The following is a 144,179-nucleotide window of genomic DNA, read 5'->3' as shown; positions in this document are numbered from 1 at the left end:
CTTAGCCATAAAATAGCCTCTCTGCTTTTCCAGGAATTCCTGACTTGTTGGCACTTACTGTGTTTTAAACTCAACTTGTCAGACAGGGCGAATGACTTCCCATCTGGGGCCCCACACAATCCCACAATAAGAGAAAATAAGGAAAGTCACAAGGGATGGTAATGACATAAATGGTATTAAGAGCTCTTCGGCCTTGGATAAAATGTGACTCACTTGCTCCGCAAAAAAATTACTCACTGGGATGAGAGCTGAGTACAGAAAGGGCATAACACACTTTCCTATTTTGCAAAGCCAGTTGTATTGAGAAGTAGATTTCTGCAAATTAACCTCTGTCTGCGAAATGTCAACACACATTAGCATGCATTGTAACCACAGCCCTCAAAGGTTGGTACCATGGTCCCCATCAGTGAATGGAGAGCTACCACGCTGAAGTGGTTGGAAGACTCGTAGCTCCAAAGTTCCTGGTAGAGCATGCCTCCCTTCAGAGAGCGTGCAAGGTGCCCATGCATGTGTGCCTCTCTTCCCCTCATAGCTCCAAGGTCCCTGGTAGAGCATGCCTCACTTCAGAGAGCGTGCAAGGTGCCCATGCATGTGTGCCTCTCTTCCCCTCATAGCTCCAAGGTCCCTGGTAGAGCATGCCTCACTTCAGAGAGCGTGCAAGGTGCCCATGCATGTGTGCCTCTCTTCTCCAATGGTGGAAATAGTCGACATATAGGAAGCACCTATCAGGATGAGTGCAAATGAACAATAGCAAATCAGCCAACAGTAGCTCAGATAAACCAAGGGCTTAGAGTCCCAGGTCAGCCCAGCATCTCTGGATTTGCTCTTTCTCCCAGAAGAATATTGCACCGGCCAGCAAGCAGTGTTGGCCACTGGATTCCAGACCTCAGTTCTTCAGTCTGTAGGTAAGAAATCCCAGTTGAGTGATGAAGTGGAAGTTTTTGGTTTCTTTGAAGACTCAGTTGTGTCACGTGATTTTTTTTTTTTTTAAGATGTCTTGTGGGAAGGCATGTGATGTTCTGCTGGGAGTTCATGGTGTTTGGATGGCTATAAATGAAACCCTCCGGACAGTGGGAGAAGGCTTTTGCACTGCCACCCTGCCGTGCAATGCTTCGCTTGTCTTCGCTGGTCTTCACTGTTCTTCATTTCCCAGTAAGAAATGTTCCAGAAGATTCTGGCTGCTTCCACTGATCATGCCAATTCAGCTGAACCTTGCAATTTCTTCTGGATTGTGCCACTGCTACGGATTCGTGCAACTGTTTGGCATTGGCTATTGGGCTGGATTGCTGGTATTTTGACAATGCAGAGTGATATTGGCCCAAGGAACTATATCCCAACAGGTCCAAAAGGGCCTTTTCCTATTAACACTCTTTCTCCCTTCCTCTAGTCGGTGGGTTAGAGTAGAGGCTGAAGGGTTTGTGAACCCTAAATAGAATAGGTGTAGAAAATCAAAGCCGACAGAGTGACCTGACGAAAGTGTCCCAGGTCGGTGGTCCTTGAATTTCAACCAAGCATCCCAATTCAGGGCCCTTTCTGCTCCTGAAAGACCATCCTTTGGCGAGCTGCTCTGTGCCAGTCCTGACCTGGGTCTATAATGGATCTTCGCTCTTCCACCTCCTCCCAGATTCAATGGGTTCCTTTCATCCTAGCCTGAGTTTTTTTTTTTTTTTTTAATTTATTCTTATTACATCTCAATGGTTATCCCATCCCTTGTATCCTCCCATTCTTCCCTCCCTCCCTCCCATTTTCCCCTTATTCCCCTCTCCTATGACTGTTCATGAGGGGGACTTCCTCCCCCTGTATATGCTCATAGGGTATCAAGTCTCTTTTTGGTAACCTGCTGTCCTTCCTCTGAGTGCCACCAGGTCTCCCCCTCCAGGGGACATGGTCAAACGTGAGGCACCAGAGTACGTGAGAAAGTCATATTCCACTCTCTACTCAACTGTGGAGAATGTTCTGCCCATTGGCTAGATCTGGGTAGGGGTTTAAAGTTTACCGCCTGTATTGTCCTTGGCTGGTGCCTTAGTTTGAGCGGGACCCCTGGGCCCAAATCTGCCTATAATAATATTCTACTTGTAGGTTTCTAGGACCCTCTGGATCCTTCTACTTTCTAGCCTGAGTTTTTAAGTGACTTTGATGGTAGCAATGACACTTCCTGCACTGTACAGAGAAAGAAGAGATGACTCAGATCAGAGCCAACAGACCTCCCAAAAGCCACGTGGGAAGTTGGGTGAGTGACGGATGTCTAGCTTCTGACATGCTGATGTTTTAAATCAAGATGTGCTGAATAAAATATCTGTTTCTGCCTCAGCCTGGAGCCTGCCATAGAGATCCTAAAAACACTTGGAATTGCCTGATGAATGCTTGCTTCATGCTAATAAAGTGACTATTGGGGAGTCTCAAGCCAGTGTTAGGATAGGGCCTGAGAAAGTCCAGCCAGAGGCTAAAGGAAGGAAGGGCCTACAGGAACTCAGTGGTTAACAGTGGTTAAAGTCATCATGCCTACCGATCAGTCCTAATGGCTGGTCTGCACAGAGCAGCTCAGCAGAGCTTCTTGGCCTGTGGCTAGGCAGATGTGCCAGGAGAGTGGCACCCTGACTCCCCAAGGGAAGAACGCACTGTGTGTGTCTGCTGTAATAGAACCATCTAATAGACTGGAGAGCTAGCCCAGTCAGTAAAATGTTGACCTTGCTGTAAAAGACCCAAGTTTAGTCCCCAGAAACCCATATTTTAAAGTCTGGGCATGGTAGTACACAGTGGTAATTCCAGACCTTGGCGGGGAGGAGGGGGCAGACAGGTGGATCCCTGGGGTGCACTAGCCAGTCTAGCTAAGACAGAAAGTTCCAGGCCAGTAAAACTCTGTCTCAAACAAACAAACAGAAAAAAAGAAAAGAAAAGAAAAGAAAAAAGAAAGGAAAACTCAAGACGAATGGCTCCTGAGAAACAACACTGCAGTTGTACACACACACACACACACACACACACACACACACACACACACACACACACATTGTGCTCACACACATGTCTCCCCACACAAATCACACATATGCGCACCCAGGGCAGGGCCTCTGTGCCTTGTTTCCCTTATCTGTAAAATGTGACTATGTCCTCAGAAGGGAGAGTCGGAGAATGAGGACACTTTGACAACAGAAGATTGAAAAGGACCTCACATGGGACAGTGGACCTGAAGGAACCCATCTTCTTTTTGTTGTCTGTCATTCGTGTGTCATTCTGTCATATTCTGCTTGGCCAATAACGCTAATAACAGGTTGTTCCACTCGTTGGAAAGGGCGTGACTCCGCTGCAGAGATGAGCTCTCTGTCAGTGGCATTGCTCAGCAGCACTTTCACTGAGATCCCGGTTACTGAGGGACAGAAGCAGCACTAGCAATGCCATACAGCAGGGGCTCTGAGAGGGAGCCACTTGCAAATGTCCCAGGCCAGAGGTCAGGCCATCTCACCATCGCTCCCTCCCAGGAAAACACCGCCTCCTTTCCTTGTTTGTCCCACATGTAGCAAGTACTCATAGCTCTTAACTTCCCAGAACTGAATTATCAACTCTTTAAGAAAAATGTAGGCACCTTATCAGTTTTGCTGCCTTTTCTTGCCACCGTCCTTGGCCAATGTAAGTACTTGTGCTTAATGAATTAATAGCTAAGTGGCTGACTGCCGGCTGCTCAGCATGCAGACTGTGAGTTCTGCCCCGTGCCTTCCATTTTCCCTATTTTTTGCACAAACCAGGGCAATTGCTCCATGCAAGCTCCTCTCTCTCCCACGTGCATTTTGTGTTCTTCTGAAGAACAGAGGCTGCATGGGAAATTAACCGGTTCACACCCATCAGCCCCAGGCCTAAGGAGAAATGACTCAAGGGACAGGATTGGGCTAGCTGAATGGCTGAACTTTGCAGACTGGGCTGTTTATCAGGAAGGAACTCTTCCCTGCACAATTCTTCCTCTGATTTTAGTTTGCTTTCTAGAAAATGGACAGATGCTGTTTATAATGAAATCAGGGACCACAAGAAAGCAGGGTACAGAACACCTGGCACCTAGCAAGGATGACTGAGTGACAGTTAAGCAGTCCCTCACTCAAGCTTCCCTGCTGTCTGCTCTCCTGCCACCCTTGGGCAGGCTTGTGAAAGCTCCAGGTTGGAATACTACTCTCTCTCCCTCCCTCCCTCCCTCCCTCCCTGTCTCTCTCTCCTCCCTTTCTTTGCCCCTCCCTTCTACCTCTCTCTCATGCTCCCTCCTTTCTCCATGCTGGCTCTCTCCTCCTCCTGGCACTGCAGTAGCTTCCTCTTTTCTTCTACCGAAAGGGTCCCACTTTGTGTCCCGATGTCCTTCACCTCTGCTCTGTGGGCATTTTTCTTTGAGGTGGTGTTAACAGCCCTCTTTTCTTAGGTAGTACGGCTCATGATCAATTCTATAAGGGCTATTGGACTAGTGGGGGAAGATCCTTAAGGGGAGAAACTACAGAACTGCTTGTCAATACTCTGTTACACCGTATTCCTTCACATTGAATCTGTGCTGCACACTTAGCTGGTCTTGCTTAAAGGTAAACAAACAAACAAACAAAAAACAAAACAAAAAACAAACAAACAAACAAAAAAACCCATAATTTTCTCCCTCAGGCCACAGTGAATTTAGTAGGAGAGGCAGGCAAGCAAGAAGGAATGCTTCAAAGCGCTTAAGGGAACTAGGGATCTCTGCTTCCATAGAAGAAAGGCCCCTCGGATGACCAATCTTCATGTCAACTCAATTGGAGCCCAGAATACCTACAGCAGTGTTGATTTGAATGTGTAGAAGTGTCTGTGGGGGTGTTTCCAGATGGAAGAAGACAAGTCACAGATGTGGGCCACACCGTGCCATGCCATGGGGTCATGGAATGAGTGAAAATGAGCAGAGGGCACTGACGGCCATGTCTGGGTTTGTGGCCCTGCGGCAGCAGGGGACTGTGTCTCTGTCCATGGCTCACATTACCACCAAAGGCCATGTGGACATCCTGGGTCTGCGCTGCCACCTGGGCCATGTTGATGTCCAAGGGTTGTGCAGAGCTGGCCACAACCCTTGCCGGATGTAGTACTTGGAACAAGGGGACTGCACCACACCCCCACAGTAGAGTTGGCCCTGGTGTCATGGGCAAGGGAGAGTCACCTCAAGGGCATGAGAAAAGGAGAATTTGCACCAATAGAATGAGCCAGTCTTGGGTTTTGTCACCTGCCACAGGCGGGAAAGCTGAGGGACTGACCAACTCAGTTACCACCTAGGGCCAGATCTAGGGCTCTGAGGTGGCCCGCCCCAACACCTGCCCCGTCTGCGCACTTCTGGAGCAAGTGAAGGGACCTGCCCTACAGAACCAAAGCTGCAGAATCTCCATGACACAGGGCAACAACAGGCTATCCTAGAGGAGTCCTGGTGAGGAGCCAGTTTTGAAAATGTAGATGAAACCAAACCAGTGACTCCTTGCAATGAACATTTGGAAATAAAGTTGTTTGGGCAAAAGAGCATCCTGTTTGACAAGCAGTGATATACTGTCGCTTCCGTGGTGAATTTTTTTATTTAATTTAATTTTCATTTTCATTTCATTTATTTATTTATTTATTTATTTATTTTTGTTTTCTTTGTCAGGGGAGGTTTTTAGGGCAGAGGGCAGATATAGAGGGATGAGGAGATGAGTGGGATTGGCATGCATGATGTGAAATTTACAAAGAACCAAGAAAAAGTTTTAAAAAGAGTGAGCAGAGGGTGACATGAGAGACAGCCCCATGGGTGAAAGCTTGGGCTGCCCAAGCCTGGCAAGCTGAGCTCCAGCCTTAGAGACCCCTGCGGAAGGTGAGAACCGACTCCTGTTGTTGTCCTCTGATCTCCACACCTGGGCTCTGCCTGTGGGCAATAATAAGATAATTTTAGCCAGATGTGGTGGGGCACACCTTTCATCCCAGCACTTAGGTGAAGAGGCAGGTGGATCTCTGTGAGTTTGAAACCAGCCTATTCTACACAGTGAGTTCCAACAGTACGACCAGAGCTATATAGTGAGACCCTGCTTCAAAAGAACACACACACACACACACACACACACACACACACACACACACACACACACACAAAATTAGTGAGTAAAGTAGAAAGCCAGATGGCTCCTCTGGAACTCCTTCTTCCCTCTGGACCCACCCAGACATGTGAACAGCCTCAGACACCTGCCGCCAACCAAGGGCCACTCTAGCCATACACTTTCCCTGCTGTGTGGACAGTTCCTTCAAACCATGAACTAAACGAAAGCCTTTCTTAAGTTGCTTTCTGTTATATATTTGGTCACAGCAAGAATAGTAGCTAAAACCATTTCTAGCCTGCACTCAGGATGTGGGGATGTGGTCCTGATCCATCCATCCCTTAAGTAAAGGAAGTAAGGAAGAAGCCCATTGTTTAGCCAGGAGGGAAAGAAAGGGTGAGTAGGACTCCCACAGAGAAGCATTTGATTGTACAAAGTCTAGCACATGTAGAGGATTTCCAGTCAACCATCTGCTATAGTGGAATCAAAGGCAGGGAGCAAGTAAGAGGCTCTTAGAGACAACAGGGACAGTCCAGGAGGTCCAATAAGAACCTGTGAGGTCTGGCTTTGGCCAGTTCAATGCAGCCTGGAAAGCCAATGGGAGGCTGCAAGACCTGCACAGGAAGGCCAGTTTGAGCACCACTGGTTACCAGATGAAATAAATGAGGTTCCATGGGTGCATATTGAGGGAGATGTCACGCTCTGATTTGTGCCAGAGCCTATTTGCATGTCCACCGTAGTATTCTACCACCGCTGCCAAGTAGAATTCTATCAGCCTCTACCAGCCGTGGTCCAGCCCTGTTGGAGAATACAAACCAGTGCATGCATTTCCGATTGTCTGCATGGGAGCTAAGGTCTTGGTAAGAGCCTCAGGCTAGAGACCCTGCAAAATACTAAAGTACCTAATGCACGCCACGCTATGCAGAAGCATGCCCCTTCCCTGCAGTCAGCAGCAAGGCTCACTGCTCAGGACCATACTCTTGGCAGGCCTTGGTCACCATGGGAGATAGAAGGATGCTTTTGCTTCTGATGCGGGAGGAATTTTATCAAAACAGATCTTGGCACTTTAGCATGTGGCCAAGAGGTGGGATTTGAACTTAGCTTTAGGAGGCATCAAGTAAAGGACGGTGCCCATCCATGCCACTGCATCCAAGCTTCTTGCACCACTAGCAAGCTCTTCAGGCATGGGCTTAACCCCTAACTGGCTTAGCTGCCCCAAGGATCCCTACACAAAGAGGATGGTGCTTGAGGGGGAAAAAGCCATCAAGCTTGAGAAAGATTACATGTTGAGTGTGCAATGCTTGTCTCCCAGCTGCTGGTGCTGTTTTGGAAAGGCTGTAGAGCCTTTTCGAGATGGGGTCAAGTTGGAGGAAGTGTGCAGGGGTTGGGGCTTATAACCAGACCCATCTTCTGGCCTCACTCTTCCTCCTGCTGCAGATACAAGGCAAGCAGACAGCTCAACTTTCTGCTGCCTCAGTCAGTACAATCTGCTCCTGCGCCCTGGCTTCTTCACAGCGATGGACTCTGCCCCTCAGACCATGACCCGAAATAAGCCATTTCTTTCTTAAGCTTCTTCTTGCCTGGGGTTTGGTCACAGAAACAAAGTCAAATAACTAGTACAGCACAGAGGGCCCTGTGGCACAACCCTGGGCACACCTGGCTCCCTAGGTGTTTATTCACGTTCTTCCTTTCTGAACAAAGTCAAGGGTCTTCTATCAATAACGGCTACATTTTACGGAACAACTACTGCCTTAAGGCAAGCACTTCGTCAGCTTTATTTGATCTCTCAGCAGCCCCAGATTGCAGATAATGACACCGAGGCTCAGAGAGATCCATTTGGTTTCATATAGGCTGGTACAGGCTGAGACGGAGTTGAGTCTCCTGTTGTCTGGTTCTAGCAGAAGCAGAACACCCACGCCTGCACCCTGCTGCCTCTCCTGGCTTCTGAGACAGGAAGAGGCAAGCGACCAGCCCCTGCCCCTCCACTGATCCCTCCTTCCCTGAGGAGGTAGTCCCAGGTCCTCTAGCCTTTCTCTGGGGGGACTGTTCTGAAAAGATCTCCTTTCTGCAGGGCGTGAATCGCTTCTTGGTATAATTGCAGTTCATTGCTGACTGTTGAGTTTAGTTGGAAAGAATGTAAAGACATGAAATTAAAGCATTATTTTAAATACTTACAGCTGTATCCCTCATCAAAAGCAGTTCCCTTTTTCTCTCGACACTTTGGCAACAAAAATTCATTCTTACCTCCAAGATAAATCTACAATTGGTATAAATAAGATGTATTTTTTTGGGTAACAAAATAAAAATTATTCATTGCTCAAAAAATCATTTTTTCTTCAGAGAGAATTCATGAAGAATGGTCTGGCATGCCTTCCTGGTGGCTAGTTCCCTGTGTGGATGAGTTTTGTGTTCCTGCAAATTATTTCCCTCACGCTAAAGTTTGAGGGTGACCTCACATTCCATGTCCCCTTGGATATGGTTATTTCTAGTGCTGGGATGGGTCTAGAGCCAACTATTCACAAATGAATTTTCATTATAAATTTTTCATTATTTCACCTTCAAAGGAAGGATAAACAAATTGCCCAGTCTCACTGACATGACACGGTAGATCCTTGACATTTTCAAATGCTGCTCCCAAGCCTTTGACAAACCTCTGTGGCTAAGGCATTAAAAACACCCACACTGCCCCCCCCAAACGTTGCCCTCCAAACCATCCTCCTTCAAAAGGCACGGTTCCTGTACACAACCCAGGAAGGTTTGTTTGTTTTAATTTCTTTTCAGTTATTCTCTTTTCCCCTTAAAATGTGCATTGAAGCTGACTGAGAACTCAACAGTGGTCGCATCAAATCCTTCATGAATTCTCATTCTTCCTAGACTGAGTGGCTTATGGACATTACAATTAGAGAGCTTCTGATATTCCCCACGTTAACTCAGGATTCTAATCTCTGACCAGCCACTCCGGCTTCTCCGTGAAAGTCAGCATAGAAATCATTTACACAGTTTCAAAACAGGCCGTCCAAACAAATGAAGAGTACACGACGAACAGAAGGAAACAGTCAACACACTGTTCATAATAAGCATACCCGACATCAGCTGAGTTGTGACCTCATGACTTCATTTGTTAGTCGCCTTCCAGGTGACTGTGATGGGGCCTCTGGGGACACATTCATGATGTTGAATGAAGTCATGAGGTAAACTACAAATAGAATGGACCAGTGTCCTCATAGCAAGAGACACAGACTCAGTCAAGAAAGGCCAGGTGAAGATGCAGATGCCTACAGGCAGGGAGAGAGGCCTCGGCAGGCACCAGCCCTGACATCTTCCTCTGGACTGTCCAGCCTCCGAACCTTGAGAAAACAAGCCTCCGTTGCTTCAGCCTTTCGCGGTTTCGTCATCAGCCCTAGCAGGCTGTTCTAACACCACCCAATGACTTACAAAGACCACTCAGCCAACAAAAGTAGGAAATGCAGAAAGTTTGGGAAACAGGTTTGGAAAAAAAAAAAAAAAAAAAGAACGAGGAAGTGAAGGAGGGACCATCAGCAAGCTAGCTTAGGTTAGTCAGGGTTTTAACAGATTTCCTTTCCAGAGCAATTTTACAGTAGAGAAAAACCCTGTTGAAAAGTAAAGTTCCTTCATGCTCCAAATGTACCACACATGCAGACTCCAGCAGCATCCCAGCATGCATTGGTCCTTTGCTGCCATTGATGAGCCTGTGTAGATGAGCCATTACCCTCCTCCGGCCATAGCTTTCATTGGATTTCATTCTTGGTGTTGTACATTCTACAGGTGTGGACAAATGTATGTAATAGATATTTACTGTTATAAGAGCATGCAAAATAGTTTCACTGCCCTAGATCCTGTTTCTTTTCATCCCTTCCCATCTGACAATACCTAGAAGCCACGGACCATTTTACAGTCTCTGTGTCTAGTTCTGTTGCAGAATGTCATATCATTGAAATCATGTAGTTTGGCCTTTTCAGGTTCCATTCTCTCATACAGCAATATGCATTTAATTTTCCTTCATGCCCTTTTAAAAAATGTGTTGTTTTATTTTATGTGTGTGCGCATGAGTGTATTTATGAGTATCTTGTGTGTGCATGATCCACAGACATCAGTATCTTCTGGAGGTTCAGGAATAGGGTGGTTGTGAGCTGCCACATGGGTTCTCGAAACTGAACCTGCGTCTTCGTCCAGAGCAGACAGTGTTCTTAAGCCCAGAGCCATCTTCCCAGCCCCATGCCACTCCCTTTCCTGGCTTAGCAACTCATTTCTTCTTCTTCTTCTTCTTCTTCTTCTTCTTCTTCTTCTTCTTCTTCTTCTTCTTCTTCTTCTTCTTCTTCTTCCTCCTCCTCCTCCTCCTCCTCCTCCTCCTCCTCCTCCTAAAGTTTATTTATTTATTCACTTTACATCCTGAGAGCAGCCCCCTCCCTCCTCTCCTCCCAGTCCCACCCTCCCACTCTTTTCCCCTTTCCCCCTCCCCTTCTCAGAAAAGGGAAGCTCCCCCCCCATTATTAACCCCCCACAACACATCAAGTCACACCAGGACTGAGCACATCCTCTTCCACTGAGGCCAGGCAAGGCAGCCCCACTAGAGGGACGTGATCCAAAAGCCGACCTCAGAGTCCATGTGAGACAGCCCCTGCTGCACTTGCTAGGGGACCCACATGAAGACTAAGCTGTCCCTCAGTCACATATGTGTGGGGGCCTAAGTCCAGACCACGCGTGCTCTTTGGTTGGTGCTTCGGTCTCTGTAAGGCCCTGTGAGACCTGGGTTAGTTGTCTCTGCTGGTCTTCTTGTGGAGTTCTTATCCACCCCTGGGTCCTTCAATTCTTCCTCCCACTTTTCCACAAGGTTCCCCGCACTCTACCTAATGTTTGGTGGTGAGTCTCAGTATCTGTTTTGATCCGCCACTGAGTGGAGCCTCTGCGAGGACAGTTATGCTAGGTTCCTATCTACAAGCATAGCAGAGTATTGTTAATAGTGTCAGGGATTAGCTCTCTCCCATGGTGTGGGTCTCAGGTGGAGCCAGGTATTGGTTGACCATTCCCTCAACTCAGCTCCCTCTTCATCACTGCACATCTTGTTGGAAGGGTAAATTTTGAGTCAAAGGTTTTGTGGGTAGGTTGGTGTGTTCCCCTCACTGAACTAGGAGTCCTGGCTGGCTAGAAGGTGGCCATTTCAGTCTCCATGTCTCCCCCTGCTAGGCATCTCAGCTACAGTCATGCCCATATCCTCCCAGGAGCCTACCCTGTTGCAGGTCTGCAGCTTGTCTCAGAGATGGGCCCCTACCTCAGTTTCCCTTCTCTCTCTCAGCCCTCTCACCTCCCACCCCTCTCTTCCCACCTCTGATGCTCACCCTTACTTCTCTTCCTACGCCATCTCCTACCCATTTTCCTCTCTCCATCAACTTCTGCTGTCTATTCTACGTCCCCTTCTGACTGGGATTCAAGGAGCCTCCTTTGGGCCCTCCTTGCTGCTCAGCTTCTTTGAGTCTGTGGGTTGTAGTGTGATTATCCTGTTCTTTACGACTAATTTCTGCTAATATGTGAGTATACACCATGTGTGTCTTTCTGGGTGTGGCTTACCTCACTCAAGCAACTCATTTCTTTTTAGCATTGGATAACAGTCTACCATCCCATATGGTTGTGACCCATTTCTCTACTATTCACCTACTGAAGGACCTCTTGATTGCTTCCCAAAGTTGTCAATTATGAATATATTTTCATAAACATACATTTGCATGTTTTTATAGAAACAGAATGTAAATCTTTTGGGTAACTGCCAGGGAGTACAATTGCTGGACCATGTGGTAGGAAGCCGTCACAGTATCTGCTCCACCATGCTATCCTGACAGGAGAGAGAGAGAGAGAGAGAGAGAGGGAGGATTCAGTGCCTCCATCCCTGCCATTTTCACAGTTATGCAACACTACCTCGTTTGTGATTTCTGATTGTTTGCAGCTACCTGTATAATTGCAGGTTCATTCGGGTGCCATGCCCCACACCTATAATCCTAGCATTCAGAGGCAGGGGATCACCATGAGTTGGGGACCAGCCTAGATTACATAGTTAAATTCTAATCCAGCTGGGCTATTGCTGAAACCCTGCTCAAAAATCCACAGTTATAACAACAAGGACAGGAAGTAGAGAACGGGCACCTTAGAGACATTGGCCTTAACATACATGCTTGGGCAGAAGCAGGAAATGTCCCTGATTCTGTCCTGGCTCCAGACGGAAATGTTGGAAGTGTCAGCAGCTTGGATTCTAGGTCTGCTTCTTAGCAGACTTCAGTGTCTCAACTCAAGTTGGGCATGTTGCAATGGACTTGGAGACCATTTAGTTTAGGATTTTATCTCCTGTTTCCTTAATCACACTAAAAACTTAAATGCCCGGGCTGGAGAGATGGTTCAGTGGTTGAGAGAGCTGTCTGCTTTTCCAAAGGTCCTGAGTTCAATTCGCAGCAACCACATGGTGGCTCATAACCATGTATAATGTGATCTGATGCCCTCTTCTGGCCTGCAGGTGTACATATGGAGGTAGAACACTGTACATATAATAATGAAGAACTATATTTAAAAAAAAAAGCTGGGTGTGGTGGCGCATGCCTTTAATCCCAGCACTTGGGAGGCAGAGGCAGGCGGATTACTGTGAGTTCGAGGCCAGCCTGGTCTACAAAGCAAGTCCAGGACAGCCAAGATTACACAGAGAAACCCTGTCTTGAAAAAAAACAAACAAACAAATAAACAAAAACAAAACCTTAAATGCCAACTTTGCTCCTTCTTAGGATTTAATTTGCCATGTGAAAAGGCAGAGACATCTGGGCTTTGTTGAGGCCTGTTAAGAGAAAGTGTCTTCCTCCTGGTCAAAAAGTAGAATCCAAATTCTACCTCTGGCCCTGGGAAGAGATGTGACATTCTAAGCTACTGGAAACATGCCATGCCATTGCTTCCTCCTTTTAAGAGTTAATCTAGGAGCTAGAGAGATGGCTCCACGGTTTAAGAGCACTTGCTGCTTTTGCAGAGTACTTGGGCTCGAGTCCCAGCACTCAGGTGGTGACTTACAACCATTGGTGACTCCAGTCCCAGGGAATCCGATGCCCTCTTCTGACCTCTAAGGGCACCAGGCACTCTCATAGCACACAGATTTATCCACACACAGGCAAAACACTCATATACATAAAATAAAATAAAAGTCTTTAAAGAGAGGAGTATTGTTAATTAAGGCTATCTTAAAATATAACAAGTGTCAGTGTCTTAATTGATCACTACCTGGGCCTACTGATAATACATGTAATTTAAAAACAATAATTGTTAATCTAGCAAAGCTTGTCCATCATGTGGCCAAAAGTCTACTCCACATGAAAGTCGCTCCCCCATCAACACAGTGGTAAGGACAGGAAGAACTGAGTGTGCCTCTAAGGGGTGATGTGTTTCACTACTGTGGGCTGCCTGATTACCAGACTTACTCAGAAAGGCACTGCTTTTCATATTCTTCTTCTTTTCTTTCCTTTTGGATACTGACCAAATCCTGGACACGGTGCTTTCCTGGACACAGTCGCTTCTTTTACTCTGTCTCCACTGTGTAACTGCCTGCCTGGCCCATGAGCAGCTTACAGGCAGCATGGCTTTCTTTCTTTCTTACTCCGTCTTCCTTCTCGGGGCAGCTACTTTGATTTATAGTGTGATTCCCCAGTTTGCTTTTTTGTTTTTGTTTTTTTTTTTTTCGTCAAAGTTTAATAAATTGTCCTCATCCTTCATTCCAACTCTGTTTCTAAGTTCTTTTGTTAATGGAAGTAAGAAATGTCATCCACCCCCCCTCAAATAAATTCATCCAGTAGCAATAATAATAACAAAGAAACAAAATTACATTTCCCCTTGGAATTACCAGCATGTCTGAAATGCACATCTTTCCAGTTGGATTTCAATTCAGAGTGACTCTTGAACAAGCTCTTAAGTTGATTAAATTGCAACCCTTTTCTTAAATGGTTAAATGTAGAAGAGAAACTGGATTTTTAAAATACTGAAGGGCAGTGTACATGGAGCTTAGTGTTTGATTCCAATGCCACAAAAGATGCTGAAAGGAAGCCTCAATATAGGTATATAATGAGAGAGAGAGAGAGAGAGAGAGAGAGAGAGAGAGAGAGAGAGAGAGAGAGTTTTGTTCAAGATTCACAGGTGGGATAGTATAGGTTTCTTAGCCTCTGCTATAAATACATAGAAATTTCTACAATTACGAATCAAGAAAGCACTGGCGTTGTGACTAAGAGGTAGATGAACGGCCAGCACTGGTGAGTAAGAACTGATGTGAGAACGGCTCCTGGCAAGGCCAGGACTGAGTGCATTGCTGGGTACTGACGTTGTGTCACCTCTGACGTTGTGTCACCTCTGAGAGTGCAGCTGCTGCTAGAAGCTGGAAGCCTGTAAGAGCAGAACGCGTGAAGGAGGAGGCCAACTGCTTAGAGAAGGGGTGTGGGTGTGGGGAAGACCAGCTAGGCTCTGCCTGGCCTGAGGAAGTGATGCTCTGCCTGGCCTGAGGAAGTAATGTTCTGCCTGGCCTGAGGAAGTGATGCTCTGCCTGGCCTGAGGAGGTGATGCTCTGCCTGGCCTGAGGAGGTGATGCTCTGCCTGGCCTGAGGAGGTGATGCTCTGCCTGGCCTGAGGAAGTGATGCTCTGCCTGGCCTGAGGAAGTAATGTTCTGCCTGGCCTGAGGAGGTGATGCTCTGCCTGGCCTGAGGAGGTGATGCTCTGCCTGGCCTGAGGAGGTGATGTTCTGCCTGGTCTGAGGAAGTGATGTGGCCCTGGGAGTTGGTTAGAGTCTGGCTGGCATGAAGAAGTCAGGAGCAAGCTCCTGGCACATCTTGCTTCAAGCATGGAAGTAAGATATCATACCAGAAATTTTTAAATGTAAGTTGGCCTTTTAATTAGATATGAGGCTAAGTTCACAATGGTTGTCAGCATGTACAGCCCGTGCTGAAAGCAATCTCACAGATTTGTTCAGACGGGTGAGCAACGGAAGGGCTGGGCCAGGCGGATCTTTTTAAAGTAGTGAGTAAAAAGCCAGGGAAGCCAAAGGAGCCGATCTGATTGCTGGTGAGCCCACTAACACATTGGTTCTCATCCTGTAGGTCACGACCCCCTTGGTGGTCAAACTACCCTTTCCCAGCGGTCACCTGAGACCATCCTGCATGCCAGATACATTATAATATATAACAGTAGCAAAATTACGGTTATGAAGCAGCAACAGTAATGTCATAGTTGGGATCACCACAACAGGAGGAGCTGTGCAGGGTTAGGAAGGCTGAGAGCACTGCTCTAAAGACCTGCCAGGCAGCAGAACTCATGCTGAGATGACCTGCCATTGCAAATAGCAGCAGCAAAAGGAGGAGGAAACAGCCACTATTATAAATAGTCAAACAGTTTAAAGGAAAATGCATTTAACAACAGAGGGCAACTCTCTGCAGCAAAATAGAAATTATTTTAAAATCTCAATGGAAAAGGGTGGGACTTACTTAGTGGTGGCTTTGGAGGTCAGGCTATTGCTCTACAGAAACAGTGACTTAAAGGACAATGACTAAAAGGCACTGTTGGGCTGGGTGGCCGAAGCTGCAGTGCTGACAGAGTGGCTAGGGTAGAAGCCTGGGCCCCGGCAGCCCTGACAAGCCAGGCTGGGGCACCTATCCCCAGTAGGCCAATTAAACAGACAAGTAATACCAGAAACGGAGATTCATTCCATCAGGACAGACATTCGAAAGGGAAATTCCAAACTAGAGAAGGCAACAGAAGGGCTGAGCTCTACCATCTGACTAGAAATTTTACCCAAGCCTGTGGCTTACCATGAATAATATACCAACAGGAGAAACCTCCAGGGACCAGGCTCCAAGGAGGAACAGCTGGGAGCTGAACATTTTAAGCAGAGAAATCTCAGTCTCCTAAGGCAGCGTAACTCCACTGTCGCCTGTCTCTCCTACTGACTACAGGTAACAATTATTAAGAATGATGTTATATTAATTATATTTCTTAAAAATGAAAGTAAAAGAACAGCCAGTCAAAAATAGGTATGTTCTACCACTACACGGTTCAGTCCTGTGGCCCTGCGCTCACACATGGGTCCTTTTCCTACTCAGTGAACGTGACACCACGTCCAGAGAACAAAAGAGAAAACCAAACCAGTGTGGTCTCTGACAAAAGTCACTTGACACAGTTCAGTAGCTACAAGAAATGACGTGCGAGAGCAGGTGTCTAGGACGAGATCAGAGTCAGCGATGAACGGGGAGATCCTGTCTACCACACGTCAGAACAAGGCCACGGGAGAACTCGCGACAGGTAGGGCCTCTGTGAGCAGGTGTCTGATTCTGGCCAGGGGAGTCATTCGTGGCTGGGCAAATTCTGGCCCACTGCCTTGGTGATGGAACGGAGAGAAAGCTGCTTGCTATGTTGAGATCATCTGAGGGAAGACAGTTCAAGTGATATCCATCAATGAATGCAGATTACATGAGGGTACAGGCAGGGCTGGGTGGGGGGACACCTAGGGGTTCTTGCATGGGGGATTTGTAGGAAGGATCCCTAGTGAACAGGATGCCGAGGACAGAGTGTATCAGGGACTCAAATGTATCTTTTGTGCCTGTGGTTAAAAAGACTGTGAGGAGTCTCTGCAGAGCCACTGAAAGTATCTACAAAATAACCTCTTGTCCACGCAGTGGATGACATCACCCCAGTCACCCCTAAAGAGCCCTTTCTCCCTTCCTCTCTTTGACTCATCCCTGATTAGGGATCCAAGTGAGAACAGGCAAGAGTGTGTTGAAGGATGTCAGAGTGGAAGCCAATTATATCATGGTGGGAGTGGGGCTGGGGTGGGGTGGGGGTGGGAGTGAGGCTCCCTGCAGGGTTAGCTAGGGCTTGGTCGATGGTCAAGGTCAGACTGCTGGTTCTTATGCTCAGCATTTTAACTTCAGAACTTAAACATTTGAAACTGTATGTTTGCCTTATGACTCTATTTACTTAAGGATAAAAATAGTAGCAGCACTTACAACATAAAATGCACCGTATATGAAAGGAAATCATGGTAAACTAGGCTGTTTAAAAATTAGCATTCCTGTTCTGCAAAAGCCATTGCTGGAATGACCATTTGCGAATGAGTCAGAATGGAGAAACGTCAGGATGGGCTCGTGTGCAGCTCAGGAGAGGCATGCGTGTAGAAACACTCACAGCTGTGTATTCCGCCAGCCCACATTGTCAGAAGCAGTGGACCCAGTAGGAAAGGGCACACCTAGCATCCCAGGAATTGATATCTATGAGTTTTCTAACCAATGGAGCCAGTCCTCTTGGGAAAATAGGTAATTCTAGGACAAAGATGAGAAATATACAAAAAGCTGGGCAACAGTGATGCATGCCATTAATCCCAGCACTCGAGAGGCAGAGCCAGGTGGATCTCTGTGAGTTTGAGGCCAGCCTTGTCTACCGAGTGAGTTCCCAAACAGCCCAAGCTACATAGAGAAGCCTAGCCTCGAAAACAAAAACAAAGCAAAATTACAAAAGAAAGACAAATGTGTGTGTGTGTGTGTGTGTGTGTGTGTGTGTGTGTGTGTATGTGTGTGTGTGTACACAATGAATCGGGAGAGTACCACAGTTTCAGAAAGCAACCAAATTCTAAAGCAAATCCAAAACACTACATTGAAACCTATACCAATGCGAGTATGCCTAACAGACATACGGTCTGAGAAGAGCTCTTTTTAAAAAGTCTGTAACTCCTTAAGCAGTAAAAAAATAAAACAGCATTGTTGCACCCCAAATAGAAAACATTTAATAGTCTATAGTGATAGGAAAATGTTCAGTAAGTGGAAGAAAAGGTAAATCTTCCATATAGCAGAATTGTAAGCAATATGTGTAGCCACTTCATCTTCCAGGAGGTGGAGGCGAACTCATGTTATTTAGTGCGGGCTATGGCTGGTTATTCTCTGTAAAGAGACAGCATGAAGATGGATGGAACATAAAGAAAGATGACTGGGTCAGTCTTCTATTGCTATGAAGAGACACCTTGACCAAGACAACTCTTACAAAGGAAAGCACTTACTTGGTGGCTTGATTACAGCTTTAAAAGGCTGGTCCATTATCATCATGGCAGGAAGCATGGCTGCAGTCAGAAAAGCATGGTCCTAGAGCAGTAACTGAGAGCTTTACATCTTTATCCTCAGGCAGGAGGCACACACACACACACACACACACACACACAGAGAGAGAGAGAGAGAGAGAGAGAGAGAGAGAGAGAGAGAGAACCTAGAATAGGAATTTGAAACTTCAAAGCCAACCCCTCCCCCAGAGAAGACGCACCAACACACCCTCCTTTAACAAAGGGGAGCCTTCCTCCAACAAGGCCACACCTCCTAATCCTTCCCAATAGTTCAACAACCGGGAAACAAGTATTCAAACAGATGAGCTTATTGCAGCCATTCTTAGTCAAGCTGTCACACTGACAGCGGGAAGCCCTGGAAACAGAGGCTTGGTGGGACTGAGTTCCTATTGGTGATGACATTCATGTCCACCTTTGGTCCAGCTTTGATAGGATAAGGTGAAAACTCACTTTGCACCCCTGGTCTTTCTTCCACAAACCCATAGGGAATCATGAGAGACACCACAGACATGCCAGGCAAGGGACAATGGTCTTCACAGCCCCTCAATCAGTGCTCCTTAAAGCTGCTGAGATCATCAGAGCAGGGAGAACCTGACACTGTTCTCAAGGAGGCTCAGAGTGTAAATGAGATGTGGTGTTCCCAGGGGATCCTGAGACAGAAAACACTATTAAAACAGGAAGTGCAGCTGGCTTGGTAGCTCTCCGGCCTGTAACCCCAGCACTCAGGAGCCTGAGCAGGAGAAAAACCATGCATTTTAGATCAGCCTGGAACACAGAGCAAGACTCTGTATCAAAACAAAACATAAGCCTTAGGAAATGTGGAACTCAGACTTGTTAAGAATGATGTCGCAATATTAGATCATTAATTGAGACACACACGATGTTGGTGAAGGAAAATTAGCTACAGTATATAAGTGAAAATAAACGGTACTGGCTTAACAATTTTTTTAACTGCAAAAGTGTATTTTACAAAAGCAAAAAGCCTCTCCATGTGGGTATGAGGAGGATGACGTAAGTAAATCTTAAAATTATGGTGGAGACGCTAAAGTTTCAGTAAATCATAGGGCTGATCAACAGTGTTAACTCACTCATCAGAGCAGCAGTGGGAACCTGGCACCTCCAGTCTACAAAAAGCAATTCTTGCCAAAGATGAATCAGGCAAAGGTCACAGAACACATGGGATCCACCCTCTCAGTGAGAACACAGCAAGCAGAAAAGCCAGCCAAGGGTTGACAGCTACTAGCTCAACCACTCAGGGATCTTAACACAAAATGACTGAGCTGTCATGAGGGGGTAAAGGGGGAAATGTGGTCTGTAAACAAGGAAAGAAAAGAGAAAGCATAGACACAGATCCAAAAAAAAAAAATATGTAGCTAGGAGCTGGAGAGATGGCGCAGCAGCCGACTGCTCTTACAGAGGACCAGACTCCATCCAATTCCCAGCACCCGCACTGGGTGGCTTATTACAATTCCAGATATGATACCTCTGGCCTCAGCACCTCCCCTGTTATCCAAGTCACACACACACACACACACACACACACACACACACACACACACACACACCTTAAATAGATACATAACTATACTAGAAATATGAAAAAAAAATATTTAAGACTAAAAATAAATAGGGGAGTAGACACGGGTAAAAAGAGTGAATTTAAATATTATTTAAAACTTACAGAGGATGCAACACAGAGACACAGAGGGATGGGAAATGTGACAAAGAAATGAGTCTCTAGCTGGCTGTGGTAGGGAACTAGAACTTGGGAGGCAAGGCAGTAGGGTCATGAGTTCAAGCCTACCCTTGGCTACAAACCGAGTCTGAGTCCAGCCTGGGACACAGGAGTCCCCAGCTTTGAAAAGCTATGACAACAAAACAACCAAGAAAAAGGGCGAAGAGGATGTAACACAAAGCAAAAAGTAGCAGGAGCTACACAGTGAGAAGAAGAGAGAGTGGGAAGAGCTAATATTTGAGGTGATGCTTTCAGAAGTGAAAAAAAAAAAAAAACAAAGAGAGAGAGAGAGAGACGTAAATCCTCAGCGTGAAGGATTAAACAGGGTCCTAAACAAAGTAAGTTGAGACAAACACACCCCCACACGCTTGGTAGGCAGTAGAAGCTCAAAATGTCAAAGACAAAGCCATGAAAGCTCCATACGAGGAAGCTGGCAGACGCGTTAAGTGAAATAAGCCTGGCACAGAAACAAATCTACAGTTTGCTGCCCCTCATGTGTGGAATTGAAAAGCTGGGCTCATGGCAAGCAGAGCATAGCACAATGACTGCTGTGGCCGAGGGACACAGGGATGGGGATGTGAGAGAAATGTGGTGTTAGTCAAAGGATGCAGAGGCCCGTGTCACTCGGCACTGCCAGTTAACGCCCGTGTCACATGGCACTGCCAGTTAACACCACTATACTGCAGACTTGACAGCTGCAAAAACAGATAATGAGTGAAGACTCACCACAAACCACTGATAGGTATATGAGGGCAAAGTGAGCTCTGTAAAGACAAAATTGTGTTCAGATCAAAGAGCTCTTCCCATGGACCCTGGGCTGGAAGACCCTGCCTCCCCCATGGCAGCTAAGACAGAGACTCAGTCTCCAAGCGCTGAGCGATGGCCAGGAGGGTTTGCTCCTAGGACACCAACACAGTAACTGAGCATTTCTCTTCAAGATCTCTCTACTTCCATCCAACATCCAAACCTCATTCCTCAGTAATCCCAAAACTCCTGTGATCTCTCTGAGACCTATGACAAATTGCCTTTAGATTTCAACCTTGAAGGGCTTTCAGCTTTCCCTTGCTGAGATCAAATACCCATGAAAAAATGATTTAAGGAGAGAGTATTTTTGACTCATGTTTGCGATGTTTTATTTTCCCCACATGGCTACTTGGTTCTGTTGCTTTGGGACCTGTAGTGGGGCAGGACCAGGAGCCCACATTAGAGAGAGCTGCTCACCTCATGGCATGTAGGAAGCTAGGAGCAAGTGCAAGGCCTGGCGACAGCCCACACTCCTCAAGGCTGTGCCTCTAGTGACATCCTTGTCCAAGCTGACCTAACCTCTGCAATGTGTGCTGCATCCCTCTCCATAGTCCACTTGTCTATGAATACACTGAAGGCTTAACCCCTTACAAGACAGGAACCTCATGAACTAGTCATCGGAAACATTGCTGCTTTGGGGGGACAGTATACCCTCCAACTGACTGGACTTCTGAGATTATGGCATCAAGCAAGCTGGACTCCTGTGCACTTCTTGTGTGCCTATGAGTCTGTCCTATGATTGGCTACTGAGCTGCTAAGCATATTTGCAATACTAAGTGACCGGCAGACTGCAAGCATGAGAACAATTCGTGCCAGGTAGAAGTCCCCGAAGTCCCTCTTTCCTAAAAACAGCGAGCCAACGCCACAACACATCCTTGAACATCCACAGAAGCTGGCGCCAACATCCATTCTTGAGTGACAAAGAAAAGAAAGCATCGGGTTTGCATCAGGAGATGTTGGAGCCCTATGCTGGCAGGCAAAACAACAGCCATGCCGCAAATGCCCACGCTTCAGGGTCCAAGCCCCGTGAGTGTGTTCAGGATGAGGCGGGCTATCTTCACAAATGGATTTAAGATTTTGAGGCTCCTTGGATTACCCAGGCAAGTAGAATACAATCACACAGCCCTGAAAAAAAAAAATGGTGAAGGAAGACCTGAAAAGGGAACTCAGTGCCAGTGGAGGGAGCTCAGACACAATGCTACTGGCTTCAAAGCTGGAGGAAGGAGGCCATGAGCCAAGGCAAGAATGTGGCCTCTAGAAGCTATGAAGACCAGGAGACCCCACTCGGGACCAGCCAAAAGGAGCCCCCACTCCCCCGTGTGTGTCAGCCTGTGAGACTGTGCAGCCCTGCAGAACCAGGAGAGGAGCAATTTTGTTGTTTAAGCCACTAAGACTGTGGTAATCTGTTATAGCAGTAATTTAAAACTAATTCAAATGCCTCCAAAATTGCAAGAGAAATTTATTTTAGCCCATTACCTAAATTCAGACACACTACTGATTAAATACAAACTTAAGCACCTTTTCAGACAAATAAGGTCTCAAAAAATATGGGCTCCTAAGCACCTGTTTTTGGGAAAGATGTCTTAGACAGAGAACACTAGGAAGCAATTTGGCTCACCCTGGTTGTTCACACTCTTAAAGAAAACCAACTCTCACTCTTCCTTACCAGTTGCTAATAGCTCCTTAGCTAGGGGTGAGACTTCCTCTCGACTCCATCCTGGGATTCTGTCAGGCTCTGTCCTGTACAGGTCTTGTGTGTGCTGTTAGAACCACTGTGAGGAGTTCATATGTGCCACTGCCCTGCTGTGCCTGGGAAACCACTGTTTCGTTGTACCATCCCTGGCTCTTCTGATATAATCCCTGGGCCCTGTGAGAAAGAATGTAATTGATGATCTGTAGATTGTAATGATCTAGATATGGGTGTAACCTGGCTGGAAAGAACCGGGTAGAAAAGTGAAGGCCTCGGCCTCGGCCTCTCAGTCTTCATTGGTCTGCTGTTCGGGCCTTTTGTTGGTGGGGTTGATGGTGGGCAGGCTCCACAGTCTGGACTAGATTAATTGCAGTCTTTGGTCTATGGCATACTCTAAGCAAGAGTCTGGGTAGGATCTGCTCTTGGCTATATGGTTAGTGATTTGATTAATTACTTTTATTACATAATAGACACTCTTGAACCTGCTGCCTGGAGACTAACCCATCTCCCCAACCATGATATTCAAAGCCAGGAGTCTCATGCAGTGATGCCTTTGCTGTCTCCCCATATGCAAACTGAGTGCATTAAATTATCGACTGATCTGACTGACAATGGTCCCTGCTAGGCTGGAAACAGGGCCACTTTGCCCCTGCAAAGCTGCACATAACAGCACACAGTCCACCAGACTGTTTATGACAACTCAGGGAGAGACTTAGCTCTGGCTTTGCTCACGTCAGCTGTTGTGTATATTGTTAAAAGAGCATCCAGCTTTGCACCATCTTTTTCTCTCTTCCCTAACTACTTCTTGAAACGAGAGAGAACTGGTCCTGGAGGGTGCGTGGAGATGCTAAAACAAGATGCTAGCAATTGGTCTCTCTAGCTCCAGAGCCTGGCAGTGTGAGTCCTTGACCACCTCAAGGCTTCCCTCTGATGGTCTGCTTCCCTGTCAATGGTTTTTCTCAGCTCCCTCAGGACCAGCCAGCCAGGGTGGGCTCTGCGTTAGTTACTTTGTTTTTCTGTTGCCAGACACTTGACACAAGTAACTTAGAACGGGTTTATTTTGGCTTACCATTTAAGGATTTAGTCCATCATGGTTGGGAAGGCATGGTGGCCCATGACTCCACGGTAACAAGAGCTGCTGGCTCACACCTCAGCAGATCAGGAAGCCAAAAAGGGGCAATGCTGGCAGTCCACTAGCGTTCTCTCTTCCCTTCTTTAATCAGCCTAGTCTACCCACCCAAGGGATTATGCTGACTGCCTATAGAGTGGGTCTTCCTTCCACAGTAAACCCTTTCTGGACAGATCCTCATAGATACATCCAGAGATGTGTCATTTCCGTGATGCTAACTAAAATCAAACTGACAATGAAGATGATTCCACAGGCTCTCCCCACCATGGAGGTCCTGATGGCCTGGCTCCACAAGTTTAGAGTGGCGACGCTATGTTTGCATCCTTCTAAGCAACCCAAGTACCTTCTGGTTCGGGATGGTTACTGACCTTGGCAACTTGCTGGGGTCTCAGGTACCAGCAACACGAGGATGATTTTTGCCAGGCCTGTGCTCTGGAGGCAGCTATGCCTTATAGCCTGACCGCTGACTCATTGACCCATGATTTTTGGAGGACTCAAGACTCACTCAAGCATTTCCCAAAATATGTAAATCAAGCCCTAGATTTTAGGGTTGCTAACATATTTTGCCACCAAAATAAAACCTCGCCATCAGAAAAAAAAAAAATAGAGAATAGGGGATTAGAATGAATTTATAGGATTATTTTCCTTGCTTTCAGAGCACTTGACCTCAGTTTAGATTGTGATCGTCACAAAGTTTTCTGTTTTCTAAGTGTTAGGTTCCTCCTCTGAGACACAGAAATACTGGCGCCCACCCCGGAGCATTCAGGGAGGGTGACAGCATGAGCTTGAAGCTTCTGGCATCTACAACGTGAGGAAGCATCCACAAATCTGAGTGTCCATCATTTATCTCTTGGTTTGTTTTCAATTTTTCTTCTAGGTCATCAGATCACCCTCATTTATACCTGTCTTCAACACTGACTTTAACAGTGGCATGAGATGGCATCGGGGATTTCTCTGTAGTGGGACTCCAGGCCCAGCAGGGCATCAATCACAGCATGCGCAGAGGAGGCTGTGTCTGCTGTGTACTGCCCATCAGAGGCCTCCTGGCTCCAGTGGCAGCTTTGTGTCTTCCCAAATCACCAAGGACAAATGTAGCTCAGGGTTCAAGCGTACATCACCGATGTGTCACCACTGAAGAGGGGACATGCTGCTCCTGATGAGGACTCCAAGGCCTCGCAACTGTCTCTTCACCTTCTCTGGGCCCTGACTTCCTAAGGTAAAATTCTGGGCTTTGCATTGAGGCCCTCCATATGCTCTTCATATAGTAACCCATGCCAATGCCTGTTTTAAAGGGTGCCATCTGTGACATGGTCACCAGTCCAAGAAGTACAGCCTGCACACAGAGCGGAGGTTTTATTGAGCCCAGAGTGGTTTACGATAAAGCACACTTTACAGCATATTGGGAAAACCAGCGTCTCACAAGGACCACGTTCATGGTTACCAGTCATATTTGCTCAGAAGCATACAGGGGACATGGCCAGGGAGCAGACAGGTGCCAACAGGAGACCCAGACCTGAGGGCTGACTCTGAGATGTGGAGGGATCTCTAGCGACCCTTAGGAAGGTGTGACTAAAGATTTTCCCACAATCCCCTGGGGGAAGACACACGATATGTCACTGCTGCCTGTCCTCACTCTGCTGCTTGATCCACTCTGGCCACAGGGAAGATGGGACTCAGAGCTACCAGCTGATATTACAGAGAACAGGAGAGGCGCTGAAGCTGTGGCCGTAAACACTCACTTTATATTTAGAAATCTCCTTCTGCCCTCTCTGAGCCATTTTAAAAATCTGCTGTTCTGTAGAGGACTTTTTTTTAAATATTAGAAATTTTCTAGCACTTTCATGAATAGATTGATTTAAGAAACTCCCCTGGCTTGTTACAGGGAAGCCGTCTAACCAAGTTGTGCTTCAGTTAGCAACTGAGAGTTCTAAATGAGTCCTGGATGAAACTCTCCTCTCTCAAACCCCAGTTTCCCTCTCAGCTCCCCAAAGATGCTTTGTCTCTGTGAAGAGATAGGACTCGGAACTTAGCATAGCCCCAGCCAGTGCTCTGGGCTGGGGATTACACTCAGCACTGTCTGACACATCTCTCTCTGGGTCACACTGCCAGTCACTAGGACCCTATGGAAGAGGATGAAAACACTGGCCATCTCTGACAAAAGGACCTTCAAGCAATAAAGTTGCTTTAAGAAGCCTGCAGGTTTTGAAAAATGACACGTGACTTTCTCAGGCGATGTACAGAGAGAAATCTTCTTTCAGGAACTGGTGTGAAAAAAAAAAATGTCATTATTGCGAGACTATAGAGAAATGTCCTGTCTAGACAGCTCGGGCAGATGAGGTGTGTAGGCACAATTATTTCCAGCTTGTTGGAAAGCAAGTTCTCTCACTGACCATGAAAAGTGAATGATGATTCACCTCCCTCTTGTTTCTCAGGAGGGGGGCATCCTGTCTCCCAGCTCTCTTTTGTACTACCCATCTTAAGGACAACCACCTAGGAGAGGGCCAGGCCCCGCCCACCACCGGCTCCAGGATGGAGCCAGCCTTCACCTTGCTCCCCTCCCTTCTCTTCAGTTCTGCGGAGGGGCCTCGTTCTTTCAGAGGAGCTCAATGGTACTCTGATATACCTCTGTTTCCTACTAATTATCACAGTCTAAATGAGCACATGTAGTTCAGGGTTTTAAAAGCACAAATGTGCATGCATGGAGAGAAAACCGAGTTACAGATAAAAACCACAACACATTAACAGACATGTTTTACAAACCACCGGGCTAACAGGGTGATCTGAATTCATTTCTGTGCTTTTTCTGACCTTTTCAAAATGGTAACGCTAATGTCTCTTTATTTAAACAAGCCAAAATGGGTCCTGTCTGGTCACGGACGGAGAGCCAAGGCCATTGAAGATGTGTGAATACACTGATCCAGCGACTTCTGAAAGCCTTTGTGCCTCTTCTCCCAGTCTGGGGAAGTTATTTCCTGGGCACGTAGATCAGGCCCACTAATAGCATGATACAGGTCCTCATGTGGATGCTCAGCAGTAGGAAGGGCAAGGTGGCAGATGCTGGACAGTTAGAGGACTGAGCCAGCCTCTGTTGGAGCTGAGGTGGCTTTCAGGGCTCTTACTCAGAGAGCTAGGCACAACCCCTCATGGCATCCACTAGAAGGTTTGCACATCAGATGAGGGAGGAGGCTGGACAGGTTCCAAGGTACCCAAGTGTCTCGCTGCTTCTGTGGAACCTTCCAACCCTGTGATGAGCATCAGGCCAGTTGTGAGAGGACAGAGCCTTCCCCGCTTCATCCTGCTTTCCCTAAGTCATCACCACAATGGGCTCCACAGAGGACAGATCTGTCTTCCCAGAGTAGATCTGGGAAGAGGGTAGGTGGTGATTGGCTAGCGGAGCCCTCTGACCATGGCTCTTTTCTGTCCACGCCACCCTGAAGGACGGAACGGGGGAGGGCAGCCGGTCTTCCTGAGGCTTAGGAGGCCTTTGGCACATAGTCAGCAATGCCTTGAGCTCAACCCTGAAGTTCTCATTGAGCCAGCAGTAGATGAAGGGGTTGTAACAAGTGCTGCTCATGGCAAACCAGTGGAAGGCAAAATAGAGGGCGTTGTTGGTGTGGATGGCCTTGCTGGACAGGAGGAGGACGTAGCAGTTGAGGGGGAACCAGCAGAGGGCGAAGAGGACGACAACAATCACCAGCATCTTCACGGTGGTCTTCTTCTTGCGTCGCAGGGCAAGGTACTGCTCGGTGGTCACGTCACCAATGGTGTTGCACAGCCATAGCTTCTTGGCCACACGGGCATAGGCCACCGAGATGATGAAGAGTGGCAGGAGGTAGAGCAGGATGAAGGTGGCCAGGTCCAGGTACTTCCAGAAGAGGTCAGCTGGCTCCGGGAAGTCCGGCAGGCAGAGGGAGCGCACAATGTCCTCACTGAACCAAGAAGGGAGGAAGAGGAAGATGAGGAGATGGCAGACTATAAGCGGGGAAATCAGTACTACCACTTCCGGTGGAGGAATGCTGGCCTCCCTACCCCAGGCTTGGGCGCATCGGTCACGGTCTTTTTGACACTGTGGCCTAATCACCTCCCCACAAGGCAGAGTATTCTATAACAGTTAAGAACACTCCAGACTCTGTCCCCTGAACTTGGCATCATCCCTTGCCCACAGTGCGCCCCATAGATAGGCACTGAATGAATGAATGGAAGAGTCAATGAAGGAATGAAACAGTAATGCTCCTGCTCAGAAAACCACCTGTCTTGAGGAAATCTCAGAGTCCCCTTTGTACTCAGTTCTCACCCCAAAAGAAACAGAAGGCCAGGAGAGTGCGTGGTAAAGTAAACATGCCTCTAGCGTGTCTGTGCCTTACTAACTTTTTTGCACATTCTAGAAAGAAACAGAAGAAGGGAGGCAGACATTTCACAGGGGAAACGCGGAAACCACTCCAGGTCCCTGGCTTTGCTCACTGTCTGTGAATATGTACTTCAGGTCTGTAACGTACATCAGTGAGTTAGGTGTTCGACTCAGAGAGCTCACGTTCAAAGTGAGCCAGTTCTTCCTTCTATGCAGTCTGCCATAGAGACAGGCTATTATGAAGCAGATTGTATTTTTTTTTTGAACTGAATGTTTGAAAAAAGGAGTTTCTCATTTTGTGGGAGTATATGTCAAGGACCAAACTAGGCAGTGGGGGAGACAGAGAATGCTGCCTCAGAAACATATACCCGTGCTTATTTTGTTTCTATGTTCTGCAGACCTTGAAATCTTGCTTATTTTAATTAAATAAGGCAGAACGGGGACCCATTTCCATCTGTGTGAGCACACGCCTCCTGGTGGCAGACCCTGGTAACTACTGCCTTGTCCTTGCAAACAGCCTAGAGAGCGAGGCAAAGCTGAAGTTGAGAGCACAACTACAGAGAGTAGGCTGGGCCAAGAAGCAACAGGAGAGCAGGTGAGAGCAGCTCAGTGGAGCAAGCACACCTGACAGCAAGAGCCATTATCCAGAAGGGCTCGTGTTCAGTCCCAGCGACCATGGACCCGTCCACTCTAGAGGAGGCCAGCAGGGCACTGTCTCCCTTGCGCCCCAGGCTACTCCGACGAACACATCTCACCTGTACTTGAAGGTAAACAGCTTCTGGCAGATGGCATGTGGCAGCGAGAAGAAGGTGGCCATGACCCAGATGGCAGCGATATAGACAACACCCCTGGTGATGGAGATCCGAGGCTTCAAAGGGTGCATGATGACCTGGAAAACAAGAGTCTCGCCAGCTGAGGCCGAAAACAGGTGGCAAGGCTCACAGGTCACCTGAGGCAAGCCTCGGTTATCAAAGGTTGAGCATCCTTTACACTCCTGGGTGGCCCCCGCATCTCGCTGGGCAGCTGACCACAGTTCAACTCCAGGGATGGGAAGGTGTCATCTGGACTCTGTGGCTTTTGGCAGTCCCCAGGCCTCTTGCAAGTGGGAAGAGCAACGCAGGAGTAATGAGGAAAGTACAAAGGTGATAAAAGGGGCTCCAAGCTCTGCCCCACTTCCTCAAGGTCTGACCCATCTTTCCATACTTCCAGACCCTGGATGGTATAGAGGGCTCTGACCACAAGGAGCAGTCTCTTATCACCCACTGCAGAAAGCTGATTTGATGCCACCTATTAAAACCATCACTAAATCCCAACATAGACTGACTTCCATGCACTTAAAAGAAAGCCAGATGACAGACCCGGGGCCAAATATTGTCTTGAAATTGATATCGTGTTGCAGCCAATCAACTCATCTAAGAAGCTTAAATAAAGATGGAAATTTTAAAACATTTCCATTTGTGAGACTGGATGCTGAGGCAAAGTTACCCCAGATCTCTGAATGGACTGGTGAAGGCTACCCAGGGGTAAGAAATAGTTGTGTGTGTACGCTTTTCTCAGCTGCCTCTAAGACTCGTGGACTGCCTGAAGGCCTGGCTCTAACATGGGCACAGCATTTTGGAAGTAGAGAGGTCCCAAACTTGAGCAATCCATCCCGTGTCTGATGTGCAAATTCCTTCAAGAATTTATCAAGCTGTCATCCAGCTGCACTTAGATGTGGCTGGTGACATGAGATGCTGTGCCCAGGCATCTCTGTCAACTTTGAACACTTATTTCTACTAGAAACACATGCCTTTGAGTGTGGGCTTTGAAGCCTCTTCTCTGTTGCTGCTTCTGCTTCTTGGGTCATCTCAGGGCAAACCTTGCTTCTCTTTGCTTGACTATGCCTGCAGTGTGGTCTGTTTACATCATCACAGAGTAGGACAGTCTAGTGATCAGAGCATGATCATGGAGCCGGACAGATGTTGGTTCTAATTTTACCCTGGTCATTCATGGTCACATGATCATGGGAAAATCTGTGTGCCTTTCTGAGTCTGATTTAACAGGGCCTACTCCAGCAGTTCTCAACCTGTGGGGCATGGCCATCAGAAAACACATGACTCTGATGGTCTTAGGAACTGAGACACTGCTCAGTAACAAAATTATAGTTAAGTAGAAACAAACATAATTTTATGGTTGGAGTCACCACAACATGAAGAACTGTATTAAAGGGTCACAGCATTAGAAAGGTTGAGGACAAGCCGGGCATGGCGGTGGTGGCTCACGCCTTTAATCCCAGCACTCAGGGAGGCAGAGGCAGGCGGATCGCTGTGAGTTCGAGGCCAGCCTAGTCTACAAAGTGAGTCTAGGATGGCCAAGGCTACACAGAGAAACCCTGTCTCGAAAAAGCCAAACCAAACCAAACAAAACAAAACAAAAAAAGAAAACAAACAAACAAACAAAAAAAAATAAAGGTTGAGGGACACTGAGTAACCAACAATGAGGGCTCATGGATCACGGAGTTTGTAGGTGAAATGTACCTGGCCTGGCATTGGCCCCTTCTGAAATGGATACCCTTGGGTCCCCTTTGAGTGCCTACCACCCCATATACTCACTCCTATGCTACCTACCACACCCTAACTGCTCATGTTATCCAAACGCCCTGACTTGCCTTCCTCCTACACAGTGTGGGCCAGAGACTCCATCTCCCACATGAAAGCCTTCTACAACCTGCAGTTATTTGCTTCTTCCTTCTCATCTGCAACCGTCTGTGTTTCTACTACCAAAAGAGTTCATTAAATTCAGAGCTAGGAGCCAGCGGTGTGTCTCCCCTCCGCAACAAAGTGGAAATAACCTTTTGCAACTACCAAAGGGTTTCATATCCCTCATGTCCTTGCCCACATTGGTCAACAAGGAGGCAAGTGCACACACTGACAGCCGGGCTCAATGAGTCACCGAAATATTGAAATGCTGCAGGTGACCCCACAGATACCAGGAGGGCATAGCCGGAGACGGGAGGATGGTGCTGGGGGCAGGGGCCCTCACCTGGTGACGGTCCACAGCGATGGCTGTGAGTGTGAGTGCCGAGACGTGTAGAGAGCAGTACTGAGCGAAGCGGCTGACGTGACACATGCCCTTCCCAAACACCCATGTGCTGTTCACAAAGCGGACCTACAGGTGAAATACAGATGTCAGGAGGTGGGTGGAATGGATGGGCCTTGACCGGCACTCAGCTCTGCTTCTCAGTGGTCTCTGAAGAGCATCTCTTCAGGGTACCTTTCAGCCCTCCCAGCCAAGTAGCCCTCTCAGCTACTCTGCCAAGGACCACATGGCTTTCCCCAGCGTAACCCACTCTTGTTCACTCAGGTCACCAAGCCGCAGTCATGGCTGAGGGCCATCAGGTGTCAGGGGAGCTTGGGAAAAGCACAGGCTCTGGGGCTGGCATTGCCACCTCTATTTACTGCTGTGCTGCCTGGGCCACTGTACTCCTTTCACCTCAGCCTTTTCCATTTGTGGAAACTGGTTTCAAAATCTCTACCTGAAAGGCCTATTATAAAATCTGTAAAGATGAGAGAAATTGCCCAGCAAACTGTTAAAAGGTGATTGTTAGAAATAGAAAGCTGGCATTCTTTAAGTGTAATAAAATTCTTTCTTGGCTGAATGGAACATGGCTTAATGGGGAAACATCTCCCAAAAGTCAAAATATAGTGTTGTCAACTATGCTTAGAAGGGGTGTGTGACTCTGTGTGTGTGTGTGTGTGTGTGTGTGTGTGTGTGTGTGTGTGTGTGTGTATTCCAACTCAGACCCTGTACATGGTGTGTAAGCAAGCTAGCACTGAGTCTCAGCTCTATGCCAATCTTGCAGCTGATCATCTGGGATGCAGACACTTGGAAAGGTAAAGGTTACAGTGGGGGAAGGGGACCTGTGGGGGAGACAAGATCCTCCTTCAGGGCCATGAAGGCCTGCATGCTCACACAAGCCTGGAGCAGGTCCTGTGAGGAGAGTCTTGTGCCCAGGAGAGATGGAACATTAATTCTGATCCAGGGAGGGCACTGAGTGTATTAAGTGCCCAACAAAGGGTCAGACACTGCAAGCGGGTCACCAGGCGGGAGGGAAATGGGCAAAGGAAGAGACTGACAGCAGAGACAGAAAGGGCAATCCACTACTTGGCCTCACAGTGGAGATGTTGCCACTTCCTGCTGTCACCTTAGTGGACCTATAGTTGAGAGACAGATCAGAGGATGGACCAGGACTGACTGACGCACAGTTGTGCCTCTAATTGGTATCTGATGGTATCTGAAGCCTCTTAGGACGCTTCTCAGCCTTCTCAGTCAAGAAATATTCAAGGTACAGTGCTAAAGCATAGACCACTGGGACCTTTCCCTGTGAGGCTCATCCATGCCCATGCCTGGGCCTCTGAGCCCTCATCCCCCACGTCTGTGAAGCAGGCTCACCCTTTCACATGTGATTATAAAACTCATGCATGATAGAAAACAGGTGCAGAGAAGGTACAATCTGCCACACATGGCATCTAAACTGCCCTTATGACTACACAGGGAGTGTTTAAGGTGAGCAAGGACTCATGTCTGTGGAGACTAGGACAAAAGCCATCAACCCTGGATCAGGGTCTGTTAGGAAATGAGGAATTGGTGTTTGCCTGGCATGTGTACAGGAAAGTTGAGTCAAGTCTGGCTGCATCTCCCCAGGGAGACAAAAGATCCAGGGCTTTGCCCTGTGGCTGGGATGAGCCACTGAGGCTACAAAGCAGGACCTCTGCCTCCCACCCACAATCAGCAAGTGAGCAGACCTAAGCTTCTGATGGGCCACCACCCACTACCCCCTTCCAGACGGCCCCTCTTCTCTCCGGATCTTGCCCCCATGGTGTTTAGGTGGAACACTGCCGCTGGCAAGTGAGATTCAGCCGGACAGTCTTCAGGAGGTCCCCAGTGCTGACACACCTGGCCCAGCCTCTCTTTCTGACCCATCTCCACTTCCTTCCTCTGCCCCAGGCTGGTGTCTTTTGTTCCTGCTCCTCCTCTGTCACCCAGCCACTCAGTGTTCCCTCAACATGAGGTGAACTTGAATAGCCCCTCTCCTTGGCTCTGCCAGTTCCCTGTGAGCTGTGCACACTGATCACTCATCACAACCCAGGAGGTCTGGCTCCCTTGCAGACCTGTTGAAACATCACACCCTTAGCAGAATCTCCTTTGACCCTCCGGTGGGTTGGAATGAAGGCCTGGTTCCTTCAGGCGCCACTACACTGCCTGCAGCTCTCTGTCATGGGAACCACCAACAAGTGTTTGTTATTGGCTCATTGGCCGGGGCTGACTGCAATGGGCACAGTGGCTGGGAAGTGGGCCTCAGGAGGTTGCTGTCACCAAGCAGCCAAAAGCAATGCCTCACCCCAGCTGCAAGGCTGTGATGAGCAGGCTGATAGATTTGAAGACCCTCCCTCCCAGTTCTCCCCACCCGTGTGCTCATGGCAACACCCTGGAAGCTCTAAAGGAGCTTGGACTGGGGCGATTCCATGGGTCAGGTTCAAAGCCAGGCTGTTCGAGTTTGTCCCTTCTCACAGGAGGTCCCTGGGGCATACAGCTCTCAGTTGTCACTGCTTCTTTGTCCTGTCTTGTGTCTCCTGTATTTGACCCTGCAGCATGCCTCTGAAAACTGGCAACAGGGGCAGACCCTGGAGCCTTGCCGCTCTCAGCCAAGACCCACCCTAGCTTGTCCATTCTCTGATGAGAAGACAAGATGCAGCTTTGTTTTAAGCATCCAGGAAACATAGGAGTATCGTTGGGAAGGTCGTATGTCCTTGGCTTGTGCCTAGAGGTCCCTGAATGGCCACTGAATGGCCACTGGTAGGTTAGTGTAGGCTGAAAGACAACAGGACAAGCCGGTGTCTTGGAGCAATGGGAGTGGTTTAGTGGATACATCAGTGAGCATGAGTGAAAGGACGAAGTTCCTCTGGCTCTGAAGATGGCCTTGGACAAGGACAGGGCCTCTGTGCCTTGTTTCCCTTATCTGTAAAATGTGACTATGTCCTCAGAAGGGAGAGTCGGAGAATGAGGACACTCTGACAACAGAAGATTGAGAAGGACCTCACATGGGCCAGTGGACCTAAAGGGACCCATCTTCTTTTTGTTGTCTGTCATTCGTGTGTCATTCTGTCATATTCTGCTTGGCCAATAACGCTAATAACAGGTTGTTCCACGCGTTGGAAAGGGCGTGACTCCGCTGCAGAGATGAGCTCTCTGTCAGTGGCATTGCTCAGCTGCGCTTTCACTAAGATCCTGGTCACTGAGGGACAGAAGCAGCACTAGCAATGCCACACAGCAGGGACTCTGAGAGGGAGCCACTTGCAAATGTCCCAGGCCAGAGGTCCCAGGCCATCTCACCATCGCTCCCTCCCAACACAAGCCTCACACTGGGCCTCTCTAGCAAGCCTCGGAGGGAGTGAGCAACAGCTTAACCCACCAGCACAGACTCCAGTAACAACCAGCAGTGCTGTTTCACATGACCCACCAAGCTGACCCCTATGGGTTGGGCACAAGCTTTTCACAGGCTGACTTGACAGACAGGATAATAGCCCATGCTAACATTTCAGGGGCCTGAGTTACGGTTTGCTCATCCCAAATGCCTATGACCAAGGAAGGTAAAGAGTGAATGGTTGGTCCTTTAGAGGGAACTGGGGACACCTGGATCATTGAATCAATGCTACCGGCTGCAGAAACTCTGGATAGGAAAGGAAGAGGGGGGAAAAAGAGGAAGGGGAGACAGGGCTGGAAGGAATATTGGTGAATGGCAGGAGAGAAACGAGACTCAAAGATTAAGACAGGAAGACAAAAATCAAGGCTGAGGCGACAGAGGAGGGAAGGTGAAGTAGGGTTGAGAGCCTGGAGGTGGGGAGGACCGAGAAGAGACAGAATGACAGGAGGGGAGAGAATAGAAGGATGCTTCTGGAAAAAAAAGGAAGCCCGAGAGGGCTTTTCCTTACCAAAGTGAAGGGTGTGTTGAGCAACGTGATCATGATGTCCGCCACTGCCAGGTTGACGATGAAGAGGCTGGTCGCCGAGTGCATCCGCTGGTTCTTGAAGATGACATGACAGACCAGAACATTGCCAAAGAGCGAGAAGATGATAATGAAGGAGTAGGCCACGATGAGCAGGGCTTTCACCGTGGGGTTCTGGGACTCGGCCCCATAACGTCTCCTGCCCACGAAGTTCTGCCAGTCAGAGAAAGTATAGTTGGCCCAGAAGTGTGAAGCGTTGGCCCCGGTCAGGGCTGCCTCCATGCTCGGATGCTCAGTGACGACCTGCGGCTGCTCAGTGGCTTGCACCGAGGACAGAAGAAAGAGAAGCAGGACAGGAGGGACCGTCATGCCCAGCCACTGAGGTTCTGGGCGCAAGGGCCGGACTCCCTTGCCGGGTTCGGTGCACAGAGGCTGGTCACCGGGCAAACGCTGAGCGCACCGGGCTAAAGGAGTCCGCACCACAGAAAGAACCTGGGCGCGAGGGGCGCGAAGCACAGAGGGCGCCTCGACCTCAAAGGGAGCCTGGACCACTCCGTGTCTGGACTGGAGAGGCAACCGAAATCCCCCGGGGGATCGGGACCTCAGAGAGAACTCCGAGAAGCAGAGGGTGCCGGACTGTGCCGACCGGCACCGGCCTCGGGCACCGCAGCCTTCGTTGGCGCTCGCTGGCTTCTCGCAGCACTTTTATACCTCTGTTCCCGCAGCGGCCACAGCGTCTCCGCCTATAGGGCGGTGCAGCGTCTCTTCGCTTGCTCCGTGACGCGCTCGACTCCAGCTGCCCCGCTCCCCGCTCGCTCACAGCCCCGCAGTCCCAGAGCGACTCGCACTGGCTCTTCAGCTCTGCTTTCCTGCTGCAGCCTGGCCTCTGACAGCCCCCTCCCTGACGCTCACCAGCTTTCTATACTGCAAGCCAGCAGACAGGTACAATCGGCCTTGGGGACTATGTGGGGGTCACACTGCAAGGCCGTGTCGGTGCAGTCCGAAGATCCACCACGTTGGTTTCCATCTGAACTGTAGCCTTGGCTCATTTCCCAATACTGAGGTGGCTCTTGTTCCAGGTGGATCCTGGGATGCGGCAAATCCTGAAATAGACCTGGACTGTTTCCTCTCCTTCTAGCTCTTTAAGCCTCACCAGAGAGCTTAGTAAAGGCCTATTGTTTTATTGACAGCCTTTGGGAATGTGATCTGGGTGCTGATGTTCTTAAAGGAAACTTCAAACACTTCCCTTTCTTTTTTTTTTAATGTATTTATTTTATGTATATGAACACTCCGTTTTTCATGCACACCAGAAGAGGGAATCAGATTCCATTACAGACTGTTGTGAGCCACCATGTGGTTGCTGGGAGTTGAACTCAGGACCTTTGGAAGAGCAGTCAGTACTCTCAACTGGCTGAGCCATCTCTCCAGCGCCTTCTTGACACATGGGCTCTGTGTCCACTCCTCTGCAAACAGTTGCTTTGCTACCATTGGTTTCGGGAAGCTGCCTCTCAGCCTCCCGCCCATTTCTCCAGGGAGAATTTTTAAATTTTGTTTAAAAAAAAATTATAGCATACAGAACAGTGGGTTTCTTCATGAGTGTCCCCATGCATATATAGGATTATACTTCACTCTTACCCACCTCCTGGCTTCCTATCACCTCTCTTCCTGGTCTCCCTCCTCTGGTGAAATAACTTTTCCACTTTCGTGTCACACCTATTTCGGCTTCCCTCTCTCCCTTGTTCCTCACTCACACCTTGAGTTCCCCTCACAGGCACCTTTTACTTGTGTATGTATATACCTGTGTAGATAGACAATCCTCAACTCCTCCATTGGAACTACGTCATCTGCCTCTGGCTCTGCTATAGGATGCGTCTTGGGGAACCCTCCAAGGGCTCCACCTCGTAGCCGACTTAAGAGCGTCATCTGACTATGGTAAGCAACCCCTTAGATAACAGCCCAAACGCTGCTATCAAGGAACAGAAAAAAAGAATTCCCCGTTTCCTACTTCTTTTAGTTTCGGCTCCAATTACTGTTTATTTGTTTGTTTGCTACCCCCCCCCCCGCCTCCACCCCCTGTAAGTTTGTTGGAAAGTGGGAGCTCAGGAGCAGGTAGGTCAGGTGCTCCTCCTGAAAAGGAAGCAAAGGAGCGAGCCCGCTGCAGGAACGCACACTGTGCTCCCCTGCATTGTTCTCTTCGTGACCTAACTCTCCTCAAGTATGTCCGGATCATTTGCGAATCGGATTCCAAATTCTAGAGTCCAGTTCTTCGTCTGTTGTGTCCCTCTGGTCGGCTGTGCCCTCCACGTGGGGCTCCTCTGTGCTTCTCTGGCTCCTGCAGCCCGCTCTGCCTCTGGCCTCTACACCCACACGGACACACCCCCTTTTCTCCTGCCATCTCCCCTTTCGCCACACCCTCTGAGTCTCTCTCAGAAGCTGCAGTCCCAGTAAACTCTTATCTCACAATTTGCAAGTTGCTCGTTGGATATGGTTTAAAATCCATAAAATCTGTAACAAAATTTCCTCTAAACTTATAACACAAGGCTTATAATTAAACATCTATACATGAGTGTGTGTGTGCATGTGTGCATGTGTGTTTCAACTCTTACTTGGAGTGTGTGTGTATGTGTGTGTGTGTGTTACATCCAAGTGGATGTAACTTGGATTCAACTTCCATATATATATATATATATATATATATATATATATATATATATATATGGAAAACAGAAGTTTTTAAATAGCAACCTTGTGCTTCTCCTCTATCTTGGTTGGTGACCTCATCAGGATGTGTGTAAGCAGCCACTTGGCTGGCAACCATATTTGCTAAGGTTAAGGAGTACATGACATGTTACTTCATCGTGTTAAGATGACCACATATCATAAAGCAACCATTGTAAAACTTCCTAGTCCTAATGAGCACTCTGTTTATCCTTGTATCTTCTTTTTTAGACTAAGAAAGCAACAAGTCGCAAATATTTTGGGTTGGTATAGATTTTTGTATGATGATAAAAAACTTAAGGTCATATTTGGTCCAATATACAATACATGGGATTTGAGTCTGGTTGACAATATACTGTATATGGTGATAAAAATGTAAGGTTATAAGATCTATTCAGATTAACAAAAGCCAACTTAGAGGTTTACACCTAAGTACTTATGTCTTTGCTAATTATTTAACTAAGCATGTAGAAACAACATATGTTTGATAAATAAGATATGTTTGATTTTTTTAAGGCTACATCTAACAGAGATAAAGCTGTAAGATCCTAATCTGTACACAAAGACCTGATATAGAAGCTACTAGTTTATTGAAAAATACTAAAGATGGTTAAGACATACAAGTGAATATCACCTTATAAATGATCAAATTCTTTAGTGTGTTCAGAACTATACTTGTAGCCTGCTAAATACTAATGTAATTGATTACAGGAATCGGCTTTATTCACCTCCTTTATATCTCTTCAAATTTAAACCTAAAACAAATAACTAGAAGCAAGCTAAGTCTGTTTAGCCTATATGTGCTTAATAGATCGATGGTTCTCAAATTCTTCAGGGATCTGCTGAATATGGCAGCTAAAATGTTTAATAAAAAAGCTTTTCATGGTAGAAAGACATGCAAGCTCCTGGCAGCACCCCAGGTCTCCTCCAAAAGAGATAATGGGCACAGATGAGCCTCCACCTGGAGCTTGTTTAAGATATGCAAAGCTGACCCTTGCATGAAAAACTGTCCTTCACCTCGACTGCCTTCCAGACCCTGGGGAGTCAATTGCCCCTTTTTGCCTAGACAAGGTAGGCATGTCCCCCAAGTTCCTACTCCACAGGAAGGTCTGTCAGGTCTTCTGGGCCTGGTAGCCAAAGACTGATTCTGTCCTGGAACCTGGAGGTCTGTCCCCAGTGACCATGGAGGAACCTAGGGTGATTGTCCAGGTAGCTAGTAAGTCTGTCGTTTTTAACAGATTCAAGAGTTGCTTAGTCTGTACCTTCCACTTATTCTGGTAAAATATATCCTTTTCAGGTCTATGATTGTGTTTTATAGCTAGTTTTATAGGCTGGTTTTATAGCTTTGTCAGTTTAATAGTAACCAGAGCTTCAGATGCCTTTTCGGTTCTTTTCAATATGTAAAAATCAGGCCACAGGCCTCACTTTCCTAGAGCTTCTATTAGGTCTAGATGCAGTTTACATTGTTACCAGACTCTAAAAAGAGATAAACTCACAAAACAGATCTCAATGTAACTTTCTACTATTCCTTTATTTAAAGAAACTCACCTTGCAATGCTACCCTTGGTCATTAACCTCCTGTATGTATCTCAGGGTAGGTGGTTGCACAGAAAAAGAGGTGTAAAATTTATGGGAGGTCTGAGGGTATAAAAGCTTAAGATGTGTGTGTGTGTGTCGGGGGGCGGTCTAAGAAGGTGTTTTAAGGTATTTAAGTGTAATTTGTAAAGGCATAAGAAATTGCCTTAAATTGTCATATAGAAGTGAAAAATGTTTCAGATCAATTTCCTTCTCTGTGCTAGTGTTGCATTACGATTTCAAAAGTTCAGAGGTTTAACATTAACAATGGAGTTCTGGCAAGCTGTTGATCTAGCTCTGGTAAGCCCTGACTACTATTATCACAGTCACTAGCTCAGGATTTTAAATTTTCTTTGGTTGTCTTCTAAGTTTAGCGTTAATAATGCTTCTCATTGTGCTAATAACATCTTCCCAATCTATGTCTACACCCAGTCTTCTAAACAGAGGAGTGTTCATGCTTTTAACCCACAATCATTTTGTGCCCCAAGGTTCTGCTATGACTCCAAGGTGTGAGTCTATTGTCTTTTCTGCAATGTGGATTTCAGGACAGATTACAAACCGTGGTAATGCTAACAGATCTAAAACGTTTTATCTTTTTACAAACTTAAGAAGTTCTCATAAGCTTCATGGAATGGACTTGAATCCACCTACAGTGGGTCAGATGGAGTCCACATATGTACTCCTGTCAATCTTGTTTCCCCACCCACTTCTTATGCATGAGGGTGACATCTCTCCTCCTTTCATTGGTATTGGGACTCTCCTCCCCCAACTACCAGAACCATGGACCTAAAAGTTTCAAATGTACACCTAAGAAAAAAAAATCCCCCTGTACCTCCTTAACTTTATCTTCTGCCCTGAATATATATCTGTTCCAGCAACCTGCCAGTTCCAGGGGTTCCCTCAAAATCTACATCCTGGACAATGTCAAGAAGCTGTCCCCAGGTGTCTCAGCCTTACAAATGGCCCCAACTGCTGCCTGCATGTCCTTGGTGCCAGATGGTCCCGCAGAGCCTGGGCAGCAAGTGAGAAAGCTTGCTCTTTTAAGACGTAGCCAGCACTCCATCTTTTTGGGTCCCCAAAGACGTCACCACCCGCAGACAGCAGGCAGCACACGCCTTTAATCCCAGGACAGTCAAGGCTACACAGAGAAACCCTGTCTCAGAAAAAACAAAACAAACAAACAAAAAAAACTAGTAACAGAGCCGGGCGTGGTGGCTCACGCCTTTAATCCCAGCACTGGGGAGGCAGAAGCAGGTGGATCGCTGTGAGTTCGAGGCCAGCCTGGTCTACAAAGTGAGTCTAGGATAGCCAAAGCTATCACAGAGAAACCTTGTCTCGAAAAACAAAACAAAACAAAAAACAAACAACAACAACAAAATCCTAACAATGCTAAGTGGAGGGGTCTCTCTCAGTTCTGCAGATGGACCTCATAGGTCCTACAAGTTTAGCAGGTTAGAATAGGGGTATTGCGTGTTTGTCCTAGGAGACAGCATAATATAGAATAAGTAACAAATAATTAGTCAAAGTGGGATTGAGAAGCAGAAGGCCCCTAGCAGGTGGAAATTGCACTCTGATGCTCTAGAGATGTAAGGTACACTGAGCATGCCCAAGAGTAGGCATGAAACTCAAGCCATTTTCTCTCCCTTAAGTAGACAGTCTGCACACAGCTAGGCTGGGTCTCTGAGCACTCCAGGATCGCCATCATAGCAACACATTTTACCCTGAACTATATATTTAAAAAATGCAATGTGAAGTTCCAGTCCTTTTGAAAGCTGCTATTACAGACTGTTTAGGATAATTAAATGCTAATTAACAATCAGACAATCAAAATCGTGGTCATGTTAGATACTAGTCTAGTTTATTACAAAACATGCTTCTTAAGTTGAACTAATAGAAAATAGCTAGACATGAGCAATGTTTGCCTATTCAGATATGCTATAGATAAAGAGGTAGTCTTCAAAATCCTAAGAACTATAGAATATGGCATTTAAACATGTCTTTATTATTTAAAGACCCTTTGACAGTGAGATATGCCAGCTCCTGGAAGCACCACCAGGCTACCTCAAAGAAGATGATGAGCATCAAAGAATCTCCTTGTGGAGTTTGCTTCAATGCAGCAAGCTACCACTGGACAAGAAACTGCTGACAGTATGCTGTCCAAAATGGGCCAATGAGACACAAAGAAGTCTTCTGCCAAGCTTTGCAAGGACAGGGTAGGCTAGCCCTTCCTAATTGCTGCTTTAAAAAAAAAAAGTCTGTCAGATACTCTGGACCAGAAAACCAAAGAGGATGCTTCAACAGTTGCTGAGAGACTTGGGTGACTGTCCATGTAGCCAGATGCCTCTGTCATTTCTATAATTTTTGGAAGCTTCTTGCTCTGAACTTCCTACAGACTCAGGTAATATTTATTCCTCCTCAAGTCTCAGATGGAGTTGAAGACTAGACAGCTATAGTCTCACAACTAAGGTTAAGTTGTTTAGGATTTTTAAAAAAATATTTTGAAAAGATATTTTTATGTCTACGTAGAATTTTTATGTTGTTGAATGCAAGCTGTGACAGACAATGATTTGGGTACAGTACTCTGAACTCACCAAGATAGGATGGACAACAGAGTGCTTTCTCCCAAGCTGCAGAAATCAAATGGACTAGACTTTATGAATGTAATTTTTACATGGTAGTTTTCATAATTGTTTCACAGTTGTTTTTACTGTTTATTATTATGAGAAAGAGCTTTTTTATTTAGACAAAAAGGGGGAATATAAGGATTTGGTCTGATACTGTGTAGACAAATGCTAAATTCTGGCCCTCAAGATCTGGTTGCAGTCTGCACATGCATTCTCACATACACTGGCCTTTGTTGCCTAAACTTAACTCCCCATTTATTTCTGATTGGTTAATTAAAAAGGCTGGCAATCCTGTAACTAAGCCGAAGAGAGGTATGTGGGGTTTGAGGTCTCAGGTAGGGACCACAAGGCTGGGAGAGAAAAAGGAAGGAAGGAGGAAGATGGAAAGAAAGAACATGCCTGATGGGACAGATGCAGCCCAGATAGGATGAATACTGGCAAGTAAGGTGGGAGTGTGGCTGGGAGATAGCCAGACTAGAACGGAAAATTAGTTTAAATCGTATCTGCCCGGTTATTGTGCTTAAGCTTGCTAAATACATCAATAGGTCTCTGTCTCAATTATTGGGGAACTAGCCAGAGTAGGAAAACCCTCAAGAATTTAATAAATAATCAACAACATTGCAAGAAGCTATGAACATGACGCCTGGATGGTGATGAAAACCCCAAGATGCTGGAGATGCCAAGGTTGGGGGATTGCTAATTAAGAAGAGCAACTAACAGGTAGTAGAAACAGCCCGAGAGAGAAGTGCGTTTCAGGACTTGGAGGTCTGAAAGGCACTTTGAGATCACACATGGAGATGCAGAGTTTGGAGTTGGCCTTGCTGGGTTTTGGTCTTGCCTTGGTCCAATATTTCATCACTATGATCCCTTTGGAACGACAATGATTGCTCTGTGTCATTGTATGCTGCAAGTGTATGGTCTGCCTATTCATTTTGATTTTACCGAGGATTACAGTTAAATCACTGCCAGGAATCTCAGAACTTTTAAACAGTGTTGAGACTGTTATACACTATAGGGACTTTTGAAGTTGGACTAAATGCTATTTTTGCAGTATTATTTGGCTATAAGCCTAAGGGAGCCAGGGAATGAAACATAGTGTTTTGAATAAGAATGGTTCCATAGGCTCATATATTTGAATTCCTGCCCAGTACAGAGTGGTACTACTTGAGACGGATTAGGGGGTGTGGCCTTGTTGGAGAAAGTATGTCACTGAGGGTGGCTTTGGAGTTCCAAAAGCCTATGCCAGGCCCAGTGGCTCTCTCTTCCCGCTGCCTGCAGATCTGGACATTGAGCTCTCAGCTACTCTCCAGCGACATGGACACTGCCATGCTCCCTGGCACGATGCCAGTAGACTAAATCTCAGAAACTGTATTCAATGCTCAATTAAATGCTTTCCCTTATAGGAGCTACTGTGGTCATGGTGTCAAGTGTGTGTGTGTGTGTGTGTGTGTGTGTGTGTGTGTGTGTGTGTGTGTGTGTAAGAGGATATCTTAGTTACTCTTCTATTATAATGATAAAACACTATGACCAAGGTAACTTATGCAGAAAAAGAAGTGTAATCTGGCTTCACTGCAGAGGGTTAGAGCCCGTGATGGTGGAGCAAATGAATAGCTGGAAGCTCACGTCTTGCTGCCCAACAGTTGGGCCCTGCTGCTAAGGTGGAAGTCTGGCATTACCAGATCGCTCCTGAGCTTGGTGCTAAACGTTGGACTCCCTGCCTCTGCACCTAATCTGGGGAAACACCATATCCTCTAAGGACTGTCACATCATCCTCAGAGAGATTACAGGACTGATATTTTCCGTAATAGGAAACCGTTCAGTGTGCACCTGGCGATTCCTGGAAATACCCTTCCCGTGCTAGTGACATGTCTTGATATCTTGGCTTTCAATGACCTTTTTCCTCATCTGTAACCACATCTGGAGTTCTTCCTTGCTCCCCACCCTCCCTGCTGCCCATAAGATAATTAAGTACTTTGTATGATAGAACTGTGGTGCTGCACGTAAGTGAAGTATCCCTGGCACTTCTACAGCCCCATGAAATCACCCACTGCTCAAGGTCTATAATGTCCCTGATTAACAAAACAAATGCTTTCTCACTCTATTCCTCCGCCCTCACCGTCTGAGACTCATCCTATATTCTGGGGAAAGAAGGGCTCCCCTTCTCTCTGGAGAATTCATTGCTGGACTTCCGTGCTCGATGGCTACTCAGGCAGCCATGTGCTGCTGGCCACTGCGACACCAGTGTGCCAGCACAGATCACTGCCACCCTCTTTCTTGAACTGCTCTACCCACAGCAGTGCTGCTCGGTGAAGGCAAGCAGCCAGCTGTTCTTAAAGCAGCCACTCCGTTTGTCTGAACCAAACTGGGCTCCTGCCACTGCCTCTGAATTTCAGAGCTCTAAGCCTCTGTTATCAGCTGTTTGTGAAGCAGCCACCAACTTGCCTGAGTCAGGCTGAGCCCTCCCTGCTGCCTGACTCAGGTTTTGGAGCCCTGAGCTTCTCGTGCCAACTGGCCTGGTGCTGGCATATTGTGGAGAAAGAACTCTTTTCTCCTGCACCTCCAGCTGAAGCGGAGACCTTCTGGCCCAGACCTCGGTTTCATGTTCACTTTCTCAGCCCAGAGACGGACATTCCAGGGAGAGGCAGAACCTCTGACCCTGTGCTTCATCCTTTTCTGCCTGGAAGCTGATGGCGCTCAGATCTTCCCTCTGAGGAGCGAGTACTTCTGGCCAGGTGGTGTCAGGGACTCCTGGGAGACACAGAACCACACACAGCCACAAGGCAGAGAAACACATCAGGAACTTCATGGGTCTTTTGGTACTTCAAAGCCTGCCGCCCATGATACACTTCCTTCAAGGCCACGGCTATTTCTTCCCAAACAATTCCAACAACTCGAGACTATTTATTCAAATATATAAGACAATGGGAGCCATTCGCATTCAAACCACCACAGGGGATTTACTGTATTGGAGAAGCAAAGAACCTAGACAGCCTCCAAATACAGGAACCAACAATAGAGCTCAGCCTGAAGCTGAGGGCCCAGGGCTGTCTGGAGAGATGCTGTTGGAATCTGCAGTGACAGGCTGAGGAAGCTGGAGGCTGGTGTCCCTAGTGATGGCAACAGACCAAACACACTCAGGAAGAGCAGAGCTTGCCCCTCTTGGCTGGCATCCTCTTCTAACTGTATCCACCTGGGTTGCCCAGCCTAATGAATGGTTCTGCCCACGTGCAGGACATCAGCTCCCTAGCCACACCAGTCCTCCCCGGAAATGCCTCCACAGACACACTCACAAGTGTACTTTACTAATTCCCCATACATGTCTCAATCCAGTCAAGCCAACCATCAAGATTACCCACCACAGGTGACAACATACTTAGGAAGAAACCAATTAAGGCTGAAATGCCAAGTACTGCATATGCTCAAACATATGCAAAAAAAAAAAGTCCATGGACAGGCTAAGCAAGACACTGGAGCCAGAATACAAGAATGGTTAACGTAAGGAAAAGGAAGCATACCCAAGGCCACTTTCAGTTTGTGAATCCAAATTGAACTAGACATAGTTAGAATATTGCTCGTTGGGTGGGTCTCAGTCTGCAGCCTCAGCAAGCATGGAGTTTGCACCACAGACCAGCTTGGTCTCACATGTGTGGTGATGTGTCTGTGTCTGCCCCTGCCTCTCAAGTTTTATCACGTGTATAATTTTTTTGGGTGTACACATGATGTGTGTTGGTGTGTGTTCAGGGTGCCACGGCATATGTGTAACAGAACTCAGGTCCCCAGGGTTGCAGATGACTTTATATGTTTAGCATCTTGACTCACTTAGCTATCTCACCAGCCCATGCTACTGTTATGTGTAAGTTTTATAAACTTACACTATTAGCTCACACTAATCAGTAAAGTGGCATAAGCTGTGCCCACAGCATGGGTAGGTAGTTTCCAGGTAGATCCTCCATGACCCTACTTCTCTTGTATTTTTGGGGTAACCCCAGCCACCTCTATTTCACCACTCACCAGAGACTCAAGACCACTGGCCACCCCTCTGCGAAGCCCAGGCTTGTACAGCTGACTGGCCATTTTAACCATGGATACTCACACACTTAGCAAGAAGCTGAAAACTCGACTTGTTCAGGCCCATCCTTCCCTTCCTGGGTGTGTGTGTGTGTGTGTGTGTGTGTGTGTGTGTGTGTGTGTGTGTGTGTTTGTGCGCATGCACATATTTGTATACATGTAAGCATATGTGTGAAAGCTAGAAGTGAATTTGGGGTGTCATTATTCTGGCACTATTCACCTTGGTTTTTGAGACAGGACCGGTTTTCTTTGGGACTGGGAACTTAGTAGGCTAGGCTTGTTGGACACTGAGTGCCCGGAATTCACTGTCCCAGGTCTCCCTCCAGTGGTGGGATATCAAACCCAGCCATTTAATATGAGTTCAGGGGCTCTTAGGTCCTCACACTTGAGCACAAGGCTGACTGAAACACCTCTGCAACCCAATTCCTCTCTTCTTCAAGACGTAGTTCTAATGTGGCCTCCTTAGTAAAGAATCTCTCAACTCCTTTACTACCAGGTCCTAAGGACAGTAAACGGAGGGCTTCCAAATCACCCTGTACACTAGTACTCTCTAGCCAAGACCCAGTCTTTCATGTTCAGTTTTCCTCAGCATCTTGCTGTGGCTACATAGCTGTCCTTCCCACCACACTGTTAGATCCCTTAACACCATCCCTTACAGGCAGCACAGAACCCAGGCAGGGGGCATGTCCTGTAGCAGGCAGGATACCAGGATTCAAACAAGCATTTCTCTGATACTTTATCCATCACCTAGAATCCAGGACATGAGGGCTCAGCGGTCAAGAGTACACGTTGCATATGGAGGAGGACCAGAATTCACAGCCAAGCACCTATAGAAGCCAGGTGGAGTCCTATGAATGACTGTCACCCCAGAATGAAGAGTTGGGATGGAGAGTTGCTGGGAATTCCTGGCTGCCAGCTTAGCCAAAAACAAACATAGAGAAACAACCATGAGTCTCAGGTTCAATGCAAGACACTGCTTCAAAGGAGTAAGGTGGAGATCGGCAGAGAAGGATATCTGGCTTCCATGTGCATACCCACCTGTATATGTGTACATATACATGTACTTCACACATAATCATACGTGCTTGTGCACAAACGAAGCTAAAGAGCACAGACCCTTCATCTTCTATAGACAACTGTTTTCTGACTCTGCTGTCAGCTAACTACTTGGACATTTCTTCACTAGCTGACGGGTGGAGTGAAGACACAGTCCCTCTAAGGTAGAGGCATGGAACTGCTGTTGTAAGGAATTACAACTCTATGTTGACTACTTTTTTTTTTTTTTAGCTCTAATTTTATGCTAATTGCCATTGAGCTATTTTTCTACTTCTGTCATTCCTGCTGTGTGCTTTGTTTCAAATAAGACCCTCAGAACATGAAAGAGGATAATTAACCAGGATTTTTAAGCCACTTGAGCAATACCGTGTCTTATAAAGGAAGACTGGTAATTAAAGTGGTTTAGAAAATACTAAATCAAAATTTTGTTAAAGCTGTTTCTAGGTAGGGCCAGGAGATGGCTTGGAGTAAAGTTGCTTGCTATCAATCTGATGACCTAAGTTCAATCATGAGTTCTGATTCCTACAAAATCTCCATGTGTACTATGGTTTGTACACACACATGCACGCACATACACGCACACACACACGCACGCACACACACACGCACACACACACACAGAGACCCACCCACCCAAATACACACATGCAGAAAGACACACACACAAAGACATGCTCTCTCTCTCTCTCTCTCTCTCTCTCTCTCTCTCTCTCTCTCTCTCTCTCTCTCACACACACACACTGAACAAATGAAATTTAACAAATAGAATAAAACCTTTTAAGAATGCTTCTGGAGTCACCAATGGATAGACGTGCAGTCATCCTCTCAAGAAGAAGCTATAAACAGCTGTCATTTGACACAAGCTTTTGAAAAAGCACTTTAATAAGACTTAAAAAATACCTTTTGGGGGTATTAATTCTGAGCTCCAGAAAGGCAAAATTGCCTTTTTAATTTTCATTTTATAGACTTCTATTTTGTGAGATTCATGCCATGATAAAGACAAACTCTGGCAATTACGCTTGAGAATCCTGCTTGCAAGCAACGGGATTGAGAACGGCCACTATGGTTTGGAAGCCTGAAGACCAAGCAGTAAACACCCAGATCAGAATGTGAGTCAGATCTTGGCCCACTAGTTAGATTATTCCAAAAATTCTCTTGACATTTTGATTAAGGGTAGAGTAATAAAATACAATTTAAATTATGTGAGAAAAACAAGCATGCCATTTATATGACACCTAGTGGCTTAATTGCTAAATAAAAATTCTGAACAGCAGGTGAGTTCTGCAAAGCTCCTGGACCCCTGGCTGGATTCGCCCTATCCTCTCCTCCTGGATCCCGGCTGGATTTGCCCTGTCCTCTCCTCCTGGACCCCCGGCTGGATACACCCTGTCCTCTCCTCCTGGATCCCCGGCTGGATGTGCCCTGTCCTCTCCTCCTGGACCCCTGGCTGGATATACCCTGTCCTCTCCTCCTGGACCCCCAGCTGGATGTGCCCTGTCCTCTCCTCCTGGACCCCCGGCTGGATACACCCTGTATTCTTCCCCTGGACTCCCGGCTGGATTCACCCTGCCCTCTCCTCCACAAGCAGCCTTTTGCTATATAGCGTAAGAGCTGGCTCTAGGTGGCTTCTCTCACAGCTCTCTTAAAGGCAGACACCTTTTAAAGCAGGCGTAAATGGTGTCTGGCACAGAGCCAGATCTTACTAAACACTTAATGCAAGAATATGAAGAAACATAAATAGACTCTGTGAAAAGAAAAGCATGCAGTGTTCAGAGAAACCCAGCAGAGCTAACTTAACTCCTACTCTTTGGGAAAAAAAAAAAAAAAGACCTTCTTCAAACAGACGGCTGCTCTTCAGGAAACACTGGAGGATAAAGCAGAGCCCTCGCATTAGCCACTCTTGTCTCCTGGATGTAAGTGGTATTTTACTTTTTTTTAAAAACTGAGAAATACCAAAGAACATGAAGACAAGAACCTCAGGGCTGGAGAGATGGCTCAGTGCCTAAGAGCATGGCTGCACTTGCAGAGAACTCAAGTCCACTTCCCATAACTCCAGCTCCAGGGGGCTTGTGTCCTCTTCAGGCACCTGCACTCAGGTGCACACATTTTTTTTTTTTTCCTTTTTCCTTTTCTTTTTTTCTTTTTGTAAATCACAACAATCTTACCACTAACAATTTGGTGTACTTATGATTTTCTATATGATGAAAATATAATTTTATTAGTTTTATGTCAGCATTACATTATTCTTAAATATTGTCCACATTATCAAGTCTTCTAAAAAAACAAAATTTTCTTTAAAATGGTTGGGTAGTATTTTATCTTGTGGAACATTATAGCATAATGTAGTTCTCAATGTAGTGAATACTGTTTGGTAATCTTTTAAAAATTATTTATTTAGTTATTCACTTCGCATCTCAATTGTAGCCCCCTCCCTCCTCTTCTGTTCCTCATCCCTCCTCCCCTACCCCTCACAAAAGAGGAAACCTCCTCCTCCTCCTCTGCATCCCCGCAGCAATTCTGAGTGTCACTGTACTTCCTCTTTTAGTGTCCTGGGAAGGCAGCCACACCAAGGTGAAGTGATCGAAAAGCATGAAACTGAGACCATGTCAGAGACAGCCCTCACCCGCTTTCTGGGGGACTCACATGGAGGCTAAGCTGACCGTCACATATATATGTGTAGAAGGTCTAGGTCTAATCTACACCTGGTCCTTGGTTGGTGCTTCAGTCCTCGTAAGCCCCTCCGGGGCCAGGTTAGTTGGGACTGTTGGTCTTCATGTGGTACTCCTGTACCCCTTCAAGACTTATATGGTGACAGACATTTACCTTCCTGTTTCATTCACTTCCTGTCCACTGGTCCAGATTAGAGCCTGGGATACAGTCCAGAGCACAGGATTTTAGGTAAAAGAGATGAAATGTTCTGAGGCTTATGATAATTTGTTAGATTGCTTAGTAGAAAGGGTATGTCCTTTTATGTTCCCATCAGCTTCAGGAGAGAGCACCTCGTGCACTGCACCCCATCCCATCCAGTACTTCATCATTTCCTGATTCGGTGAGATGCACTGTAAACGGATGCTTCCACTGATTCTTGGCTCGGAAATCCTTCTCCACCCATAAGCTAATGGTAAGATGGCTGGTCAGGGAGACCTCGGCATTCATCTTCTGGTAATTAGAATTGTGCGATTCGTGAAAGTCAGTTTTGGAGCACTGCTTTCCCTTAGTGGGCTTTGTGATGATCAGGGCAGGACTGGCTCAGAAGTACTCAGTAAAAGTTTGGGGTTTTGTTTTACTACTTTAGACTAGAAGCTAAGGCCTCATACACTACTGGGTATTTTCCTAGTGCCAAGTGCACAGCCGGTGTTCAATACCGAAGGACAAAGCTACATATTCGTGTTATGGTTTCCATCTGACTGTCTCCCAGAAGCTGCTGTGTTGAAGGCTTGGCTGAGCAACAGTATGCAGCTGAGTCCTGACTACAGATGCAATGTGACCATCTGCCTCTGGTTCTGTGGCCATGCTTCCTCTGCACTGATGGACTGTATACTCTTAAGCATCCTACATCTTCCAGATGTCTTCTGCCAGACAGTGGATCAGAGATGAGAAAAGCAACTGATACATCAGGGTCTCAGGAGAAAAAGGGAGGACTGAAGGGCTCTAGCAGGTCTGCGCATGGCAAACAGTGCTGGCAGTCCTTGCCCTTTCTCCTTCCCTCTCCCTTATAAACCATAACTTACATCACCAAGATCCACCTACCAAAGTATTGAAGTCCAGCAATCAAAAGCCCCGCTCTTTGACTACACTAATTAGCATGGCCAATCAAAACATGCCACTACATCCTAGCCTAATCACACACAGACCTCCCTTTTCCTCTTAAAAATCACACCTGCAAGGACATTTGCTGCTGTTCTCTGCCTGAGTCAGAAACCAGCCACTTTACTTTCTTCCCCCACTTAACAAAAGATCTGTGAAAATAGGTGTTTGGGTGTGGCCTGTGCCAAATCCAGGGTCCAGGAGGGAGCCTGATGCTCTGTGGAGGTCCCTTCAAGGACAGCAATGCTTCACCCAACTGGAGTGAGGGAAGGATGCGATGCTTCACAGAGAGGGAGGGGAGAGTTCAGTGCTTCACAGGGGCAGAAGGGAGGGGAGGGTACAGTGCTTCAGACAGCTGGAGGGAGGGAAGGATTCAATGTTTCACACAGCTAGAGGAGGCCATGAGAAACTACATAATTCTCTCAACTGCCTTGTGTTACAAATGGGCAAATGAACATTAGCAGGACAGTGGGGCTGGCAGCATTTGAGAGGGTAGTAGAAAGAGTTCAGTCAGGTTGGAATGCTGCTAAGCCCACACTACAAGCTTCAGCCCTGGGGAACACAATCGTCTTCTGTCAAAGGAAATGTCTATAAACCCTGGGAAAAAGACCAAGGTTTAAATTAAACCAACTGCAACTGGCAATAGTTATGAACCATAATAAAACTGAAACACATGAGATTTTTGCTAAAATCTTGTATTAGGTCACAGCAGTACATGTAATTATTAAATGTATTTGAAATTCTAAAGAGCCAAGAAGTCCCAATGCAGCTTTTAAGAATAAAAACAAAAGTAGCAAAGAACAGTCTCTCAAACATTTATTATAAAACTACACTTAATTAAATTCAAATAGGCCTTCCTTGAGGAAGGAATAGAGTTCAAAAACATTATTAGTGTATAACGGAGACAGCCCCACATGACACAGAAAAGAGTGGCCATCATAGGACGGACACAGGAAAGGAGTAGCCATCTCAGGAAGGACACAGGAGTAGCCATCTCAGGACACACACAGGAAAGAGTGGCCATCTCAGGACACACACAGGAAAGAGTGGCCATCTCAGGACACAGACAGGAAAGAGTGGTCATCTCAGGACACACACAGGAAAGAGTGGCCATCTCAGGACACACACAGGAAAGAGTGGCCATCTCAGGACACACACAGGAAAGAGTGATCATCTCAGGACAGACACAGGAAAGAGTGGCCATCTCAGGACACACACAGGAAAGAGTGGCCATCTCAGGACACACACAGGAAAGAGAGGCCATCTCAGGGCACAGGAAAGAGTGGCCTCCTCAGCAGAAGGTGCTGGGTGAATCATCTGTATGTGGGATAGAACAAATAAAACATCATCCCACTGCACACCACATCTAAAAATCAATTCCCAGTTAAACAATAAAGTGTAAAAGGCAAACTTTAGATCAACTCCCAGAGGCACATACAAGGGTCATGACTTTATGGCAGGGATGTCTCCTTAAACAGGATAGAACATTAATCGTTAATAAACTGAACAAAATCCAACTATGAAATGAAGCTGTAAAGATGTAGAAACAGAAGCTAAATCTGACTGCATTGAACAGTTATTAGGGCTGCTGAGATGGGTCACCAGGTAACCAGCCAGGCAACTTGAGTTCAATGGCCAGGATTCTCATGGTAGGAGAGGACCAACTCCCGACCTCTCTGTATACAGGCATAGGAACAGCTTTCTGAAAGGACTCTAGCAGTACAGAGAATATTCCCAGGGATTGACACATGTGAGTATATGAAAATCTGCCAGATGTATATCAAAGGAAACAGTTACCAGAATGAAGAGACAGCTGACGGAATGGGAGAACAAAATCATGCCAAGCAGACCAGACAGGGAACTGCTATCTATAAGACAGTGTGAAAATTAAACTAAAAAATCCCAAACCATCCAGTGAATAAATGGGTTAATCAATCCGTGGCCCGTTCTCGACGCAAAGAAACAGAAATGCACAATAAATAAAATTCCATCTCACACCAGTCAAAATGGCTACCACCAAGAAAACAAAGGCCCAACACATGTCAATGAGAGTGGGGGAGAGGGGACTCACTCACTGCTGGTGGGAACGTAAGCTGGGGTAGTGCTGCAGCAATAAGTGGAAGTTTCTAGAAAACTAAAATAGAACTAGTCCATGGCCAAACTGCATTCCAGAGTCCTGAACATTCATGTTCGTTGATCCACTGGTCACAATGGCCAGAAATTGAAACCAGTCTAGACGTCCATCACAGATGACTGGATTTTAAAGACTGCGGTGTGGGAAATAATTCCTTTTAAAAAGCTTGTAACAAACTTAAAACTAAACAAACCTTGCAATAAGGTTATTATTAAAACAGTAAAATACCAATTGTCGGATTTTCCAATAAAGATGTAGAAGCCAGATGGCTGGGATGAAAATCTACTAGCTCAAAGAGGCAGAGAGAGCACCCAGCTGATCTTCCCACTCAGCCGATATCCCAGAAAGAAAAAGCCAAAAGCCCCTTCTTAAACGTCCTTCAAAGCTCCTCCCTTCTGTTTAATCCCTGTCAACTGGCTACTTGTTCCACCACCTCTTGACCTAGGGCTAAATGTATTTAATCCTGTTACAGAAAGCTCTTGGATTAAAGGCATGTGCTGAGCTACTGCACAACTAGAAGCAGGTTTTACAGTTCACAATCTTGGGGTTCACAATGGGATCAAATATCCTGGAACATGAAAAGGCAACTTAAGCCGCCACCAGGGCTGCAGGGCAGCTGACAGCACCGCACGTGGGACTCAGCGCCTCACTGCCAATGCCCAGAGCCCTTTAAAAGCTGCCCCCACTTCTGACATCCAGGCACTGCACGCTTGACACCAACTGAACAATGGCATTTAAATCACCTGTTGGGAAACAGTGTGGCTAGTCCTAAAAATAGGCAATGATAGTTTAATATAGAGGGAGATGTGGGAAAGGCAGGATGCCACGGTGAGCATGGAGTTTGGCAGGAGGGTAGGTTCTAATCCAGTGCAGTCTTAGTTGTCATGTGAAAAGGATCAAGAACCAAGTACCTAACTGCTGAGAGGTTGGAGCTGAAGGGAGGAATACAGTGAAACACACACATGTTGCTATGATTTCCACGTCTGGACTTTGGAGAACTTCGTGAGGTCTAAAATGAGACCTAGTGATCTACAAGGACACGTGAACGGCAACCAAGAAACAGCGAGTTCAAAGTGCCTGAAAGGAAGACAAAAGGCGGTGGAACGTGGACACATCTCATTCAACAAAAACACATCTTTATTATATAATTCTTTTGTAATATTTTAATGTCAGCTCTTAAAAGCCCCAGATTAGCCAGGCGGTGGTGGCGCAAGCCTTTAATCCCAGCACTCGGGAGGCAGAGGCAGGTGGATTGCTGTGAGTTCGAGGCCAGCCTGGTCTACAAAGCAAGTCCAGGACAGCCAAGGCTACACAGAGAAACCCTGCCTCGAAAAAACAAACAAACAAATAAACAAAGCCTCAGACTACTACTACTTGGCATTAAACATCTGATAGATTTAAAAAAAAAAAAAAAAAGACACCAGCTCAGTTTGGGGAAAATGTTGCTTCTAAACACTCCACATTTTTTTCATTCCAGGAGACCATTTTTACTTAACTTTTCTAGTGAAGAATCTTTTTCTTTATGAAGTCATCAGCCGTCAACTCTTCTTGAGCCTTTACATGTAAGGTTTACCAAATGAGTTACTCTATGTAATGGTGAAACAGGTGACATACGCAACCGTTACACACGATCAAGGGCAACTACAGCTTAGCTGAATAGATTCCTAATCACTGCAAAACTCTAAACACACAGATTTGCTGTTGAAACACTCCAAGTGCCTCCAACAGCAGGATGAGCACTGGGAACTGCAGCCCATCTGCTCCCCGATGGTGAGCACGTCCCAGTGGCTCCAGGTAGCAGCTCTTGCAAGAGGGATCACTTCATAGTTTAAGGCACGGCTTTTTTTTTTTTATCACTATTGTTATCAGCAATTTTAAAAGTTTATAAAAATAAGTTTCATACATTCCTAAATTAAACTTTGCCTGTTTGGAGGCTCGACTTGTAAGCAGCTGGAGAGGTAGAGTGCACCCCCAGAGAGGTAGAGTGCACCCCCCAGAGAGGTACAGTGCACTCCCCCAGAGAGGTACAGTGCATTCCCCAGAGAGGTACAGTGCACTCCCCCAGAGAGGTACAGTGCACTCCCCCAGAGAGGTACAGTGCATTCCCCAGAGAGGTACAGTGCACTCCCCCAGAGAGGTACAGTGCACTCCCCAGAGAGGTACAGTGCACCCCCAGAGAGGTACAGTGTCCCCCCAGAGAGGTACAGTGTCCCCCCAGAGAGGTACAGTGCACCCCCAGAGAGGTACAGTGCACTCCCCAGAGAGGTACAGTGTCCCCCCAGAGAGGTACAGTGTCCCCCCAGAGAGGTACAGTGCACCCCCAGAGAGGTACAGTGCACTCCCCCAGAGAGGTACAGTGCACTCCCCCAGAGAGGTACAGTGCACTCCCCAGAGAGGTACAGTGCACTCCCCCAGAGAGGTACAGTGCACTCCCCCAGAGAGGTACAGTGCACTCCCCAGAGAGGTACAGTGCACCCCCAGAGAGGTACAGTGCACTCCCCAGAGAGGTACAGTGCACTCCCCCAGAGAGGTACAGTGTCCCCCCAGAGAGGTACAGTGCATTCCCCAGAGAGGTACAGTGCACTCCCCAGAGAGGTACAGTGCACCCCCAGAGAGGTACAGTGTCCCCCCAGAGAGGTACAGTGTCCCCCCAGAGAGGTACAGTGCACCCCCAGAGAGGTACAGTGCACTCCCCAGAGAGGTACAGTGCACTCCCCCAGAGAGGTACAGTGTACCCCCAGAGAGGTTCTCACAGGAAACACTGCCAGGAAGAGATGGACCCTTTGCTAAGCACAAAATGTCTTCATTCATCAAGGACCTATCACATCCTACAAGAGCAAACGGGGGGGGGGGGCACTCAAAACTCATCGGGAAGGCTGCTGAAAGGCAAGTCAACCCAAGGTCTTTTCAAGAAGCCCTGATGAAAGGACAGAGAGCCCAGCTCTGTGTCGTCACCCAGGGTCTGGGCTGGGTCTGGGGCCTTGAAGGAGCTAAGGTTTTGGCTCCTGGGAAGTTGTCTGCTCCCTCTGAAGAGACTGGAGGTCAGTCCCAAGGCTGCTGTGTGCTCAGTCTACAGTGCCCTTGAGATACCCTGCTTCCCTTGGGCACCATGGCTTGATTAGCTTCCCACTGACTTCCTCTCATTGTATAGCAGCTTTCCACTGACTAGGTCCCCTTTTCCCTAACGAACTGTATATACAATGTTGTATATCTAAGGAAACTTGCTTGGCCTAAAGACACGGCCTTGCAAGGCTTTCTTATTTTCTGAACCCCTGGCATTCCCTCTCTCACTGAAGAACAACTTGTTGGTCCAGGTCAGAAGACTCTATCCACCTGATAGCCACAGGCCTGGAAACTGCCACCAAAGAACCACTGCCAGATTTCTCTAATCTAAACAAGCCCAGGGCTTCGTGGTGCAGCTGATCACAGCGACCTTCAATCAAGAGCTTTTGTACTTAGCAGACTGCTAGGGTGTGGTGCATGCTAGTCACATGAACGCTGTCCATCCTCCTACCTGCCAGGGCCTCCCTCCCCCTAGCAGCTATGAGCATCACTCTGACCTAGCCCAGGTTTTCAATGGAGGAAAAGTCTCTCTACGTTTCCCAGGAGCCTGTCAGGGAGTTTAGTGGCCAAGTCCTCACTGTCGCTCTCACCAAGGAACATCTCACTGGCACACAGGCACCAGTTGATGCTGCCAACAAACTCCGCAGTAGTCTCCACCCGACACTTCATCTCTGTTCCTGGGAGTACTTCAGATTGAATGTGGTCACTGCCTGAAGGGATTTCACAGCCTTCTGCTCTCATGCTCCCTGCTGACAAGCCTGTGCTCACATCAGTTACAGAGCATGCTCTAAGCAGCTCATAACACCATTTCTAAGACACTGTGGTACAGAGGCACCGCTGTCAGGTGCTAGGCTCCAGTGCTTGGCCAGCTCCAGACAGGAATAATTTGATGGTCATCAACACTGTTTATGTCTATGAAGCACACCACGCTGTTGTGCTAACAGGATGCAGAGTTTCTCAAGGAGTGTTTGAACACACTTCCTTACAGAAGGACTGGCAGAGGTTTTAAGCATGGAAGAGGGAATGGGATTATATAACTCAACTCTGAAGGGGTAACATTTTTATTCCCTTCCTAAAACAAGTATGAAAATACAAACTTGCTGTTTCAGTCAGTTTCAGGATCATTCAGAAATGTTTCTAGCAACCGCAGCCATGACACAGTGCTGCTGGTGAGAAAGCCTGGCCCTGACACTGGGCGGAAGCTGTATGTCAGTGTGTCAGCCTGGACTAGCCACAAGGTTAGCTGGCTGCTAAAAAAAACTTTTCAATACTTTTAAGAAGACAGAAAGCCGGGCGGTGGTGGCGCACGCCTTTTTTTTTTTTTTTTTTTTTTGTGCGCACCTTTAATCCCAGCACTCGGGAGGCAGAGGCAGGCGGATCGCTGTAAGTTCGAGTCTAGTCTGGTCTACAGAGTTAGTCCAGGACAGCCAAGGCTACACAGAGAAACCTTGTCTCAAAAAACCAAAAAAAGAAAAAAAAAAAAGGAGACAGAAAAAAAAAAAAAAAAAAAAAAGAAAACAGAAAAAAAAAAAAAAGAAAAGAAAAGAAAAAAAAAAAAAGAAGACAGAAAAATTCTATTAACCTTTTTTCCCTGACAAGTATAGTAAAGAGTGTAACATAATGACACAGAGTTGAGCATGGGAACACACCCAAATCTCTGTTACAACACAATTAAAACAAAAACAAAAATGTACTTAACAAGCCGGTATACTGATTATTGATATGTAAGGCCTTCTAGTCCCTCGGTGGATGGCCCTCTAGCAAGCACTGAAATTCACACACTGCTGCTCCCCAGAAGGGTCTTGCTTTCTGGAGATCTGGGAATGATTACAAGACAAAGCGGCCAAGTCTGCAAGCTTTCCATCAACTCTGCTAGCTGTGCACAGGAGGCTGACAGTCTTCTGGTCATGACGCAGAAATGAATAATGGAAGGTTTTTCTCTAATATTCATTCAAGAACAGCATTTAGCAGAGCTCTTACAAGCAGGAAGTACACTGTTATGTCAGGAAATTAACATATGGCAGAACACCCCCAGATAAGGACAACAAACAGGCTACACACTCAGGAAACAACACTTTACAGTAAGCTCTACACACTTGTGTCTCGGTCAGCAACTTTTCAGACTCCTTAGTGGCACCGCTAAAACATCTCCGTTGTACGTCAGCATGTGGTACTTTTGATTTCCTCCTGTATTGTGAAAATTTCTAAGTTCCATTAAAAAGATTATCTTCGGTTTCTTCTTAGAGAACTGCTGCTCATGAATGGGTCGTCGTCGTCATCCTGAAATGACACGTGGTATGTCAGTGACCACTCATCTTCTGCTGAGCCAAGACACCAATTCTTACTATTAAAATGCTATCAAGGAAATCACATTTACTTCCCCTCTTTCCTCTCTGAAATGTAAATGCCAAGTCAGTTCTTTATGCATTAGAGTAAAAAGCTACCAGGCCTTGTGTGTGACTACACATATCTGTAACACACAATGCACACATTTCTCCCCAGTCACAAAGGCACACAAGGTGTGGGAACGCCAGGATAGAAAATATTCTAGTCATTTCTATTCTGTTCCTGAAGTTTTCTCATTCTCTCTGTCTTTCTCTCTCTTTTACTATTATGTGCATGTGTGTGCACTCACACCTGGTTGCACAGTTGTGTACCCTATTGGGACAACTTCATGGAGTCAGATTACTTCATCCAACCTTTGTGGGTTTCAGGGCTCAGACCCTGCCAGGCTTATGCAGCAGCCCCGCCCCACACTTATCACCAGGTCTGCCCTCTTGGGAATTCAGCCAACAAACAAGAAAGTCACAGGGGGAAGGCCCAGTCTGAAAAACTGTGATTCCTGTCTCCTGTCACCCACTTCATGACAGAGTGGACTGCTTTCAGGCCACTGGAGGAAAGAGTGGAGTAAACTGTCTTTCAGCTTGTGCAGAAAAAGTCGATGAAGCATTTCAGGTGTTCCCAAGCCAATGGAGACTATAAGCATGGTAAGAATAAATAGAAATATCAGGTATTAACTAAGAATTTACTAAGGATGAAAATAACTAGCTAGGTCTGGTGTCACAAGTGTGCCATCCCAAGTGCTAGGGAGGCTGAGGGAGGAGGATCACAAGTTCAAGGCCGGCTTGGGCTACGGAATGAGTTCAAAGTCTCAGTAGCCTTGTGAGCCCTGTCTTGAGGGGAAGAGGAAAAAGGCTGGAGCTACAGCTCAGCAGTCGAGAGCTTGCCTGGCATGTGCCAGGCCCAGAAGTCAAACTCCAGTCAAAGAGCAAAATCAACTAACAAGCCTTATATAAAGTCTGGTTATATAATCTGATGAAAGACAGCAACATTAAACAGAGTGTACTTTAGAGCTACATATTTGAAAGATAAATTATGTTTATAAATTTGTTACCATTAAGATGTCAGTAAAACAAATTATTATTTAGTATTAGACTTGACTTATGACATTAACAAATCCATGCTTTATGAAGTCTCTAGTGAGAAATGGATGTCTTGAGTAGCAAAAATTCAACTGTTTGGTTGATTCATTTTCTGTACTGTCAAAGGCAGACATATAAATGAAAATTGATAACGTGCCTTCAGTTCTTCTCTGTAGTTAAATGCAAAACAGTAAATATACATTTTCTTTTTTTCTGTGTGAATACATTTTTGTACTTGGTGCATTTGCTGGAGATGTCTCCATACCCCAGTGTTGGGACTACAGACATGAGCGGCCATGCCCAGCTTTAAGTGAGTATCAGACATTAGGTCTCAGGCACTTCACGCACCCAGCCATGCTCTCACCGATGGAATACTCATTTTAAACAGTTCACAGACATCTACGTGTGCACCTGCTTCCCTACTGGCAGCCACATGGCACCACTCAATAGGCAGACTAAACTCACAGCCCAAGGTGCAGCAAGCTTGGCAAGCAATTGCAAACTCACAGCTAAGACACAAGGACCATGACAGTGGCAGCAGATGCTCGAAACACAGAGTCCAGGCACGTATAGCACAGATGAACACTTAAGGGCTTTTTGCAAGAGGGATAAGCCTATCACAGAAAAATCACTGGGAAATTCCATTGCATATGCTATCCAGCAGACAAAGTCATAGAAGAGCAAGCACAGTGGTGTGGGTCAGAGGCTGGGGACAGAGGTAGGGACACCGGGATGTGTTTAGGAAATATATATATATGGTTTTGCAAGACACAAGTGCTTGAGTTTTTTTTTTCCTCTTGCATATTACAGCCTGACTGCAGTTTCCCCTCCCTCCCCTCTCAGATATTCTCTCTCTCTCTCTCTCTCTCTCTCTCTCTCTCTCTCTCTCTCTCTCTCTCTCTCTCTCTCTCACACACACACACACACACACACACACACTCAGACACACACACACACACTTCACCTCCCCTTAGGAAAGAGAAAGCCTGGGGCTGGAGAGATAGCTCAGAGGTTTAGAGCACTGACTGCTCTTCCAGAGTTCCTGAGTTCAATTCCCAGTGACCACATGGTGGCTCCCAACCATCTATAATGTGATCTAATGCCCTCTCCTGGCGTGCAGGCATATATGCAGGCAGAACACTATATAAATAATAAATAATTTTTTAAAAGAAAGAAAGAAAAAAGAAAAGAGCAAGCCTTCCAGGGACATCAACCAAATATGGCATAACAAGTTACAATAAAACCAAGTACATAGTCTCACATCAAGGCAACCCAGTAGAAGGAAAAAAGTTCCCAAAGGCAGGCAAAAGAATCAGAAACAGCCTCTGCTCCCACTGTTGGGAGTCCCAAGAACACCTAGCTATACAGCCATAACATATATGCAGAGAGCCTAGGTCAGACCCATACAGGCTCCCCGATCTCTGTGAACCACTTGAATCCTGGTCAGTTTATTCTGTGGGACATGTTCATGTGTCCCTGACCTCTCTGGCTTCTCCAATCCTTCCTCCCCTCTTCTGCAGGACTCCATGATTCTGCCTAACGATTGGCTGTTGGACTCTGTATCTGCTCCCATCAGTTGCTGGAAGGAGTCTCTGGTCTCTCTGATGACCATTATGCTAGGCTCCATACACAGCACACCATGCAGGCATGACAAATTTTAGGTCAGAGGTTTTGTGGCTGAGTTGTGTCTCAATCCCTCCACTCAAGGCTTTGCTTGGTTACAGAGGGTGGCAGGTGCAGGCTCCATGTCCCCCATTACTTGGAGTCTTCGCTAGTGTCACCCTCCTAGAGTCCACGGAGTTTCCATCACACTAGGTTTCTACCTCATTCCTGAAATGCCCCAACTCCAGTAGCCTCTCCCAGCCATCTTTCCCTCCATCCCCCACCCCACCTGCCCACAGGCCACCTGCAAAATCTATTTATTTCCCCTTCCCAGAGAGATTCATGCATCCCCTTGAGCCTGCCTTGTTACTTAGCCTGTCTGGGTCTGTGGCTTCCAGCATGATTATCCTTCACTTTACAGCGAATAAATACCTATAAGTGAGTACACAGCATGTCTGTATTTTGGGGTCTGGGTTACCTCACTTCAAGTTTGTTATACAGTACAAACATACTTAATACTACCAAGCTACATTTAAAATGGTTTAGACCCTAGGCAGTGGTGGTGCATGCCTTTAATCCTAGAACTCAGGAGGCAGAGACAGGTGGATCTCTGAGTTAGAGGCCAGCCTGGTCTATAGAGTGAGTTGTAGGACATCCAGGGCTTACATAGAGAGACACTATCTTGAAAAACAAAACAAAACAAAAATAGGGCTGGAGAGATGGTTCAGCAGTTAAGAGTACTGGTTCCTCTTCCAGAGGTCCTGAGTTCAATTCCCGCAACCACATGGTGGCTTACAACCATCTGTGATGTGCTCTGATGCCCTCTTCTAGCATGAAGGCGCACATGAACACAGAGTACTTATTTACATAAAATAAGTAAATAAAAAATAATAAGACAAAAAAATTAGAGATTTTTGTTATGTGCTCTCACTTTTTTTTTTTTTTAAATAAAAACTAAATAAGAGTGAAGACAGGCCTAACCATCTTCTACAAAGCTTGCAGAGGTTCATGTGGCAGCTGCATGCAAACAGGAAAGGCCAGGGTCCTGTGTCTCATGATTCTGTCTCCTTCATTAAACATCAGATGAGCACGTGAGAGGCAAGCCCTGTCTACACTCCCTCCCACTCCTTGAGAGTTAGAGACCGTGACAGTTCAGAGCAGACCACCACCCTGTGCCCAGCAAATATCAGTGCTGAGGTAGCACTCTGTCCATGGTCAGGGAACATTTTACCAAGGTAACCTTAAAAGACCCTATACCAGCATCGCTCCACTCTCCAAATCTGAATGGCAGAAACCAAAAAAAAAAAAAAAAGAAAAAAAAAAAAAGAAAAGAAAAACAAAAAACAAAACAACCCCAGCTCTGATAACATTAATGGGGCAAATGAGAGCAGAGTGCACATTGTGCTTTAGAAACCCGCAGGCCTTTATAGGTAATTACACTGATGGGCACTTACCTACTCTTAGCATTAGAGGTCACAGCAAGGTTATCAGGGAGCCTAAAAATGTAACTTGCAGTGCTTAGCCAGTGGTCTCCACTTACATTTCATAGACAGTTAAGGTAAGAAACAGCCAATGACATGATGATTACCTCTTCTGATTCGAAGTCCACCCCTTTGGCTGTCTGGCTCTGGGACATCCGTTTGCTAGATGCTGTGCCCGACAACCTAAGGAAGAGAGAAAAAACCAAAGACAGTAAATGAGAACAATGCATAAACTTTCAATCCCACAGCAACTACTGAGTAGAAACCATCTATGGTTCCCTTTAATGTATATATACACATGTATACATATATATGTACATATATACACATACTAATTGTATGTATCTATGTGCATTAGGAGATAATAGACTACATATACAGTGTGTATCCTATGGGCTCTATTTTTCTGAGCAGTCCTAGGAACAGCACTGTCTATTTCCCAAGTTTTGAATGTTTTTATAGTAAATAGTTTCTAATAAAAAAACAAAACCAGAACATTTAATGATTCCTTTGCACCTAAACTTCTTCATCTGTCAAATGGGGAAATGTTTGCCTTATAAACATGCTAATATGCTTAAGCACCAGGCCATGGTCTGACATGTTAGCACCTGACTCATGTCTGACTCATGTCACTACTATAGGACCAGCTCCCCCCAGCCCCCACAGTTACAATATTGTAGTACCTTCCCTTCAGACTACAGCTGCAAAGGATCTTGGGACTAGCTCACCACTCTCCAGAGCATTTCCTGCTATATCCCCCACTTGCTCTTTTCTGTGAGCACTCACAATCAAGGGCCTGAATCCAACACTCTACATACAACTATAAGCTAATTAATCATCCTTAATGCAGTTGCATGTGCTCAATCCCTTCCAGGACAATTTAAGTCATCTAAGTCTGGAGCCTTGTCAAAATCTAATAGAATATAAAAACAAAGTTTTAAAAAAGAAAAGGGGCCGGTTGTAGTAAACAAATAAAATATCTAACAATGCTTATTAAAAATTGCCTATAATTATTACGATGATATTATCTAACCCACTAACAATCATAAAAGACAAAGACACCTGTTCTACTTTAGAATAAGCCTTATTTTACCTGGAGCTGGGCAGATGTTAACCCCGTAAACTACCTTCCATTATTTCCCAGTTTCCATGCCAGGCTCTGTGCTTTAATCATTCCTCTCTGGGCTATTCCCATGAGGGACTTCAGAGTCCCTCCTCCCGGCCGGCATGGTGGCTCTTTCCTATCCTGTGGCAAACCTGCTCCTTCCTCCTCCTTCGGTCCCTGTCTCCTACCCAGGATCCTTCTCTCCCAGAAGCCTGTGAACTTCAACCACACCATCTCACCCTGCCCTTGCCCATGTGCGTAGGCATTTATTCAGCCAATCAGGGATAATTCGGAGGCAAGGTTACAAACATCATTTTGGGGTATGTGATTGTCCCTCAGGGGGAAAATAGTTAGTAATCAAATACAAAGCACCAGACCATGTTTCAATGGGGGTTATAGCTGATTTTCTTTGTAAAATGATTTTTATTTCATGTTTATGAGCGCTTTGTCTATATGCTCCAGGTACAGACAATGCCCAGAGGTAAGATGGATCCCGTTGGAACTGAAGTTACAAATGGCTGTGAGCCATCATGTGGGTACTAGGAAGCAAACCCAGGTTATCTACTGGGACACCAAGAGCACTCAGCTGCTGAGCCATCTTTCCAGCCTCCTTGATTATTTTCTTAAGTAAAAATTTTCATTAATTATGTTTTAAGTAAACAGTATCTTCCTGAAATGTTAATACATAAAAGAAAACAGTGATTTTTAAATAAAGGTTAGTAGTATTCCAAAGTAACTCAATTAAGTACTCTGGAATAGGTCCATGTCAGCACATAAATACTCCAAAGTCAGTCCACATTAGCTATGAAAGTACTAAAGGAAGTCCAGACAGACATATAAATACTCCAGAGGAAATCTAGACAGACACATAAGTACTCCAGAGGAAGTCCAGTCAGACACATAAGTACTCCAGAGGAATTCCAGTTAAGACTCACAAGTACTCTAGAGGAAGTCCAGTCAGACACATATAAGTACTCCAGAGAAGTCAGGTGATGACTCATAAATACTCCAGAGGAAGTCCAGTCAGACATATAAGTATTCTAGAGGAAGTCCAGTCAGACATATAAGTACTCTAGAGGAAGTCCAGTCAGACCCATACGTACTCTAGAGGAAGTCCAGTCAGACCCATAAGTACTCTAGAGGAAGTCCAGTCAGACCCATAAGTACTCTAGAGGAAGTCCAGTCAGACCCATACGTACTCTAGAGGAAGTCCAGTCAGACATAAAGCACAGAAAAATTTACATAGTTAAAAAATAAAGCTGAAGTCCAGAATTAACAAAAGCATTCTCTATTACTGGGGTGATAATCTTTCACGAAGAAGGGAACTGGGTAATAAAGACAAGAGGACATGAATCACAGGCTATTTTTCAGAGGAAATACACATCAGTGCTGAATCATACCTGTTTTTCATTTCTCTACATACTCTGCTAGATGGAAAGAAGCCTATTTATCCTCTCTGCAACAGAAAGACGTATGGCCATGAAATTCTGACGGAGGACCTTGGCCTACCTTTGATCAGCCTTGGAACTAGTAGGAAAAAAGTCGTCTTCATCAGATTCATCCACCTCGATGGTCTACAGAAGGGAGGAAACAACAACAGGTTCATCGCAACAGATGAATCAACAACAGAATATCAAGACGCCCATGCAGCGTGTGTACAGACAAGCCTTGTGCCTGACACAGAGCCCAGCTGTGCGTGTGGCTCAGCGACAGAGTGCCTGTCTAGCAGCGAGGCCCACGGTTCCATCTTCAGACCTGGAAGAAGGTAAACCCATCCTGACCTCCCACCCAGGTCCCTCTTCTTTCTCAGATGCCACCCTCTGCCTTGTGGCCCACTCCTGTCCTGGCCAGCACAGGGCCTGGGCCCCTCAAACACAGAGCGCTAAGGGACGTGTACAAGTACAGGTGCAGCCCAGTCCTGCAGAGCTCTTCCTAAGTTCTGATGAGCCCTCAGACCCTCAGTGTTTCAAGTTCAAGTTTTTTTTTTCTTGAATAACCCAGGCTAGTTTCAAACTTGCAGGCTTCTGGCATCTGCTCGCTGAGTGTCATAATTATTGATCTGTGCACCCAAAGCAACCTATCAGCTCCAATTTTTTAATATCTCCAATTTTAAATAAGGTATCAGATCACATTTGAGAAGCAGCAGACACTTAGTGCTAAGAAGCAACCGAGAGATATATGATCCCATCATGCTCTGTTTCTGCTATCTTGACCCTTGACGGGTATGTACTGTTTTCACCTAACTAAAATGCTGATGAGAAAGAAGCCAAGGACAAAATTCCTAAAGAGCAATGTGCAAGGTCAAGGGATGTGGCTACACATCCTGCAGTGCACAGATGTGCCCTCCCCAGGAGGACCACCCAGCACAGGAAGAAGAGTCCTGGCCCCAGGCTTAAGACGCACAGACTCTGACAGTGTGGCAGCAGATAAGGCCTATCCTGAACTCACTTTCAGAGTCCCAGGGGGCAAAAGGCCCATGCTAAATCTGTAACGGGACACAAGGATCCTAAGGCTCTGGTCCTCTACTCAGTCTTAGTGCACACCAGTATGTAAAGAGCACCTGCACATGAGGAACACACCCTCTGTGTCTGGGTTTAAAAGCAGGACCTTTAGGTCCGTACTGTTGTCCTTTTAAATGCTACTAGTGAACGTCCAATGTGAAGCACTGGGTTTTGTCTCTGGCTTTTAAAGATTCTAAATAACCATCACGTTCTCACCAGTGCTGATGTTCATATTTTATCCCTGTTAGGAAGTCCTAAAGCAGAAAACATGATTAAAAATCAAACTATAGCAAGTTTCTTACCTCTGAGTAATTCTTAGCGGCAACGTTTCGGGAAGGCTGCTGTCGGGTGGCTCTGAAAGCTAGTATGAAAAAGATGAAATGCCTGTTACATAGTTCTCAAAACCACTAAAAAAAAAAAAATGTACTCCCTTCCTCAGCTTAAGGATTTTAAAGTCCTACCTAAGAAATGACCAGTTGGGAAACTATTTATATACTCTGCAATCTGAAAAGATGTAAGACACTTGAAGTATAGAGTCTGCCTATCAGTCTCTCATTTTCCCAGCTTGATCAAATATAGTTGTGGAACTCTAGCCATTGTGATTCCATCTTGTTGCTAGACGTCATCTTAGGCCTGTCCTTAGGCCTGTCCTCAAGGCCACCCCAGTTACTGTAAAAAACAGAAACTGCAGGATCCCTGGGCCCAGATCCGTCTGTCATAATGTTCTTCTTGTAGGTTTCTAGGACCCTCTGGATCCTTCTATTTCCTCATTCTCCCATGCTTCTCTCGCCTAGAGTCCCAACAGGAAGTCTTCCCCTCTGTCCCACTTTCCTAATAAGTGAAGACTTTCATGGGACATGCCCCTTGGGCTAGTGTCCAGATATAAGTGAGTATATACCATTTGACTCTTTCTGCTCAAACTATGGCACCAGCCAGGGACAATACATGCAGTAAACTTCGAACCCATACTCAGATCTACCCAATGGTCAGGACATTTTTCACAGTTGAGTGGAGAGTGGGGTCTGACTTTCACACAAACTCTGGTGCCCTATATTTGACCACATCCCCTGGATGGGGAGGGCTGCTGGCACTCAGAGGAAGGACAGCAGGCTACCAAGAAGAGACTTGATACCCTATGAGCATATACAGGGGGAAGAGGTCCCGCTCAGTCACAGTCATAGTGGAAGGGAGTAAGGGGAAAATGGGAGGGAGGGAGGAATGGGAGGGTACAAGGGATGGGATAACAATTGAGATGTAATATGAATAAATTAATAAAATATATTTTTAAAAAAAGAAACCAGAAACTGCTCCAGGAAAAAAGCCACCCTAAGCCTGAGCCAATCAGGAAACAGCGGGAAAGCACCTAATCCCCAGATGTTAAATATTTCGAGGTAAATAATGTTCTTTGCCATAACCACAATAAAAACCCTGCCTAACGGTGGATCGGGGCTCTCCTTCTGATTCACTGTTTCAGTGAGGTTCAAGAGCCCTCAGGCCTCAGTTTAAAGAAAGACCCCTTGCTTTTGCACATGGCTTCAAATGCCTGGTGGTCTTGGGAATCTAGCGATCTGGGTATAGAATGGTAACAAGCAGAATTCATAAATATGCTCACACTAAACCACCTTGTAAAACACACCTGAAAGATGAAAAAGTCCTGTCACTCAGCCAAATGAACTCTAGTGGCCCTCCATACCTCCCAGCTGATGCAGGCGTCCGGAGGCCTCACCAGCTCTCACTCCTCTCCCTTGTAGCCACACTGAGCACATGAGAACACACCAGAGGGGAATTCTAGGACTCATTAATCCTTGACTCCCTGAGGAAGCTTTCCTTAAATCCTTCCATTTTGCTTTATAGAAACCTGATGTTTGGCTAACTCCATCTCTTTCTTGTCACTTGATATCAAAACTTGCAATACATCCAAACACCTGTCTGGTTCGTCTGTCCAAACACCTGTCTGGTCGGTCCATCTTCTCCTAAGTGTGGTCGTCTGCTGACATCGAACATAGCTTCTCCCAAGACAACCTCTCCTCTAAACAGGGCAACGGAAGGCATTAAAAAGGCAAGTATCCTTCAGAGACTCAAAGTCTCCGAGTCAGGGGACTTCAGCCATCTTCCTCCCAACCCACTTGATTACTGCTCAAGCCTCCCACCTCAGACTTCTGCGTCAGATCTTGTGATAGCTGAGAGGAAGATGAAAGGCAGAAGCCCAGGACTCATCTGCTCTCTCACTCTCTCGCCTCACCCTACTTTCTAAAATGGAGAAACAAGGTAAATGAACAGCCAGCCAGCACAGTGCCTTCAGAGCATGCTGTCAGTACATTACGCAGATCCCGCGGTTCTAGAAACCAAAATAACTTTCTTTTGCTCCCTAGAGAATAGCAAGCAATGAAGAGCTGTTATGAAAGCAGGTAACTTTTATCAGAAGACACTCTGCTTTGTCAGGGGGCCACTGGTCTGGTTTGGGAACTGGATCCACTCTGACTTTCTAGCTAGCAGCCACTGCCAGGTTACTGGGCTTATTCAAGTCTCAATTTCCTCACCTGTGAAAGAGTGCCACTATTTCACACAGAAAATTGTTGAAAGGATAAAAGAGGTACTTAATGCAAATTGCTTTGGCAAGTGCCTGGCAGGAACCAGGCATTCATACACACAGAGCTATTAGCATGAAAACAAACTGAGCGACAGCATAGTAAGTTAGAAGGGAAGGCAGTGGCCACAGGGTGTCTTTAGTCTGATAAGCCACCATCCTCTGCTGAATAACTTTAGTGGAAAAAATCTGGGCCACCAAGTCTTATTTACAGCAGCTGTTGGCTATGCATGTAATCTCCTCCCTTCCCAACAGTAAACAATCCTGTGTACTGCGGCAGCCCCCTAATCTTGTTCACATGTCCACTGCCCCACCTACAGTGCACATCTACACATTACAGCTTCTATGCAGCACCTTCCTGGGGTGCTGACAGGCAGCAGCTCCCGGGTGAGAACACCATACACATATATACGTGTAACAACTCATGAAAAAGGAAATTGAAAGAACATAGAGGGGTATAGGGGAAGGCTTGAAGGGAGGAAAGCGAAGGGTGAAATGGTGTAATTATTGTAGCTCAGAAAACAAAAGATATAATTGAAAAAAAGAAAAGATAGAAATATGAAAAAAAAAAACCTCACCAAACTTTGTATGATAAAATGTTTTGTGTATCCACGATAAAAAAAAAAATCAGTCCACATCTAGAGAACAAAGGAGATTAATAGGAGTGAGGGAGTGACAAGGAGATGGAGGGTGGGTGAATATGCTGAACACTCAGACAGGAGTTGGGTTCAAGAATGTAGCAGAAGGGATGACAGCTTTTGTAGACACAACGAAACACACCAACTCACACACCTCTATGAAACCCAATGAATCCTAAACAGGTAAAGAAAAACACCACAGAGATTTATCATGGCCCAACTGTGTAAGATCACAGATAACAAGCAGAGGGAAGAGGCTGCTTTTTTTTTTTTTTTTTTTTTTTTTAAAGTAAAAGCTGATACCTTAATAGCAACAGAAACAGGAAGAGTCTCTTTAATTAATTAAGTTGATTATACACACTGGCATCAAAGAATGTTCCACACAAAACCATGAGCCCTGAATGAGAAAAGGTAGCCCGGGCAGAGGTGCTGGTCTACCCAGAGCCGGGCCTAGCAGCATGCTGACCACACTGTGGTACTTTGGCAGGGAAGCCCACATGCTTAAGTGCTCTTTTTTTTTTTTTTTTTTTTTTATGCCAGTTTCCTTTATTTATTTATTTGTTTTTTATATAGTAATAGATTTCTAAGTGCCTACAGATACATGGCACATTGGGATCCAGTTGTTTTATCACTGGGTTAGCTCAGCTCAGTCCCTCCTGCACACTGAGGAACATTCCCAGGACATGCTAGCAGGTAGTGACTTCTGCCACAAACTTCTCCTATCTCACTCACCCTCACTGCTCATTCCTCTGTTTGAGATCTCTGTCAGAAGGTAACTACAGAAGTTAACATTCCATTAAAAAAAATCTTAGAAAGTTCCAGTAACCCTGATGTCTGGCAAAGATTTTTCAGTTTTTTATTTTGTTTCTTCAGTGTGTGTGGTGGTGGGGGGGGGGGGGGTTTAAACCTAGGGCTTGACACATGCAACGCTGCCATCTCCAGCCCTAAATGTCTCTAAAGAAGACATTTCAATGGCAGCTGACTACAGTGAGTGCAATACAAGTGAGTTAGTTACTAAGGAGGCACCCTCAGCAGTCCTGTGCTGCAATTTAGAAGCCATGGCAATGTAGTCACTGCTGTCAATACTCACCATCCATAATGGTCATATTTCTAGATACTGATGCAGTGGCCTTTGAACTCCTGCCCCGAGTAGCCATCTCCAGCCCAGCGTCTGCAAGCAGAATCGTAAGTGGTCAGTAACAATCCCTTGGCAGCTAAATTCAGTGAGCACAGTGCAGAAGTGAAAGCTCAGTAAACAAAGCTCGCAGAGAGAGCCAGCAACACGCATAAAAACCACCCAGAGTCTGAGGGTCAGATGTTACACTTTCCTTAGTCTGTCCCTGGTTACACGGGACACGAACTATAAATGTAAAGATGGTAAAAGCAACCATGGACTGGTTCTTCAAAGCTTCTTTTTTGGTTTCTTTCTTTTTTCTGCGACAGTCTTATAATATAGCCCTGGCTGTCCTGGAACCTACAGAGATCCACCTGCCTCTGCCTCCCACGTGCTGAAATTAAAGGTATAGCCTAACCCCGACTCTTCAGAGCTTTTATATTAAGCCACAATTTATGTTACCAGCTAAAGTTCCCATGGATAAAATACTCTTTTTTAAAAAAAATTATTTATTTATATTCATATGTGTGCATTCTTATGTAAGTTTATGGCCCCACATGTATGCAGGATCCTGTAGAACACAGAGAGCATGGGATCCCCTGGGACTGAAGTCACAGAGTTGCGAGCTGCACGTAGGTGCTGGGAATTGAACCTAGGTCTTCTAGAAGAGCACCAGTGAACTTACCCCTGAGCCACCTCTCAGCCCTCCTCCCATGGATAAATATTCAGTGATGAGACTAAGAACTGTTCCCAGGGACAATTGATGGACTACCCCAGGATGTCACTGGATGGCCTTGTTATGTCATCTGGCCATCTCAGGACAACAGTGGCAGCGACGACAGCTAAGCTGTGACTGCCTCTACAAGTCAAGTTGTTTAGAGTAGTTCTCAGTTTTAAACAAGCTCACAGAGACTATAAGCATGTAGGTATTTTGTCTTCTGACAGTAGCGATGTTTCTGTGATCTGGAATTGCGACTCACTAGCCATTTTCCTTCATTCACATCTGTGTCACTCATTACTCTTCCATACATGGGAGAAAAAAAAAAAATATATATATATATATATACACACACACAAGAGAAGCACATAATGAGCCTCTTAATTACAGCTTAAAAGCAACTATAACCCTAATGTAATGTGGCCAGTTACAATTCATCCAAGCTGTACTACAAGCACAGATGACAAAAGTGAGTGAGGAACTGTTTTAGAAACACGCTCATACTTCAATTCTGACATGATTTGGCGTTTCTCTTCTAGCTTGCAAGTCTGAAGTGTTGAACGGCAAAACCGAGTGCTCACCTCGGCCTCTCTGAGACCCTCCTCTGGGTGCGGCGCTCTGCCCTCGGCCTCCTCTTCGCCCTCGGCCTCGCCCTCGGCCTCTGCTAGGCACTGCTGGCAGGCTGTCATCAGAGTCATTTGCTGTCTGCTCCGTCATGTCAAAACTCAGGTCATCAGGGCTAACGGCTGAGGTGGAGTTCTCTGACTGCGATCTGAGGGCCCGGGCCCTGCTCATGGCCTGTGCAGCAGGGACAGCACATCACCTTACCCACCACTCAGCCAGTCACATGGATATCTATCAAGCTACAAGACCGCCATGCACACTAAGTGTGCTATACAAGTGTGAAAGAGGACTGCACTGTCCACCACATTCAGTGCCTGCGCCTGTGCAAGCCTGCAGGAGACCTCTTACAAGGGTCACTGAGAAGCTCACTCTGTACTCAGAACATTTAGGACCAGAAGGAAGCAATGTCAACCTCATCCTCATCCTACACAATGTCTGTAAAAGACCATCATGAGCTTCTTTTTAAAAAATAAACTCTTAATTTAAAAGAAAAAAGAAAAATAAACATGAAATGTAGGGTACATTTATTTTGCTTCTTATTTTTGAAGATGACATTTTCTCCTAAAATAATACTTTTATACTCAGAAAAACACGAACAGTAAATTATCTTATATACATTGTTATAAAAGACTGAGGAAGAATTACCATCTTAGGACCAAGCATATCCACTTTCTTCATTTTGTAAGAAATCATTTAGAAAAGACAAATCTGAGCTTTAGCCAAAGATTCTAACTCTAAAATGAACAGATTTCTTTCATTAAAAATAGAATGAAAACAATTATGCCCTGACCTCTTCACTGAGAGCAGTCGAAACATCACAAACAGAGCAAACCCAAAACAGGTTTGTAATAAAACTAGAACATAACTCACCACCACCACCACCCCATACACACACTGCCTCTGAAGAGCAAACATGGGCATCCGAAGGAAAGCTGAGAAGTGAGAAGTCACACGTGCTAAGGCACAGCTCCCACAGTGGTGACAACAGTCTTTCTCATCAAAAGAGCCACATTGTGAGTCTGAGTAGGAGGCCAGGGAATTCTTTTTTTTTTTTTTTTTTTTAAGATTTCTTTATTATGATTACAGTGTTTTGCCTGCTTGTACAGCTGCACACCAGAAGAGGACACCAGATCTCATTATAGATGGCTGTGAACCACCATGTGGTTGCTGGCAATTGAACTCAGGACCTCTAGAAGAGCAGCCAGTGCTCTTAACCACTGAGCCATCTCTCCAGCCTGACCAAGCAATTCTTAAGCTCCAACAGGACACCACAGTCAGCGCGAGAGAGGGAGGGCTAAATTGAGATGGGCAGAAAGCTGGCAGGATAGAGTTGGTTGAGAGGTGAAGCTGCAGGATCTGAGGCAGGAAAGAAGTTAGTTCAGTTTCCAAAGAGTTAGAAAAGGGATCAGGAGATGGCACAATGGACAAAGTGCTTGTCTTGCAAGGATAAGGATCTGAGTTCAAGCCCCAGTAAGCACGTGAAAGCCATGCACAGTGATGTCCACTTACAGCTGAGCACTAGCAAGGCCAAGAAGGAAAGATCGCTGGGCGCAAGGTCAGCCCAGACTACTTGGTGAGCTTCAGGCCAGCAAGAAAGGCATGCTCCTCGGGGGAACGGTAGTGCTGGGGAGATGGACGGCTCACTGGGTAAAGTGCCTGCTGTACAAGCATGAGGGCCTGAATTTGGATCTCCAGAACCCACAAAAAAGGTGGGTGACACTGCACGTGTCTAGTATCATGGCTCTGGGGAAGAGGCAGACAGTCTCTACAGCGTTTATTCAGTACAGTGAGAGACCCTGTCTCCGAGAGACATGAGGTAGAGAGCCACAGAGGAAGACATGCTATGCTGACCTCTGGCCTCGACATGCACAAATACATACATAAGAGGTAGCAGCACCTAGGAAAACCATTCAAGACTGTCCTCTGCCCTCCGCGCCATGTCTTCCCCCCTACACACGCACACACACACAAAATGTTAGAATAAATAAATGTCTTGCAATGTAAATCTTGAAAACAACCTAGAGATCCAAGAAAAAAAAACAAAAACAAAAAAAAAAAAAAAACAAAAAAAAACAGATGCCATCAATGGTCTAATTATCCAAGAATTTTTTGAGAAAACTGTTTAAAATCCCATGCAGGAGCTGAAAAGATGGCTCAGAGGTAAGGGCACTAGCTGTTGCTGCAGAGGACCTAGGTTAAATTCCAGCTCAAAACTGTCAGTAGCTCAAATTTTCAGAAACTTCAACTTCCTCTTCTGGCCTATTTGGATACCAGGTAAACATGTGGTTTACAGACATACATGCAGGCAAAATACCCATACACATAAAGTTAAACAAAACAAAACACCCAAAGCACCATCCAGATTCCATCAGTTTTACAGGTGAGCTAAGGCAGTTTTCCAAAGAGCAGAGCCCACTGCTATTTCAGCAGGGCTAGAGCACAGAACAAGTTAAGTGCCCAGTTCTCCCAAAGCCAGCCCAGCAGCACACAGACACAGCATTGAACACACAGGAAACAGCAGAAAGCCCAGGAGCACCTGCAAGACTAGCGCTGGGCATGGTCTGGTGCTCTGTATCGACTGCTAATCATTCCCCCCCCCACCCCCCCCCCCCCCCCCACCCCCCCCCCCACCGAGGCCTGTGTGCTGCCTTTTACAAGCATGCACACATGCACCTTGGGAACCCCCTCCCCCTGTTCCACCCCATCCCTAGGACCAAATAACACAGTATCATTTACAGATGAAATGTTAATTTGCCCATCTGAATCTGGCTCACTCCCAGTCAGTGTGCATTCAGATTCCACGCACACTGAGCATGTGTTAGACTAATGATTCGGTAACATTCCCTTGCAGGACATTTTGCTCATTCAACGGCCTGTTGATAGGAACCTGGCTGTGTTTAACTTGGCTACTGTCAATCATACTGTAAGAGCACTGGCATATGAGTATTCACTTGAGACTCTACCTCCGATCCCCGTGGCTGTATACTTAAGGCAGAGTGTGTGGGGACCATATGGCAATCTTGTGTTTCATCTTTCTCAGGAGAGGCCACACGCTCTTTCCCACTCTGGTGGCACCAGGTCCTCTCAGGCTCTCCACGTCGTGCCAGCACTCGTCCTTGTTCTTGCCTCAGTCTCTCTCCCTGGGTCTCACTCTTCTCCTCTAATGCTGGTGGCCTCAAGTCTCTCCGCATTGTGTCCTTAAGTGCTGATGGAGCACTTGAAAGATGTCTAGCTGTTATTGTTGCATTTTCTAAGCCTTCTTAGATGCAACACGGACACCGAATCCTTGTATGCATGATTCGTGAGTATCCCTCCATCCTGTGAATCGCCCACTTCACCCGGGTAAGGCTCAGCACCACACTTGGAAAGGTGTACCAACCCCATTGGAATTCAGACAGGAACAAAGAATTTATAAGCCAGAAAACCAAGGACTGTGCGCCAGAGTAAGACTAGCACTCTATTTGTATAGGGCTGTGGGAGAACAGTGCCCAGGGTGGAGACCATAGCAGTCTACAAAACCCAATCTTTACTGTCTAGTCCTGGTCCTATGTTTCCAAGTCAACTTGTGCCTAAAAAAAAAAAAAAAAAAAAAAATCTGAGTTTTCCCCATGAGACTAAGAAGCTCTACAGTATGTATTTTTCCATCTAAGTGAAAGGTGTAATACTTTCATTCACCTGTTTAACTAAAGCTCGGGAATAGGATTCATATTCTGAGCTCAAAGCTTCTGACAAAGTGTGAATTACGTCTTGGGAAAGTGTCAACTCCATTTCGCCAGTCCCAATAGCACGCTGAGGCTGAAAGCCCTGTCAGCACCCCACAGCAGCAGAGGTGCGATTGCTGTGGTTTAATATGCGTTCTAGACTGCTCGTGCTCTAAGGTTTATCCACAAAGCCACACCTACCGGCAGCGTGGAGCGTCACTGCATGAGGTCAGGCCTCATGAATGCATTAATCTATTCATGGATTAACGGACTCATGGGTTACGCAGGCAGTGGCTCTGTTATGAAAGAAAACTTGCCATCTCACCCTGTCATGTGGTCTGACATGTCAGAACTCTCAGGAAGACTCTCATTAGATGCTGGCACCATGTTCTCTGGCCTACTCAGTGCCTGGTACTGTGAGTTCAAAAAATTTCTATGCTTTAGGAATTATGTGGTCTCAGGCATTTTGATATATTAACAGAAAACAGACTAAAAATATACCTAAGTTTTAAGCTTCCTTTACTCCTCTGCAGGGCTCCCACTTGAAATCTGTAATATTTCCATATAAAGTAGTCACAATTCCTTTGTTTTGTTTTGTTTTTTTGGTGGTGATAGCAACAGATCCCAGATACATGCTAGGTAGGCAGTTGACCACTGAGCTACACCGTCAGCCCCAGCTTTTATCCTTTTCAAAGACTAGTAAAAAACTGAGGTTAGTGATTTACTCCCAAAGGGCTCGGTGTAAAAGGTATTTCTGTTGTATGTTCAGTTAAAAGGGCTAACCAAGATTAACCAGATAATCCAAGAACCAGGAAATACTTCTTTCTAGCAGTCTACTGTAAGAGAATACAAATGGAGCGGATACAAGTGACCAACCCTAATCGGTTGGCTTTTCCCCTTAGGATTCAGAACACAACCTACAGGAAGCACAGCACGTCCGTCTAGGCACATCACTAACACTGGTTTTGATGGGCTCAGAAGCTTTCAGTTCCAGCCAGTCGCTGGCCATGCGAAAATACTATGACCACCTGGAGCCCTGAAAAGACATTGGCTGGCACAAAGTCAAGGTTGTGAAGCAGACACATGTTCAAATTCCAGTACCAGCATGTGACCATGAATCCAGTCTCAGTCTCCTCATTTGTAAAATAGGAGATGATAATGAAAGCACAGAATCTATCAAAAATAAACACCGCCTTCACGTACGGCACAGGAGGTAAGGACCAGAGTACTCACCACAAGAGCCACAAAACTGTCCACTGAAATTACAAGTGGTTCAAACAAACCTCAGCAGTCAGTAGTGTGTGAGAGAACCACACAACAGTGACAGTAATCAAAATCCAAAGATCACACAACCAGAAAACAGAAGTGGACACCTCAGTCAGGACTCCACCAAGCACAGTAAGTAAGAGGCCGGAGCTTCAGTAAGCAGTTTCAAATCTACTTTCCAGGAGACTGAGGAGGATTTCAGCATTCTAACTCAGAAACGTGCCTGGTGTGATTTTCATCAGCGAGGCTCTCTTTGAATCTGGCCCTCCCACGTGTTTAAATACGTTTCAACAAGAGCAGAAAGGAGATCAGCAATGATGGCCACACAATTGTCGATGCTGTGAGCTGAGCTCGAATCAACCAAGGGAGGCCAGAGCTCACTCCTAAGCACACAGCCTTGGGCCACCTGTCCAAATGCCCCCAGTGGTGCTTTGGGTTTACACAGCAACCTACGGACATGGGCATGCTGCAGCTGGAAAATTACCTCTCGAACTTCATCGTCTTCTTCGTTGGTATTTCTCCGTCTGCTCTCTCTGAAACGTCGTACCTGGAGCACAACAAAGAGAGTCAGACACTACGTGCTAACAGCAGAACCCACCAGAATGCAGGTGACAGAAGGACACAGACAGGGTTTCCGGTCTGTGCTAGACAAAGACTAGTGTCCACTGGAAGTCTACTGGACGAGCAGGACAGAGAATGGGAGATCTGGTCCTCAGATACAAGGAGCAGGCTGTGAGCTGTGCAACTCTGGAGCTGAGAGGAAAGGCTTGGGGCAAACTTGTGAGAGTCACCACCAAAGCTAAGAGGCTGGATGAAATTAGAAAGTGGGTATACAGAAAAAGTCCTGCAAGGACTGAGCTCTCGGGAGAGCAGTAAATTAAAAATGTGCCAAGAAGAGGTTTGGCAGCAGTCAAAGCAGGTCCCTGACAGGGGTGCTGGCAAAAAGAATCACAGGAAACCTTGACAAGAGCAGCTTCACTGAAACCATGGATCAAAAGCCAGTATGGGAGCCAGGCACGGTGGTACACATCTTTAATGTCAGCACTCAGGAGGCAGGAGCAAGTGGATCCCTGTGAGCCTACAGCTCAGGAGTCGGTGTGAAGACAAACCACTGACCCTCCACATCTAGAATCATGGAGTGAGTGAGGTGAGTACAGACCTGCTCGGACTTGAACAGCACTTGGCACTGAATGATACTATTCACACATACCACTGCAAGGCTTTAAGAGGCCGTGCTAGACACACTAAGATGGAAGGCAAGGGACTGCACTCCTGAAATAGTGTTCTGTTCTACCATGAAGATAATCTCACTCAATCCAAGTCCTTGCCAGTGTGTTTGGAACCTCAAAGTATCTACTCACACTCATGCACATGATGAAGATGAGTGGCCGGTGTGTCGGCTCTGCATCCCTACAGTCCTGTTTGCCTGGAACATTATACTGAAAATACTTTTCCATGCCTTTTAAACACACACTTTTTGCTTATTTGAGACAGGGTCTCATATAGCCCAAGCTGGCCTGAAAGTCATTGTGTAGTGAGGATGACCTTAAACTCCTGATCCTCTGGAGCTTTGGGCATGCCACTGCACCTGGCCAAGATCATAATACTGAAAAGTCATCAAGACTAGTCAAATGTCTATGTGACAGTGCTTAATGAAACCAAGCTCCCCACTCTTCCCCACTGAGCACAGCACGAGCAGTGATTATGCTGTGTACTAGTCTCTGTCTTACTGTTTCTGCAGGACAATTCCCCAGGGCCACCCTAAGGGAGGGACTCCCCAGCCTCCCGAGATGTCCATGGCCTTGCTACCGCCTTCAGGAGGCGGTTCCAGCACACCCCTCCAACAGTGCACTTACTGCCAGTTTTCTAAAGTCCAATTTGGCAAATAAAATCCATTTAATATTAATGGTCTTGGTTAACTGTGGTTAAATATCGCTTTCTCGAGCTTGTTAGCCATTTATACTTGCTGTGAACCCACTTTTTCATGTCTTTTGTTCATAGCTCTACTGAAATGTTTAAGATTTTCTATAGCTTTATATGAGCCTTTTAAATATTCTACTAAAAATGTTAGCCTTTTCTTCTGCGCGCTTACAAGTATTTTCTCTATGTTAATACCCTTTAATTTTGCTTTTTGACATGTCAATATTTAAATTTCAACACAGTCCAACAGAAGTTTTCCTCTGCCGCTCCGTGAGATGGAAAGGGCAAGCATGCTCCAGGTGAGATTCCAAAGCCCAATCAAAGCTAATGATAAAAGTGACAGCATCAGTTCTTACAGGCGCCATGGGAAGCACTCTCAGGAGCTCCGCGACGTGCTCTCCAGAACAGCCTCAACCTTTCCTCAGCACCAGCCACACGTCCAACTCTGCTGCCTTCTGCCTGGACAATGTCTAATTTCTTGCCCATTCTCCCCTCAACTTTACAGACAAGGAAACCAAACAAATCAGAGACTTAAGACGGTGGCTGATCCAAAACAAAAGCATGACCCCTGGGAGCCTGTCAACCCGCAGCTCACCTCTTCATCTATCTTGTCCTCCAGGGCATCAATGTGGCGCTCCTTAAGAAACCGCTGTGTTTTCTCCAGCTGGTACTTCACTAATTCCTCGATGGCATCTTTCTCCTCCTTGTCCACAAACTCTTGAACTGCTTCACCCATCCCTCTTTCTGTCAGCAGCGAGAGCTGAACATTCTGGGTAAGAAAACACAAGCTGTTGATGCACAAGTCCTATCTGTTCCTCATCCAGTAACTGCCCAAGAATGAAAACACAATCTGCTACAGGAGAAGATAAGCTGTGTGTGTGCACACGCACACACACACAGAGATCAGAAGACAGCATTTAGCCAATGGGCCAGAAAATATTAAAGGGCCAGAAAAAAATGGGAGAGGAGTCAAAGACAGGTGCAGCTGCAGAGGCCTGAATGCCTGTGACAACCCCAGAGAGGACACCAGTGACTGCTGTACAGGTTAAGCCACTGGGGTAGGCAAGATGATAGTTGTGAAGATGTCCCCACCTCACTCTGGGACCTGTGACTATGTTATATGGTAAAGAAGCCAGAGGCTGCAGATGGCACCGAGGCTGTTCATCATCCAGCTGTAAACTAAAGGACTGAGGTTGTCAGGGGCTTTCCAGATAGCCACACACAATCACAGGGTCCCAGAAAGAGCAAGTGGGAGGCAGGGGAAGACAGAACTGGGAAAATGGTCAGAGAAGCAACACTGCTGGCTGTGCACACGGACAAAAGAGACCAAGGCAGACACACAGGCTTGCTAGTAGCAAGGGCTTGTTGATACCTCAATTTTAGCCCAGAGAGATCAGGGCCACGTCTGACCCACACAATTGCCAGGAAACATATCTGTATTTTTTTTTTTTTTAATAAATACAGCCAGAGAAGTCCAAGTAGCTTTGCTATCATATGGCTGTAATAATAAAATAACTAAAAAAACTACAAACGTAAGATACAAATCTTAGATCAAGACTTTTATAGCAGAGATAGAAGAGCAATGCAACACCAACTTTTTTTTTTTCTTTCCCCAGACAGGGTTTCTCTGTGTAGCCTTGGCTGTCCTAGACGCACGTTGTAGACCAGGCTAGCATCGAACTCACAGTGATCCACCTGTCTCTGCCTCCCAAGTGCTGGGATTAAAAGCGTGTGCCACTACCGCCCAGAGTCATTTGACTTACAAATTATACACACTCTGTGCTAAAATCTGCAGTGTCAGCCATTCTTAACACATATGAGCGTGGTGGTTTGAACAGTATGACCCCCCCAAAGACTCAGGTGTTTGAAGGCTTGGCCCAGACGGGCTTCTAAAAGGTGCGGCCTTGTTGAAGGAAGTGTGTCACTGTGAGGATGGGCTCGGAGGCCTCCTATGCTCTGCCCAGTGTGGCATAAAGTCCTCTTCTGCAGTCTGAGGATCAAGAAATAGAACTTGGCTCCTCCAGCACCATTGTCTGCGTGCATACTGCCATGCTTCCTACCATGATGATAACGGACTAGACCTTTGAAACTGTCAGCCAGCTCCAATTATGTGTTTTCCTTTGTAAAAGTTGCTGTGGTCATCGTGTCTCCTCACAGTGATAAAACTCTGACTCTGACAGTGAACTCTAAGGAGTTACCTTCTCTGCAGTCTGGAAATACTGCTTTACCAGGTCTTCCACTCTGAGGGTCACCCCTTCTGAAGCAGGTTTGGGGATGAGCTTCCCAAAGTTGATCTCTTCTCCTACAGAAAGGGGACAAAAAAAAAAAGCAGCTTTTATAACACATTAAAATAGTCATACACTCACCAACTCCTCAGTGGTACCATATAAGTTTTATCTTATTTCTATTAACCTAATGTATATATGTCTATATGCTGTGTATAAGGCCAGAGGACAGCGTTGGACCTTCTGGAATTAGAGTTACAGATGTTGAAAGCCACCGTGTGGGTGCTGGGAATTGAAACTGGGTCCTCTGGAGCGTAGCTACTGCTCTGTTACTAAGCCATCATTCCCAACCCCATTATTCTTAGTTTTTAACCACGGATGAAAATTCTCTTAGTAAATATAAAGGGAAGGGCTCCTTATAATCTATATGATGGATATTTCTTATAAAAAAAACACATTATTTTAGGTGATGACTTTTGTTTTACAGTTAACAGTGTACTAAGTGTTTATAAAATTTAACTGGAAATGAACTACTGACACATCAAAAATACCAAACTACAGGACACTTTGGAGTTCAAGTCTGAAGTCTTCCTAAAGCACTGTATACACTGAACCAAAATACTTAAAAATGCAAAAGTTGGAAGCATGTACTCTGACTGTTAACCCACGGCAGGAAAAGAAGCGTGGACTGTGAACTCCTGGTGCCTCAAGTCACTCAGCAGCACTACTGGAAAACCTGTGTGTGCACACAACTCACAGCCTTCCTCCACGCCTCCACCAACAGCCACAACTCTCCGTGTGTGCACACAACACACAGCCTTCCTCCATGCCTCCACCAACAGCCACAACTCTCCGTGTGTGCACACAACCTACAGCCTTCCTCCATGCCTCCACCAACAGCCACAACTCTCCGTGTGTGCACACAACCTACAGCCTTCCTCCATGCCTCCACCAACAGCCACAACTCTCCGTGTGTGCTCACAACCCACAGCCTTCCTCCACGACTCCAACAACAACCACAACTCTCCGTGTGTGCACACAACCCACAGCCTTCCTCCACGACTCCAACAACAGCCACAACTCTCTGTGTGTGCACACAACACATAGCCTTCCTCCACGCATCTACTAACAGCCACAACTACCCGTGTGTACACACACAGCCTCCCTCCACGCCTCCATTAACAGGCACAACTGTAAAGCAGAACAGGGCTGGGTGGGACGGTGCAAAACTGCAGACCCAGCAGTCGGGCCACTGAGGAAGGATCCAGAATATGAGGCCAGGCTAAGCTACATAGCAAGACCTTGCCTCCAAAAGCAAGTAAACAAAAGAAAATACCCCCAAGTGCTCATTTTCAGAAGACAAAATATTCAGTTAGCATTTTTGTCTAACATTATGACTACTAAAATCTCTACTACTATTTTGTATTTATTTTACCAAAGACTGACTTACACAAATCCTGCCAGAGCACTCTTTCACTTTATAAAATAACCAGTTTACCTGTCTTTTCCTTTTGTTCCCTGTGCCTGAAAAAGTGGACGATATCTTTTGGGTTGGCAACTCGATCCACAAACTTCTGGCTAAAACGAAGGACGTTGAAAGGTTCAAAGCCTCCACTGTAGTCTACCTGGAAAGACAGAATAAACTATTAAACCAGGAAATAGTGTACCAATTTTTGAGAAAATACACTTTTTTTTTCATCTAAAGTTTAGTATCTATAGTATTTATATCAATTTAAATGCTCCATACCTTTACATTTCTAAACCCATGTTCTATGTTTAATAATCATGAAGATGCTACAGGGTGCTTGGCCTACTCTGACCACTGAAGCACCGGCCTCCTGGGCTGAGCAGTCAGGCTCTCAGCCCTCGGGTGACTTCCAAGACGGTAATATGCAGAAAAGTCTCTTAGGGATCTTGTCAGAAGGCAACAGGGTTGCTGTGAGATGGGGATTCCGCACTGTAAACACTGGAGATGTCAAGGCCACTGACTTAAGGCTCCTGAGCATCAGGACTTAAAAATAAATAAGGGGTCACCACTACCAAATGCTGTTAGAGCCATGGGCCTGGACTGGAAAACTGGCTAAGAGACTGGAGGAGATGGAAATACATAGCTTAGAGACCGCCTGAAAGGAATTCAGCAGCAAACCTGAGGTGAGCTCAAAATTAAAGGTCACCTGCTCCATCAGAGCTTGATGGACTGAAGGAACAGAATGCAGGCCTCAGGGTATGCCTCAGGGCATGGTAACGAGAAAGACACTGTGGGGGCTGGTGGAAAGGGGGCCGCCCTGGGGCAGACAAAAGGCCTGCTCTCCCCCGTTTACGTCAGAGTGGAAAGACGGAAGGTGCAGCTCACACAGTAACCAAAATAGGTACACCCACACAGTAGGTACACGAATAGTAATGAAAACTAAGTGACAGCCCGAGTGGACCAGCAATGCAGGCCACAGGCTGCAGGCACAGGAGCAGACTTAGGGAGAGTGTGGATGGATGTGATTCCTCCCAGGAGCTTCATCAAGGTCATGGCGCCCAGAGCGGAGCAAGAGAGCCAAGCAAAGAGAGATCAGAAACAGAGCACTTGGGAAATGACAGAAGTATGAATAAAGTACTAAACCTATCAAACTGACTAGAGACTCAGTCAAGCCTCAAGGCTTCTGGCTTCCCGGTTTGCCTCTGGGGTAACTCTTCTCCTTACTCTAAGCGCTTAACTTACCGATTTTCAGAAAAGCTCAGTAAGTGTGTACCATTATGAACACTAATACGGTTTCATTCACACACAGGACTTACCCGCAGTCGTATAAGAGGCTTCTCTGGCTGTTGAGAATTCCCCAGCCGTTCCCGCTCAGCATTTTCAAGCATTTCTTCAATCTCAAGATAAAAACGGCAAAGTATTCAACTCTGGGTAAATGGACTGATATAGGTTCTATTACTGACAGAATTCTGCACAACTCCTCAGCCACCTTGCCTTCCCACCTTGCTGACAGCATCTTTTAAACACACCTTCTTGTGGTACCCTGCCCCACCATCCCTTAACCTTTTTCTTTTGCAAACATTCTCAGTAATCTTCCCACCCCTAATGTAACTAACTCCGCTACAAGAAAATCTACAACACTGACTCTGTTCCAATTTTCTACTCATGTTTTGACATGGGTTCCCTCACCTTAACTTTAAACCAAATAAGTGGAGTTTTTCAGAGGCATCATGCAGACTCTGCAGGAAATGTATAGGATCTTGGATTGTTTGCCTTGGGAAAGTTCAACTAAACAAGATGAGTGCGTCTCATATCTGAAGTTGCCTCATTCTGTACCAGGTCAGACGTATAAAATCTCAGAGAGACCCCAGAACAACAGCACTCGTCCTACATTGCTCCTGAGAAAGCTAAGGTCCAAGAGGGTAGATTTTATTTCCAACACATCTTTCTAATGGCTGCAGTTGTTTGCCGATCTGAGCTCTTTTCCAAGTCTGAGATTTTATAATGCTGCCCTGATCTCCCTGCCTCCACCGGCCAAGTACTGGGGTTACAGGATGCAGCACCATGCCCGGCTCCTCAGAAATAATATTTTACCTCTGCAGTATCTGGTGCTATTGCCATAAGCATGTGTAGACATAGGGACTGGAAATGTGATTGGCACAGTCAAGTACATGAACTGTGAAGGTTCCACATCTACAGTCACCTGTGCTAGTGACTAATGGACGGCAGAGAGCTTCAAGAATGAGATCTGCTCGGCCAACTCTCCATCAACCAGCACGCATGAAGCACCCACAAGTCAGGCAGCAGCCTAAGTGCTAAACAGGAAGGCAAGAACCATGGTGGCACACACCTGGAACCCCACATTCCACAGGCAGAAAGAAGACAGAGTTTGAGGTTCCATAGTGAGCTCCAGGACAACTTTGGCAACAGAACAAGACTCTGTTTCAAAGAACAGAAAAGGTTTCAAGGGGACAAACGAACAGGCCTTGTCCCCACAGGTATGAAGATAACACTAATAATTAAGGACCATATCAAAAAGACATCAGAAACCATCAAGTTGTGCACAGCTGAATTCACTGCTGCAATAACCACTCTCCCTAGCTGGATTATTATGATTTTTCTAAGGGTGGGGCACACCAGTAACGCCAGTGACTTGAGAGGGACAGACAGGAAGTTCACAGCAAACTCAAGTTTCAGGCTAGTCAGGGACTCATGTCAAGACCTGTCTCCAAAAGAAAAGGAAAGGAGGGAGGGAGGGGAAAAAAAGAAAGAGAAAAAAAAAGTTGCAAATAAAGACTGGAATTCAGGTACAGGGATGGCAGTGGAGCTCAAGCATAGGTGATGTCCACCGTCAGGGAACATATCACAGTCTGTTTTATCTTGACTATAGAGAAAGGGACTGAGCTGGCTAGTTTTACATCAACTTGACACAGCTAGAGTCATCTAAGAGGAGGGAACCTCAAATGAGAAAAAGACTACATCAGATCTGGGCTGTGGAGTATCATCTTAATTAGCAATTGTTGGGAGGGCCCAGCCCATGGTGGCACCCCTGGTTCTCTAAGGAAGCAGACTCAGGAAGCCATGGAGAGCCAGCCAGTAATCGCCCCCTCCATGGCCTCTGCATCAGCTCCTGCCTCTGGGTTCCTGCCTGGTTTGAGTTCCCAAGTCTTAGCTCCCCAAACTAGACTGTGATTTGGGATACATAAGTCAAATAAGCCTTTCCCTCCCCAAGCTGCTTTGGTTGCAGTGTTCTGTCACTACATGGCATGCTGGCATTTAATGAACAGAAGCCAAGGGGAGACTGCAAAATATCCTACCATGCACAAAACAGGCCCCACAGCAGAGAATTACCTAGCCAAAATGCCAACTCTGCCAAGGCTGAAGACCTTCGGCTGGCTGCAGGGAAGGGCACATACCTCTGCTGTGGGTACATCACACAAAACCAGCCCAGGGATCTCCTACCTGACTTCAGGGAATGAGTTTCACCAATAAAACTATACAAAGATATTTGGAGCTAGTAGGAACAGGTTCTTCCACTACAAACATAATGTAATTCTGGGCTATAGGTGACAAGTCTTCCTGAGAGTGAGGAGTAACAGGGGAAACAAACACAAGAGTTAGTGGAAGGGGGCTGGCCACAAAAACAGAGAAAGAGGGAAGCCTACAACCCCAGAAAGTCTGAGTCTGTGACACCTGTGTCACCTTGGAAGCTGCACACATGGCAGCTGCTCCTTCAGCTGTGGCACGGGCCAGGTACCGAATCAAAAGGTCCAGTTTGTGGTGTGGAACAGGGATCAGGAGGCTAAGGCACTCAACAGCTGGGAAACTGTCGAGCGTCTGTAAAGCCCTGGATTCAATTCCTAGAAACAATAACAACAAGAAAGGGGAAGGAATAAAAGAAGGAAGAGAGAGAAAGCGGAGGTGGACCCCACTCACATACAGCACTGTGGGTAGATTTAAATGACACCCTGGGACAGAGCACACAGAAGCACTCAGTCCGCATCAGTGATCATTATTATCCCCATTTTCTACCTTATGTGGGAGTAAAATGTAAAGCCAAAGCTGGCAGAGTATGGACTATACAATGTCAGCAGTTGAGGCCATCAAGCTGCCAGCCTGTGGATGATAAAAATGTGCAGCCCAACTACATCAGGGACCCAGAGCCTCTACAGGGGCTGAGGGGCGGCAGTGGTCTACACCAGAAAAGGAGGCTAAGATTTTATTTGGAGTAGTTTTTAGGTGGGAGGAATGTGTAATGGAAATTACAGAGGAAGAGGACCACAGTGCCCTCCCATCTCCAAAGTCAGTGTCTGCTTTCCGCAAGGAAGATGAGCCAATTATCCAATGCAGATGGAAGTGAGAAAACAGAAAACTGGATGTGTGTGCTTCTTAAAGGAAGATGTTCTGGAAAGTTAGCTAATGATTTCTCTATATCTAGCATTCTTCTACATAAAAAAAGAGAAAGAGAAAAAGGTCTTTACAGTTGAACATTGAGCCCTAAAATTCCATGTATTCTTCCCCCTCCAAGGCTCGGAAGGTAAGCAGGGCTGCGGAACATCTCCTTCTGAGCATAACCACGCAATCATAAACTCACCGCAATGGCCAATAGTCAGTCTTAGATGAACTATTGGCTACTGATTGATTCTGGGAAAGGGACAGTCATCTTCAATTATGTAGTCACTGATGATGAGCCCACCAGGGACCAGTGGATAGTTCCAAACCCAGGCCGCAGAGATGGCCCTCTTTAAACTCAGTAAGTCACAAAACAAAAAGACAAGACTGTGGCAAAGACTCCTTGGGGGTGCATCAAGGAGTAGAAGGGAGAGAAGGGGGACATTATATACATGTACAAAATTGTCAAAGAACAAGTTTAAATAATTCTATTTAAAAAAAAAAAAGACTTTTAATTCATTTCCTGAGCACCAGTGGTCTTGCAGCTTCCTGAGGGTAATAAACACAGCCAGCTTCCCTCTGCTGTGTAACCGAAAGTCAGTGAGTTTTCAACCAAAACCTCACTGCCATTCTTGGAAACAGTTACCTTCTCCAAACAGAAGCTCTGGATGGCCTGGGTCACCCTAGGATTGTCGGGGTTGAACAGGCTTGGGTGGTTAGCCAGAACCACATCCTCCATGAAGAACTGCCGCACCGTGCACAGGGGCAGCTTCTGCATGTTCATCTTCCTCCCTTTGATGCGCAGCAAGCCCACGTGTCTACACAGAGGAACCAAGAGCTCAGACAGACAGTAGGCATCCTCAGGGAGATGACCGGAAAACACCAACGCTGTCACCCAGGCTCGGGGCACATGATGCAACCCCAGCCCCCAAGAGATTGAGGCAGGATGGAGGGCAGCTGGGGCCCTGTCTTAAGTAAAAGGCTCCATATTTTCTTAGTTCTTACAAGATAGTTTCTTATAAAACGGCACCCTTAAAAATAGATGTGTCTGTCAGCTTAATTTTAATTTTTTAACAGTAAAAAATGGCAAACATTCTTCCTAAGAATAAAATGAACCCTCCTCCATCATCTCCTGTCTGAGCAAATAGTTTCACAAAGGAACAAACCTGACTCAGAATAATAAAATGCTACCCAGATCATGACAGGGACACAGAGAAAACCACACAAGCACTGCCCCCACTGCCAAGCTCCTCCCACAAGCATTCCCATGACCAACAGGACCTGAGCAGATCCATGGGCTCTTACAGAAGCCCAGTTCATGAAATGTCAACAGCTAAAATTGAATTAGAAAGCTAGGCTTGGAAGCACACTGTAATCCGAGTACTTGGGGGCCAAGATAGGAGGACCATGAATTCAAGGCCAGCCTGGGGTACACCATGAGACACTATTTTAAAAGCCACCTCCCGACATGGACATAAAAGAAAGAAATTAGATGTGTTACAACAGTACATTTATAACCAAAAAAGGCTCAAATAAGCAACTATGGGAATCTGCTTATAGAGACTTTGTAAAATTTGTAAATGTCTACTTAGTATCTAATTTGAAATTTATTTTTAAATGTTGGTCTTGAATTTTCCTAAAAGGCAGCAAAATCACCAACAACCACCACCAAACGTTCTCAGTAAAAAAGCTTGATCGTGTTAGTATGACCATGGCCTCACTACACTGCCAAGACAGGAGAAGCAAGTCAAGCCAGATCTTCAGTGCATGGTACCTCTAAAGGATCTTGCCAACCATAATTTAAGCTGTCCCAATCTGAATCTAACCACATCTACGTGGAAATTCTAGTAGTAACCCTTCAAGGCTGCAGAACTATAAGCTAGAGAGAAGCAAAACCTCAGGCGCATCACCCCTAGGAGGACTCCCGTGAGCCGAGGCCGACCTGGATGTTTTACCCCAAATGGCTATAACCAGTCATTAGTAGAGTGGGATCACGGTGGCTTACATGACTGCTCTCTATGGAGGTCACCCTTGTGTTCTCTGTCACAGAGGAAGAGAGAATGAGAGAGCCTAGGGGCTAGATGGGTCCTTAGCAATTAACTAGCTCAAACCCTGCTCTTACTTAGTGACTGAGTAAGACCATGTCCAGGCAAGCTAACTAGATCACAGAACTTTTACCCAATTCTTGGGCACTACTATGAGGTATTTTATTAAATTATCTTCCCAGAAACCTACCTACCCTTCCCTATTATCTTCCACTTTATTTTCTGGATGTCTCTCAAAGTGAATTATAGATATCTGTATCCTCTTAAAACACAAACATTTGTATCATTTTTATTTTTTATTTACCTAAGAATAAATGAGACAATTAAAGTGGTGAAAAACAAGCAACAACAACAACAACCTGAAAAACCCTTGAAAAATCTTAAAACCAAAAAAACAGTGCCACTACAACAACCAATGCGACCTTCAGGGCAGGCAAGATGGGTGAAGTGGAAGAAGAGATCGCATTCCAGAGTTGTCCCCTGACCTCGCCACAACACACACACACACACACACACACACACACACACACACACACACACACACGGTAACAAATGAACTCCAACAACTGAACAAGCTGTGCTATGCTGCCAGAGCCATGGCTGTGGGGGTCAGACTCCGGCGAGGGTTTCGCAAGGGCTGACTTAGAATATGAGAGCACTCACTTCTTCACGGCTTCTCCAGGGGAAAGGGAGGTCACCACCGAGCTTCCAGGCTGGGACACGTAGAAGAGCTGCTGCTCGTTTTTGGTTGGACCAATTTTACACTCGTGTTCATGGCCCCAGATGACGAGGTCAATGAAGTCGTCCAAAAATTGCTCTGGGATGAAGTTGGTATTTCCGTGCTTACTCCTACAGCAAGATTTAAAAGCAGGGCCTAAGGTCTCAGCAGTAAGGGAAAGTCCATCTTAAGTCTACACGGATCTTTTTCTCGATCCTTGTCAGACACTGCCCAAGGGATGGTGACTGTACCAAAATCAAAGCAGAGCTTTACAAACTTGCAGGACACAATCAAGCCAGACGCCTGATGGGAAGCAGGTCTGCCCTGCAAGGAGATAGCAGAGTTCATAGACAGAATGCTATACTTCAGTCGAGTCAGGAAAACGAGAGCTCTGTCCACCCCAAATCCACAAGTGGACATGATTATGCAGCCCAAAAGAAGACAAGAAAAAAAAGAGTTAAATCTAAACTTCATGATAAAATAACAAACTCCTAAATGTGTCCAGGGACTTTAATATCTGTTTCTTCTATTAATTATAAAAAATGCACAGAATGGCATTTTAATCAAGACTTTGAAGGCTGTGCTTTTAGAATTAGCAGGCCTCGTGAGGCGGGATCCACAGGAGAGGATGCGTGCCCTGCAGGGAAGGGCAGGTATGAAGGTGCTACAGTGAGAACAAGCTCCATGGATTCACACAACAGCGAGACGTGGAGCTAAACTGAAGAGTCTGGGGAAGATGGAAGGTGAGCTCAGGAGAGCAGCAGGCCTGTGCGTGTCTTATGTCTTTGTGTGAATCCAGTATGTCGGGTGTGAGGAAAAGCAGGCCACACTCCAACACAGCGCGATGTCACTGTGCCTCCACAGAGCTCTGGGAGAAAGGGATAACAGTGCTGGCCGCCTGCTGAGAGTCGGCAAGCAGTCGCTCCTCCCTTCAGTCTCCTTCTTTCTGCAACAAAGCAAAGCTGGCCATCGTAAAAAAGTGGAAATAAGTAAAAAACGCAAAGGCTGAGGGACAGACACACAGCCAACTGAGCAACTCTGTTTACCAGAACCCTTCCAGGCGTGGTAACGGCAGATGAGTGTGAGGATGAGAAGATAAGAAAATGCTGTCTGTAAGGACCACACCCCCAGCAGTGGGAGGCAGGGAGGGATGGAGCAGGACAGCTTTGAACCTGACATGCTGGCTACATGTGGCAGGCCATGGACTCTAGAGGAAGTGTGGTCCCCACAGAGATGCATGTGAGGAGGAACAAAGGTTGTCTGTGCACTTTATGTAAACAGCAGCAAATAGGGCGATGGACGGACCTCAGTGGCTGATCCCTTGGCCAGCATGTGCAAGCGCCTGGGTTTGGTCCTCAGACACACACATACACGTGCACACGCACTTGCAATCCAGATGTCCCAAATATGTGACAGAAGGCAAAAAAGGTCCGTGTAGATCTGTTTTCTGTACACACGCATACAGCTCAGCTACTTAGGTGTGTTTACTCGTGTTACTATACATTAACTCTGTTCACCGAGAAGCTGAGGGATCCAGTGTCAACAAGCTACCTCGAGCTCACAATATGTTAGTTCTGAGTACTAGCAATAAACCGCAGTCAGACTCTCTGGGGAAGGGCAGGAAAACACAAGACTGAGCTGCAGTACCTTGTGAGGTCAATAGTCTAGGCCACACTCAACAAATGAATCAATAAACAGCATAAACACACAGACGCTCGCTCTCTTCCTATCCCTCCTTTCGCCTGCCCCAAGTCCTTCAAGAGACATGAATAGGTAAAGAACGAGAAAAGCTGTGCTCTCTCTTCCCTACAAGGAACCCCAGTGACTGAATACAGGAATCATAAAGGCCAACTAGCGGCACAAGTCTTACAGCACATTGCTACCTATGGACACAAACACCCTGCAGGCTCCAGCTCGTGCTCCAAAATATCATGGGAAACAAGGTATTCACACACTTATAAAGTATCTTCTCCAAATAGTAATTTCAAAATAGGAAATGGGAAAAGCACTGAGAAGCAACTGCATGCCTTGATCTGACATGAGCATCACCATCTTCTGCAGAGAGAGGTCACACACCAGCACCCTCGGTGTGGGGAGCGATGCCAAATTCTGCCATGTCAGAAATCCTGTGCTTAGGCTGCAGGCTGTGACCTTCCAGTTGCTGAGCTCTGCAGGAAGAGGTCTTTGTGTTCCAGGCCATCCTTAGACTATTTACCTTTGAAAAAAGTAGGGAAGCCCCTACTGAGAAACACCTGGAGGGGTAAGGAAATCCTTACAGAGAGCTACTCAGTAATAGGAAGTTCTTACAGAGAGCTATTCAGGCTATTGTGTTCTTCTTGCCTTGGGAGCTAGAGAGGGATCGGAATAGATCCTACTGACCTTACTATATCAAGTCTTACTTGTCTGCATTAAAGAGAGTCTTGATCAGAAATTTCCTGACTTGATTCCTTACTTCTCGAATCTCTGTATCCTACTTTCAATCCCCACTCTCTCTTTCAGGTGAACCCTGATTCAATTTTTCCCATAGGCTGGGACACAACACCTCAGCAGGGTCAACTTCCACTAGGGCTTAACCTTTGGGAATGATGGTTTTCCCTCCACCTTTCCCTTTGTGGTGTAGGCAAGGCGGAAATGTAAGTAAGTGCTCAGCAGGGGTGTAAAGGTCATAGCATCCACACATACCAAAACGCACTCGACACAGCTTCAGACTCACAAGTCTGCCTCCTGAAGACCCACCACTTAACCTCAGTCTGGACTCAGATGCAGCACACAGTCAGGCCCAAAGCCCTGTCTGTGTCTCCGCCAGCTTCTACCACCTCGCCTCACCTCTTCCACTGGAGGGATCACAGGACATGTCTTGCTTACTGTTTCCCTTCCTCTCAATCTACCATGGACTCCACCAACAGGATAAGCTGCCTTCAACTATCAGCAAAAGACAGCTGATCTAGCTGTGCTTCTGGAAAGGCATTCGCACAATACACACACACACACACACACACACACACACGTATGTGTGTGTAGGAAGTGCTCACTGCATCAAATTTTATAAAAGCAAAAGATTGGAAATAAAATGGTCACTGACAAGAGAAAAATACAACTATAGATCAGTAAAAGCCAGTGATACCTCTAAGCACCAGGAGGAATAAAATTCAGTAACGTAAATCAAACACTTGCAGTGCTTCCTAATATGGATTCCCTTCTATGGATAATGCAAACAGTAAAGCACATGGGATGACTAACTCACACCCCAATACTGTTTCCTAAGGGACACGAGGAGGCAGGTGGATGGCAATGGTCCACTCTAGGCTCCATCAGTATCTGTTTCCTAAGGGACACAAAGAGGCAGGTGGATGGCAATTGTCCACTCTCAGCTCCATCAGTGTCTGTTTCCTAAGGGACACGAGGAGGCAGGTGGATGGCAATGGTCCACTCTAGGCTCCATCAGTGTCTGTTTCCTAAGGGACACGAGGAGGCAGGTGGATGGCAATGGTCCACTCTAGGCTCCATCAGTGTCTGTTTCCTAAGGGACACGAGGAGGCAGGTGGAGGGCAATGGTCCACTCTCGGCTCCATCAGTGTCTGTTCGGTTCCTCTCATGTCTCACCCATTCCAGGCAAACATTCTTCCCCGGGTACTGATACTTGTCAACTGGCTTCAGCCTGAAGTCACACAGAGAACAGCCCTGCCTGACCCGTCCTGGTGACGGGGAAGGAGCCAGGCTTTACTGAAGGCCTGCGCATACAGGTCTCGGAAACCTCAGTGCTTCTCTTAAAAACCTTTCATACAGACTTTTTACCTGTTCTGATGAATCACAAATAGGTTGAACCAGGCATTCTCCTCTTCCTTTGGTCTCAGCATTGTCACTTTTTTATTGACAAACATCCGATAGAGCCTTTCGTCTGGAATGGACCCTGTGGAAGGACACAACACTATTTTAAAATTGTTTCCTAACTGTGGATTTAAAGAGTGAATAGGTTTTACTTCTAAAATTTGCATTTCTCAAAAGTACTGTATTTTCCTGCTCACATACATATCTGAATTCTGGAATCACATGTGTAAATGGAATCCACCAACAAATGTCCCCAGCTCACACACAACAGCACTCAGTTGCATTCAAAGAACACTCTCCACTTCGGAAACCAGGTTAATGTGTAAAGAGAAATAAAGGAACTTCCTATGCGTCCGTTTCCACCAGACTGTCTAGTGACAGCATCTCTCCTCCCTTGACTACAAATGCTAAGTTAATGTGCTTTTCAACTACGGTACACTAGTAATATGCACAGGAATGGACAGTTAAATAGGATGAGAATCCTAAAATGTATTTTAAAGTATAAGACTAGTATATACACTGAGTTTGTGCTTTTCAGTAATTTGATGATTTTAAGTAACTCTTCCTATATTAAAGCTCATCTTAGTCTAGTAGAAGATACCAAGAAAACATGTAACAAAATAGTAATAACTTGTTATCATTACGTTAGAAGGAAAGGCCAAGACACTAATTACTGTAGAGCCGGAGACGGTTTGCTCCTTCACATGCTGACCACAGAAGAAAAGCCAGAGACTGAACACAGAGACATCTGGGTGGATGGAGTGAACAGTGAGGTGAACATGGGAGAGGTGGCCCCAGCACACATGGCCCAGAGTGCTGGTGGGAAAGCCTGCAAGCTAAAGCACTCCAGGTGTTGGTAAAATCTGAAGGCAGAGGCTGAGGGAAGAGGCAACCTGCAGTGGATATGTGGAGCCCGCCGACTGTGGGTGCGAGGGGACAGGGACTCTCACTTCCACCCCAGTACACACTGGTGTGAGAACTGTGGGGGACACAGGGACAGTTGGCTCCAGACAGGCATCACTGAAGGGAGAAGGTGAAGGTGGGGTGCTAGGAAGAGTCTGAGGTGCTGAAAACCCGACAATCACAAAGCATATGCTCTGGGTTTAGCATGGAGTGACACTAGTTAAGGAGGGCAGCACCGGATGGGAGGAAAAGATCACTGAAGAGGGGCGCACAGAACAGACACACCACTCAAGAGTAAGCAAGCAAGCCATTTTTCTGGACACACAATGTTCAATACGGGTCTCTGTGAGTTTGAAGCCAGTCTGGTCTACACAGCAAGTTCCAGGACAGCCAAGGCGACACAGAGAAACCCTGTCTCAAAAAACAAAACAACAAAACTTGATACAAAATATACAAAACGTGTTCTTTAAAAATAGTGTTTAGCTTTTCACTCATATAGAATAAAGCCTAGCAAAAAACACTTTCCTACAGAACACAAGAGAAGTAATGAACAGAAGCCAGGCATATTGGCGCACGCCTTTAATCCCACTCGGGAGGCGGAGGCAGGTGGATCTCTGAGTTTGAGGCCAGACTGGTCTACATAGTGAGTTCCACAATAGCTAGAGCTACATAGTGAGACCCTGTCTCAAAGAAACCAAAAAAAAAAAAAAAAACCAAACAAAACAAAAAGAAATAGAAAATAGTGAAATCAATATGGTGAAGTGCAGGGAAGCGGGAGGTGGAGGTAAGAGAGCAGAGGTCACTTTTTTTTTTTTTAAGACAGAACCTCCCACTGGCGACAGCTTGCTGATTGGCTATGCTGGCTGCCCAGGGAGCCCTAAGGCTTCTCCCCTCTTTACTTCCCCAGTGCTGAGATTACAAGCACATAATAACACAGCCAGGATAAAGCAGATTTCTGAGTCTGATTTAATAATAAGATGTCAGTTGTAGAGCAGGGACACAATGTGAGGCACTAATGGACCAGATACATAAGTGATTTTCTTCTGGTCACTTTGGAACAAGCAAAGTAAAACATTAATATTAACATATGTAATATGTTAATAATGGGACTTCCTCCATCTCTTATGCCTAGTGTGTCACAACTCACAGCAGCCAGACTCAGTCTCACAGCCTACCGAGCCCAGGAGTGTTGTACTGTACTGGATGGGATGCTCTGACCTCTCACAGACTCTACACAAAAGTCTAAATAACAGAAACTGAGCCAAGGTTGTTGCTTCCACCAAAACTACCACTGAATACAAAGAGCCATTGGTCCTTAGAAATACTAACAACACTTTTACCAGAACATTCCACCATCCTTTACAGATATGAGTGAGAAATAATCAAATCTGTCCAACGTTTCCCCCTCTGGAAGCCCCTTGGGTCCACACTACCTCTAAGAGTATAGTTGCCAAGCGCTCATACAATCCTGTACTGCCATGGACAACGGTATCCCATCACACACCTAAGCCGTATAGAGCGAGCTTTGTGCTTCCCTTCTGCAGCAGAACCGGACTAATGTCAATCTTCTCCACAGACATTGACCGTCCAAAGTGATTCACAAACCCAGCACAGCTTAAAATATCCAGGGCACAGAGGGCGTCCGCCTGTGGGAGAGTTTCAAAGAACATGAGTGCGTCCATCAAAGTGCATGGCCTGGGTGAGCATCACACTCCTGCAAACTACAAGCTACATGGGCCTTACTCACAAAACTGGGGGTCAAAGTGTTTTGAGATTTTGGGTTTTCTTGGCTTTAGAATGTCTGAGCAGATCTCACCAGGTGAGAACCTCAAGGTGAAAACCCAAAACTAAAATGATCTAAAAGCAGAAGCTTCTGAGTCTCAACTTTGAGATTTTATAGCACTTTTGGTTTAATTTTTGCATTAAGAATATTCAACTTGTATTTACAGAAACAGATTGTGACAGTGTCTTCTCAAAACTAAATCCCAGTGTTGAAGCGCAGCTGCCTTCTTCCAACTACAAACCAGCTGCACAGCTGAGAGCACAAAGCCAGTTCTCATCACTAACAGGAAGCGCAGGCAAAATCAGCTGCCAAGTAAGTGCCTTGTAATATGAAGTCAGCCTCTTATTAAAAACAAAAACAAAACAAAAAACTTAGACAGATGTGGTGGTGCACACCTTTAATCCTAGCACTTGGGAGGCAGAGGCAGGTGGATCGCTGTGAGTTCGAGGCTAGCCTGGTCTACAAAATGAGTCCAGGACAGCCAAGGCTACACAGAAAAACCCTGTCTCAAAAAGGAAAACTAAAAACAAACAAACAAAAAAGAGGCTGAAAAGTAAAAAAAAAAAAAGTTGTTTTTGTTTTTTCTTTTGTGTGTGTGGGGGGGTATTGCACACATGACCATAAACCAAACTAATGGTTACAGTGACAGAAGACACAAAGGCACTTTGTATTAGGACTGCCAGTCTCACTTCCATATCAAATAGGGAATGAAATAATTAAATCCAGATTTAATATACTAAAAAAAAAAATCAGTTTTTACGGTGAGAATCTAGGAGCTTTATGTGGGCTCCTGCTCCTAGCAACTCACTCTCAGCAGAATTTGAAAGACACAAAGGCAAGACTCTAGCAGGCCCTGTATCAGGAGCTGCAACTCCAGGTATTTATAGGCAGAGGCAGGGTCACAGGCTCAAGGACATTTGTCTCAGAATAAAGAGTAAAGGGAGAGCTGAGGATGGCAGAGTGGTCGCCTGGCACATTTCAGGCTCTGGTTTCACACTCAGTGTCGCGAAGATAAAGAAACAGCACAGCTGTCTCGTACAACAACTCTTATTCTATAGTTAAAAAAAAAAACAAAAAAAAAACAAGAAAGGTAAAAACATCATAAATGATAATAAATTAATTTGAACGCGTGGCTCAATTTGACTACCAACTACTGGGAAAAGGTGACTGCTTTGCACTGATAAACTCGACAGCATTTTTAAGATTGCAGCAGAATTTGTAATTACCCCCGTGGGATCGTCATGGTTGCCGTGGATACTGAACACGGGAATGGAAATGTTGAGATTACCATCCTGGTAGTTCACCCACGGAAACCTTAAAAGAAAACAGAGGGACAGTTTTGTAAGGGGTAAAAGCTGTTTCCCCAAAGCTTCCTCTCCAAGAGGTAATAACACACTAGGCAACTACAAACCCCTATCTGTGGACAGCCTCAGCTCAGTGCTGGAAATAAACTCAGTTACTTTAAAAAGGTTGAAAGTATCTTAAAGCATATGAATTATATATAAAAACAATTCACAACTGATAACTGGCAAGTTATCAGTTACAGGCCACTAAAAAATTAATTCTTTGTTTAAAGCTTCTTCTTATAGTTCAGGGGAGGGGAGAAAACAATCTGTGCATGTAGGAATCCAAGCACCAAAATTCACAGCCCATCACCAGCTCCACCTCCCATCCATGTGCATGTCTGGCCCATTCCTTCCCCAGCCATCGGTTTCCCTTCTGTCGGTATAGGGAGCAGTTTCTATTATGAATTTCCGAAATTCATCTATACATGTATAAAAGAACACATTTTTTCCTTCTTATATATGTTACAACAGTACGGCTTTCTGCCCTTGCTTAACCTGCTCTGAAATCATCTCACAGAGATCTTGTATACGAGGCGCATGCATTCCAGTGTATGCATTACTGTCCAGAGCTACAGCAGGTCCCCACCGTGTAGACTCTTGGGTCTGGTTTTCATGTAATGCCATAGGGAACGTGTACCAGAGGTCAGTTCTCCCAACCTCAGCAGCAGGTTATCACCAACCCTTTAAGCCTACACCAGTGGTCCTGAACTCTGGATATAGCTCTAATTAGCTGCACATCTTTTAAGAAATACCAATGCCCATGCCATACTCCAAGAGACTCCAGTTGGCATGGAGACCAGGCACAAACACCTGAGAGTCCTAGATAACTGTAACACACACTGAGGACCTATGCCAGTGTCCATGAGAAGAACACTTCAGTCTCCATTCATCTGATGCCTTACAAATGAGGCAGCTCCCCTCGAAAGGCATTCATGCTATTTCCATCTCTGTGCACTGTGGATATTCCTGACCTATATTTTATAAATTAATGGATTTTTAAAATCAACTAGAAGGAAATATTCATTTAAAATCCAGCCTTAATTTGTGCTGAGATGCAAGTACTCTTCTTTAGTGAACTATGACTTTAAGTTTGCTTCAGGATGCTTTTGATACATATTGGGGGGCGCGGGGTTGGAGACAGTATTTCTGTGTGCAACTGCCCTAGCTATCCGGGAACTCTCTTTGTAGACCAGGCTAGCCTCAAACTCAGAGATTGGCCAGCCTCTGCCTCCCTAGTGCTGGGATTAAAGGTGCAATGCCACCACACCCGGAAATATATTTACTTTTAAAAAGGCAATGTATCAACTTTTTCTAGCTTCTAAGTTTTATACATGACATCTCAAATAAATTTCAGCCACAAGTAGTTTCTATGAATTGCGGATGGCTGAAATTAACAGGCCTCTAAGATGTAAGACCTTTGTAAAAGGTTACTTTTTACAGCAAGGGAAGAGATGCTTTCACAAAGCTTCTACATACAGGCTTTCTTTAATATTTAATAATTTCCTGGCAGGCATGGTGGCGCACGCCTGTAATCCCAGCACTCAGGAGGCAGAGGCAGGTGGATTTCTGTAGTTTGAGGCCAGACTGGTCTACAAAGTGAGTCCAGGACAGCCAAGGCTACACAGAGAAACCCTGTCCCCCAAAACCAAAATAATGATGATGATGACAATAATAATAATAATAATAATAATAATAGACTGACTGCCCATGACATGAACCTCTTTTTGGAGTTCCTCATCTCTTCCACCTCTCTGCCAATCATGTGCCAAAAAAAAAAAAAAAAAAAAAAAGCTGGGCATGGTGGCACACTTGGGAGGCAGAGGCAGGCGTATCACTGAGTTCGAGGCCAGCCTGGTCTACAAAGTAAGTCCAGGACAGCCAAGATAACACAGAGAAAACCTATCTTGAAAAACTTAAAAAAAAGAAAAGAATTTCCTGATATTGCTGAAAAACAATTCTTAGATTAAAATGCAGACTGAAGGGCTGAGCCTGACATGTGCGGTCTTAGATCAACTCGCAGCATCCCTATTTGAGCAAATGAAAAGTAAGGTTTATGATGAAATACAAAAGGGTAAATAGAATTCAACCTTCAGCTGAAGGCTGCAGAGGATAAGCAGTTTCCTCCCTAAGTCAATCTCCGTAACTTATGTATCTGGCACAATTCTATGGAACTGAGAGAGAGAAAAAAGGGTGTGGTCATGTGATCATTAAATGACAGAGCCAGGATTTGAACTGACACCATCCAGAATCCACACTGTTTTGGGAGTTGAAGAGACAGGCTCTGACCACATAGGCCAGACAGACCTCGGACCTGATGCATGCTCACACTGGCCTCCTGCCTTCGCCTCTAAGATGATGAGATTACAGGCATGCATAACCACATCCAGGGAATCCATGTTCCTACCCAGCCTTCCAGCTGTTAAACTGACAACAGAGTCAACAGCCATTTTAAAAAAGAGGTCATCACTCATACATGCCTAAAGAAAGCCTACTTCAGAGAGCAGGTAGGCAGGCATAGTAGTGTGCCCCTATAGTCACAGCAAGCAGGGACACTGAGGCAAGAAGATCAATATGGAAAGATGCTGTGAGAAATCAAAGGGGTTAAGGAAGGATCTCAACGATAGGGGTAGTTAACAGCCACAGATACTTTGCAATTCCTCTCTCCAGAGCCAGACTCTTTTTCATTTTAAAGACATAGTGTCTCTATGTAACAGCCCTGGCTGTCCTGAAATTCACTTTATAAACCAGGCTGGCGTTGAACTCACAGACATCCACCTGCCTCTTCCTCCCAAGTGCTGGGATAAAAGACGCAGGCCACCACGCCTGGCCAGAGATGGACTTTAATCCTCTCCCATTGAGTGTGGGCTGGACTCAGGGACTCATTTCTAAGCAAGAACAAGGGAAAGATAAACAGCTTTGCACTGGAGAAACCCGCAGATGTCTTAGCCCAGTAAGCAAGGTGAGCATCACCAGTGAAAAGTCCTGAGAGACAAGGTACATCCTATCACAAGGCCATCAGAGGAGCCAGTCACTTCTGATAGTCTTCCCTCCAAGCCTACAATCAACAAGAGGAAAAAGCAAATGAGAGGTGTTCTACAAACACTGACCAGTACCAGGGTCAAATGCAACGAGAGGAAAAGTACTGGACACCACCTAAGATTGAGAAAACATTTATTTCACTCAGATGTAATATGGTGTCCTTACATTTAAAAAAAGAAAACGATGGCTTGTGCGGGGGATATTGCTCAGTGATGGAGCATTTGCTTAATATCCACAAGACCCTGGGAACCATCCCAACATGGCAGATTTATTGGGGTGGGGGGAGTGGCGGGGAGCAGGGGGTTGGGGGGGGGGGGGAAGAGACCTTACATAGTAATATAAGACCAAGAGCAACAATCCTAAAGAAACAGAATACTACATTTGACCAAACTAAAACTGTATCTGGCAATAACAACAAACCATAAGCTAAAGGCAACTGATTAGGGAAAATATACCTACCTAAAAAATGGATTAGTAGCTGGAATATATATGTAACTTCAACAAATCATGTCAAAAATTTTTTTTTAAAAACCAAGTTTTAAAATAGAAAAACAAAACAAAACAAAAACCAAATAAACAGAAGGCACCAAAGAGGATGAGAGATCCAAGAATAAACTTAATGCCAACATTAGCGCAGAAATACAAATTAATGAAATGATACACCAAAAACTCAAAGAACTGCATTTACTGGGAAAACTGCCTAGAATGAAGGCAATCGAGCTGGTAGATAATGTGCTGGTTTTATCAAGATGACGTAATGTAGAATCACCTTGGAAGAGTCTCAGAGGAGGAGTGTCTACTGGCCCGTAAGCATGTCTGTGGGAAATGGCCTTGTTTACAATAACTGATAGGGGAAGCCACAGCCCACTGTGAGCAGCAACATCCTCTAAGTTTTAGTCCTAGATTGCAGGAGACCAGAAAAAGTGTGCTGAGCAGTAGGCATGCATGTTTTCACTATCTTTATATTCTTGATTGTGGATGAAACTAGCTGGTTTTCCCAAATGATAGACTCTCACTTGGAACTGTAAACCTCTTAAAGTTGCATTGTCAGAGTATTTTGTCAGCAACAACACAGATGTATATATTATACAGCAATCAAACCCAAGACAACCGTCCCTCAAACATAAGTGTACTTACTTACTAAAACCAAAGTTGACTGACTGGTCACTGATGATCTCAAATTGCACAGGGCGGTCACCCATGCAGTACTTTCTAAGCAATTCCAAGCAACTGTGCAGGGTTTTCCTCGAGGGCTTGTTTTCATGGAAAAGATCACCGCCTAACAAAATAAAATCTACCTAATCAACAGAAAACAGTGTTAAAGTTAGTAAGTTTACGGTAAAAATTGCCTAAAGTATAGATAAGATGGAGAAAAGATTTCACCGCCTCATGTGATCACTTAGGCCTTCTACTTTGAGACCAGCGTCAGCAACAGATTGAGACCACTGGATCAACACTCATGACACCCACGGCTGTGGTTCGATCACAGCATAAAGGAGTGGACTATTGGACTATTCAGATGACCAGAAACATAGATGTCTACGGCTGCACTAGTCAATCAGTCCCCCAGGTTCATCTTCTAGCCTCCTCCACACACACACCTAAACACATGCACTCACATATCACTATGCGGCATGTGTAGGCAGATCTCCGAGTTCAAGGCCAGCCTGGTCTTCAGAGTAAGTTCCAGGACAGCCAGGGCTAGATAGAGAAACCCTATCTCAAGAGGGGGGTGGGGTGGGAATCAAGGAACAAAGGAATAAAATAAGAATAGTTGGATGGCAAGGGTCCATATAAATGAGAACTTAAAAGTCAAGAATTTAGATTTTAAAAATAAATGGTTAAATAAAAAACGCTGAAGGACAAATATAATACACACTTGGGAGATTCAGTGTGGGGTGTGCAGAGATGGGAAACAAGAGGTAGGACTGGACAAAGCAGCGCTGCCAGGCTCTGGGGGAGAAGGGCTCCCAGACCCAAAGAGCTTGAACAGAGCATGCTCAGAGTTCTGTGGAAGGAAAACAGGCTTCCTGTGGCTTTAAGTTTCTCTCCCCAAGGGAAAGAGTCCAGCTTGAAAGAACATAAAACCAGCACACTCAACCAACTCCAACGCTTCCCCACAGCTTCCTGTAGCCTTCTCAAGGTACAGGTTACAGAGTTCGAGTCCACTGGGAAGCACCAAAGCCTTAAGCCACATTTAGATTAAAATCAAATTAACTTGCAAACTTGCTTGTAGATGGGTAACAGCCTTAGAACCGAATCGGGAGCATGTCAAGCCCTAGAGGGCTAGAGGAAGGATATTTAAAGGTAGGCGGGACAACCAGCTTGCTTCTGTGGAACCTGTAGCTGTGTGGGGAAATCGTTTTACACCCTTCACTGTTTCTCCTCCTGTTACACAGATAGAGAACACTGCTTTGTCCCCTTTCCTACAGCAATAAGTGGTTTACAAAAGCCAAAGCAAGCAGTTCACTATTTCACAGCGGGAACACTACTTTCTTTTCTTTTTGGGGGGTTTCTCTGGATAGCCCTGGCTGTCCTGGAACTCCCTCTGAAGACTTTGAACAGACAGAGATCTGCCTGTTTCTGCCTCCCAGGAGCTGGGATTACAGGTGTGAGCTCCCAACAGCCCAGCATCCATTCCTTCACCCTTATCTCACAGCAGTGGCACCATTCTGGGGGGGCGGCAGTCTGTTTGGAGACCATGAATTTTAGAGCAAAGAGCTAAAGATTGCAAAGATGGCTGATGTAGATGCCAAGACCACCAGCTCTTACGTGGGTATCTGGTACAGAGTTAGGGTTTCTTGGGCATGAAGAATACATTGCTAAGCAGCCGAAAGGCTTCACTGTCGTAGCATTTTCCCACAGGGGAACACAGATAATCAATAAACAACATAATACACGAGCCATGAAAAGAAAAGCTGCAGAATGTCACAGAGTACCTAGAGGTATAAGGGGAAAAGAATCTCTTCAGAAAAAGGTAAATATGGCTGTGCATGGTGACAGGTACCTTTATGAAGCCCAGAATTTCGATTTTGTTCATAGCTATGAGTTTGAAGGCAGCATGGGCTATGAGACCACCTCAATAAACTCCCTATCCCACCCCCCGAAAAATGAAATGTGAAGTGAGACGTCACCCTGCTCAAAGCCAGGTGATAATTCGAAGAGTAACGTGTAAGATCTCAGAGAAGAAGTCACTGGGGTGGCCCAGGCAGAGCCAGAGGCCAGGCAGGACCAAGGTCATGGCACAGTCTGGTATGTGAGTTCAAATCCAGAGTCAAAGCAAGGCTGCTGAGCTGAGTTTCAGCACACTGACAGGCCCTGACTTACGTGTCAACAGTTTGCTTCGGCTGTGATGCAACACACACAAAGGCGACGTGTGAAGGAGAAACACCCCCTGGAACTACTGCAGCACAGGACATGCCAGGCAGAGGCTAGACTATTACAGGCCTGGCCAAGACAGTGCAAGGGCCCTGGAGGTCTGACACAGAGGCTGGAAGGCTCGGTCCTGGGCCCTACCACCTGCTGGCCCACTCCCCATAGCAATCCCCAACTCTATCTTGGTGTTAAGTCAGAGTTCAACACCTTCCCACATCCTGAAAATGACTGTGTGCACAGCGTCTCTTTGTAACTTCTCTCATCTTCACTTTCTCTTTTCCATCCCAGCACCACCAGTTTTAAAAGCATGACCATGGTCTCCAATTCCTGCTGCAATCAATAGCAGGCTGCTAGAGGATTGTCTACTGCGCTGAGCACAAACCGAGTCTGGCGAATACAGTGCACTAGTACAGCTCAACCCCTTTCAGTTCTAGGCATTCCAAAAAATAAAAGGGGTCTCAATGGGGTCTCAAACATGTAGGTCAAGCTGGCCTCAAAGTCACTATGGGAATTGAGGATGACCTTGAACTTCCAGCCTCTCCAGGGTGTTGTGATTGGTACACAAGCAGTCTACCAACTGAGCTGCCTTCTCAGCCCTCCCTTAGCATATACATGTCCAAGAGGTACCAAATCAGTCACCTAACAGCAGCCATGTTGCCTTATACTTACACCTTCCTTTCTGCTTCACAGTGAGTGTACAATCTGTCACCCAGCATGACAGGCTGTTTCTCCTCCAACACACGTTAAACGTCACCTCCTGGACTAGTCTCAACTAAACACCCATCTCCTCTACCTCCAAAGGCCCAGGAAGTTGTGCTTCTATGGGCCTTACCACTAATGACTTTGTACTTGGGCGTCTGGAAATTTTTGTCACACATTCTGGTTACCTATATGGTTTTTTGGTTTTTGGTTTTTTTTGGTGTGTGTTTATATGTTTGCTTGTTTGTTTGTTGTTGTTGTTGGTTTTGTTTTGTGTTTGGTTTTTCGAGATAGAGTTTCTCTGTGTTAGCCTTGGCTGTCCTGGACTCACTTTGTAGACCAGGCTGAACTGGAACTCACAGCAATCCACCTGCCTCTGCCTCCCGAGTGCCAGGATTAAAGGCGAGCGCCACCACGCCCAGCTACTTATATGGTTTTGTAAAACTAACTGGCATCTTTTTATTTCAGGTAGAAATCGCAGCAGATTGGCACATCGTTAAACACCCTGTGTTTCTAAATTTGAAGGTTATTTGTCAAAGCAGTTTCCGCTCTAATTGTGAACACAAAGCACTTAAAATTATAACCAGGCCTTTAGTATATTGCATTTAGCCAGAAAATGTGAGTGTAAGCGGTTATATGAATAACTCTAACTTGATGGAAAAGAGCCTGTTACCTAAGGAAGTACATTAGAGCACACACAAACGTAACCAAAACTCACTTCATTTTCCAGGGCAAGTCTTAAAATTTCATCAAATGTTACAAATGTATCATTTCCTCTAACTGCATCTTTCTCCATAAATCCGAGATGAATATCAGTGGCGACCAGGATTTTAAATGTGTCTTCATCGTCACTGATTGAAAAAGAAGACAAAATTCAATGCAATTCATTACAAGGATAGTCAAGCAAATGGAGACCTAAAGACAAAATAAACAATAGCAACTATAAAGTAAAATCATTTGTCTAGCCTCAGACCTGGCATGAAAGATTGCAGTACTCAACAGATCTTACACATCATAGCTTTCCAATCCCAAATCCAATACAGAGCGATGTGAGAGACATAAATGTTCCCTGTCTGCGCTGAAATTCATAGCCTTGTTATTATAAGCAGTTTTACATACTCATGTCTCTCCACAGAAATCCAAAAGGCTGCGTTTGCTCCCTTGTTATCTGACTGTACACTTTTCCAGGAAAGTCGTGTACAAGTCTTCCTTTACGTGGAAGAACAGATTTTATCTAACATTTGGAACTCTGAAAACATCTGCCTGTCTCTGTTCTTTACACAGTTTTTCAACGATAAATTTGGCCAAATAACAAAACAGAATTGTTTTGATAAAGGTAGTTTCAGGTGAACCAGCAGCTTAACAGTTATTAACCCTCAGTTAAACTTAGCATTTCATTTAGTTCTTTAAGATATCTCAGTCCCCACAGGGAAAGAGGCAGGCATAGTTACTATCTCTGAAAAATAAGGCGGCCATACAGAGAGAAGGTAATTCATTTACCACACAACTAGCAGCAGAAAAAAGACTAAAGGGCATTAAAAAACAAACAAACAAACAAACAAAAAACAAAAACAAGGCTATTTCACTAAACTATAGTGAATTCAATTTTATATATAACTCCACAACTCAGAAACTTTAACAGTTGGACGCATGAAGTCCTGGCTGTTGCACAAACTTCTCAGAGTATGTATTTTCACATGAATACTCTCATTTAGACCTCAGGGTTAACCAGAAAGGAGCCTTATTATTCTACTTATACAAATGAAAGCAGCACAAGGTGAGCCCAGAGAATTGCTGACCTTCCTAACACTGCCCAGATGGTTTTGATCAAGAACTTGAAACAAGAGAAGACGACTCCATCCACTTTCGGGGACTGCCCCCCACTTAACGTCCATAGTACTTTTGTTTATTTCCATTTCGTTCAAATCAACCAGCACAACTTGCTCTAAAAGACTATTTATGGGCACAGCACTTTAAGACAAGGCCTAAGAGCGAGCATGAGCGTCACCACACCGCCATATAATAAGTTACTGCGACACACCCCTCTATTCCTCCACATTATCTTTTTGCTAATAAGCATACAGTATGCGTTTTTGAAGCATGCCAGACACGGTTTGGGTGATCCTCTTTCCACTATTAAGTTTTGTTGTTGCCTTTTGATAAAGTGTAGTTTTCCTTAAGGTCATCACAGTTAATAAGTCAGGCTTACAGCGGTTCTGTGGGGCTCATCTTTATGGTAGAGCTCCGGGACCAGGTTCCTCTCCGAGTACCCTGGGGTTCAGTGTTCAGGTATGTCAGGAAAGCCGCCCGATTCCAAATTAAAAAAAAAAAAAAAAAAAAAAAAAAAAAATCAAAATACACATTTTACAAAGGTTGCGGGGTAGACTTCTTGAACTAGGCCTAGCAACTCTAAGGTAAGTCTCGTTTTTATTTTCAACCCTTACTATAATTGTTTCATGACCTAAGAATAGATAGTCACACTCTTAAGTGAGGCCCGAATTGCACTATTACGATCACTCCCATATTTTCTCCTTGAGATTGGTGTGTGGTAAACTCCTTGACAGAAACGATCAAATGTAAGTCTTTAACGTGCATAAATTTAAGCCGCACCACACAGGGCTTTGGAGCAGAGGGCCACCCCATTCAGTTAACACTAACAGGGCTTTTATGCGGCAGCCCACATTTAAAGCTAGAATAAATAACCAAACACGTGGTCTACGTGGAACACCTCTCAGATCTAAGGTGGCAGACAGTTCGGAGAGGTCACTCTGCTTAGGCAGCGCTGCCACTACCGACAACCCTCTACCCGCCGGACTCCGATCCGGAACGCAGAGCCCGCATCCCTCCCAGCCCACCCGGCCCTTCTTCCCCGACGGCCCCACGCACTCGGGGCTTCCGCTTGGCACCTGCACGCCGCAAGACTGGAACAAGGCCTAAGATACCCCAACCTGGACTCGTCAGAGGCCACCAGCAAGACCGCGGGCCATCTCCATTTCGGGAAAAGGGGGGCGGGAGAACCCAGAACAAGAACGACACCGCAACCAGAAACCTGAATTAGGCGCGGCGGAGTGGCATCCTTCTGTCTCGCGAGAATCCATTGATGACATCGGCGCCGCAAAGGTTTCCTCGATTTTCATTGGCTACAGCATGGCTCCTTCCCCTCGCAGGAGCCAATCCTGGACAGCGAAGGGGCGAACCCGGAAACGGTGCTCTCGGAGGCTCTTTCTGTGAAAGGTGAGGCGCGTGTCCGGAGCGGCGGGGCGGGCAACTGTGGGCGACAGGCCACGGCGTAGGGTAGCATGGTGGCCCCTTCTTCGCTTTAGGATTCGGAAAGGCTCACCTGCTAGCCCGAAGGCCTTTCTCCCCGCTTCCCTTGACAATCGCCCAGAATCCCCGGCACGCCACATCTGCCTTGCTTTGTGTGCTGAGAGAACCTTGAAGAGAGTGCAGTAAAAATAAGTTAGAACTTTGAACTGGATCAGACGCCTCAGGACCCCAGAAAGTTCTGAAGTACTGCAACTTAGTCTGTCAGAAGCTCAGCTCAGTCCTCTGACATGGGTGTGGGCCTCCACCTCCCTGACATAAGAATTGGAACAGTTCGCATCTCTCTCAAAATGGAGTGTTCCCTTTAAGTTAGGAAACACACCCTATTCCTCCATATTATGCGTCAAGTTTTATACCCTGAGTCAAGGAAATACATTTATTTATATCTATCTTACACCTGGAACGATAAATTCAGAATTAATATGAAGGAGTTTTCACGTATGGGAAGGGGGGTTGAGATCTGTGCTGTGGTATTTTGGTTATTGACTTCTGTTAAGCGTTTAGTGAACTGACGTGACTTTTTAAAAAAATAGTTTGAGATGAAAAATTGAAAAGAGCAGTCTGATAGCTTTTTTTTTTTTTTTTTTAATGACAATCTGGCCAAGACTTTACACAGCGCTAGTGAATTTTTACATTTCTCAATGCAGCTATAGGCCCTAAGTTGTTACTGGTCCTGATCCTGGTGCTCTTGTCACTAGTGATTAAGTTTAATAGGACAAGAGAATGTTAAACGTGTGACGTGTGACATTAAGTTGAGCAAAACTATGAGAAGTATGTATGTATAACTTACTGACTTCCTCTTAGAGGTCATCATTCACAGCAAAAGTAAATAAGTCTCAAATTTTAATGATACAAATAGTTGGTAATGCAGCTTACATACAAATGTATTTAAGTCTGACTTAAATACTTAAAAGGTTAACAACAGAGCAGTGTAAAACAAAGCCCCTGAAATAATAAAGGTTAGAATCTGATGGGAGTGGTAACATTTGAAAACAGCAAAAGACTGCCAAGTTCAACAAATATAGTTAGATCGATAGTTTTCAAAGTAGCTTCTTGGTTTCTTTTTGGGGGGGGGAGGGAAGGGGGATTTGAGACAAGGTTTCTCTGTGTTAGCCGTGGCTGTCCTGGACTCACCTTGTAGACCAGGCTGGCCTGCAGCTCACAGTGATCTGCCTGCGTGCCTCTGCCTCCCAAGTGCTGGGATTAAAGGCGTGTGCCACCACACCTGGCTCATTTTCTTTAATTAAGGTTTATATGCTGGGTAACTCTTTAAGCTGATGGCAGTCTAGCAGAGTCTTTATCTCTGCCCACAGGAAAATGAATGCTATGGGACTGAGTGAATTATGGCCCTCCTGTGTACTCACTAACGACTCCATCAGCCTTAACTAGTGTGATAGATCAAAAGACAAGACAGTTGATCATACAGACATAGCAGAAATCTCTGGTCTGGTATTTAGTAAATTTAATGGGTATTAGAAAACACCAAAGACTTTATGATGTAGAATTTATCTGGCGTCTTTGGGGTTTTGGTTGGTTGGTCGGTTGGTCGGTTGGTTTGGTTTTTGTTTTTGTTTTTTTTTTTTGGTTGGTTGGTTTTTCAAGTAGACCTGGCTATCCTGGCTATCACATCATCTGCCTGCCTCTGCTGGGATTAAAGGCGTGCACCTCCATGCCCGGCTTATCTGGCATATTTGTAAGGTTGGTATCCATGCTACTGATGAAGCCTAGTTACTGCTTTACTAACAGTTGTTGTGTTTGTGTTTTCAGATTGGAACGAATCAAACAACAATGCAGACATAATTCGTCTCTTGAAAGATTGCACCCTAGTTCTTGAAATGCTTCATAGTTAGAATAGTAGTAAAAATGGAAAAAGAAAAAGTAAGGGATAATGAAAATCCAGACCCAGAAAACTCTTTGGACTTTTCCGAACAGTTTAATCAGCTTGAATTATTGGAAACCCACGGACACCTGATTCCCACTGGTACTCAGAGTCTCTGGATAGGCAGTTCTGATGACGATGAGGAACAAGAGGAAAAAAACGAAGAGTGGTATCAATTGCAAGAAAAAAAAATGGAAAAAGATCCAAGCAAGTTGCTTCTTTGGGCTGCTGAAAAAAATCGGGTAAAAAACGAAACAATTACATAGTTGGAAAAGCATTTATTTGGTTTGGAGTGCAAAGACCTGCCTCTGAGGCTCTTTGGGCATATTCCACCATTTCTGACGCTTTAATTTCTTATCTTTAAAAATGGCAGCTTAATATATATAAGTATGTCAAATGAAATAGTGTATATGAAAGTGTACATTTTATTATAAACTGGCTCTAGGTATCTGGGGGTAATTATAAACAACCCTCTAATTAAATCATTAAGAATTGTTCTCCAGGTAAGTATCACCAAAGATAGGTAAGACAGAAATTCACTTAGACGCTAATTCTGCTAAGTATCTTACAGCACTTATTTATTCCTCACAGAATCCTACAAGGAAGGCAAAGTAGATTTGCCTGGAGTCCTCCAAATGCAGTACCCAAAAGCAGTTCTTCCCACTTGACCATTTGTTCTTAATTTTTCTGAGTTCTCCCATGTCTCTGTTAGTAAACTGAAAACTGAAAAAGTTTTACACTTTATATTAGCTTTTCAGTCCCAGAGTACAATGTATTCTATCAGGTCCATAGCCCAAACCCAAACTTGATGCCCAGCAACATGACATGTCTCTAGGCAGAAATGAGTTCTTTAGTCTTTAGATTGCTTTGGCATCACTTTGTTCTACTATTGATAGAAGTTTCATTTTTATTTTTTGGTTAATATACCGTGTATACTGATATAATGTTATTGGAAACTTAGGCTTGCTTCACAGGTGAAACATACAGATTAACCCTTTTGTTCATCTGGGGCCTAGGCATCTATTAGGATAAGGAGATAGTGTATGTGATGGTCAGAGAATCGGATTCTTGAGTTGCACCTGAGTGTAATGAGCTGTAACTTGTTCCTCCTCCGCCCACCCCCAAAAACAGTCTAAAGGCCACCGGGTGGTGTAATTATCTTTGTTAATTGTTTTAAGTTCTCTCTTTTTCCCTTAGCTTGCTACAGTGCAGAGGCTGCTTTCTGAGAAGGCCGCTGAGGTGAACACTAGGGATGAGGACGAGTATACCCCGCTCCACCGAGCAGCCTACAGTGGACATTTAGATGTTGTTCGTGAGCTGGTGGCTCAGGGGGCAGACGTTCACGCAGTGACTGTGGACGGCTGGACACCACTGCACAGCGCCTGCAAGTGGAACAACACCAGGGTGGCCTCCTTCTTACTTCAGCACGATGCAGACATCAACGCCCAAACCAAAGGCCTCTTGACCCCTCTGCACCTTGCTGCTGGGAACAGAGACAGCAGAGACACCCTGGAGCTCCTCCTGATGAGTCGCTACATCAACCCAGGCCTGAAGAACAAATCGCAAGAAACCGCTTCCGACATTGCCAGGAGGACAAGTGTCTACCACTACCTCTTTGAAATTGTGGAAGGCTGTACAAACTCTTCACCTTCGTCTTAATGACTCTAGTAATTTTCTTACACTTCAAAGTACCAGTGCCTCCCATGTGTGAGATGTAAAATATTCCCATATACAGAAAACAGATGCCTCACTACAGAAATTCTGTTGTCTGCATCACAGTTTTCTTCCAAGTGACCTGCCCAACCTTGATGTCAAAATGTATTTGAGAGGTATTGGATGCATTGTGGTGATTCCTGCAGTTTGTGATTTTTATCAGAAATAATTTTAACTGGACACGGGTAATACAGAAACTAAGGATATTTTTTGGTGCTGATCCAAGAGAAAAGTATTTTTAAATATCCCATACCCTGGGTCTTTGTTCAGTGTTTAGCATATTGACTTGTATTTTTATAAGCTAACTCCAAATTTTCATCTTCAGCACACTGGTGCAGTTCAGCTCTCTTCTCTGCATCTCCAGTTGCTTTCATTCTAAACAAGAAACACTAACAAATTAGCAACTTACGTCTTTGTAAGTTTAAAAAAATCATGGAACATTCAGATGTTTTGTGTTTTATGATGTAGACCACTGTGAGGAAAGCAGTTAGGGAGATGTTTAATCCTTGAACGTTTTACACTGCCTCCCCCACCACGCTCATGATCCTGTGGGCAGTCCTACCTCACCCTGGTCAACCCTGTGATCCTTATTGCTATGGCCAGTCAGTGTCTCCACTCAGACATGCACAAAACTGTACCTTGGTCCAGAAGATTAAAACTGCCCTCTCAAGGGCTCACCGTCTCCCCATGCTGGACTGGGCACTACTTATCTAGACTCCTGAGTCTCAGGAAATGTCAGCCCCCGCCCCCATGGCCCTCGTTTTGTACAAGCCATGACAGAAGGAAAGGGACAAGGAATTCTAACAGTGAGGAATGATTGTCATATGGGACCAGGGCACCAAGTGGCTCAGGCTTCTTACAAAACAAAACATGTAGTATGGCTAGTGACAGAGAGTGTAAATACAAATAGAGTATACGTTTTGGCAGTGCAAAAAACAACTTGCATATAACTTCACTTAATCTATGGCACATTTGTTCAAACTCCATTAACTTTTATCCTCTTGGTGCCTGCTACATGGCTTTTGATGGACTCCCTAGCCCCTCTGTGTTTCCTGGGGGTCTTCTCAGCACAAGAATCTGAGTCCTAGGGAAAGGACCTGAGAGCTTATCCTGTCAACTTAGCATCACCAAGGAGATACACCTCTAGCATGTCGAAGGCAGTTTCTAGAAGTCTAACTGAAGAGAGGGTCCATATCCAGATATGGGTGGTACCATCACATGGGCCCAAGTCCCAGATTAAATAAAAAGGAGAAATCAAGCTAAGAACCAGCGTCTGTTTCTGCTTCCTCACCGCGTACAACTTTGTTCCTTAAGGTGATTTATTTTGTTGTTTGTCCGTTTAAGTGTTTGGTCGAGCCAGACTTGGTGATGCATACTTTTAATCCTAGCACCCAGGGAAGTAGAGGCAAGCAGATCACTGTGTCCAAGGACAGCCAATGCTATACAGAGAAACCCTATCTGGAAAAAAAAAAAAAAAAAAAAAAGCTTGGTCACAGCAAGAGAAAAAAAGAACTAAAACAGTTGTTCTTTTTAGTGTTTTTAAATGGTCTACCTAATTTTGCCTTTTGGGCCAGCCCATATAATTCGGCTACCTTCTATTAAATAGCAGTTGTTTAATCGAATGTATATGGAGCTAAAGGGTAGAGCATCACTGTTCTTCTAGAGAACCCATGTTCAGTTTCCAGCACACATGGAGGCTCACCAGAGGATTCCAAGCCCTGTTCTGGGTTCCATAGGCATTGTATGTGCCATGTAATGCACAGACATGCAGACACAACCCACATATGTAAAATAATTATCTCGAAATGTGTGTGACGCTGGGTGTAGTGGCACACGCTTTTAATTCCAACACTCGGGAGGCAGAGGCAGGCAGATTGCTGTGAGTTCAAGGCCAGCCTGGACTACAAAGTGACTCCAGGACAGCCAAAGCTACATAGAGAATCCCTGTCTTGAAAAACCTAAAAAAAAGAAAGAAAGAAAGAAATGTATGTGACAGTTTTTATCAGAACAATATTGGTTTATCTCTTGAAAACTAAATGAGTTGGGTTGCATGGCAGCTTCAGAAATAGGATAGCTGCAAATGATCTGGGGCTTGAGCGCCCTCTCTTCTGACATATATCCAATAGAGGGGCTTTGGCAGGAAGTGGGAGTCAGAGAAGTGGTAGAAATGACTGCACACGTCTCAGGAGACTGCTGAGCAAGGCTTCATAGCTACCTGACAGTCAAGGAGCATTTGGCTCTGTTCTGTTTGGAAACGGCCTGTGACCCTGCCTTTATGTTACCTCTCTATACTTAAAATGTTTAATTTTGCCTTTTTAAGATAGAATTCCATGTAACCCAAACTGGCTGTTTTAGGCAAGGATGATGAACTGGTCCTACATCTACACTTTGCTTGTCCCTAATAGGGAGCGGACCTGACTATTCCAGAGAACGACGGGCATATAGAATTCCATTTCCTCAAAAGTCCGTTTTGCCTTGTTGCTTCCTTCAATTTTAACGTTTATGAGACGCCTGTCTGCAAAAGGCCCTTGCTTGGGCTTGTTAGCATACGTGTACGCCCAGTTTATAAGCAAAGTTTTCTTTAATTTTGGGGACTATTCTAAAGAAGTTTTGAAGTCTTTCATAACTAAAGACTTAGTCTTGATTTACATGCTTGAGGAAGAAGTAACTTGTTATTCTCAATGAAATCCATAGGCCCCTAGTAAAACTAAAGTCTGATGCATTTCCCCAGGGAGCCTTCTGGCCCACAGCCTGTCCCAGTGATGTGATTTGTGGAGTCTTTATTCTAGAGACCCGAGAGCATTATTTCTGTTTTATAGTATCCCACTGCCATGGTAGCAATAGGACCAGAAGAGGCCCGGAGGCCACCTGAGACTTAGGTCTATCAAAATCAACTCTCAGATCGACTATCACCACACACACACACACACACACACACACACACACACACACACGGATGATCGACAGATTTACAGGTAGATTATTACAGGTCATCTTTACCCAGTTGAAGTGGCTCTGGGGACTATGGAGCTGGCTCTTCTGTAATATGATTCCCCAACCCACCTGCAGTGCTTTTTCTCTAACTAGGGGATGGCGTGATCCTGCAGGATTCCTAGATTCATGTGTAAGATGGAGCACTTTCTCTAAATCAACTTGAGCTCTTTTAAGCCCAGTAAACAGAAAGGATCCAGTGTAGACAACTGATGGTTTTAATTCCGGAAACTTTCCTTTAAAAAACTCAAAATTTTGCTTCTGAGAACTTAAGTAGAATTAGTCAACACTATTTGCAGAGAAACATAAGCCACATAAGTAGTTTTATGATCTTTTCCCTAACAGCAACAATAAACCAATATGACATTAATTTTAAAGAATATATATATACATACACATAAATCAATACATCTAAAATGCTCATTTGAACATGAGGTGCATATTTAAAAGTCGAGGGCTGGAGAGGTGGCTCAGTTGATTAGGGGCTTGCCACCATGCCTGAAAACCTAAGTTTGGGGCTGGAGAGATGGCTCAGTGGTTAAGAGCACTGACTGCTCTTCCAGAGGTCCTGAGTTCAATTCCCAGCAACCACATAGCGCCTCACAACCATCTATAATGAGATCTGGTGCCCTCTTCTGGCCTGCAGCTGTACATGCAGGCAGAGCATTGTATACACGGTAATAAATAGATAAATCTTCTTTAAAAAAAAAAAAAAAGAAAGAAAGAAAACCTAAGTTTGATTCCTGGGACAAATATGGTGGCATGAGAAAACTGACTCCCACAAGCTATCCTTTGCCCTCCCACACATGCACATAGCAGGCACACATAAATGAATGAATATTTTAAATTTGAAATATATTGCTTTTCATAGTACATTTTTAAAGTATAGTGTTTGACAGCACATCTGGATTCACACTAGCCACATTTCAAGTTCCAGTCAGCCATACTTGAGTGCTGGCTACTGCGTGGAACAGACATACTCCCTAAAGCAGTGCCTCTCAACCTGTGGGTCATGACCCCCACAGAGGTCACATCAGAGAGCCCACAGAGCAACAGTAGCAATATTACAGTTATAAATTAGCAGCAAAATAATGGTTGGGGGTCCCCACAACATGAGGAACTGTGTTAAAGGGTGGAAACGTTAGGAAGGTTGAGAACCACTGCCCTCCAGGCTTTACACGCTGTGTAAATGGAGCAGTAAGCAAAATTAGACAAACCTGAGTTTAAGTCCTGATTGCTATTTCTGTGTAACTTCAGACAAATAAGCTCAGGTCTTTGGCTGCAAGTATGGTATCTCCCATTGAAACGCTGCAAGGAATACACGCGATGTAATCTAAAGTGCTTATTCGTCATCACATGGCGATGTTTTCTCCAGTTCTTCTGGAAGACATGCTTTTCCCACCCTAGGCATTTGCATACCTGAAGACTGAACCAGCTCTTCCTTTTTCCTGCTGTTGTTTTTGTTTTTTGTTTTTTCTCTCTCACACACAATCAATTCCAGTAAAATTAGCAGCATAGAGCGTCTCTCAATTGGTTTAACTAATTGGACTTAAAGGGAAAAAAAAATGCCTACCCCTGCTTGAAAGGCTCCAACCATGTACCAAAGTTTCTTCAACAGAAAAATTAAGGAAAATTAAAGACTAAGCAAAACAAGAAAATTTAAGGAATAAGTAATGATGATGACGATGACGACGACGACGATGATGAAATAAGTACAAAGACTGGAGTGAAATAAGATTCTGAGAGGGAATACACCTCTGAGGAAAGGCCAGGTCGTGAAGCAGTATCGTTCATTCTGTGTGCATCTTCCTGAAGCCTCCAGAATTAGTTACCTCATTTTCCCCCTTTTGCAAGATGGTCTTGTTAATACTGAGCAAAACGAGAGAGGAAAAAAAATCCACAAAGGCATTCATTTCTGGCTCATCGTTTTATCCATTCAAAACTCAGGCTCATTTCGTCGTTCTCACTGTGGATCTAATGAAATCCTCCTGCACATCTCTCCGCAGCAAGACTTGTGGGCTCCAAAACTGGCTTGATGGAGAAAATAGCTCTCCCAGTCTGGAAGCAAGTTGCCACCTCATTTGTCTTGCTTTTCCACCTTTGTAAGCACAATGTGTTCAGCATTTCCTCCCAATGAGAAGCACTGTAGCAGAGACTGGGGATGCTGCAGTTCCCAGGAAGGTTCAGGAAGGTTGCAGACCCTTTGAGATGCTTTGAGCAGGCGGGCAGTGGTGGCCCATGCCTTTAATCCCAGCACTCGGGAGGCAGAGTGGATCTCTGTGAGTTTGAGGCCAGCCTGGTCTACAAAGTGAATCCAGAACAGCCAAGGTTACACAGAGAAACCCTGTCTCAAAAAAACTGAGGCAAGAAAAGAGATGCTTTGAGCTCTATTTTCACACACAGCCACCCTAACATGGGCAAGTTCTGGTAATGAAAGAAATGAGGGTCTGGGGAGATGGTTCAGAGGGCAAAAGTGCAACCTGTGCAAGCAGGAAGAGCTGAGTTTGGATCTGCAGTACCCACACAAAAAGCCAGGTGTGGTGGCATAGTGATGCACACGTGTAATCCCACATCTAAGGCAGCGCCAGCAGGATCTCTGGAGCTCACTACAGCCAGTCTAGCAGGAAAGGCTATTTTCAGGTTAAGTGAGAGACTCTGCCTCAAAAAATAAGGCAAAGCATGACGAAGAAAGAAATCCAAACTGGAGCGCGGGAGTGGGGAGCTGGAGAGATGACTCAGAGGTTAAGAGCACTGATTGCTCTTCCAGAAGTCCTGAGTTCAATTCCCAGCTCACACCCATCTATAATTTGATCTGATGCCTCTTCTGGCCTGCAGGTGTGCAAGCAGACAGATCACTGTATACATAATAATAAATAAGTCTTAAAAAGTAAAAGATATCCAAATTGGACTTCATGGACAAGGTCACATGCACACCCAACAAGGTCACACGGACACATACATAAACTTAAAAATGAGACCTTTCAGCCAGGCACAGTGGCACATGCTTGGAATTCCAGCTCTCGGAGGCAGAGACAGGCAGATCTCTGCGAGTCCAGGGCCAGTCTGGTGTACAAAATGAGTCCAGGACAACCAAGGCTAAAACTAAGTTGCTTTTTGTCAAGACATTTTGTCATGGCAACAGAAATGAGATGAGGACAATTATCACATATTTTTAAAAATTAGATAATCATTGATTCTACTTTAGATTTTTATATTTCATTGACAGACTCATTTAAATACATTCAAATACTGAGCTAAAGCATACTGCTAGAAAAAACGACCTGAGGCTGGGGGGGAGATGGCTCAGTGGTTAAGAGCGCTGCCTGCTCTTCCAGATGTCCTGAGTTTAATTCCCAGCAACCACATGGAGGCTCACAGCCATCCATAATGTGATCTTATGCCATCCTTGGCAGATAAAGCACTCATATACAATAAATAAGTTTTAAAAAAGAAGAAAAAGAAAAACAGACCTGCCCAACAGTAGGTGTTGGTTGGAAAAAAACATTGCCTACTCCCAATTAGAAAAATCTAATTTTTATGATTCAATGGAGATTATAGTCACATCCTGATTTTCAGTAGTTTGCACCACTAGAAGTGTAAATTTTATTCTATCACTGAATAAAGTTGCAATGAATTTTACACAGGCTTCTCTTTTCAAAAAAGAAAGGGAGAATATTAGCCAACAATAACTATGTATTGCTAGTTAGTCTGCCAGTGCACAAAACAGGATCCACTTCCTTTCATATCACCTTTTTTCCTTTTTCACATATACATTTATATTATTACACATAAATAAAATAAACTACATACAGCAAGAAAAACGACAGAACAATCAGGAATTATATTCAGGTTACATTCATAGTGTTTTGGCTGTTTGTATTTGGCAACCTTGAAGAAAACATTTTCTTATCTTGTTGAGTCTAAAATTCTGAACGTAATTCAATATCTATCATAGCTCATCTCTATCAACTTAAAACATCTATCTAGACCCAAAAACATCTTAACCCCTAAACAAACAAGCTTAATTGTGAAACTAAACTATTTGGTCTTCAACCCCATCAGAGACTTGAGAAGGACTAAAATTAATTACCTGAGTAAAGAGGAAGTGCAGGCTAGCAGCTTCCAAATTTAAAAAAACAAAAACAAAACAAAAACAAAACCCCCAAAAAAACCATGACAGAGACAGTTCGCTGCCTGGAGAGTCACCCATAACTCTCTATAACATTGGAGCATCACCTTCAGCCTTCTGGCCCAATATATCTGACTGACATACTTGTGAGGCAGGAACTATTGAGGACTTGCTTCCCCTGTCTTGGCAGAGTTTGGCTGTCAACTCTGCCTGCATCCAAGCTTGCCAAGTTTTAGGCAGAATTCTGTCAGTGGTCGAAACGAGGACATTTTCCCCAGTGGCTGGTTTGCCACACTTGAAGCCATCTCCATAAGGAAGTTCACTGATGCTCATCACCATCTTTGAGGTAGGCTGGGTGTTGCCAGGAGTTAATCTGTCTTGTTGTCAAAGAATCATTAAAACAATATAAACATCTCTAAAGGCCATATTCTGTGGGACTCAGGTTTTTGAAGACCTTGTCTAACTATTTTACCTTATCCGTCTATAGAATCATACCAATCCGTTACCTCTAGGATGTATATTCTTGTGATATAAATAGACTAGTAATTGAAATGAACATGTTCAGTTCACAATTAACTTGTCTAACTTACTTATCCTAAACAGCCTGCAGTAGCATTTTCAAAATATTGGAGGTAAAAAAAAAAATATGGAACACTTCATGACTTTGTGTGTCATCCTTTCGCAGGGGCCAATTTTACTATATATAATATATATATATTCCAATTATATATCATTCCAATTTTAGTATATGTGCTGCCGAAGCGAGCACTCATATCATCTTGTGGAAGGTTGAGGACACAGAGAATATTGGGAGAAACTGTGCTTGTTTATAAAGGTTTAGTAGATATATTTTAAGATTTACTTTTTTATTTTTTTAATTGTACATGTGTGTGTGTGTGTGAGAGAGTTATGTGCATGTGAGTGTACATGACCAAACAGGCCAAAAGAATGTTTTAGATCCCCCTAATTAAGGGCAGTTGTGCCTTGCTGAGTGATGTTGGTGTTGGAAATAGAATTTGGGTCAACTGCAAGAGAAGTAGTATGCATTCTTAATGCCTGAGCCATCATTTCTCCCAGCCACTGCTTTTAAATGTAATGATTTACACCTAGACTGTAAATATGTATACCACATACCCACATAGGAAATGTGCATTTAAGTAGGCCACAAATGTGTTGATTTGATCTCCCCTTCGATATAAAATCCTGGGCTATTTTCCTTCTATGTAAAAACTTTCCCTTTTGTTGTTGCTGTTGCGGGGAGAACATTTCTCATAAGTCTTGCCCTCTTAAAGTTGTAAGTGCAGAGAACAGTGCACCCGCAGGCATAGTGCCACCCAGAAAACATCTGGGACGTAGGCATTTTCATAACAGAGACTTTATGCCCAGTGACCACCTCTTTCCCACTTCCTTCTATGTCCCACCCTGGACAATTCATTCTCCTCCACACCAGAGAGTTTAGTTGTTTAATAACCCCACATAAGTGCACTCACACAACGAGAAGCAAATTGCACCTTGTGGCATCAAAACACAAAGAAGCAAAAGTTCCTGCCATGAAAAGGAGCTGGTGATGTGCACTGCCTGGTTTCAGGGTTAGCTATGGAACAGCAGTACGGGGCAGTGGGCTATTAGTGGGTGGAAGCAGTCAGTGGAGTAAAGCTGAGATAATCCAGGGAGAGATAACAAGTCGACCCTTTTTTTTTCTTGAAATTAATTTTTTTTTTTAGAAGGGAGAAACAACTCATTTATAGGCCGAAAGACAAATCTTAGTGACAAACTCACAGTGACATGGGCAATGGTCAGGTTGCAGAATGGCTGGACAAGTCATCTCAAAGCTGGTTGCAATTGTCTACCTATGTGTTATGGTGATATTTAGACAGGTATGACTTTCAGAAATCATTTGCTCCCACAGTCCTTGGAGTAGAATGTTGTTCTTGCACAGAAAGCACATGCAATTACATTGATTTCTATTTATTTATTTATTTATTATGTATACAGCGCTCTGCCTGCACGTACACCTGCACGCCAGAAGAGGGCATCAGATCACATTATCACATGCTAGAGGGTTGTGAGCCACCAGGTAGTTGCTGGGAATTGAACTCAGGAGCATCTCTGGAAGAGCAGTCGGTGCTCTTAACCCCTGAGCCATCTCTCCAGCCCCACATTTAATGGTTCTGTGAAACAAACTCTGCCTATAGCCCAGGTCGGCTTGACTTCATGGTCTCCTACTTTAGTCTATAGAGCGCTGGGATTACAGGTATGGGTCACCACACCCAGCTTCTGAGAGGATGATTTTTGAAGGTAGATATCCAAGGATAACTAATTTTATTTTATTCCTCTCTCTCTCTCTCTCTCTCTCTCTCTCTCTCTCTCTCTCTCTCTCTCTCTCCCCTCTCTCTCCCCTCTCTCTCTCTCTCCCTCCCTCTCTCTCTCTCTCTTTCTCTGTCTCCTATAGCATGCAAGGACACATGATGACCTCTTTTTTTGTTGTTTTGTTTTTTCAAGACAGGTTTTCTCTGTGTGCCCTTGGCTGTCCTGGACTCCCTTTGTAGACCAGACTGGCCTCGGACTCGCAGCCATCCACCTGCCTCTGCCTCCAGAGTGCTGGGATTAAAGGCGTGCACTACCAAACTGGCACATGATGACCTCTTACCCAAATTTTATGAAGTATATTTTTTTGAGGACCTTTTGGGGTATTGCAAGTTATCAAAAAAAAAAAACTGTATTTTACCAATTCATTGATGTTGAAAATCCCAAGCAAACAAGCCCTTGTAAGGGGCAGCTTCTCCATTAACTGACAGACAGAGAAATAAAGCCAACTGCCCCTAAATTTAATGCACTTGGAAACATTCTATGAATTTGAAATGATGGCCACTTACTATAGAAGAAAGACTGGTTGGCTTCGAAAATAATTTAGGGCTGTCGGACTTGAGATGAGATGCTGAAGCGAGTACAGAACCTACTTCTCTGAGGATGCATAACAGCACAAAACACCCCATCACTTACTCATACCTAAACCTAACAAATAGATGAGGGCTCTTGAAACTTGTCCTAAATCTAAAGAAATAAGCATACAATGTTAAACATATCCACCTAGATTTTCACTAAAATACTATTAAATCATCTGATTTAATACATTAACTTTGATAATATAATAGCTTTTGGCTTCTTTTGCTAAAGACTTTGTGTTTTCACACCGAATACACACACATGTGTGCATTTGTGTGTGTGTGTGTACATGTGTGTATACACAGCGTGTGTGTGTGTGTGTACACAGTGTGCACGTGCACGTGTATGCATATATATGTGTACATCTGTGTGTGCATTTGTGTGCATGTGTGTATGTGTGTAGCGAGTATGTGCATGTGTGGTTGCGAGTGTGTGTATGTGTGTGCGAGTGTGTGTATGTGTGTGTGTGAGTGTGTGTGTGTGTGTGTGTGTATACATCTGTGTATGTTATTAGGTTAGGTCTTTGGTTTTGCCTCCATCTGGTGGACATTTTGATCTTTTTCATTTCATTACAAAGAGGATGAACCAACTACCCTGTTTTTATTGCTCATGTTTTAGTTGTTCTAGAATAAAAAAAATATAAACAGCTAAAATAATATATCCTCTACATTTTACCAATAATTTATACACAAAAGAATTTGAAGTGGCATATACGTATGGTGATTGGAAAATTTAAAAGGCAAAGTGATAGGCCAGGTGTGGTGGCGCACGCCTTTAATCCCAGCACTCGAGAGGCAGAGGCAGGCGGATCGCTGTGAGTTCGAGGCCAGCCTGGCCTACAAAGGGAGTCTAGGACAGCCAAGGCTACACAGAGAACCCCTGTCTCGAAAAACAAAAAACAAACAAACAAACAAACAAGGCAAAGTGATAGAAGAGAGAAGAAAATAAACTACCTAAAAACCGAAAATTAAATAACCTCCAAGTTTTTGGTGTTGGAGAAAAGAGGAAACCAAAATTCTGTGACTCTTTATTATTGGATCAAATAAACTACATTGTTTGTTATCACTCAAATTTCAGACAAACTTTTTGCTTCCTAACTAAAATATGCATTTTAATTTGATATTTTCGTGTTTGCATCCATTAAACCACATAAATGGGATAGAATAGTCCAGAAACTGACCAAACCATGCACGCACAGCAGATATCATACAAAGGGGTGTGTGCATGTGTACCCTACAGACAATAAAATTTAGAAACCTTGATGAAATATACAAAATGAACAAACTGTGTAGCTACCCTCAGATCAAGGTTCAGAATACAGCTGGAGGGAGGCCCTGCACACCCCCGGTATTTCTTTAAAGCGAGCCACTTCTGTGACGTCATCATCATTACTTAATCTCTGCTACACCATGGAATAACTTACTGTAATGTCACATGTATGAAATTCTCCTACATGTCTGGATAAAGGAGGAGTTTACTCACTCTTCTTCACTGTGGCCGTCTAAGAACACAAAGTGAATAGATATATCATCTTTATTCTCTGCGAGCCTTTGGTTCTGCTGAACGGCGTTGTTGGGAACATTCTAAGACGTGTTTTGGTGTACCTGCTCCACAGCTTAGTACGTGTCTCGGATTAGGGCTGTGAAGTGCCTGCGTTCCTCGTTACCAACCAAACACCACCAGCTCTTCAAACTGGTCACACACTATTGTTTTTGACAGGCTCTCACCACGTTGCCCCGCTGGACATAAACCGTCATCCTACCTATGGCCAGCTCAGGTGACCATAACAGCGGGGGAGGAAAGCCCAGCTGCTACGTGTCCTCCACCCTTGCTGTGGATGCCCGGGCTCTTCACTGTTTCTTGCTTTAGCAACCACTCCAGTGTGCGGGCTGTAACAGCTCCTTGCATAAGCTGTTGCTCGGCCTGATGGGTAATGCTTTGGGACAATGTTTCATGGCTTCCTCGCCTACTGGGATCTCCTCTTTTGTCATGTGTCCATTTGTCTATTTTTCTGTTTTCCCAGTTGGTGACTTGACTCCCCACACTCTTAATAGCTGACTTTAGTCAGGAGACTTTCTTATGTTCTATGTTCACTAATGTCTCATTTTCTTATGGTTAATGTCTTTGGTTGCTTGCATAGGAAATTGTTCCCAACTCCTGAGTCATGACCATGTGCCATAGTCATCACCTAGATGCCTTGGTGCCTCACCTTTAGGATTACGGTCTATCTTAATCTGCTATGTGTGTTGACCGCACACCACGTTCCGCTCTTTTCCAGATGAATATGCAATTTATCTAGTGTCACCGCTCAAAAGTTCCTTCTGTCACCCTCCCCCACCCCACCTGAACACGCACGCACACACTCCTTTGTATGATATCTGCTGCGCATGCATGGTTTGGTCAGTTTCTGGACTATTCTATCTCACTTATGTGGTTTAATGGATGCAAATATGAAAATATCAATCAAGAATAAAAGTGGTTGCCACCGGGGAGCAGTAGACACATCAGGGGGTGTCTCCTGAGCGTGTTAAAAAGTCTCGGAGAACTATTTAATTTTCTAAGATAAGACACATTTAACTTTTGTAAAAATTAATGCCACTTTTTAATGACTGCAAAAAGAAAAAAAATCGATTTTTTTAAACTCATTTTTGCAATTCTGTGGGTTTGTCACCTGTAAAATTGGTGATTTTGTGGGCTGACATAGACCGTGAGTACAAAAATACTTGTAAACGTTTGAGTCCAGCACGGTCTAAAAAGTTCAAGACAGCCAAGGCTACACAGAGAAATCCTGTCTCAGAAAAAACAAAAACAAAAAAATCAAACAAACACACCCCTCCCAAAAAATCCTTGTAAACTGCAGCTATTTAGTAGCTTAGAGCCCCCAAATTACAAATTTTCAACCTGAATTGGTTGAGATTCATGTCCACTCTTTGGAGCTGAGTCACACGCCAGTTGTGACTCTTAGTTGCCTTGTCACACAACTCAAGCACCTCTCTTGAGAAAGCCAGGTCCTTTGTTTGGGGTCTGTATCTAAGGAATCACAGCTCCTGATAGCAGGGCGGGGTGTCTCCCGGCACTGGAGAAGTCCGCAGAGTCCTTGGAGGCCCAGAGCATCCGCGGTCACTATGACAACCTCAGACGCCTCGCGTTCCAGAGCAGCCGGTTGCGGAGTTGAGAGGCCTGGTGGCCCTGGGCGGTGGAGACCCCGGTGTCATGAGGCGGCAGGAGGCACTGGTGGCGACAGCAGGAACAGCTGTGGAGGCGGGCCTAGACGGGGAGCAGCCGAGGCCCGTAGGGCTGGGGTGCCGAGGGCGTGCGGAGTCCGGTGGCCCTCAAGAGTCCCGCCAACAATGTAAGTTCAGCTCCAGCTTCAGACGGTGGGAGGGGGCGCCATCGGGGGACCAGTGACAACAAGGCTGGGGGACATCAGGGTGGAACTGGCTGGAGCCCTGAGGGTTGGGGATGGGGAAGGGGGGAGGGGGGATGGAGAGCTGTTGTTTGGAGAGCCTTCTGCGTCTCCTCTGGCCTAGGGCTATATAGAAGGGGACTATTTCCCCTTCTCTAAGGACTCCTGAGCCCAAGGGCTGGATATCACCCTCAGTTGAGTTGGTTTATGAGGGCATTGCTTTTGAAAGAGACCATGAGTTCACTAAACCCAGAGGAATGTATATAGTGATGTTGAGGATAGAGCTTGGTGATACGTCACTTGTCTAACATTCACCAGGGTCTAGGTTTGGTCCCGCCACGTGTCTAAGAACCACTCACCCCGTCCTGAGCATCTGTACACTTATACCTGTGTATGTATGTGCCTTCCCACTCCATGCTTACGTGTATCTGTGTGTGTGTGTGTGTGTGTGCGCGCGCACACACACGTGCACTGGCACATGTGGAAACATAATGGTCCTCTTTCCAGCTCCTTCAATTCCCCTGTCAGGACTGCAAGGTGCACAGGAGACAGAAGGACATGAAGTCAGGCAGGGCTGGGAACATACTTCAAACCCTTCGGCTCTCAGCTCCAGGAGTCAAAGTCCACAAGTCATTACCTGGCTTAGGACTTCACACTGCAGTCTTTCCGACCTCTCTGCCCATGGAATATGCAAACCATAATTCAAGTCATCTTAGACAGTCCTGAGGTGCTTGTAGCTGGATTTCTAACAGGGTTGCAGCTGAGTCCTTAGCAGCTGGTGAGAAATGATGCGCGGTGACACCATAGGGCCGAGGAGAAATGCGAGCTGCTTCCAGGGCCTCTCCGAGCTTCCTTGATTGCCTCTCTGGGGACTAGCTGAAGCGGCTGGGAGAGAGTTTGCTTCTAAATACACGTCATTATATTTACCCGCATTGATACTGTGTGTGTGTGTGTGTGTGTGTGTGTGTGTGTGTGTGTGTGTGTGTGTGTAAAACCCACAGTGTCATTCCTCAGGTGTCATCCACGTTTTGCTGAGAAAGGGTACACCACTGGTCTTGGTGCTTTCATGCAGCATAGGCTAGACAGGCAAGATGACTGAGTGGCCAATGAGCTCCATACTAGGCTTTTCTATTATATGCCATAAATAACTATACTAGGCCACAGGGAACTGTAAGAAAAAGAAACACCCAAGAAGAGACTTGATACCCTATGAGCATATACAGGGGGAGGAGGTCCCCCTCAGTCACAGTCATAGGGGAGGGGAGTAAGGGGAAAATGGAAGGGAGGACTGGGAGGATACAAGGGATGGGATAACCATTGAGATGTAATATGAATAAATTAATAAAATATATTTTTAAAAAAGAAAAAGAAACACAAGGAAGATGCTTAGGTGCATTAAAAAACAAAACAAAACAAAACAGAACAGAACAAAAACAAAAAAAACCAGAAAAACCTTCAGTGCCAACTGCTGTTAGAAGTCAACCAGTGTCAAACCCTATTCCAAAGCAAGCCCCAGAGTGACCCAGTTCTCAGCAGCCCTTTCTTCCTCCCCCTCTGGCCCTGCACCCTCCTGACCACCATGGAAATGAAGCAGCCGGCGAAGGCATAGTGTGTGGGCTTCCCCTTCCTTCCTCTTCCTTTTTTTCCTGTCTCCAATCCCTCTCCCTTCCTTTTTCTTAACTGACGACTTTCCCCTCACTAGCCTTTCATCACTCTCAACTTTCAAGGTTTCACAAATCTCCTGAAGCAGTTTCCTCTGCGATATTTTTTTGCTGCCTAACTGCAGTCTGTCAAGAGACCTGCACTTGGAGCAGGCAGCTCTCCTCGCCTGTGGATCCAGTGTGACTCGGCCTCCCTCCTTTCTTGCCAGGCCATGATTCTACACAGAAACTCTGACGCAGTTAGGCTCAAGTACCGCTGCCTCTTACCCGCGTGACTCCCAACCCTTAGGAAACACGGATGAGAACCCAAACGGGTCTGCTCATGCCTTTTCTGAGTCTAGCGGGTAAATCTGTGTCCTCGCCATCAGACGTGGCCCAGGCCAGTCTGCACTCAGGACAGCACACTCAAGCTCTCTGTTGGTTAACCTGGAATAAGAGGAGATGCCTGCCATAGCGTTGTGCAAAGAACATCATACCTAAAATATGTGAAGAACTGGCTTGAGTTCTCTCTGACTCCTTGAATTGTGACAGGGACGCCTTGTTCTCTGATGATGTAAGACTGTGCTGACAGACACATGTGCAGCAGTGCTCTGCACACGTACGTACCTGAGCATACGTCTGCTGTCCTTTTCTTCCGTCACACTCTGTTCTAGTTGTCCAACAGGTGGAGCAGAAAGACTTCTGCCTTTATGAATTGGTAGATGGTTTTTGTTTTTGTTTGTTTTGTTTTGGTTTGGTTTGGTTTTTTTTGAGACAGGGTTTCTCTGTGTTGCCTTGGCTGTCCTGTACTCGAACTCACAGAGATCCTCCTGCCTCTGCCTCCCAAGTGCTGGGATTAAAGGGTACCATCCCTGACGATGAATTTTTTTTAAAAGCAGGTATTAAGCCAACAGCTACACAATAATTTCATGCAAATATACAAATGGAGCAACAATATATGAAACAAAAGAGCAAAGAAAGATTTCTAGGCAGAAAAGGACAGTTCTAGGTTGCAGAACCAGTGAAAGTTTCCCCCGAGCAACTGGTACATATTAAGGCTGATACTTAAAATCTGAGTGGCACTTACTTAGGCAAAGAAAGGCTCAAGAGAAAGCCTGGTCAAGCAGAGAAGGTAGCACGCAAAGGTGGGATCAGCAGAGAGGACTAGAAGCGGGGGACAGCATGGAAAAACCAACCATGAGGTGCGTCTGAAGACACAGCCCAGGCCAGGAAGCACATAGCGCCATTCTCCTCTGTTCTCTGGGGAGACAGAAAGAATGCAGCGAGGTGTTAAGAACAAACGCCAAGCCAGGCATGTGGCACACGCCTTTAGTCCCAGTCCTTGGGAGGCAGAGGCAGGAGGATCGCTGTGAGTTTGAGGCCAACCTGGTCTACAAGTGAGTCTAGGACAGTGAAGGCTACACAGAGAAATCCTGTCTCAACAAACAAACAAACAAACAAACAAACAAACAAAAGAACAAATGCCAGCCCTCAGCTGGAGCAGGATGAGGCCAGCCAGAGAGGCCAGGAAAAGGGCCTAAGTCTTCCCAGTGATGGACATATATGGGTTTAATCCCTTGTTTATTCTAAGATTCAGTTTATTATTTATTTATTTTATGTGTATCCATGTTTCTGTGTATGTGGATGGCCATAGAGGCCAGAAGAGGGTGTTGGATCCCCTGGAGCTAGAGTTCTAGGCTGAGCCACCCTGTAGGTGCTAGAAACAGAATTCTGGTACCCTGAAGGAGCAGCAAGCACTCTGAATTGATGAGTCAACAGTTGTAATCTTTTTCTAAAATGAAAGTTAAAGATGCTTGGGTGAGGCTGGAGAGGCTTGCTGTGCAAGTGTGAGGACCCGAGTTCAAACCCCAAGAGCCTGTAAAGTTAGACATTGTACATCACCTGTAGTTCCATGCCCCGACGGTGGGACGGGAGGCTAGCACAGCAGAGTTCCTGGAAGTTTTCAGGACAGGAAGCCTGGCATATGCAGTGGCAAATAACCAATAAAGAAGAGACACTGTCTCAAACGAGGTGGGAGGTGAGGACTGAAACCCAGTGTCTCTCAACAGGCACACACACACACACACACACACACACACACACACACACACACACACACACTGCACTATGCTCTACATCTGGACACAGATCGGTCTTACCCTTTACTCTGTCCTCATCTCCAAGCCAAAAGTCAGGTGCAGAGTAGGTCATTAATCAGGATTTGTTGCTGGGCCTGATGGTACATGCCTGTAATCTCAACGCCAGGAGGCTGAGGTAAGATGGTCTCTGCTTCTGCAGCAACCTGGGAGACCTTGCCACAAAACAAAGCAAACCAGGAGCCCTGGACCCCTCCTTATTGATAAGTGAAAGTTCACGAAGGCGATGGGAACATTTCATATATATCTTCACTATACTTAAAGGAGACTCCTGAAGCTTACCTGACAGGCTCAGAGATTACAGGAAAGTATGAAGTCCTCCAAACCAGAAGTTGGACCATCCCAAGATATAGAGCCTGCAGGGCAAGCTGGCCACTACTTCTTTGGTTTTTTTGAGCCAGTGGAATTCACTGTGTAGACCAGGCTGGCCTCGAACTCACAGAGATCCACCTGCTTCTGTCTCCCAAGTGCTGGGATTAAAGGCGGGCGCCACGATGCCTGGTGACATTGCCATTTAAAAAAAAAAAAGTTATTTATCTAGGACTAATGACTAGAAGGCTGGGCAACGCTGGTATAAATGCATTGTGAATGCCTTTCCAGGGAAGACGTTTTTATACTGTGAGCCTCATAAGAGGATCAAGGAGGTGCTGGAGGAAGAACTTTCTATGAAGAGGGATGAGTGTCACATCAAAAGCCCTCCTGCAGGTAACCTTAGCCACAAGGAAGCACCTCTGCTAAACGAATATGAAATTGTCTATTTGATAGTGGGTGGTTATTTTGTTTGTTTGTTTGTTTGTTTGTTTTCTTTTAAGGGTTTCTCTGTGTAACCCTGACTGTCCTGGAATCACTCTGTAGACAAGGCTGGTCTCCAACTCACAGAGATCCACCTGCCTCTGCCTCCTGAGTGCTGGGATTAAAGGCATGCAGTACCATGTGCCTGGCGGCTATTTTGTTTGTAATGAACTGATCATCGTCAAGAGAAGTAAGTTCCTGGGAAATCTTAGAACTCTCCCTTGCCCACCCCCCCCTCCCGTCCAAATATACTTCCACCTATAGAGGAAAATGAACTAAATCTTCAACAAATATTTTGCTGTCCATCCTTTTGGTTGGTGTTCTTTCCATGTCATAGTAAGTAGAGCACGTTCACATGCTTGGGACACAGAGTAACGTTTTCAGGCACATCGATGTGGATCTGCTCCATGGCAGGGGTTCTCAAATGTTACATCATTTCCGGTTCCCTAAGAGCTTGTTAAAAATGGTCTTGTGGCCTGGATGTCTAGACTAGCAAGATCCCAGGTGATCTGTGTTCCGTGTACAGAGGCCCTCCCTGCCAACTACTGTTCTGGCAGAACGTGAGCCATTGAATTAGGTCAAACCACCCATGGACCTCATAAAAAATAAAAATAAAAAGTCACACAGCACACGAGTGACACAAGCAGGCACAGATAGCTCTCCAGATGGCTCCTGCGATACCATGTTCCCACACAGACATCAGTCTGAGGTGACTTGCCCCTCGTGCCCATGACTCCTTTGCAGCAATTGGTCACTAAGAGAATACTTCCTGACTTTCAGATAATCAAGTTTTTCAATACAATGCTCATGGGGTCCTGAAATTGCTAGAAGAAATAACTAGGTCACAAGGTGGCCCATGGGGTATAAAGTACCTGTTGAGGTGGAAAGCCTATTGACCTGAGCTCAGTCTCTGGAATTTACATGTCCTAACTGTCCTTCATGCTGCTGGTACACCACCCTGACAAAAGCTTCTTCGGTGGAGCAGGCTTATTTCGTTCACAATTCCTGGTCCTAGTTCACCACGGCAGGGACATCCAAGCTGGGATTTGAAGCAGCTAGACATCTCCAATCGAAAGCAGAGAGAGAGAGAGAGAGAGAGAGAGAGAGAGAGAGAGAGAGAGAGAGAGAATCCATGCATGCAAGCCTGCCCATTGCTCAGCTTGGCCTCTGTGCTCTAACTCAGTACATGTGGCTGGGGCTTTGCACATCAATTAGCGTGACCAATACAAGCCCCAATCAACATGCCCACAGGTCAACCTGATCTTGACAGTCCCTCACTGAGACTCTTCCTAGGTGAGTCGAGGCTGTGTAATGTTGACAGAACTAATCACTACACCACATGAAGGAGCAAAGAGAAAACTCCACGAAGATGCCCTGTGACTTCCACGTGCATACTATAGCACACATCCCCGCCCCCACACACATACAATACAAATAAATAAATAAATAAATAAATAAATAAATAAAAGGACCATGAGCCCAGGAACTGGCCATCTTCTGGAGTGGACTGCTCTGAGAAGGTGAGGCCTAGGACCCCTAGAAGTTTCTAATAAGAGATGCTGACAATCCCAAGGCATATCATCCAGATTCCGGGCCACTCCACGTTTCTAAGCAGCTATGGGAGTTCACGTTTCAGTCTCACTGTATCACCAGTGACACACAGCATCTTCAAGGATGCTTCAGGTCTACTCCACATGCTGTGGCTAGATGTAGCGTGACCTATGTGCTCTATGTTCTTAGTGCTTAAGCAACTTTTCCCCAAGTTAAAACACTTTGAATTCGGCTCCGTTGGTTTGAAGGGCCACCTAGAAGCTAAATAGCATATTTGTCATTCTGCGAGAAGGAAATGAGTGTTGTATCATTCTGATTGAGTGCATTTGATTATGAGGCAGCCTAAAAGAATAGGAAATAAACATTCATTTTTCTAAGTATTTTCAAATATTCACTTAGCATGCCGCTCTACGGGCTGCATTTTTATAGTCTCCAGCAGAGGGCGCACATCAGTACTATTTTGCCTAGAAACCCCTCAAAGTCTAAATTAGATGGTGTAAGTTTGTGCTTTAAAGGGCTCCTCCAGAATAGGAAACTAGTACCCAGAGAGAGCAATAACCTTCCCCTGCCTAGCTGCAGCCCGGGAAGCCCCTAACTAGCCATTAGACCTTCTAGCGGGCTGTCTGAGGACGCGGTGTTCTCTGAATACCTGATGGCACTGTAGCTTTTCCTTCCAGAAGACACATCCAGCCCAGGTTGTGCCTGCAGTGTTCAAGTGTGCGGTATTAGCTGTCTATAGCTGCTAAGAGAGAGTGCATGTGGCAGGCTGCGTCTGTGTCTTTATTCACCCTTTGTTCCCCTCTCTTCCCTGCTGTGAGTTCACTTTGGTCCCATGAGTTCCAAATGGCAAATAACTTTCCTCTGGGAAGCCAAAGCCTCTGTTTTCTCCACCATATTCACCCTCTCCGTGTCATCTGAGTGCTATTTCTTCCTTTTTTCCCCTCTTAATTCTCAATGTGGCCTCAAGGCCACCAAGCTCCATTCCCCTGGCTCTGCCCCCTATCTCGTGGCCACCTTTTTTCTCCCCTACTTGGCCTCTAAAATATGGATAACCCATCCCCTCCCTTTTTTTGAGACAGGGTCTTTCTATGAAGCCCTGGCTGTCCCAGAACTGTGTAGCCCAGGCTGGCCTCAAATCCACAGAGATCCAACTGCCTTTGCCTCCTAATGCTGGGATCAAAGGCACGCGCCACTACATCCAGCAACAGATCCTTTTCTCCACCTATTGCATATGGCCCTATAATAATAACCACTCCAAAATTCATTATCTCTAGCTTTTATTCTCCCTCCTCAACCCTCCGAGCCTGCCTGACTTTGCCAATGGTTGTCTGGTTACGTTAGTAGTGTGGTGGTTGGCACAGCTGCCTTCCAAATGGTTGTTTGATCAACCTTCCAAAGTTAACTGTTCTGAAGAGAGTTCTAATTCTGTGCTCAGACATTTTTTTTTAAACCTACTCCTCAAGGGTCTTCCCACATCAAGAAGTAGCACACATTCTGTTTACTTGATTGAGGCAGCGTTGAGAAGTCAGGTCCTCAGGCCCCATTCCAGACCACTGGCTAAGCTTGCTGACTCCACATGTGGAAAAGTCCTTAGTTTCCCCAGCTGGACTGTCAGCCACCCCCATTCCCCTCCCATCTCAAGCTCAGCAACAGAGTTTCCAGTGGCTTCCACTGTGGTCTCCTAGGTCTGTTCTCTACACAGAAGCTGGAATGGTCAACAAGACTAATCATGCCGCCTCCACACTCAACCCTCCTCCACAGTGTCTTTTCATTGTTTGAAATTAAATTTCATCCTCTGGGAGGTAGAGGCAGGAGGATCAAGATGCTTAAGGTCATCTGTGGCTATATCACAAGTTTAAGGCCAGCCTGGACTACAGAAAAACTGAAACAAGCAAACACCAGAGGAAGTCAGGCTCTCCTGCTCCCTGGCCATCTGAGAGAGTTCTAGGTCATTTAAGGTTACACAGTAAGTCACAGAATCAGACATCACATTTAAATCTAATCCCAAACTCATTGACTGCCTACTCAGGATGGTACTCAGGATGCCTACTCAGCCCTGTGAGGTTTATACCACTCCTCACCGGCACAGGGTTCAGTGTTTGTTTACTGTGCCTGCTGGCTCTTCCCCAGACTCCATGACACTAAGCCACCCTGGCTGTCTCCTGGAACACCCTTTTCTTTTGTTCCGTAAGAACTCTTGTTACCTCCCTTTGCCCAACATCTAGTTCCCCAAGATGACACCCACCATCTTCTAATCTTGCCCCACCAGCTCTCTCTGAGTTCCTCCACTGTGATCTCACCAGAACACTCCTGGAAAGTGTTTCTCTAGGCAGACTCTCTCCTGGATGTCCCATAGGCACTCAGGATCAGCACATCTAGGGGGGGAACCCCTCCTGTACAACCCCATCCCATCTTGCCAACTTACTCCGCCCCCTGCATCAGAATCCAGCAAGTGCAGGGCCTCTCCGGACTCCTTCCCCTCTCCAGGCAGCCAGGGACTGCATCTGATAAAGCCTAGATTGCCAAACCATTGTCCATATGCCAAGTCCACCCTTCAGATACATGTGTCTTCTCTGAAGTACACACATTGAAAAGTCAGGACCATGCCTGTAATACTTGACGGAAGCAGGGACAATCAGGAGTCCAGAGTCATCTGTGGCCACATACAGGGTTTGAGGCAAGTTCGGGTTCTATTAGACCCTCTCTTAAAGAACCCAGAAAGGGGGCTGGGGGTGTAACTCAGTCATAGAGCACTTGCCTAGAGTGCACAAGGTCCTGGGTTTGCTTCCCTGACCCCCCCCCCAAAAAAAACCCCAAGTACCATCAGATCTGTGTATCTACAATGTATAAGGGGTTATTGGATACCAGCTGCCAGGTCAAGAGCCTAGGACTCACTGAGCAGAAATTAAAGTCTCTTGAGGTTTTCCTTTTCCTGGTTAAGTCTCTGAACACATTCACACAGGGAAGCATGGGAGATATGCCTCAACACTGGCCGTTCAAGTGCTCCCATTCATCGCTCAGTCCACAGAGAGCCGAACGGAACAAAAACATTTTTAAAGATGAGTTTAACTTCCGTGTGAGATCAGCATGACGCACTGGCTAGACTCTCTAGGTGGTGGGAAGCATGCATGGGTTTGTAAATTTTAGATTTAGGGGAAAAAAATTCATGGAAAGGGTCTTTGAATAGAAACAGTCAAGGGTATGAGGAGATAAAAAGAACCTCTAGAAGGTTCTAGGACAGAGATTTGAGTCTTTTGTGACTGCTGCTCCCTCCCTTGGTATGCAAACTCTGAGGTCTTGCTGGCTCTGCCCGTCCCTTGTCCTCCTGCTACCTTCATAAAGGCACATGCCTGGAGCACAGAGAGGTCGTGTGTCCCCCCCCCCCCCAAAGAGCAGTGATCTCCAAGGACTTCAGTGTTTCTTTTTTTCTACTTCAATACCTTGGGAAACTTCTTCACCCCAATTACCACATCGAGCGCACACAGTGTTATTACTAGTTTCCCTATCGGTTTCCTTTGAAAGCAGTAATCACTTGCGTGCAACTTTGAGGTTTTTAACACGTCTAAGCATCTGCACATGTATTTTGAGTGTCCTCTCTGTTTGGTTGTAACCTCCAGCACTCCTGTGATTGTATCAGAAAGAATAGGACCAAAGTTGATTGATGCAACTTTTATCCGGTTCAGTGTGGCTGGTCTGGGGAGCCCTGCCTGTAGACGCTACACTGCTTCTTACCTCCTAGGTCTTCCGGTGGCACAGAGCCAGCTTGTAGCTATTTTATTGGTCTCTTGCAGGCTGTCTTCACAGGAACTGTGGGGTAAATACTTAGGTCACCAGCACGTAACACCTATTCTCAGAGGCCAGGAGCAGCCCTTTCCCTCTCTGGATAGGACAGGAGACTGGCTTGAATGGGAGGTGAAGATGTAGGTTAGATTCAAAGGGCGGCGTCGATTTTGTAAGATCTTGACAGAAGGAGATTGTGAAGTCTTCTCTTAAGGACCTAGAAAAGGGATGACACTCATCTTGATAGGCAGCTGCACCTCCCAGTTGGTGAGAGAGAGGCTAAGTGTAGCACTCAGCTTGGCGAGCGCGCTGCACTGCACCTCTGGAGACAGAGAGAGTTCACCCTCCGACAGTAAGATCACTGTCCTTGGGAAAACAAGAGCAACCATTTATTAAACACAAAGCGCTCAGTATGCATCCCATCCATATCCCAGAAGGTTCTCCAAGGTGGTGGTATTGCCCCCATTTCACATAGAAGGAAAGAGACACAGTAGGTTCAAAACAACGTGTCGAGGGTCTCACAGTTGGTGATGGGAGGGCTGAGTCTGAAGCCCCACACTGCTCGGAGCCCTGGACTATGCTCCTTCCTGGGCATTGATTACGGTGGGATCTTTTAGGGCGGGAGCAATAGTCATGCAAATGTCAGTGAGACTGCTGAAAGGCAGGAAGCCCTAGGTTTGTGCAGAATATTCACCAATAAAGTTCAGAATCCGAACATGTCATAGCAGCTGACCGAGTTAGTGAACGCAGTCAGTGTGGATTGGGCTTTTCTTTGTGGTTAAAACTGTCTCCGTCAGGGTTGCTATTGCCATGATAAACTCTATGACCAAAGCAGCCTAGGAAGGACAGGGTTTATTTCAGCTCTTAGGTCACACTTCATTACTAAGAGAAGTCAAGGCAGGAACTGATGCAGGGGCTGTCGAGGGATGCTGCTTACTGGCTTGCTCAGCAAGCTTCCTTATATACCCCAGGGCCCTCAGCTCAAGTTTGGCACCGCCCATAGTGAGCTGGGCCCTCCCTCATCTAATCATCAAAGAAGAAAATGCCCCCAACGCTTGCCCATAGGCCAATCTAGTGGCAAAATTTTTCTCAATTAAGGTTCCCCTTCCAAAATGACTAGCTTGTGTCACATTGACATAAAAACGTCAAAGCAATACCTGAAAGGTGGTTTTAGGATCTAGTGGGGACCTGGGCTCAAAGGATTACTAACACTTAGACCTGTGCTAACTGTGCAGGCATCCTTTTCAAGATTCCAGACCTGCCATTTGCCAGATAACAGTGTGGATGTCATTTCCCATGTATTCAGCACTGTACCAGCAGGATCCAGTGAATCTGTCATGGATCTTTCATACGGACAGTGAGCCACACCTGGCTCATGACTTAAGAGAGTCTCAAGTCCTCTGACTGGTTTTCTTACATGTGAAAATATTTCCACTTATTGAAGGAATTAACTTAGAATCAGATAAAGAAATTTAAATAATATATAGAATTTGTTTTATTTATTCTTGATCTTTTTGCTTTGCCACATATGCTGCCATATTGACTGTTTGTGTCCTTGTAGAGACTCAAACATAAGAGCATACAGTGGTTTAGTTCCATAATTAAATGCATGGCATGTATTAAAGATTACATAGATGACAAAGACCTACTGTTGCTGATCAAGTCAAATATGCCTCTACCCAATGAATTAAAAGTATAATTACCAAGGAAACACTTCATGCTGGTAAGAAAATACACTCACTGCTCACTGTTGTTGTCTTGCTTGTACAATGTTCACAGTGTCCCTGGACGGAATTTGGAGCATTAAAAGGAATCTCCCTGTGGGAGGCATGATGCCAGGACAGCAGAGCAGAAACAGTTCACTCCCACAAGCCAAGTACTATTCGAGGCATGGAGGGCTAAGAAGTAAGAGCCCTGTGCCCTTGCCCCGCCCCAACGAGGGCCCTGGGGGGATTCTACAGCTTCCAAACCAGTGGCACATGCTTAAGAACCCCAATCAACCTCCCTTCCCCCATCCTTGCTTCTGTCCGGTCACATTTTACTTATCCACTTTGTCATCCTGGGACTCAAACAGTTCAGCTAAGGAGCATACCACTACAGACACCAGAGAAGTTCATTTGTAGACTTCTTAGACGTCTGATTCTTTACTTCTCATGCACATGAGTTTCTTGTACACAGCCAGGCTCTTGGGGAGGAGTAATGTGCATTCCTTTCTTCTAAATGGGTGACAAAAGAAGGGTGAGGGAATTAAGGAGGCACACAGCAAATCTTTTGCCTGGATCCCTTGTTTCACTTATTCTAAGTACAGGGGTCACCTGTCTAGTGTACTCCTCAGGGAACATAAGCTTGGAGAGAAGCAGTCCACACTCCTTACTGTCTAAGTGTCTCTTTGTCATACCATCTTTAATAGGATGTGGGAAGGAGACAAAGGTCTTGACCTAAGAGCACTGTACACATAGTGTAGGGACACACAGCTGGGACATGACCTAAGAGCACTATGCACATAGTGTGGGGACACACACCTGGGACATGACCTAAGAGCACTGTGCACATAGTGTAGGGACACACAGCTGGGACATGAGTCCTGAACATCACTCTATAGCTGGGAGGTGACCCTTGTGAAAAAACAACAGCACGCAGAAACCAAGCATGCATGGGTGTCTTTTCTTCCCTTCTCCCTCTCCCTCCCCCCTCACATTTTCTTTCTTTCTAAAGATATTTTTGTTATGTGGGTATGCATTTACTAAGTGCCTACAGAGGTCAGAAGTCAGAAACAAGATTAGATCTTTTAGCGCTTGAGTTAGATCTTTTGGCATCTTCTGATGTAGATGCTGGGATCCAGACTTTGGTCCTCTGAGAGCAGCTCATGCTCCTAATCACTGAGTCAGCTCAGCATGTGTGCTCTCAACCAGGATGTGAATCATTCCAGCAAATTCTATAAGCACTACTTGTTTCAGATTCTTAAACACATTATTCTATTTAAGAATCGCCCCAGCCATAAGGAATAGGCACAATCTATTTTTCAGATGAAGATATTGAGGGACGGAAAGGCTGAAGAATCTACCCAGTGCTTCCTAGCTGTTGGGTGCAAGTGATTGCTTTGAACCAGGCAGCCCATCCCCAGAGCCCACGGCCTCAGCTGTGAGGTGCTCTGATGCCCAGAGTCCAGAGACTTGGGATCGACTGACCCTAAGTGACAAGTAGGCATGACATAAATACTACAAAAGAGGAGGCTAGAGATGGGCCTGTGAGATATGGATGATGCAGCCACTGAAAACCAAGACACAAGACTATAGGACAAAACCAAGGAGGACACAGCCACAGATAATGGCAGTAGTAAAGTAGTTGCTATTATTTACCACATGCAAGGCTGGACAGCAAACATTTTAGATAGCTGTGTAGCCCACATGATCAAAGGTGGAAAACAATAAGCTATATCTTCCAGGGCACATAATTTGGTGATAGGAATAACATTCTGACCCCTGGTCTGAGAGGTCATGTAGTGGAAATTACCAGCCTATGCCCATTTGCTTCCAAGACTGTACCATATCCACTGGCCATCAGGGCCAGATTTTGGACACCCTGGACAACAGGATGGAGCCAGTCAAGTCACATGGATGTGGTTAACCAGGCACAAATGCCAGGGCTGTGGCAAGGCAGCTTTAGATTCAGAGTGAGTACACTTATATTTACAACCCACAGAGAAATCAGTGTTTCCAGTAAACCTGACCTATCCTGTGATCCTAGCTGGACAGCCTAAGCCAGGAGGATCTCTGGAGCTCATTGGCCAACCAGCCTAGGCAAATGAATGAGCTCCAGGTTCAGAGAGAGACCCTGTCTCAAAGAACAAGGCGGAGGCCGTCAAGAAACACTTACACTGACCTTGGCCTCCATTATGCACATGTACACATAGTAGTGTGCATACACACTCACATTCACATGTATACACTCACCACACGCAGACGCACACGCACACGCACAGACAAGCACGCACGCCAGATCCAGGAAAAGTGGGACAGTGTCTCTCTCACCATGGTGTGGCTCAGTATTAGTTTGTCTTGAGAATGACCCACGACTGAAGGAGCCAAAGAATCTGTGCCAAATGTCGTGCACTTCATGTGCAGCAGCCACGTCTCCCTCTCCACAGAAATGTGTGGGCTTCTTTACTGTACTGAACAGAATACAGACTGGGTGCAGGGAGCAAGAGAACCTACATACTGAATTATGAAAGTGTGCATGCATTTTAAGTATATCCTGGACCCGGTCACACTTTTGAAGAGTTTTCTGTTTCCAAGAACTTTCTGCATTTGCATTCTCCCCCTCCCCTCTCCCTCTCCCTTCCTTCCCCTCCCCCTCCCTTCCTTCCCCTCTCTCTCCTTCTCTCTCTTCCCCGCCTCTTGCTCTCCCTCCTCCCTTTCTCCCTCTCTCTCTGACTCTCGATGTGTGTGTGTGCGCGCGCACGTGTGATCAAGATAGTGTGACTCTCCCAAGTTTAGAGTCATGGCTACTCAGTGAGTTTAAAGCTTGTTTTAGAGACTGCACAACATCCGCTGTCCTCACACCATGGCGGTTACTCATTTCCTTTCATCACTTCCTTACTCTGATCCACGTTAACAAACCAAGAGGGAAGACAGTCATGTAGCCACCACCAAGCTTGAACATGCCCATGAAGTACGTGGGTTTCCTAAGACAACTCAGACTCTGCTTCAGGTCAGGTGGGGCCCGAGGATATCTCAAGCCAGCACCCGAGTGATGCTGACACTGCCCAGAACCACCCTCCATCAGCAGGGGCTGAGGGGCTGAACTGTGGGTTCTCTGTCACAAGGAAGTGTGTGGCTTTCATATTCTGCTCTGCCAAGGACGATGACTCCAAAGTCACATGGATATGGGGTTAGGGTTAAAGGTCATCTCCTAAATAAACCACACTTGCTCACATATTCTTTCTCTCGCTCTAGGGTAAGATGGACTTATCCTTTCACAGAGATGGGACTTTCATTCTCCTAATGTCCAGAGACAGAAGAAACCCAAGCATGCTTCTCAGTTTAAGATGTATGGAAGAAAAGTTTTTAGCCTGGAATACATAATCAGTCCAAAGCCATGAAATACCATTGGGAAAATGTGCTAAGAGAAATATACTTGTTTTTCAGTTTTCCCAGTTGGGGTGTATTAGGCTTCTGTTCAGTTTATTCTATTAAATGTATAAAACTAAAGGCACAGCTCTTCTTTATTTCAAGTTGAACGTTACAAAGTTGTAACTTTACCTGTAGTGTACCTGGCTAACCCATGTCCTGTTCGGTGTAGAGGGTGATTCAGTGTAAATGCGCTCTCTCTCTCTCTCTCTCTCTCTCTTACTATAGATAGAAAATTCTTATGAGTTTAAAAAGATGTTAACAAGACTCTTTCACCCATTTCATAGAAATATACACACAATATTGAAAACTTGGAAGATAAGAAACTTTGAGGGAGATCTGGAGAGATGGCTCAACCATTGAGAGTACTTGGTGCTCTTACAGAGCATCTAACACTCATACTATGGATCAAAACTATCTGTAATTCCAGTTCCAGAGAATCTGACGCCCTCCTCTGGCCTCTGTCACAACTACAAGCACGTGGCACACAAACATACGTGCAAGTATAACACCTACATACATAAAACAAAAGTAAATCTTAAAAAAATTAAGAAATGAAATGTAAAGAAGGGCTAGGATGTAACTTGGTAGGTAGAGCCTTTGTCTTACATATGTGAAGTCCTGGGTTTGTGGTAAATATTATGTGTTCAGCACACAAGAGGCAGAGGCAGGAGGATCAGAAGTCAAAGGTCATCTTTGACTACATAGTGCGTTTGAGGACAGGGTGGACTACATGAGATTATCCCAAAGAACCACAAAAGAAATGCAAAGGGAAAATAGTTTATATTTGATCTTACAGAGTCATAAATAGCACCTTAATATATTTTATTCATTTTCTTCTATGCCTATTTGTTTTTACCTGTTTGACATCATGCTCTGGAGCAGTGGTTCTCAAACTATAGGTTGTGACCTCCTGGGAATTGAACCTTTTCACAAAGGTCACCTTAGACCATCAGAAAACACAGACATTTATATTATGATCATAACAGTAGCAAAATTACAGTTATGGAGTTGCAGTGAAATAATTTTATGGTGAGGGGTCACCATACATGAGGAACTTTATTAAAGGATTGCAGCTGTAGGAATGTTGGGAACCACTACTGTATAGTTTGTACATTTATTATCCTACTTAATTTAACAATACTTAATTTCCAATTAATTTACGTATTTTGAATAATTGCACAGAAATGCGTATAAAGCTGGATGTGGTTACTCCAGCCTATAATCTTAGTACCTCTGTGGGGAAAACAGGGGATTAAGGCAGGAGGATTGCCAAGAGTTTGAGGCTGGCTTAAGCTACATGGTGGATTCTAGGTCAGCCCAGCTACAGAGGGATACCTCTCAACAACAAATTATATCTACTTTATTCACGGATTAGTCTGTTTGCTAATATTTGGACTTTTCCAGTTTTTAACCTCCTATCAGCTGTGGTATAGCTGACAGTGAGGATTCTGTCTCCTTGTTTTCCAGTTTGAGCCGCCATGCCCTCCCTTCCATGGAGCATAGGCTCATTTTAAGCCCATTCAGTTCTTGTTCTCAAACTGAGCTCTGTTTCTAATGGGATAAGCAAACAGCAATTTGCTCACTGGCATGTCTCGCCCTGCTTAAAAATATTCATACTGTCCAATAGTGTCTTAAGGCAAGATCCAGACTTTTCCAGGCTTAATACAAAACTTTCCACGTAGCTTAAGCACACGCTGAACGAGGTGAGGTGTGTCTGTGACAAGGTGTGGGTGTGGGTATGTTTCGGGTGTGTTCCCTCACTGGTGACTTCAAAAGCAGCCTTGTGAGGCAGAAGCTGACAGCCACAGACTGCATCTTCTCAGGCAAGAAACAGCAAACACTGCTTAGAGTTAGGGCAAAGCACCAGCAAAGTCTCCAGATCTCAAGCGCCTAACTCACCATCCAGCTCGCTTTTCTGTCCATCATGCACATGCAGAGGGAAGACAGTCATTAACCCTTAATACCGATTTGCAGTTACCCAGGAGGAAGGACACTCTCATCCCATTTGGGTTTCCAAGGTGACCTTACGAACACGCTCAGACATTTCCGTTCTTCCTGCACTCTCACTAAATAAACAACCCACTCCACCGCGACTCAGTGGATTTCCAGCTTGCTGCCTGCTCTGCTCTGCTCTGCCCCGTTGTGAGCAGCCTCTGGTGCTGGCAAGCGCACAGCTCCAGGCTTTGCCTCCTGCTCTCCTGCTTATTACTCCGTGGCCAGCCTGCTTTTGCAATTAAAGACTGAGCTTACTGGTCGCTGCGTCACTTCTTCCCAAGTAGATGTATGCATAGGCTTTTCACACTAGCATCATTGATATTATAAGCCTTCTTGGTACCCAGCACGTGGGTGCTTCTGGGAACTATGATTTGATGCTGCCTTTTAGATACACATTTAAAAATAAAGCATGGGTCAGAGCACGGCTCGCTGGGTAAAGCACTTGGCTGCAACCATGATGATCTGAACTTGACCCCTAGAACCTGTCTAAAGCAGATGTGGTAAGCATCTGGAACACCAGCACTTTTATGGTGAGGTGGGAGGTGGCGAGAGGACTGGCTGAGAAGCTTGTGGGCCAGATAGCCGGGAGAACAAAGTAAAGTAACACTGGGGTCTGGACATCCAAAACAGCCCAAGCAGACACAAGAGTCCAGAAACGCAAGATCTCTATCTGAATCAGGCAGCAAGAACTGACCAGTCAGGGACAACCGCACAGACCCTGGAGCTGACCACATCTTTGAACATTCATCTTAGGTATTTAAGCAGGTGACAAAAATTTCTTATACTCAGCCTGATACTGATGGATCAGGGCCACAGAACAGACAGGAGGTGAACTGTAGCCCCCACCCCCAAGCCAGAATGTTAGAGTTTTTTAAGCCCCAAATCCACAAGCATCTAAGTGAAGCTATGCCATCAGTCAGGATTTAGGGATGGGGACTTGCTTAGGAGCATGTCTTTGTGGTACACTTATTCTGTTCAACTGTGGCGGGGCAACTTGCCTAGCAGTCATGTCTCAGCTTGTGTCAGTTACCCAGAAAAGTCTTGGGAACTTATTCAAAAAATGAAAGTTTTATTCAAAATGGCTTTAGTTTGGTTCCTTCTTACACAGTAGCAGAAACAAGAGGCTCTATCTCAAAACAAGGTGGGAGGTAAGAACGTTCTCTAAAAGTCATCCTCTGACTTGCCTGTTCTATCCTGGCCTTGCTGAGCCTCCTCGGTACCTATCAGAGTGTTACCCCAGTCCCGGGATACACCCTGTCGCTCAGGTTACCAGAGCAGCCAAGAACCACACAGACTGAAGATGAGAAGTAAAATCATAAAACCCAAACGACAAAATTCCTCTGTCTCATCTGAGCCGAACGCCTTTTGAGAAAACGACTTGGTGGCCTTGCTTTGAAAGTGCTCTGCCCTCTGCCCTCTGCCCTCTGCCCTCTGGTTTACAATCTTGCCACCTTCGTTTCACAACTGGAATGTTTTTAGAGATGGAAGTTATATGAAGAGGCTTGGGACTTTGTATTCATTAAAAATACACATTACACACACTTTATAGCTCACACTTTTTTCCCCACGTAGCTATTCATCGTGACCATTTCCCTAGGTGACATATGCTTGCCTTAATTGTGATTTTATATATTGTGGTGATTTCATATGTGTTCCGTGTTATATGCTATGTCGTGATATGGCTCTACCTTGTGTAAGCATGGTCTCTCCTGTAGGGCCTTCTACCAATGTCTCTATTGACATTTTAACTTCCATCCACTTAGGGGACTCAATTATATTTTCTTCAGGAGTTCTTACTTTGGAAGGAATAATCTAGAAGGACGTTGAATGAAGACAAAGTAATCCGGTTGCAAAGAAAGACTGATTATCACAGCAACTTCCAACGCTTTAATTCTCAGAGTGTTGCAGGCTGGTTTCTAACACACACACACACACACACACACACACACACACACACACACATACACGCACACATAGACACATACATAGACACACACACACAGGCACACACACAGACATATAAACACACAAACACACACACAGAGACACACACACAGACACACACATAGACACACACAGGCACACACACAGACACACACACACAGACACACATAAACACACACACACACACATACACATACACACACACACCCCACAGGGAATTGGAGGTCAACATAAATAAGCCTAGCAGACATAATGGCACATGAAACAAGTCCATTCATGGCATGACCAGTATGTCAAGATTCTAGTTCTATTAAGAATTTAAATAGTCAAAAGCAGAAGAAGAGAGTAGAATGTGGCCAGCAGGGGCTGGGGGTGAGAAGGGAGCATGGCTA

General features: G+C 45.5%; 4 protein-coding genes and 1 pseudogene across 5 annotated transcripts; 2 read left to right on the top strand and 3 right to left on the bottom strand.

Moving 5' to 3' along the window:
* Positions 1–26,820: 26,820 nt before the first annotated feature.
* Gpr83 (G protein-coupled receptor 83) lies at positions 26,821–35,290 on the bottom strand. Its single transcript, XM_051155760.1, has 4 exons — positions 34,850–35,290; positions 30,900–31,025; positions 28,634–28,767; positions 26,821–27,459 (listed from the first exon to the last, which is right to left on the bottom strand). Exons 1-4 carry the CDS (start codon positions 35,231–35,233, stop codon positions 26,835–26,837), a joined length of 1,269 nt encoding a protein of 422 aa, XP_051011717.1. The 5' UTR covers positions 35,234–35,290; the 3' UTR covers positions 26,821–26,834.
* Positions 35,291–57,971: 22,681 nt separating this feature from the next.
* Positions 57,972–106,694, bottom strand: Mre11 (MRE11 homolog, double strand break repair nuclease). Its single transcript, XM_051155925.1, has 19 exons — positions 106,619–106,694; positions 105,128–105,260; positions 101,473–101,633; positions 97,177–97,264; positions 95,672–95,813; positions 93,232–93,346; positions 89,382–89,567; positions 87,320–87,491; positions 83,598–83,678; positions 82,312–82,438; positions 80,787–80,890; positions 79,184–79,357; positions 77,153–77,215; positions 71,659–71,875; positions 70,336–70,416; positions 66,323–66,381; positions 65,029–65,093; positions 62,522–62,597; positions 57,972–58,189 (listed from the first exon to the last, which is right to left on the bottom strand). Exons 1-19 carry the CDS (start codon positions 106,636–106,638, stop codon positions 58,133–58,135), a joined length of 2,121 nt encoding a protein of 706 aa, XP_051011882.1. The 5' UTR covers positions 106,639–106,694; the 3' UTR covers positions 57,972–58,132.
* A 785-nt stretch (positions 106,695–107,479) lies between these two features.
* On the top strand, positions 107,480–112,590 carry Ankrd49 (ankyrin repeat domain 49). Of its 2 annotated transcripts, XM_051155923.1 has the most exons (3): positions 107,480–107,643; positions 109,501–109,854; positions 110,810–112,590. In XM_051155923.1, exons 2-3 carry the CDS (start codon positions 109,597–109,599, stop codon positions 111,269–111,271), a joined length of 720 nt encoding a protein of 239 aa, XP_051011880.1. In that variant the 5' UTR covers positions 107,480–107,643; positions 109,501–109,596; the 3' UTR covers positions 111,272–112,590. The 2 variants fall into 2 exon arrangements, with proteins under 2 accessions (XP_051011880.1, XP_051011881.1); XM_051155924.1 differs by lacking the exon at positions 107,480–107,643 and having other exon boundaries at positions 109,398–109,854.
* Positions 112,591–119,085: 6,495 nt separating this feature from the next.
* On the bottom strand, positions 119,086–119,214 carry LOC127198864 (uncharacterized; annotated as a pseudogene).
* A 5,259-nt stretch (positions 119,215–124,473) lies between these two features.
* Positions 124,474–139,943, top strand: C14H11orf97 (chromosome 14 C11orf97 homolog). The gene is made up of 4 exons (XM_051155759.1): positions 124,474–124,743; positions 129,194–129,298; positions 136,496–136,621; positions 139,672–139,943. Exons 1-4 carry the CDS (start codon positions 124,605–124,607, stop codon positions 139,674–139,676), a joined length of 375 nt encoding a protein of 124 aa, XP_051011716.1. The 5' UTR covers positions 124,474–124,604; the 3' UTR covers positions 139,677–139,943.
* Positions 139,944–144,179: the final 4,236 nt, after the last annotated feature.

This window comes from Acomys russatus, chromosome 14 (assembly GCF_903995435.1).
Source record: "Acomys russatus chromosome 14, mAcoRus1.1, whole genome shotgun sequence".
NCBI lineage: Eukaryota > Metazoa > Chordata > Mammalia > Rodentia > Muridae > Acomys > Acomys russatus.
This window is presented reverse-complemented; position numbering and strand designations above follow the sequence as displayed.

Bases quoted from the DNA above. Each gene is read 5' to 3' on its own strand.
- Gpr83 (XM_051155760.1), bottom strand. From the start codon at position 35,233: ATGACGGTCCCTCCTGTCCTGCTTCTCTTTCTTCTGTCCTCGGTGCAA. The intron at 28,768-30,899 runs GTGAGGGCCCCT...CTTGTTTTCCAG, and splicing joins TCGCTGTGGACCGTCACCAG to GTCATCATGCACCCTTTGAA. The intron at 27,460-28,633 runs GTGAGATGTGTT...TTCTTGGTTCAG, and splicing joins CTGTTTACCTTCAAGTACAG to TGAGGACATTGTGCGCTCCC.
- Mre11 (XM_051155925.1), bottom strand. From the start codon at position 106,638: ATGAGCCCCACAGAACCGCT. The intron at 80,891-82,311 runs GTAAACTGGTTA...CCCTTTCTGTAG, and splicing joins GGAACAAAAGGAAAAGACAG to GAGAAGAGATCAACTTTGGG. The intron at 58,190-62,521 runs GTAATCATCATG...GTGTCATTTCAG, and splicing joins TGGACTTCGAATCAGAAGAG to GATGACGACGACGACCCATT.
- Ankrd49 (XM_051155923.1), top strand. From the start codon at position 109,597: ATGGAAAAAGAAAAAGTAAGGGATAATGAAAATCCAGACCCAGAAAAC. The intron at 109,855-110,809 runs GTAAAAAACGAA...TTTTTCCCTTAG, and splicing joins GGGCTGCTGAAAAAAATCGG to CTTGCTACAGTGCAGAGGCT.
- C14H11orf97 (XM_051155759.1), top strand. From the start codon at position 124,605: ATGAGGCGGCAGGAGGCACTGGTGGCGACAGCAGGAACAGCTGTGGAG. The intron at 124,744-129,193 runs GTAAGTTCAGCT...ATGCCTTTCCAG, and splicing joins TCAAGAGTCCCGCCAACAAT to GGAAGACGTTTTTATACTGT. The intron at 129,299-136,495 runs GTAACCTTAGCC...CAATGTTCACAG, and splicing joins CATCAAAAGCCCTCCTGCAG to TGTCCCTGGACGGAATTTGG.